General features: G+C 37.6%; 13 protein-coding genes, 1 long non-coding RNA gene and 2 pseudogenes across 24 annotated transcripts in view; 7 read left to right on the top strand and 9 right to left on the bottom strand.

Annotated features, from left to right (window-relative positions):
- Positions 1–20,695: 20,695 nt before the first annotated feature.
- LOC306869505 (serine protease HTRA1-like) lies at positions 20,696–30,972 on the top strand (the record flags this gene model as incomplete). The annotated part of the gene is made up of 9 exons (XM_079416267.1): positions 20,696–21,506; positions 24,057–24,156; positions 24,964–25,168; positions 27,276–27,470; positions 27,561–27,593; positions 28,272–28,386; positions 28,464–28,521; positions 28,621–28,716; positions 29,964–30,972. 9 exons carry the CDS (start codon positions 20,696–20,698, stop codon positions 30,127–30,129), a joined length of 1,779 nt encoding a protein of 592 aa, XP_079272393.1. The 3' UTR covers positions 30,130–30,972.
- LOC306869259 (TM2 domain-containing protein 2-like) lies at positions 30,398–33,799 on the bottom strand. Its single transcript, XM_079415945.1, has 4 exons — positions 33,268–33,799; positions 33,068–33,155; positions 32,857–32,972; positions 30,398–31,780 (listed from the first exon to the last, which is right to left on the bottom strand). The coding sequence occupies exons 1-4, from the start codon at positions 33,531–33,533 to the stop codon at positions 31,567–31,569; spliced, it is 684 nt and encodes a 227-aa protein (XP_079272071.1). The 5' UTR covers positions 33,534–33,799; the 3' UTR covers positions 30,398–31,566.
- Positions 33,800–41,375: 7,576 nt separating this feature from the next.
- Positions 41,376–44,808, bottom strand: LOC306869504 (T-box transcription factor TBX3-like; the record flags this gene model as incomplete). Its single annotated transcript, XM_079416266.1, has 7 exons — positions 41,376–41,672; positions 41,931–42,466; positions 42,663–42,796; positions 43,322–43,398; positions 43,516–43,662; positions 44,045–44,312; positions 44,513–44,808. The coding sequence occupies 7 exons, from the start codon at positions 44,806–44,808 to the stop codon at positions 41,376–41,378; spliced, it is 1,755 nt and encodes a 584-aa protein (XP_079272392.1).
- An 11,159-nt stretch (positions 44,809–55,967) lies between these two features.
- On the top strand, positions 55,968–60,254 carry LOC306869848 (VIP36-like protein). The gene is made up of 8 exons (XM_079416774.1): positions 55,968–56,187; positions 56,946–57,064; positions 57,197–57,314; positions 57,413–57,495; positions 57,570–57,731; positions 57,961–58,075; positions 58,672–58,791; positions 58,896–60,254. Exons 1-8 carry the CDS (start codon positions 55,983–55,985, stop codon positions 59,036–59,038), a joined length of 1,065 nt encoding a protein of 354 aa, XP_079272900.1. The 5' UTR covers positions 55,968–55,982; the 3' UTR covers positions 59,039–60,254.
- A 5,248-nt stretch (positions 60,255–65,502) lies between these two features.
- On the top strand, positions 65,503–70,774 carry LOC306870203 (leukocyte surface antigen CD53-like). Its single transcript, XM_079417326.1, has 9 exons — positions 65,503–65,528; positions 66,792–66,937; positions 67,454–67,522; positions 68,351–68,539; positions 68,834–68,908; positions 68,987–69,094; positions 69,198–69,308; positions 69,458–69,541; positions 69,758–70,774. The coding sequence occupies exons 3-9, from the start codon at positions 67,466–67,468 to the stop codon at positions 69,824–69,826; spliced, it is 693 nt and encodes a 230-aa protein (XP_079273452.1). The 5' UTR covers positions 65,503–65,528; positions 66,792–66,937; positions 67,454–67,465; the 3' UTR covers positions 69,827–70,774.
- On the bottom strand, positions 70,064–84,406 carry LOC306870200 (serine/threonine-protein kinase A-Raf-like). Of its 4 annotated transcripts, none has more exons than XM_079417322.1 (16): positions 84,365–84,404; positions 82,468–82,680; positions 82,206–82,309; positions 82,008–82,110; positions 80,929–81,083; positions 78,493–78,591; positions 78,246–78,390; positions 77,720–77,744; positions 77,392–77,519; positions 77,080–77,282; positions 76,266–76,442; positions 75,039–75,085; positions 74,734–74,852; positions 74,467–74,598; positions 74,143–74,277; positions 70,064–74,053 (listed from the first exon to the last, which is right to left on the bottom strand). In XM_079417322.1, the coding sequence occupies exons 2-16, from the start codon at positions 82,573–82,575 to the stop codon at positions 73,913–73,915; spliced, it is 1,821 nt and encodes a 606-aa protein (XP_079273448.1). In that variant the 5' UTR covers positions 82,576–82,680; positions 84,365–84,404; the 3' UTR covers positions 70,064–73,912. The 4 variants fall into 4 exon arrangements, with proteins under 4 accessions (XP_079273448.1, XP_079273447.1, XP_079273449.1 ...); XM_079417321.1 differs by having other exon boundaries at positions 71,005–74,053; positions 77,392–77,531; XM_079417323.1 differs by lacking the exon at positions 78,493–78,591 and having other exon boundaries at positions 71,005–74,053; positions 77,392–77,531; positions 84,365–84,406.
- On the bottom strand, positions 84,365–88,159 carry LOC306870202 (U3 small nucleolar ribonucleoprotein IMP4-like). Its single transcript, XM_079417325.1, has 9 exons — positions 88,095–88,159; positions 87,064–87,172; positions 86,874–86,957; positions 86,683–86,792; positions 86,371–86,503; positions 86,042–86,196; positions 85,258–85,352; positions 85,108–85,181; positions 84,365–85,003 (listed from the first exon to the last, which is right to left on the bottom strand). The coding sequence occupies exons 1-9, from the start codon at positions 88,095–88,097 to the stop codon at positions 84,891–84,893; spliced, it is 876 nt and encodes a 291-aa protein (XP_079273451.1). The 5' UTR covers positions 88,098–88,159; the 3' UTR covers positions 84,365–84,890.
- A 2,357-nt stretch (positions 88,160–90,516) lies between these two features.
- LOC306869921 (uncharacterized protein) lies at positions 90,517–92,130 on the top strand. The gene is made up of 5 exons (XM_079416869.1): positions 90,517–90,625; positions 90,747–91,046; positions 91,559–91,648; positions 91,765–91,784; positions 91,876–92,130. Exons 1-5 carry the CDS (start codon positions 90,586–90,588, stop codon positions 91,882–91,884), a joined length of 459 nt encoding a protein of 152 aa, XP_079272995.1. The 5' UTR covers positions 90,517–90,585; the 3' UTR covers positions 91,885–92,130.
- A 369-nt stretch (positions 92,131–92,499) lies between these two features.
- LOC306869919 (rab-like protein 6) lies at positions 92,500–103,442 on the bottom strand. 2 transcript variants are annotated; one of them, XM_079416867.1, is made up of 17 exons: positions 103,251–103,442; positions 102,337–102,750; positions 101,897–102,031; positions 101,096–101,143; positions 100,370–100,399; positions 99,969–100,021; positions 99,532–99,626; positions 99,286–99,426; positions 98,859–98,964; positions 98,468–98,571; positions 97,317–97,702; positions 96,517–96,682; positions 95,815–96,003; positions 94,717–95,050; positions 94,432–94,615; positions 93,796–93,839; positions 92,500–93,715 (listed from the first exon to the last, which is right to left on the bottom strand). In XM_079416867.1, exons 2-17 carry the CDS (start codon positions 102,467–102,469, stop codon positions 93,524–93,526), a joined length of 2,340 nt encoding a protein of 779 aa, XP_079272993.1. In that variant the 5' UTR covers positions 102,470–102,750; positions 103,251–103,442; the 3' UTR covers positions 92,500–93,523. The 2 variants fall into 2 exon arrangements, with proteins under 2 accessions (XP_079272993.1, XP_079272994.1); XM_079416868.1 differs by lacking the exon at positions 100,370–100,399.
- Positions 103,443–103,547: 105 nt separating this feature from the next.
- Positions 103,548–108,844, bottom strand: LOC306870083 (transcobalamin-2-like). Its single transcript, XM_079417142.1, has 10 exons — positions 108,560–108,844; positions 108,322–108,376; positions 107,317–107,500; positions 106,954–107,123; positions 106,368–106,520; positions 105,851–106,023; positions 105,594–105,768; positions 104,344–104,524; positions 104,083–104,201; positions 103,548–103,949 (listed from the first exon to the last, which is right to left on the bottom strand). The coding sequence occupies exons 1-10, from the start codon at positions 108,560–108,562 to the stop codon at positions 103,888–103,890; spliced, it is 1,275 nt and encodes a 424-aa protein (XP_079273268.1). The 5' UTR covers positions 108,563–108,844; the 3' UTR covers positions 103,548–103,887.
- On the top strand, positions 108,643–113,077 carry LOC306870084 (uncharacterized protein). 2 transcript variants are annotated; one of them, XM_079417143.1, is made up of 6 exons: positions 108,643–109,017; positions 109,555–109,718; positions 109,814–109,861; positions 109,930–110,196; positions 110,573–110,719; positions 111,602–113,077. In XM_079417143.1, the coding sequence occupies exons 2-6, from the start codon at positions 109,573–109,575 to the stop codon at positions 111,849–111,851; spliced, it is 858 nt and encodes a 285-aa protein (XP_079273269.1). In that variant the 5' UTR covers positions 108,643–109,017; positions 109,555–109,572; the 3' UTR covers positions 111,852–113,077. The 2 variants fall into 2 exon arrangements, with proteins under 2 accessions (XP_079273269.1, XP_079273270.1); XM_079417144.1 differs by having other exon boundaries at positions 108,880–109,017; positions 109,500–109,718; positions 111,602–112,890.
- LOC306870088 lies at positions 112,761–118,850 on the bottom strand. The gene is made up of 6 exons (XR_013784233.1): positions 118,718–118,850; positions 117,824–117,960; positions 117,664–117,724; positions 117,389–117,498; positions 116,637–116,764; positions 112,761–113,622 (listed from the first exon to the last, which is right to left on the bottom strand). It is a non-coding gene; the product is annotated as an uncharacterized lncRNA (long non-coding RNA).
- On the top strand, positions 118,710–122,146 carry LOC306870085 (E3 ubiquitin-protein ligase RNF181-like). 4 transcript variants are annotated; one of them, XM_079417145.1, is made up of 6 exons: positions 118,710–119,042; positions 119,485–119,582; positions 120,279–120,412; positions 120,630–120,745; positions 121,228–121,302; positions 121,433–122,146. In XM_079417145.1, exons 2-6 carry the CDS (start codon positions 119,497–119,499, stop codon positions 121,490–121,492), a joined length of 471 nt encoding a protein of 156 aa, XP_079273271.1. In that variant the 5' UTR covers positions 118,710–119,042; positions 119,485–119,496; the 3' UTR covers positions 121,493–122,146. The 4 variants fall into 4 exon arrangements, with proteins under 4 accessions (XP_079273271.1, XP_079273274.1, XP_079273273.1 ...); XM_079417148.1 differs by having other exon boundaries at positions 118,910–118,977; XM_079417147.1 differs by having other exon boundaries at positions 118,913–119,042; positions 119,465–119,582.
- Positions 122,147–122,210: 64 nt separating this feature from the next.
- Positions 122,211–131,862, bottom strand: LOC306870086 (transmembrane protein 150A-like; annotated as a pseudogene). The gene is made up of 7 exons (XR_013785821.1): positions 131,683–131,862; positions 131,469–131,516; positions 131,300–131,386; positions 131,132–131,199; positions 129,823–129,950; positions 129,092–129,269; positions 122,211–124,972 (listed from the first exon to the last, which is right to left on the bottom strand). The product of XR_013785821.1 is annotated as a transmembrane protein 150A-like (transcript).
- Positions 131,863–135,944: 4,082 nt separating this feature from the next.
- LOC306869503 (transport and Golgi organization protein 2 homolog) overlaps positions 135,945–141,913 on the bottom strand; it is a 21,947-nt pseudogene continuing 15,978 nt past the window's right edge. Inside the window, exons 6-9 of the transcript in view lie at positions 140,163–140,230; positions 139,858–139,993; positions 138,067–138,170; positions 135,945–137,935 (exon numbers count right to left, since the gene is read on the bottom strand). The product of the transcript in view is annotated as a transport and Golgi organization protein 2 homolog (transcript). The remainder of the gene's footprint in view (positions 137,936–138,066; positions 138,171–139,857; positions 139,994–140,162; positions 140,231–141,913) is intronic.
- Positions 137,865–141,913, top strand: part of LOC306870081 (splicing regulator ARVCF-like) — a 226,293-nt gene continuing 222,244 nt past the window's right edge. Inside the window, exon 1 of the mRNA XM_079417127.1 lies at positions 137,865–138,185. The gene's annotated coding sequence lies outside the window, so the exon portion shown is untranslated. The remainder of the gene's footprint in view (positions 138,186–141,913) is intronic.

Genomic DNA, 141,913 nt, shown 5'->3' with positions numbered 1-141,913 from the left:
AATAACTCAATGATAGCACCTCATCTGCTTATTTATAGTTTTGGTGGCAAATTTCATTAGCATGGCTGTTTTAAACTACAGTACTAAATATAATAAACTCATTTGCATTGAACGTCTCTGAAAGTTTCCTAATTGCTCTATCATCTTCAATACAATTACTGGCAGAGATTTAAGAATGAGTGGCAACAGATTGTCGATTTTTGACAGATTCTATGAATGATGCTCAAAAGGGTTTGATTAGATAGCAAAAATTTTATTCTAAGCAAGTGCAATGATGATCTGCTGACAGATACTAATTCAGCCGTCAGTTACAATTCACATCGTTTTTAATTCGTAGCTCCGCATTTACTCCATCTGATCCCCAAGGGCTTTGAAACAGCAGTTCTGCTGATGTCTTCGTGTAAATTTACCTAGTCAGTCTGCAGTGATTTGTTATTATATTGGATGGAAAAATTAATGACACAAAGTGTTTTCAAAAACTTATTAACAAGAACAAAAATGCTCTGTGTAAGTGCTCATTGACAATAATAGTGAATTAGAATCATGAAATAATTTTTTAGGAAAAAAAACTATTTACAACTCTTTCACAAAGGAAAATATAGCTGTAATATCAAAATCATAAACATTTAATTTTATCTCCAATTTTCTGTAACCAACTCCCATTATTATCCTGGGGAAAGCAAGCAGTCAGATTTCATACAACAAAACAGTAAATATTCTAGATGACTTCAGGAAAGATGATCAATGAGGGGTCATTATGCATACATGACACTCGCTTTCAGACCCTGAGGAGTGTCTTGTTAACACTGTGGGAGGATTTGTCCAGACAGCATTAATATTGATCAAAAATTACTTGGCAGCATTTTTCTTCATTCTCCTGCTATGATTTTCACAACTGCGCATCTGCCATGTATGAACACCCAAACAAACCTGACCAGGAAAACACTGTGGAATGAAAGTGACAAAGTGATGTTTAGCAGAGTAAAATTCCCTCGCCACTATTCGGTTTTTCATTTCCAAAAGCATCTGCTAGACTGCAACAAACAGAGGAAGATAAATTGTCCATCAACAGCTTTTGTGGAAAAGATCTGCAGAATTATTTCCGTTCACAGCAATTTATCTGAGTTCAGACAAGCTTAAGTCAGGCAGAGGTTTTATTTCTTCAGTCAAGAAAAGAGGAAAGAAAAACAAGAGCGAGTCACTTCCTGAATGAAGATGGTCAATAAATTAGTTTCAGTTGCAGCTCATCTGAAATGTACAAGCTTTGTAGGCCAACTGTCCCTTAAAAAGTGAATCTGACGTGACATACGGCCAAGTATGGTGGCCCATATTCGGAATTCGTGCTCTGCATTTAACCCATCCAAAGTGCACACACACAACAGTGAACACACACACACCGTGAACACACACCCGGAGCAGTGGGCAGCCATTTATGCTGCGGCGCCCGGGTAGCAGTTGGGGGTTCGGTGCCTTGCTCAAAGGCACCTCAGTCGTGATATTGAAAATGGAGAGAGCGCTGGACATATACTCCCCCCACCTACAATCCCTGCCGGCCCGAGATTCGAACCCGCAACCTTTGGATTACAAGTCCAACTCTCTATCCATTAGGCCCAACTCTCTATCCATTAGGCAACGACTGCCCCAGAAAGAAGTCATTGGCTGTAAATCAGTATAAAAGACCCAATTAAATATTCTTGGGAAATGGGTCACCTGCCAACCTACAACATGGAGACATTCAATCACATTTCTGTTGGTGTCTCCATGTCTACAATTAATCATTATCAACCTTAAAATAACCTCAATGTTAAAGATTTTTAAAAAAGATGAAGCAGTCCTCAAAGATTTATAACATGTATATAACATATAACAGAACCCCTAAAGTGTGCGGTGGGTTTGGTGGGGGGTAATTGAAAATGAATGGGGAAAGGTCATGTGAGAGCTGTCTCTGAATCTCCTACAGCATGGTTGTCACGAGTCTGGTTCATGGTCTTCCGTCCACTAGCCCTCAGAGGTTGCCCTTCCTTCATATTGACTCTTACACCACACAGACTCTTATAGATCACACTGGACTGCATTTCCCATCATCCATTGCACTCATCACACAGCTGTCGCCAATCACACGCTCACCTGAGGGCCATTGCACACACTACATAACACCCACTCAGATCCTGTTCAGATCGCAGAGTATTGTTTAGCGATAGCTACTCTACGGAGCCAGTTCTACTGCCATAGTTTAGTCATAGTCTTGCCTTGTCTGTTTTTTCCTGTGTTCTGATTCTAGCCTGTGTATCTTGGATTACCCGTGTGCCTGGTCCTGTATTGAATACTGTTTGCCCCAACCCGGACTATTGCTCGTGTTTACGGATTACCCCATTTGTTAAGACCACCGGATATTGTTAGCCATCGACTGACCACGCCCATTTAAGAGACCTCTTTCAAAAACATAAAAAAAAATCTCAAACTCTTCAAAGCTTTATCAAAACTCACTTCTTCTATTGAAACTTGAAGTCCTTCTTATTAATAAGCATGTCTTTCAGGTTTTTATGGAATGTCCTAATTTTGTGGGGAATTAATTATCTTGACATAAATTGATGTAGCCTGATGAAGCCAAGTATCCTCACAGTGAGATTTGCAAAATATATCCCAGTATCCTCCGCACTGTTTATTTTGTTGTCTTTTTCCATTTCCATATAGTAGATGACAGAGACTAAAGCAACGCATAGGATGACTGCTGTGAATTTAGGGATAAAAATGTACCAAGCTGTTTTCCAATCTACCCAAGGGAAGCATAACAATTGATATAATGCATATTTCAGAGTTCAGTTTCCTATAGGCAATCAATGTGCTGACAACAACTGGTAAAGGCAGAGGTGAGTACAGCACTCAAATCTGGAGAGATAGAGATGAATTCATTGTGTTGAGTTTGCTGACCCTAGTGTTTATTGCCTCTGCAGAGGGGAGAGAGTTCACAGCCAAAAACAACAGCATGTGGAAAGTCCTGCTGCAGGAAATATGGTCACAGTTCAACAGCGAGTTGATGTACATATGGGTTACAAACCATGTGTCTTGAGCTGCACCATCTGTTCACAAAAATGGCAAGTCCACCTCCTGTTTTCTGGTAGCTCTCGCTCACACATCTGTCTGTGTAATGTCAGTGAACACGGGTTAGAAGCATCTAAAAGCAGCTCTATTATGTGACACCAAAATTAACTAAGAAACAAAAGCTTGCTAAATGATGCAGCATAAAAAGATTTGACAAATGACTTAAGAAAGAGGATGTGTATATATATATATATATATATATATATATATATATATATATATATATATATATTGAGAATATACACTAATAAACAAGGCACGTGTGATCACAATCATCATGGGAATGAAAGGAAATGGCTGAATGCAGGCATTTGTGATGTGACAATGTGACAAAGACTGCACTCATGGAAATTTGCTCACTGTGATAATTCTAGGCAATCTTCCGATCATGTTAGCTATTTAATATTCATAAGCCAAACATGTACATTGGCTTAAAGCAATATTAAGCCAGTTATGTAGATATTTTTACATTATCTTTCATTAATAATAAATAATCTGGAAATTGAGTAAGTCAAGCTCAGTTGAAATTTAACATCAAAATTAAAAAATATATAAAATGTACACTAGAGATGGCTGTTACAGAAGAGGGACATAAGCAGAGGGAAGTTCAGGTTAGTTTATAGAATCACCAGTATGAGACAGTGGGAATCGCAGGTGAGTAATGAACTTGACGTCTAGACCGGTTTATCTGGCAATGAACTTGCGTCTTGTCCTTTCAATTGCAAGTTTGATGGCCGACACGGGAATAGCAGCGAACATACACACGCCGCCGACCTGGAGCAGAACCACGGAGACTCAGGAGCAGACTGGGAGCAGGATCCTAGGAGCATAGAAGGTAAGCGAACAGAGAAACAGGTAAGTATCTTGCATGAGATAATGACTAAGGCTTGAGGAGTGACTAAGGAGTGAGTTCTGGGCATACTCGGCCCAGCCAATGAACTGGTTCCAGGAGTCCTGGTGACCATGGCAGAAGGTTCGGAGGAAACGGGCCACTTCCTGGATCTTCCATTCCGTTTGCCCGTTCGTTTGGGGGTGATAGCCTGACGAGAGACTGACGGCCACACCTAGGAGGTTGAAGAACGTTATCCACACTCTAGAAATGAACTGGGGTCCACGATCTGATACAATGTCCTTCGGGATTCCATAGTAACGAAAGACGTGGTTGAACAGTAGTTCAGCCGTCTCCATGGCAGTGGGTAGGTTCTTGAGTGGGAGTAGCTGGCAGGCCTTGGAGAATCTGTCAACCACGACCAGAATACAGGTGTTACCGCCGGAGGGAGGTAGGTCCGTGACAAAGTCAACTCCTAGGTGTGACCAGGGGCGATTCGGAACGTAGAAGCATCGACTTCGACTATAAATGGTTTCCTGGGGTCTGGGTGGACTAGGACTGGGGCTTTGGTGAATGCATTCTTTAAATCCTGGAGAGCTTGGGTGGCTGCCGGGGTCCAGACTAAGGTCTTGGGTTTCTCTCGGAGCAGATTGGTAATTGGGCTGGTAATGGAACTGTAGTTCTGGATAAATCGGCAGTAGAAGTTTGCAAACCCCAGGAAACGTTGGAGCCCCTTGATAGTATCAGGAGTGGGCCATTCCCGGATTGCCTGTACCTTCCCCTCGGCGGTAGAAGTTTGCAAACCCCAGGAAACGTTGGAGCCCCTTGATGGTATCAGGAGTGGGCCATTCCCGGATTGCCTTTACCTTCCCCTCGTCCACTTGGATACCATCGCTGCTGATGTTGTAGCCAAGGAACTGCACTGATGGAAGATGGAAGGAGCATTTTTCAGCTTTTAGGAAAAGGTTGTATTCCCTCAGGCATTGACTCCGCAACGTGGCGACGATGTTCGGCCATACTCCGGGAGTAGATGAGTATGTCGTCGATGTACACTAGCACAAACTTATGGAGAAACTCCCGGAGTACCTCATGCATGAAATCCTGAAATATGGAGGGGGCGTTGACAAGTCCATAGGGCATGACAAGATATTCGTAGTGGCCGGTAGGAGTCACGAAGGCTGTCTTCCAATCGTCCCCCTCACGTATTCGGATGAGATTATAGGCGCTGCGGAGGTCCAACTTGGAGAAGACGGTAGCACCGCGAAGATGTTCCAAGGCCGCTGGGACGAGGGGAAGTGGGTAGCGAAACTTAACCGTGATCTGATTGAGGGCCCGATAATCGATGCATGGCCGTAGTCTGCCGTCCTTTTTGGCTAGAAAGAAGAAGCTTGAGGCTGCAGGGGACGTGGATGGGCGGATATAGCCTTGCTTAAGGGCCTCCTCGACATACTCCTCCATGGCCTTCTGCTCTGGAATGGAGAGGGGATAAATTTTGCCGTGGGGCACTGGCTCACCCGGAAAGAGGTCTATGGCTCAGTCCCATGGCCGGTGAGGTGGTAACTGTGAGGCTCTCTGGGGACAGAAGACATCGTGGAAGTCTTGGTAACAGGCGGGTATGTCTATGGATTGTTTGTCGGGGGGACTTTCAATGGATGTGGCGTTTAGCTTCAGCTTGTCGGTGGATAAGGGGACTGGTCTTGGGATTTTGGGAAAGCACTGACGGTGGCATGGTGCTCCCCACTTGAGAACTTCCCCAGTCTGCCAAGATATAATGGGTTCGTGCTGGATAAACCACGGCCTGCCCAAGACTACGTCCACGGTTGAGCCCTCAAGAACCAGCAGACGGATTTTCTCAACATGCAGCACCCCTACCCTCAATTGCACGGGAACAGACCATCGACTTACGCACCCGTGGCTTACTGGTGTACCAGTTACGGATTGGATCTGGTAGTCCCGCGGCGTGGCGGTGGTAGGGAGGCCGAGCTGGCGACAGAGGCTGCATGCGATGAAGTTCCCGGCTGACCCGGAGTCGAGAAGGGCGATGACTGGAAGAGAGAATTTGGGGCCGGTGAGAAGTACTTCGGTCATCAGGGGTTTTACATTAGGAACGTCGGGGTCTACTGCACTCACCACTAGGTGAGGTGGTCTTATAGGGCAGGTGGTACGGAGATGTCCCTTTTCCCCGCAGTATAAGCACAGGCCCAGGGCGAATCGTCGGGCACGTTCATGGGTTGAGAGGCGAGAGTTGTCGAGCTGCATGGGTTTCTTGGGCTGACTCTTGAGGGTGCTGTTCGGCTGGGCGGAGGAGGAATGAGCTTCGGCGAGGTTCGGGCATTAGTTCAGACAGGCAGGAGGTCATCCGAGTAGCACAGCGAATGGAGTGGTGTATGAGGTTTTCCAGGCCGAGAGAATCATCGAAGGCTGCCAACTGCAAGCGGAGATGGGGTTCCAAACCCTGACAGTAGGCAGGGAGGAGGGCACACTCATTCCAACCGCTGGCAGCGGCGAGGGTTCTAAACTGCAAGGCGTATTCTTTGATGGGTAGCGAATTCTGGCGTAAACGGTAAAGTTGATCACTAATAGATGAGTCATAGGCTGGTTTCCCAAATACTTCTCTAAAATGAAGGATGAAATCTTGGGAGGATTGAGTGACAGTTCCGCCTTGTGCCCAGATGGTCTCTGCCCACTGTAGCGCCTTGCCTTGCAGATGGGTGATTATGAAAGCGATTTTGGACTTTTCTGTGGGGAACAGGTGAGGCTGCATCTCGAAGGAGAGAGAACATTGTAGGAGGAAACCATTGCACTCCTTCGCCGAGCCTGAGTAGGGCGCTGGTTTGGCCATGGGACTGGAGACCGTCGCAGAAACATTGGTGCCGGAAGAAACCACGGGAGCTAGTGATGGTGCAGGGGTGAGTGCTCGTTTTAATATTTCAACCAATTCTTGGAACGGATCAGGAGTGCTCATGTTGGTGATCGTCTGTATGGGTCCGGTCTTCTGTTACAGAAGAAGGACATAAGCAGAGGGAAGTTCAGGTTAGTTTATAGAATCACCAGTATGAGACAGTGGGAATCGCAGGTGAGTAATGAACTTGACGTCTAGACCGGTTTATCTGGCAATGAACTTGCGTCTTGTCCTTTCAATTGCAGGTTTGATGGCCGACACGGGAATAACAGCGGACATACACACGCCGCCGACCTGGAGCAGAACCACAGAAACTCAGGAGCAGACTGGGAGCAGGATCCTAGGAGCATAGAAGGTAAGCGAACAGAGAAACAGGTAAGTATCTTGCATGAGATAATGACTAAGGCTTGTGGAAGCTTTAGCAGTCCTTCTTCGCAGGAACGAGACCGGACATCGAGTGCTGGGTGGTGTGTGGCTTTATGGGACGCTGTGATGAGGGGCGTGATGAGGAGCAGGTGAGCGTGATCAGAATTCAGGTGAGAGTGATTGCTGTGATTGGGAGGTGGCAGAGCCTGGCAGGTCTGTAACAATGGCAAAGCTGAATTTTCAGTCTGTAAAGGACTCAAGTCTTCAGTGTCACATGATCCTTCAGAAATCATTCTAATTTACTGATTTGGTGATCAAATAAAACATTTTCATGTTTTTCATATTAGCAACCGTGATACTTTTTTTCAGGATTATTTTGTATTGAGCAGCATTGATTTGAAATATAAATGTAACATTATAAATGTCTTTATAACAGTCAATTTTGATCAATTTAATGCTTCCTTGCTGAAAAATAAGTATTTTTTTTTTTTTACCTTTTCATCAGTAAATATAAAATTAAATGCAACCTTTTTTACATAAATGTAAATAATTACTGTGGTGTGCACAAATGCAACAACCATAGAAGTGTGCTTTTAATACAAGATCAGAGGTAGGTTACATATTTTAATATCAGCCAAATGTGATAAAAGTTGAGGGGGCTACAACTCTCCAATTTATTGTAACTAAAAACAGACAGAGTAACTTCAAAATAAAATAAAAGACACAAGACAAAATCAATGACACACATTACACTGGGTACATGACATGAAATCAATTTGGTGCAAACATGGAGTCAGGAGTATTAGCTCCCAGCCAAGTTTCTGCAGAGTAAATCAGAGTTCAATATCACTATTCCCTACACCTTATAGCAGCAAGAACTCATTCACTGCATTAGCTTGTGTGCTTGCATAGCCCATAATGACTAAAGGAAAGCAAATCCATATCTAGTCCTTTTTCTCTTATACTACAGTATGTGCTTTGAATAATTAAAATTTATGAGAACATCCGAGTATACAAGGTTACATGAGGGAACACTACCAAGTATATTTTGTACATTTGATCAAATTAAGACTTGATTACTTGAAAACCTTGCTCATAATATTGCTATAAATAAACACATTGCATAAACCACACTTTTGCGGCAATGTAAATTGTCAGGCCAGTGTCATCTGAATAAGTGCTGAGGATATGAAAACGTCAGTATATGATTTCCCGTGGCTCTCTAATGTTAGACTAGCTCTTTTCAAAAACTAACCTTGATCATCATAAGGCTTTTGAAACGCTTGTGGAATTTGGAATTTGTTTTGTGTTCCAGGGCCAAACATGAGTAGTTTTCTCTAAATCTACATATTGACTTATTTTAGTAGAGAGTGGGTTAATTAAATGTGAACCGTAAGCCTGAAACAAAATATTGAGCATGCTGGACAGAGGAGAGGAATCTGTCCTTTAGATGTTAAAACAGCAATCAATACAGCATAACCTGGGAATATCCATCAACACACTGAGAACGAACGGTATTGAGGAAGATCTGGAGCAAGATTAAGTAGCTGGCTTCAGACACCGCAGCTCAATCTGAGACACCGCTGAGCATTTGGAATGAGGTGTGTGTATCGTCTGAAAAAATCAGATTCCCAATCAGGTGAATGTTCAGAACATTTCAACAAAACAGTAACAGAAATAGTACAAAGTACATTTGAATGAATGAATGAATGAATGAATGAATGATGCATTTATATAGCGCTTTATTGTGTATTGCTGTACACCCAAAGCGCTTTACGATCATGTGGGGGGGTCTCTCCTCAACCACCACCAGTGTGCAGCATCCATGCATTTAACTCAGATGAAATGTATTCTAGAAAACCTCAAAGAAGTTTTAGTCATCAAAATGATAAAATGTCCTTATAATTCGAAATCTACAGAGTTAGATGAGGCTAATTAATGCAAAGCAAAGAAATGAGACGCATTACGAAGGTCACACAAAAATGGAGACATTTTTTAAGGTTTCCCTGGAAACTGAACAAAAAGTAAGCACATAATACATGTTTTTCCAAATGCAAATACAGTAAAGAACACACTTAAAAAGTACACTGTTTGAAGGACACTTATAACAGTATAAATTATGTGTAATGACAAAACCAATACTAACACTTTTTGCTTTCATACAGCATCTATCATCCATGTAGGACATTCTGGAGGAAAACAACTGTGACTGTGTAACTTTGAAACTTGTGCGCAATTGCACGCTTACGGAAATTTACAAACCGAACATTGAGCTATATAGTGGCCTCCCGAGGATAGGAAATTAGCAGTGGAGGCGCTGAAAAACTACCATGTGATGTGTAATTTGCAAAATGTGGCACATCAACCGGTCGAGATGGTGCCTGTGGTAATGGACAGATGCTGCCATGTCAGCGATGTTATATATGACAAGACAAAATGCCACAATTCTGGCAGCTGGATTTAGCAATGGATTTCTGTCTCCAAAAGGTACAAGATCCTATAAGTCTTCCTCATTAGTTGCGGACATAGTCTTATTACTGTGGCGAGAAATATATTCGGTGTGATTCACCTGAGAAGATTCACTAGCAAATTCTATTGATCCTCACGCAGGTCTGATTTGTGCCTGATATAATTTCCTGCATCAAGAGTCTGTGAAGCAGCTCAGGGGTGGCCAGACTACATTAAAGCAGGAACATTTTGATTACAAAAGAATAAACCATTGAGACGGGAGGAATTACATTTTGATGGAAAGCATGGTACCTTCAGTTCCAGGGAATTGAAGGGTGCAGCATTTTTAAGACAAACATAGTATTTATTATGTTCAAACAAACCCAGAGCCCTGGACAGCTGTTGAATATTAAAAGACAGAAAGATGAAGCTGAGCTGTTTGCTTTGTGGTTGATCAGGAAAGAAAACATGTCAAACTGCTTTAAGAAAAAAAAGTTAAATAACGGTAAATTAAGCTCCTAAAGTGGTGTAAGTTTGCTACTGGATGGAAAAGGATAGTGTAAAAACAGCGTGTGACTGTTTTCCACAGCACAATAAAATGTAATGAAAAAAGGAAAACATGAAGACACAAAGAAATGGTGTAAATGGATGCACATCTATGTTCATTAGGGATGCACAAAAATAAACCACTAAAACAAAAATCCATTGTTTAATAGTGAATTTAAACATTATAACATTACATACCGTGTAAAATCGATTGTTTTTTTTTTTTATTTGGTAAAGACATTATTTTAATAGCATTATCAATTTTTAGTCATTTTAAAAAACACTGGATAATCTGTATGTAAAAGTACCAATATATTGTGCATGCCTAGTGTTCATAGGTGCATAATCTCCACTGGACTTAATGCTAAAAATGTTCATACAATGTAAGTCTTCTCTCTGAAGTTCCAAAAAAAACACTGTCACCATTACAGAAGTATTGAACATAAGGCCTTTATTACTACCACAAGCTGTTAAATTCTTCCTCAAGTACAGCGAGTGGGGAAGAGCAGCAGAATTGAAGGTCAAGGGTAAATATGGCAGGGTCCTTTAAGTGCCCTGCTGTCTTTCAATGTTCCATTGATTGAGTTCAGTGGGAGGATTCTTGGAAACAGCTGGACTCGAGTAAAAGAACTGTAAGGATGGCAGTACAAAAGCCATCATTTGTCGGATAAAAGATTATTATATGATGGGTTTTTTTTTTTTTGGTTTGGTTTTTTGAACAGACAGACATAAATTATACTGGATTGGTGTATGTTAAAGAAACTCAATGCACTGCAACTCATCACAAAGGAAAATAATTTTACTTCGGCCAAAAAAGTGATCATAATTGATTTTTTACACTCTTATGTTAATGTCAAAGTGATCATCAATGGAGATAGAAAACAGGTGTGACATTAGAATACCCACAAGCTTGTTAAAATCTGATGTTTTATTGCAATTTCTATTTTCAATCATTTTAGAAAAAAAGTAAGGAAAGCAATTAACTGGAAAAAATAAGTACACCATCAATTTGGTGAAAATAACATCTTGTAGCCATTTCTTATAATTGTTAATCAGTCTCCTTGACAGAATTGTAAGACATTTCTGTCCACTCTTATTCACAGAACTCCAGTGCATGTGTGAATTTTGAATTTTGCCTGTTTGTTTGTTTGTTTGTTTGAAAGCTTCCCTTACAGTAATTAGTGTCTTGTGTTATTCTTGTTGCAAGGTCCAGCGCTAGAGCAATGTAGAATTTCTAATTGACGATATTATGAAGGTTACAATAAAGCCCTGAGGTTCTTTGGTCACAGAGTTATTTTTTTTGTTTGTTAGTTTTTTTTTTTTTGTTAAACATGATGCTACTGTGACCATTCGTTTTAGCTTTGTCTCATCCATCCTGAACAACACTGACAACAGCAACTTTTCTCATCACATCCAAGAACAACTTTTCCAACAGCATCTCAACATCTTACTTTTTGTTAGAAGCTTCAAAAGGTCCCTTAGAACACACACACACACACACAAATGTAAATCTCTCTGATTTATACAACACATAAAAATAAAATCTTTCATATTATTTTCTGTTCTTTCCTTTACTGTTCTTCACTCTTTTATATCTGTAATATCAGAAAATATAAGATATTCAGCACATCAGAGGTGAATATGCACAAAAGGGCAAAAACATAGAGCTAGTTTAAATGCCTTTTTAAATCCCTGTGGACTAAAATTCAAAATGTTCAAAGCAAAACCACAGTCAGAAAAATTCCTCTTCAAGTTTTATTCCATTCATCTATGGTATACCAGAGTGCAAGATCTTACTTTGGACGTTTGCACCCTTCGCTTCATGAAATATTAAAACCTAAACACACCAGACAATAACTAGTATTCTGTGCACTGTCCTTTTCACAGTTCAACATCATAGACACATCTCACAGAACACCAATGACATGACATGACAGAGTAACTAAAGCCTTTTACATCCGATTAATGTCTTCATCACAGCAAAATAAAAAATAAGATCAATATGCAATTACAATTAAAGGAGACCATAACACAATTAGCTCTTACAAATGCCTCTTACTAATTAAACTCATCAAGTGCAACAATAAAGACATTCAGATGAAATTTAGATTTACCATTTGAGGAATAAATTATATTTTAAATATATAGCACAATGCAAAAAAGATATTTTGAACTCCATTATTTCATAATATTACAGTTATTAACTGTATATTTGACCAAAAACATGCAGCCTTGGTAAATGTAACAAAAACAAAAAATCTTCCCAGCCCCAAACTTTTAAATGGTAGTGTATTAAAATAGTTTATGATTATTTCACTCATTGATCATCTTTAAACATATAATTATTAATATTTATGATGCAATTTCATAGATTGAAAGTCTGGATCTAAAATCTGTTCATTTTAATCAACCCTCGGGACATAAAAGTGCCAAAAGTTAAATAAACACCCATCAATAAGAATCCACATTCTGCCTATAAAAATCTGCAATTCCTTGCCTGGATGGTCCAATTCAGCAGACCCACGCTTTGACTGAATGCCATAAGCACTTTCAGAAAGAAAAAAAAGCTAATATTCCAAGGCACAGAGAAAGACATATTGAAAAGACTGAAAGATGGCTGCATTAAACTATCAGAGTCACCGTGCCAAACCGAACACATTTTTGCTTATCAGTCTAATTAACCTATCCTGAGTGAGCCACCAACTCCAAATCACTTCCCATCTGTCAACGTTATGAAAGTGTCATCTTTTCTCCCCCACCTCTGTTTCCACTGACAAGCCAGCAATCAGTCTGATTCATGAATGTGTGCAAGTGACTGTCGCCGCTCGCATATTAGCACAGCAGCGCTGAAACCAAATATAATCCCCGTGAGTGTGCACATCCATTAGCATGATACACTTCCTGTTCTAGGTCTATTGTTGTCTTGTTTCATCACTCCAAAGAAGGTGAACCACAAAGTACTTTGTAAGGTCAGAATTATGAATGTGTCGGAGGCTGTTTCCAAGGGCAAAGATATTTGTCAGTGAAAAGAGTCTGTACGAGAACACTGTGAACAAAAAGAGATGACCCACAGTCACCCTCTCGGCCAACTATGGCCAATGATTTGTTTTAAATGAGGGTTGGGTGAGCATTTCTTTATCTAACAGGAACCAGAGCCCAGCTGTCCACACATACCTGTCATGCTGGTCAAGTCAAAGTCAAGTCTGCTTTATTGTCAATTCTTCCACATGTACAGCACATACATACAGAGAATTGAGATTGTGTTACCCTCAGACCCTTGGTGTAAACAGTTAACATTAAACACGTTCAAATACAGATAATACGGTTTAAACATATGTACATACAACTCTATAGCTATACAAGTAAGGACATTGTAGAAAAAAAACAAAGAAATAGATAAAGTGGCATAAGGCGCATGGCAGATAGTGCAAACCAGTTAAATAAAAACAAAACTGTGCAGATATATTTGTAGTGCAAAAAGAGCTTATCAATCTGAGAACATTGTAGAAAAATAAAAATAAAATTCTTCATGTTATTATTTATTTTAAATCATTTTAGAAATTTGAAATTATCGTTATAATTTATTTTTTATTATTAAAATTATACTGCAAAAATAATGACATCTTTTAAAGGCCAGAACACTTTTATAAAGGTTCAAAAGGAGACTTTTGCAGCAATGTAATAGAAAGGCCATTTTGGATTTCCCAAAGAGCATTTCATTGAACAGTTCTTAATTTTTTTTCCTTAGTGTGAATAACATTTTAATATTCTAAAGAACCATTTTCCACTTAGTGCAATAGTGCAATGGAACACTCTTAAAACAATTTTTAAAAGTTTCCAAAACGGGGTTTTCACACCAATGCCATGAAAGAATAATTTTTGGTTCCTCAAAGAATCGCTCAGTCAACAGTTCTTAAAAGAACCTTTTTTTTCTTAGTGTGAAGAACATAAAAGAACAAAAAAAGAGAACCTTTTGAGTAGAAAGGGTCCATGGATGTTGGATCTTGGAACCATGCTAATTTAAAAAAAATCATTATTATTATTATTTTGAAGACTTTAATCGTGTGACAAATATGGACATAATAGACTAAGCATGGCCATTCTTCAAATTCTAAACACATTCGTCAGATCCTATCCAAAGGTTGGAAAATGGGAAATCTTCTATTGAAGGGTTGGACTGAAAAAAAAAAGCAGAGTGTGACAACAGATGTATATCTTTCAAATCCGTCGCACATAGGGACATACGCTGGCAAATCATGAAAAAACAACATTCTGTTATGCCAGATTTGTGTTCCCCTTGCAGATGGTTCGATGTTACAACTTGTACCCTTAGTCTTGAGTCCTGCTTACATCCTCATCCATATTCATCATGTACACAATGAAATGCAAAGCAATTAGACAGAGCTGCACTTCCTTACAGATTATAAAAATTATAATATTGCATGTTCGAGAGCTTTAATTAATCTCCTTAAAGGTGAATGTCATCCTTAATTTCGAGTGTGCTAAATAATAATTGGTTAAATCACAGAGGAAGGCACTACATGGGATTTAGGCTGATGTTTCTTCACAAAGACTGGCCTTTGTGGCTAATTCTCAGGTTCCATTGATATTGCACAGGGAAAGTGGGACACCCGTGTCCTTTCAATAGCATTTCAAGTGTTGTCAAGCAACTTCATCTTAAGATCTGTGTTGCTAGGAAAAAGATGATTCAATTCAATTATGAAAACCAAACAAGCAATAAAATCTTATTCTGTCATGATCTCTCCAAAGTTACCAACTACTATAAATGGAAACATCTGTATCCACTTCAACACATTACTTCATCCGATCCCCCAATTTATAAACTTTTCCAAAACAAAATCTGGAAGGCACCTCTCGTTTTCTCTGGGATTATCAGAATGTATGACCTATAAATTGAATCAGCAGCACTGTTAGTAAAGTACATGACTCGGCTTGTTTCTCATCATGTCTCTCTTGACAGCTGATGCAAAGTGCACAAAAGTGTTGTCCTTGTTTCCCACCTCACTCCACAGCCACCTAATGTCATCTCTATAACCTTCTTTCCTACAATTTCATGTAACAAGCATCATGTGGATACCTTAGGGAACCAGCAGAGCAATAATGGCATTGGGTCAACTATATGTTTATGTTGACGCTCAAGGCGTCAGGTTGGTCCTATGAGGACCACTAAAACAAGGTGATAAAGAACAAGGTACAATCAACAGCAGAGCATCAGTCTATGCTATTAACATATTGTAGGTGTACGCAAATATGAAACACTGCTCAGAGAGTCTCTCTACTACCATTGTGCTCATCTCAATGAGAGCACAGATCACCACTGCCCCCTATTGGTGCAATGGCAATACAAAGATACAGTCAGGAGGAGTGCTGTGATGACTCTGTTGATGGTGTGTACTTTAACACTGTGCAATAAGTAATGCCATTTATGAACAGAGATTTTGATACTTCTCATGCATGCTTTCAAAATGATCCTATAGGATATTATATATCCAATTATAACAATGAAGTGGAAAAAATGCAGGATTACCCTGCTTTAAAATGACATCCTAAACTTGTTTACTAGTCTTCTTAGCATTTTTAACAGATAGTCCATCCAAAAATAAACAATTTGTCCTCATTTACTCACCTTCAAGTTGTTCTAAATCTGCATTACTTTTTTTTTAAACACAAAAGCAGACTGCGGGTAACTAAGTAGTTTATGTTATCCTTGACTTCCTTTGTATGGACAAAAAAATACAATGGAAGTCAATTGAAACCAAACCTGGTTGCTTATTAACATTCTTCGAAATATTGTGTTTTTTGTGTTCAGCAGAAAAAGGAAATGCATACGTGAGGGAGGGTAAACGATCACAGAATATACTCCCAGCAGGATATGATTGATTTTACATTATTCTGCTTATGTTATTGTTAAAAAACATGGCGATTTTTGACTGAAAATTTGCAATAGTTCTTTAAAGGGGTCATGAACTGCCTTTATTTTTATTTTGTACTGTTCTGTGAGGTCTACTGATAATGTTATCAAGATTGTTACATCAAAAACATAATTTAGAAGTAATAGGCTATTTTCTGTCCTGTTTTTAACCCCCCTCATCAGAACGCTCCGTTTGAATAGGTGTAGTGGATTGAAGACTCAAGGATTGTAAATGCCCACTGCTATGATTGGCTAATAGCTGTTTGACAGCCTATGTCCTTCACAGATGGTCGTTGCAGTGATTTATTTTAAAAACACATAAATACTCATATCAAACAATCTGTTTAACAGACAAAGCAATTGTGACTACGTAATGAAAAACTTTACTCACACTTGTGTGTTGCGACATTACTGTCGGATTCAATATAGTCAACACAGTATTGTCTTTCAGTTTCAATCTTTCTGAAAATCCCGCGTCGAATTGGGCCTTGTTTGTAAAAGAATCTGGGGTAAAATGAAGTGAACAAAGGACCGAGTTCTTACCGATGTGGTCTGGATCTTCACTCAAAATAAAGTTCATCCACTCTTTCTTAACGCTGGAATCAGAAGGAAGGCAATGCAAAGACTGCTTTTCCACAACTTGGCACTGCACACTGTCTTGTTGTATTCGGAGCCATCTTTATCGTTTGGTTTCTGTGTAGATCTGTGAGTGAGTTCGCTTCTCTCGTAAACAATATGCGTGAATCAGTGGGCGGGGCCAATTTAGCAACTTCTTAGCCACCGTATTTTTTAAGAAAGGTAACAGTTTTAAAAAAATCACGAGTGTGGTGTAACTGGTGTGTTTTATGTCGTAGAATAAAACGTGAAAGTATCTTGAGACTGTGTGAACCACAGACCTTATTTTAGGGATTTAACCAAAATCCCATTCAAAAAATCCATTGACTCTGGGACGATGGAACCAGAAATGCTAAATGCTAACTCGCTTCCGGGTTTTCGCCTACAAAGTGACATCATAGTTTTACCACTCTATTAACGTGCTAGTTAGCAAGTTCTGCTGCTAAAGTAAAAAGTCTCATGAGAATGGCTCCTCACCCCATGGAAGAGAGGGGTGAGGTGAACAGAGCTCATTATCATTTAAAGGAACATGGACTAAAACTGCTTGCTTAAAACAGAGCTGATTTTGACAGGGTAAAAAGGGTGTTGTTTTACACTACCACTGAGAAATTTTATGTTATAGACTTTTCATTAAGACCCTAAAGAATCATATCAACTTGTGGAAAATGGGCATCCTATGACCCCTTTAAAAAAACATATGTTGTATATAATAAATAAATGCTTTTATACATTATATATAACATTATATATTATATATATCATTATATATATATGTGTGTGTGTGTGTGTGTGCATGCATGCGCGCCGCGTGCGTGCGTTAAACTGTAATAATACTTGAAATAGTACTATTTTTACTGTATTGACTTTGATTAAATGCAGCTTGTGTCCATATATATAGTTGTTAAAGTCCGTGTAAAGTGATATTAAAATATGTGTTCTGAGTTTGTCACACAACAGAAAAATGTGTTATTAACCACCCAGCCAAATTTGAATGATAAAAAAAACCCGCCAAGTAACTTAAATAAGTTATCAAAATCTTTGAAAAATAAGAAGGACTCTCTGCTCTCAAACGCTGGGGACGTGTCCGCTATCGGCGCTGAAACCACGCCTACTCGTGGGAAAGCGGCCGTCTCTCTCAACTGTCAAATACCACTTCAACCTGAGTGGATGCTACTGATACTACCTCTAGTAGCTTGATTGGATTTATACAGCCATACATGTTTGCGCGTGCAAATTCGCTCCATGTTTTTAAATTGTATGTATTCTGCCACATATTGTCTCTGGGCTAAGACCCGGGTAGCCATTCACCCTAGAACCATCCCTGCCTATAATCTGTATATCTAACATCACAGACATTCAAAAAGACAAATTAAGAACTTGACCTCTCAATGTAGTTATTATAGTGTTAGGGGCGGGGCCACGCTCGGTGGCTCGATGCCTCGCCCAAAAAATCCTGAACACAGAATCGGTGAAAAACTGTTTAACGATTTAACTCCACAATTTAGTACTACCGTACATAGTTCAGAGTCTTTGTAATGTGTTTCAGCAATACATTTCTAACATTTGTAATGTGTTTAGAAACAATTCTCAGAATTCTCTTTCTACACGGACTTTAAAGGAAAAAAGAAAGAAAAAGATGCCATAATTACAACATCATAAAAGATAACATAATTAAGCCCTTCCAAGCATAAACTATCCACACAGTGAAATAAATCAGCAACCTCATAGCACAAGTTTGAAATAATACAATGAAATGGCAGCAGACCAGCAGACTTATTTTTCACAATATATAGCCCTTATTAAATGCAAGTTCTGCTCAAGAGCATTATTACATTGTATTTATCATTACCTCTTCATTGTAATAACCTAAGTTGTTGAACTCAGGCACAGAGAAAAGTAAACTTTGAGCTCCTCCCTTAATTCCTCTCGTGAAGACCCCAAACTATATCCAGACTCAGAAGAGCTGTGTTCCAGCATGCAGAGGTGTACGTACAACGAGCCACAACTTGAGCATCATTATGACATTTCAGCAATATGCAACTGTTGTTTTTAAACTTGAACATTTTCACTGTAGGGATAAGCAAGGGGACATCTGTTTATTTTGTTAAAGGGAAGTTTACTTGAAACTGAAATTCCATCGGTCCTTACATCAATTGGTGAGATTATTGTTCATCATGTGGAGACTGCTGACCTGTGTTCTCATGGCCTCAGGGTTGCTGGCGCGTGACCTTCGGACGAGACAAACTACATGCCCAAATGTGTGCGACTTGTCCCGCTGCTCATCTGCTCTAGAGTCTTGTTATTTCGGCGTAGTGAAGGACAGATGTGACTGCTGCAAGGTGTGTGCGGCGGGAGAGGGGGAGTATTGTGGGAATCACGGACACGCGGTTTGCGGTCAGGGAATGACCTGTGAATATGGCAGCAGCGCGTGCGTGTGTGACTCCCATGAGCCAGTGTGCGGCAACGATGGGAGAACATATCCCAGTGTCTGTCGACTGAAAGCGGAGAACAGACGGGCTGAGATGAGCGGCATACCTGCTGTCATTTTCATCCAGAGAGGCCCCTGCGAGACCGGTGAGGGAAGAAAAAATGTTTGTTTTGGTGTTCATAACACCTGGCCAACTTGACAGAAGTTAATAACAATCTAAATGGTGTAGCTTTTTTTTTCCTCTTGCAGCAGAGGCAACAATTTATATTAAAAGTAATGTATCAAATGTAATGTAATGTAATTTATATCAAAACAAATGACAGATTGCTCATAAATTTACTGTGGTCCTAATTTCCATTCGGATAAAATTCCTTTTATTTAACAAAAGACATTCTTTCTGTCCTGATGGAATGTTTTTAAGATGTAACTCACAAATCTTCAAAACACAGAAATGTTATCATTTTATTGCTGCTTGAATGACACATTTAAACCAGATTTTTGCATATTTATCATATTTCACATATGCCATGTTTAGCACAGATATCACTGAAATACTACACTTAAGTTTAGCAATGCTGAGGTGCAAATCAAAAAGTCATTGACGGGGCATATCATATCTGATATGATTGAGTACAGCTTAACTTTACAGCTTTATGCAAAATTCAACCGAATCCCCTCATAAAAAAGTAAGAGGAGGCATTTATGTGATAAAAGATTTATGACTTAAGCCACAAACCTCTGCAGTAAAAGAGGTGCAGCATTTCAAATCTACTTCAATGTCAAGGGAACTTTGATAACATTCATTTCAGCACATGTCAGTGCTGGCATTCAGCAGTTTTGCATATTGCGAAAGCAAAGGAGTTGTTAATGTCAACAACTTCTTTGTCACTTGTTACAAGCCAAACCATGGAGCACCTTTTGAGCATAAGTATCATCATAGCATGTTGATTGTATAAATTAACTGAAACCTTAGAATGATATTCCTATAGCTACCAAAAATGTTATCATATTAGGACAAGAGATTATTATTGATATTTTTAAATGCCTTCTTTTTATCATGCCATGGTGTCTACAGGGTGATTTCCACGGCTTCTTCATTTGTAACACTAATGTAAGTCATCGTATTGTGTTCTTTTCTCATTCTCACAGCTTGAGATATTATTTGACACACGGATGCTTGTATCAAATGGATACCTTACAGTGTTAGTACAAATAGTCCTGCACTGAGAAACCATTTTTATTGTTTTCTATAAATGAAGGTGGTGCTAGGAGCAACGATCAATGTTTGAGTTCTACACAATCCCACAACACCACTGACACCAGAATCATTCCACCTGATATGAGAACAAAGAGGGAGCCCGCCGCGACCGACAAGCCATCGCCGGACAGAGCGACAGAGCAACGGATCGCCGCAGAGCCGGAGCTACAAGTGACGTAAGTCAAGTTGCGAGAGCTGGCAACAGAGCCTGCCACGAGGGAGAATGCCGTGGACAGTGAGAGCGCGGAGAGGAGCTCTGCCTCTGCACCATGGCTGAGGGTGAGCTGATAATGGATCTGAGCCTGCTGGATTGCAAGGGAGAGGTTATAGAAGGGGACCTCATCGACTGGGAGGCTGATCTGGCCCCTTTTCTCCCTCCTGCTGCGGAGCCCTCTATCACTCCAGTTGCCCCGTCCAGCCCAGAGAGGGCTCATGTTCCTGAGTTAAGCCCAGAGAGGGCTCATGTTCCTGTGTTAAGCCCAGAGAGGGCTCCTGTCCCTGTGTTCAGCCCAGAGAGGGCTCCTGTCCCTGAGCACAAATGTCTGCCCTCCCACCCGCTCCTGCCTCCTCCTCTGCTGTCGTCTGCTTGCCCTCAGCCCACCATCTATACAGTGCGAGCTCCGCGGGACTGCCATCCTCCAGTGTCGCTGTGGTCGGAGTATTCCTTGACTCTGCCTCCAGCCTCTAAGCTCCGTACTCCGCCTCGGCCCATTGACCCGTCGGCTCCACCATGGCTCCTAGCTCTCTCCTCTCCGCCGTGGCCCATCTGTCCACTGGCTCCGCCGGGCTCCCTCGTCCCTCCGGCTCTGCCTTGGTCTGTCGTCGACCATCATGCGCCTCGGGACTCCACTCCTCCGGCTGCGCCTCGTCCCTCCGTCTCCGTTAGGCTCCTCCATCCCTTCGGCTCTTCCTCAGTCCTCTGTCACTGCGGCTCCTCCTCGGCCATCTGGATCCCCGTCCTCGCCTCGGTCGCCGGCGCCATCTGCTCCTCCTTGGTCCCCTGGATCCTCCCCGTCACCCTGGCTCATCGGCTCTCCGTCTCCGCCTCGGGCTCCTCCTCCACCTGCTCCGCCACCGTTGGTCAGCCACCTGGAGTCGGCGGCCATTCCTCCTCCATGGCTCCTCCCTCTGTCGGCTCCACCGTGGGTCAATATTATGTCTGTGGTCCAGCTTGGCTCCTCCTGGTCCGGGTCCCTAATTTTTCCCTGATCTCTGTCTGCCTGCTCCCCCCACCCCGGTGAAGTTGTTACGACGTGGGATGCGCCTTCTGGGAGGGAGGAGTAATGTCACGCCCCTGGACTAGTTTTGTTCTGTTTTTGCTCCCCATGTGTCCAGTGACTCAGTTTTTCCCCAGTCTGATTAGTTCATTCCCTGCACCTGCATTATCCTGTGTATTTAAGTTCCTGTCTGTGTGTTTCTCCCCAGTCAGGTCTACTCATTATGTTTGTGTGTTTCAAGCCATTTCCGATTATCCCCTGTGTTTCCTGGATTAAAGATTATTGTTTGTACTTCTCGTCTCTCTCTCTCATTCCTCCCAGCGCAGATCGTGACTATATATGTATATACACTCACTGGCCACTTTATTAGATACACCTTGCTAGTACCGGGTTGGACCCCCTTTTGCCTTCAGAACTGCCTTAATTCTTCATGGCATATATTCAATAAGGTGTTAGAAACATTCCTCAGAGATTTTGGTCCATATTGACATGATAGCATCACGCAGTTGCTGCAGATTTGTCGGCTGCACATCCATGATGCGAATCTCCCGTTACACCACATCCCAAAGGTGCTCTATTGGATTGAGATCTGGTGACTGTGGAGGCCATTTGAGTAAAGTGAACTCATTGTCATGTTGTTCAAGAAACCAATCTGAGATGATTTGAGCTTTGTTACATGGTGCATTATCCTGCTGGAAGTAGCCATCAGAAGATGGGTACACTGTAGTCATAAAGGGATGGACATGGTCAGCAACAATACTCAGGTAGGCTGTGGCATTTAAACTATGCTCAATTGGTACTAAGGGGCCCAAAGTGTGCCAAGAAAATATCCCCCACACCATTACACCACCACCACCAGCCTGAACCGTTGAGACAAGGCAGGATGGATCCATTCTTTCATGTTCTTTACGCCAAATTCTGACCCTACCATCTGAATGTTGCAGCAGAAATCGAGACTCATCAGACCAGGCAACGTTTTTCCAATCTTCTATTGTCCCATTTTGGTGAGCCTGTGCGAATTGTAGCCTCCGTTTCCTGTTCTTAGCTGACAGGAGCGGCACCCGATGTGGTCTTCTGCTGCTGTAGCCCATCTACTTCAGGGTTCGACGTGTTGTGCATTCAGAGATGGTATTCTGCATACCTTGGTTGTAACGAGTGGTTATTTGAGTTACTGTTGCCTTTCTATCATCTCTAACCAGTCTGCCCATTCTCCTCTGACCTCTGACATCAACAAGGAATTTTCGTCCACACAACTGCCGCTCACTGGATATTTTCTCTTTTTCGGACCATTCTCTGTAAACCCTAGAGATGGTTGTGCTTGAAAATCCCAGTAGATAAGCAGTTTTTGAAATACTCAGACCAGCCTGTCTGGCACCAACAACCATTCCACGTTCAAAGTCACTTAAATCCCCTTTCTTCCCCATTCTGATGCTCGGTTTGAACTTCAGCAAGTCGTCTTCACCACATCTAGATGCCTAAATGCATGCTGCCATGTGATTGCAATTTGTGTTACCAAGCAATTGAACAGGTGTACCTAATAAAGTGGCCGGTGAGTATATAATATATATATATATATATATATATATATATATATATATATACTGTATGCACACAAATGTTCCCTGGCCTCTGGCCAAGAGGTTCAAATTTATTTAGTTTTGACAGTTATGCCTTGGGATATATGATCCATCTATAAAAGCCATGTGGCATGTTCTGTCAGCTGTGCCTTGCCAAATTCAGGGGTCCCAAAAGGGCTGGAAAACACAGTGTCACAAGCAATTCAGCTCTGAAAGTGGACTCAGTATGCAAAAAATAGTCAAGGGAACAATGATTTTGTCAAGTGGTACATGTGGATTACATAACCTTTATCCACATCCAGCACATATTTGCATATATGTAGCATCAGATTTGCTGGTTTCTTTGGCAGAAAAGTAAGAGAGAATATGATTTAATCAATGATGTCTTAATTTATTAAGACAGGTTTTTATGGCGCTGCATCTGTGGTTTACTGTCATGATTTCTCATTTCTTGTTATATAAATATTTTTTGTGTTTACCTGTTGTGGTTCACCCCAGGGAAACCTGCACATGCAATGTCGGGACCCTGACATTCTCTCAGAGGAGCAAGGCTGCTGTCAGCTGCCACAGACTTGGAGATAAGCATGTGACATCAATTTATGCAGAGACTGTGTGACAAGTTCTCCCTCAGTGCCTTCAGGTAGCAGGGTGAAGAAAAGAATAGGGTTACTATTGTTGATATGCAACATGTTGAAGAGCAACATTGTGACACTGATCATGCAAAATTGCTAACCCATGGTTTTATGCACGTGTTTTGGCTTGGTCTCTATTTAAAAACAGGCAATACTTTTTAAAGTAATTTGTGTTGTTTTTGTCTGATCTCTTTGTTCTGATAGGCTCTCGAAATCCAAGCAGCATGCGCTACAAATTTAACTTCATAGCAGATGTGGTGGATAAGATTGCCCCTGCAGTGGTCCATCTAGAACTGTTTAGTAGGTAAGGACAGATGGTGTTGGTTGTTTAGAGGCTGAGCACAGAGTGACATGCTGGTTATAATGCTTGGTATTCTTAGCTGGCACAGAATGAACTCTCAATATGTGATTAAATTATGACAATATAATAGTTTTTGCTTGCTTGTTTAGACAGAGGTTCAAAAATGAGAGTAGAATAAGTATGTAAACACTGCTGTTTGGATTGGAATTTCTGTGTGTTACAAGATAACTGTAATTGCATTTTGCATAAATTAAACTTTAGTATATAATTATGTGACAAAATATGCACAGTGTCATCATCACTAAACATTTACAATAAACATTTGTTGTGTTACATTTCATAGCACAGTTTAAAAAAAGGATGTTATACACTCAATGGTTTGGGGTCTGTAAGGTTTTTTTGTGTTTTTGAAAGAAGTCTCGTGCTTACCAAGACTGCATTTATTTGAAAAAGTAAAACAGTAAGATTATAAAAATACAATTAAAGTAACTGTTTTCAATTTTAATAGATGTTAATGATTGTAATTTATTCATGTGATGGCATAGCTAAATCTTCAGCAACTTTTACTCCAGTATTGAGTGTCACATGGTCCTTCTATGATTCTAATATGCTGATTTGGTGCTCAGTAAACATTTTGTATTGCTATTATGTTAAAAATAGATATCTTGATACTTTTTTAGGATTCTTTGATGAACAATGTTTAAAAGTACAGACAAGAATTTGGAATTTACCTGTAAAAACGTTTTGTGCTTCAAAACCTTTTTTTTAACTCATACACCAAGGAACTATTTCCCCAATGTTTCCTTCCAGACAACCCTTTTCCAACCAAGACGTCCCGGTTTCCAGTGGTTCAGGGTTTATAGTGTCAGAGGACGGGTGGATCGTCACCAATGCACATGTACTGACCAATAAGCAACATATCAAAGTGGAGCTCAAAAATGGCATGCTCTATGATGCCACAATCAAAGATGTGGATCACAAATTAGACATTGCTCTCATTAAGATCGACTCAGAGGTAAGCCAAGATGTCCAAAACCTGGTCAGAGGACATGGAGAAATGACTTAACTAATGACAAAAACTAGCCTCCAGAGGTCTTCAGTGCATGGTCAAAATACCTTTTGTTGCATGTTAAAAATGTTGTCTTTGCATTTTACTGCTCAGATCCACTGGTTTATCATCAGCGACTAGCTTCACAGCTGCTGGAAGTAAATTAATCTTGGGGAGGCAATCCAGCAGATGTTTCTGGAGTCAGCAAGGGCTTGTGCCACCAAAAATTAGATTCTGCTTCTTGACATGGTTAATTTGTTTTCTGATTTTCTCAGGAGAAAATTTGTCTCGGTCTTACAAATTCCAACTTTTCGCCTATTTTCGCTGTGCGCTTGTGACCATGCAAGATAACATGTCTATTTGCCACTGAGAGCCTGCCTTTGTAAACAGGACCAGCACAAGGCCCTGAAATATCTCCTGGCAGAAATACAAAACAGCCCAAAGAGAAAAAAAAAAAAGTCATTTCAGATTTATTTAGAACCACCTAACTTCTGAGACTGTCTGTAAAGACAAGCTTTGATCGGCAGCATAGAGTATCCTCTTCCAACAACAATAACGTCTCACCATAACCCAGACCATAGCAACAGCATGTAGCACAATGATTGGTAATCACTTTAATTCAGTCCCAGACTTTGTATGGCTGCCTGTGGTTTCAAAAAGGAGGAGAAAAGTGGAGAAGAAGTGCTGGGGAGGCAAATGGCAATCTGTTATTTTGCAGTGCCCCAGCAGTAGCCTGCAGAGTCAAGGTTGGGACAGAGTGTAAAGGCGTCCTGCTCCAGAAGCCCCGGTAATCAAGCCTGGTGCATCAGCCTGAAGTCATAAAAATGCACCCTACAGAGCACAGGCAGGCAGGGGCGAGCTCAGGCCCAGATTGGCTGCTGGCTTCAAACAATTCAAGGAAACTTATTAGACTGTTCTAAAAAGGTGACAGCACAGAAGATAATCAAGTTGTTTTTCTCTGAAAAAGACTTGTAGGGGCTGTGTGATTTTGAGTTGGAGATCACGATGAGTTGTTTGTGGGAAAAGGCGAGTATTAAAAGGGTTATTTTCTATTAAAAAGGTGCCCACTAACAAACTGTGTAAATGTTATCACTGTAGTCGCTAATTTCAAACGCTGTCACTGAGCGCTCACAAACCAACAGACTTTCCATTTTGCAACTACCTATTTACAGCACGAAAAGTGATGGAGGAAAAGTGATGAAGGTCAGAAGATATTAAATGTTAAAATATACAATTCAACTTACCATTGGAACTGTAGTTCCAATACTGTCAGATATTCAACCGCTGAAATATGTCACACAACTTATGAACAAACATGTCACCTGATGTTACATTCACTTCAGGAAAGTATAATGAATAATTTGAGTGAGATGTTATAGCTAAAATATATAGCTAAAATCATAAATAGTATATTACAAATGTATGTCTATTTGATGTATGCTTGAATCAGCATTATTTCTCTCTCTCTATAATATATATATATAGAGAGAGAGAGTGTTATATTAATATTTTGAATTAGTTTTATTTTTACATTTTCAGTTTTCATTTTAATTTCATTTAAATTTTTCATTTTTATTATTTTTTGTAGCTAACATTTCTGTTTAACTTTTAGGATTTTTAGAAGGCTACTTCAGCTTATTTATTTATTCAGTTAGTTTCCAAAGCCACATTTCTAATTTTCATGTTTTTCATTTAATTTTATTATTTTATTTGAGTTACCAAATTTTTTATTGTTTTTATTTAACAATAACTGGCTTAAATAATGGGTTTTTTTTTTTATTCTGTTAAAATATTAACAGAAAGTTTAACAGATTGTTTGGGGTGCTTCCTCAAAAGATTTTATGACAGCCATCATTTAAACTGTTATATCTGGACATGTGTTTGGAGTAGAAACATTAATTATATAAATAGCCTATTTTTAATTTAGCATTAATTTAGCAGTTTTATTGGTCAAAACAACTAAAAAAGATGGAGCAGGTATTTTGTTTTTTGTTTTTTTACAAAAATCAGGAAGTTGGCAAAATATGTATTACAGGAATGAATGAAATACACAATGTTTCTTTGTTTTAAACAGACTCCCCTGCCAGTGCTTTTACTTGGTCGTTCATCAGAACTGAGGCCAGGAGAGTTTGTAGTGGCTGTGGGAAGCCCGTTTTCTCTTCAAAACACAGTAACCACCGGTATCATCAGCACTACCCACCGAGGAGGTCATGAACTTGGCCTGCAGAACTCTGATATGGAGTATATTCAAACAGATGCCATTATAAATGTAACCGTTCTACATATAGGCACTATCAATATAGATAGTTTAGCTGTGTGTCCATGAATATGAATAGAATATTAATGTTTTCTTTTACAGTATGGAAACTCAGGAGGACCTCTTGTAAACTTGGTAAGAACCTTTTATTCTCCCGTCTCTTATTTGGCATTAAGTATATTTTGAACATAATTCTCTCTCTCTCAGCTGCTACTGATTTTTATCCCTATTTGTTTCCAGAAAACTTCCCCCAAGCTTATAACTCTTGTTTTTATTTGTGCAACATTCAATTTTGGTATTTGTGGTACCTTACTGTGCATCATCTACTGTTTCTATGTCTGCTTCCATCTGGAAATTTAGTATACCCTGGGCAAATTTACCTGCAGTGGTTTATATTATTCTATTGATCTTTGTAAAGGAAAACACAGCATGTGTCCTTGAAGGAGCCTCAGGCTGAAGCATGCATCTGGCTTTGCAATAAAAAATATATCCATTTATAGTGCACAATGGATACTTGAAAATATGTAAAAAGCATTGCACAAATGCACCATAAAACTGGAATTAAACAATGGAATGGTATAAGTAAAAAAAAGCTGTATTTCAAGTTGATATGGCTTTACTAATATGTATTATTATGTACATACAAACATTTTACATTGTACTTGTTTAAATAATGACCTCAATATTCTCTATTACTCTTAATTATTAAATTAAACCCTACACACAGTGATCGCCGTCCCTTGTGTGTCTCAAGGTAGCTGTTCATTCATTGCAGTGCATTTCAGTATTATGCTCCCTGTTTGCGGTTTCAAGGATGGGGATGTCATTGGCATAAACACTTTGAAGGTTACGCCAGGAATATCTTTTGCCATTCCCTCAGACCGCATACGCCAGTTCCTTGTGGACTCTTATGACAGGCAAAGAAAAGGTTTGCAAACTTCTTTTAAGCTGTTTATTTGTTTTAATCTTGATTGAATTAAGTAGCTGTTTTTTCTTACATTTCAGGAAGAATGCTGACTAAAAGGAGATATATGGGAGTGCGAATGCTTCAACTTTCAGCTGCGTAAGTTAGTTTTTTTTTTTCTTCTTTTCAAATATGCCTTTATTAAGATATAAAGATACATTTATATTGTTTTTTTAATGATCATGTTTCCTTCATCAGTGTGATTAGGGAGCTCAGAGAGAAGGAGAGCAACTTTCCAGACGTGAGCGCAGGGGTGTATGTGTATGAGGTTATTCCAGGGACTGCTGCCTTCAGGTAAAGGAATTTGCCTGCACCTCCTCTTACACCTCCCGATTAACCCCAACCACACCTTTCTTCACTCATCTAGGCCCAGAGGCTCCTTTCATACTATCATAACTTTCAGTCAGATCAGGATTTATATCCTCATCTTATCCCATAAAGGCCTTTACATATTTGTCCAATGAATATATTTTTCCTGTAGCACTTCTGTTCTATGATGACATTCCTCCTGTGGTATTTTGTTTAGTTTTTTTTTTTTGTATAAGTGTCTGCCATTAGAAACTTTAAGAGGTAGTTCACCTAAATATGAAAATGGTCATTTTCTCACCCTCATATCATTCCAAACCTATACGACTTACTTTCTTCAGTGAAACATAATAGAATGTTGGTAACCAAATAGGGATGTAACGATTAACCACGAGCCGGTTGAAAATCGATGCAAATATATGACGATTCACCTGCTGGCAGAGACTACTGAATCTGCGTCTCATTCAGCTCATCTGCTGTTTCTGTTTTATGCAGATATTTGTTATGTATAATTTCACAAAACTGAAGTCAGAACATTCTGTTTTTGCTTCAAATTTCGAAATTATACAGTCTAATTTAGATGAAAAACTGCTCATGTTGCATTTATGCAGCATCTTTGTTTGGATCATGATTAAAATGCAGTGGTTGTCTCTCATTTTAAATGGAAAGAGCACAGACAAAGCCTTATTTTGTTTATATGAAGTGATTTCTTTTATTAGTGTTACTTATTTATTTGATTTGGGGTTTGTTTTAAAATTTCAATTTAGTTTTGTTATTTGGTAGACACTTTTATCCAAAGCGACTAACAAATGAGGACAATAGAAGTAATCAAAACCAACAAAAGAGCAATAATATTCAAGTGCTATATTAATATATCATTATAGTGTTATATTTCAATTTCACAAAGAAACGTAATGCATTTTGTCCAAGCAATAATAAAAGGACACATATAATTTATAATTTGTCTTAAATCTAATTTTGTTAAAGAAAATTGTGAATCGAATCGTGAATTGAGTGAATCGTTACATCCCTATAACCAAACATTCTTTAAACTATGACAGAATTTTCATTTTTAGGTAGTCTATCTTTTTAAGTAGATAAGTTTGATTCAGCTGTCGTCTTCGAGCTTATTTTACATCCAAAGTCTGATCAGTTAACTGTTGCAATTAACACACAATACAAGAATAATAACGAAGAGTATCACAACATTTCACATATTGCAATTTGTTTTGTAGCGCCGGCTTGCTCAACCAAGATGTGATAATCAGCATTAACGGACAACCCGTGCATTCTACAGAGGATGTGAGTCAGGCTGTGCAGTCAAACACAGTTCTTTCTTTGGTGGTGCAACGTGCTAATGAAGAAATCACAATAACAGTGGTTCCTGACGAAGTGGACTGAAAAACATTTCTGGTGCTAGTTTTCATCTACATTTCATCTACAAACAATATATTATCCACAAACATGCATTACTTGAAAAGGGCATTATATTAATAGCATACATTATCATGACGCGTCAAGGCCAAGTGATGCGTTTTGATATAAATACACAAGTTTTAATGTTAAGATTGTATTTTTCTTCGGTATATATTATTCTGATTAACTGTAATGTCAGTTTTATTTTACAGAATATTATAAGATACTGATATACACTACTGCTCTAGTGTCTTATGCTCATTGAGGCATTTATTTGATTAAAAGAACAGTAAAAACAGTAATATTGTGAAATAATATTACAATTTAAAATAACAGTTTACTATTTTATATATATTTTAAAATGGAAGTTATTCTAGTTATGGCAAAACTATATTTTCATGTGGCTGATTTGGTGCTCTAGAAACAAGCATTGTGTTTTGAATGAAAGAATTATCTTGTAGTGCATGTGAACATTAAAGCTGATGATCTGTCAGGCTATAATCCATAACACGGCCAACATACACATTGCAAGCACTTACTACCTGCTGCTTTCAATTGTTTTCAAATATAGAGCCATTTTCACCAATCAAACAAGTCTTTGTACCCAAATGATTTTATCTAAGCCAGAAATTGTGAGTAATTGGTTATTGAATTAAAAGCACATGTTGTTTTAAAGCAATGCATTTGAATGTGTTGCAACATATCCCCAAGTGCCTACGTTGTTCAGCAGACCAACAGTCAAGTAAATAATACATAATGTACAAGAAACACACAAGCCATGGAACAAGAGGAAATTAATAAAAATAAAACTTTTAACAGTTTCTCACCAAATTGCGTTTTGAATGCTGTGTGAAAAAAGCCATGGAAATTCTGCCAAAGGATGCATGATTAATATTAATGCATGCCTATTATTGTATGTATTTTTAATTGCAAGCTGTTTCATAACATCTGTCCCTTGACAGCTCTTTGTAGGTATTCAGTCTAAAACAAGATCTGTAACATCGCTGCAGCTGTTTTGGCACAGTCTGCAATCCAGCCCTGAAAACATAATTTGATTTGATTTTAGACATCATTTCATAATGGGGAGCATGTTCAGAAAGACCATATAACAGTATAGGACAAAGACAAGTGTAGTCCATTTGGAAAATATCTGACTAATTTCCTAGATAACTATGTTGTTTGTTTAATAAAAAAAAAATCAGATCATCATAAATATTGATGTATCAATGAAGAGTTTTACTCTTTGAAGATGATCTTTATTTACTACACTGCTTTGCATAAACACGTTACAAAACAAACAAGAATAACAGTATTTTACAAATAATAAATGGAAGATAAGGCCCATGTAAGCCCACGTGCATACAGTGTATTAAATATAACTTGTGAGCATGAGAAAGTTGAATCAGATATAGCCTCTTTAAATCAATAGAAAGTGCACCAGTTGCTGCTGTCGCTGGGGGTCAGGCCTCCTGTTATCAGGAGAATGAGGTCCACAAACCACCAGATGCCAAGACCTCCCAGGGTAAGCAGCTTTCCCACCGCAGTCCCAGTGTGCCCGAGACAGAACCGATCGACGCCAAAACACCCCAGGAAAAATGAGTACAATAGGGTGGTGATGAAGTAGTGTCCTGTATATCTTAATAAATAACAAAGGAAAACAGTTAACAAAGGCAATAGTTTTAAAGTTTGTGTTTAGTGTAAAGCTTGTGAATTGATGCAGCTCTATTTACTGAAGGCCAGTCTTGAGATTTACACAGCATGAAGTACAGTACATACAGACTCTCAGTGAATTTGAGATCCACAGTACTTCCCTGCCCTCTTGTGGTATAGAAATAAAAAATTATGTAAGGCTCTCTTGTGGTTCAAGAGCAGTTCAAACAACAGGAAACACTTTGTGTAAGGGGCATCCTTGTTTTTGTTTTTTTAAACAAACAAAGCTATTAGCAGGGTTCCAACATTCTTGACAATTAAATTGTCCATGACCTTTCTAGTAAATTGTAAAGATTTTTAAGACCAATTTGCTAATGAATAGTTAAGACCATTATCTGAACATATCTATGGTTAGCAATCAAGTTTTACTCCACACAAGAGCTACAGCTGACCATAACTAGAAAGATGCATATTTATTATAGACAATTCCATGACTAAAATTTTTTATTTTTTACTAACACTAAGTGCAAATAGCCCATTTTGTTGGCAAAAGCCAGACAAAGTTACAAAATAACACATTCAGAGAGTAATGATAGTGAATTTATATTTTGACACATCTCAAAAGCCATTTCAGCTCAGAGTGCAGTTGATTATAAATAATAAAAATAACAACAATAATTGAAAACTGGAAACAAAGTTCCGAATGGATATTTAATAAGCCTATAGTTGAAACTGGATTTGTTGTCCTCACATTGATGAGGCACACTGACCACAGACCTGGACCTTCAAGGACACCTCTATTGATTAGCAGGTTACGGGTCAAATTTAAAATAAACCCTAATCCTACTGTGTTATAATGTCCTACAACACGCTGAGCTGCAACTAGTATCTACCACTATCTGCAATAAAATATTAATAGCACTATTTATTTATTTTTTTAAATCACTATAGCACCTAGTGAACATAAAACTTTTTCTTCCACTTGTGTAAAGAATTTAACATGCAAATAGCCTCTGCCAAAAATGATATATTAATTCATATTTATATAACCCTTTCACTTACTTAATGCATGGCTCACTGCCTCTGAGAAACTCCCTTGGTCCAGCGCACTCTATGCCATCCAGTGCCGTGCATAACACCTGGGTATGGTTCACATCTTTGTACACTTGACCGCCAAACTACAAGAAAATATACGTTTTAAGTTTTTAGCTTGAGTGTAAACATCGTTTGGCACGCACATACTTAGTGCAACATATATTTCCAATGTACTTGCTTTTACACATCCATAGCCCAGTTCCTGAAAGGCAGAGACATTTCCTCCGTGATCGACTGGATCTTGACAGAATATGAATTCCTCTGGTCTATAAAAGATACAAGAGCACGATATATCATCACATAACTTCACCAGTGACGAGTAAGTGTTGTTTACACGTTACAGGCCGCGTGCCTCGTAAAGATGAGATGTTTACTCACAGGTATCGACAGAGCACAACAGGTGATGGAGGGCTGTACTCATGCTGCTGCGTGTGATTTGATGTTTCTGTAGGTATAACACTCTCCGTCGCGTTTTCTACTGTCGGTTTGCTGATCAGAACTGTTTTGCTGGTCGTGACTCTGTTTCCGGGAGGCTCGGTTGAGTTTTGCGAGTGAATCCCTTCTAGACACTGTAAAAGCAGCACTGTGAAGAGCAGCAAGAACTGTCCGCATAATAAAATATAGTTGACTGAAATCTGCGGCATGATTTCTGAACAGCAGTTAAGCTGGACGGCTAAATAATCTTCCAGCTAATGAACGCGACAGCAGCTACTTTAGCGGTGATTTTGCCAGTTACATCTGTAAATGCCAGTCGACATATTACTGGCGGTTTTATTTCATAATATGCTACTTATGTACCGTGTTGTAGACGAGTCTGTACCATATTATTCTGCTAGCTGTAAACATAAGCTGAAACTGAGATGTATAATGGACAACGCAGGCGGCGCATTGTGATGACGCTATTTTGTGTAGCGTTACGTCATTTCATATTTATTTTCAGTGTTATTCATATAAAGAAATACGCAAATATACTATAAATAAACTGTATTTTGCTTTCATAATTATTAAACATTTGTGGGATTAAATGTCGTCGTTTTGTACAGTCCAATATATTTTATGGATTATAAGGCACACTTAGGCATTTGGGGTGGTATACATTTTATTTAGAGCTTTATAGAAATGTAATATATTAGGCGTACATTATTGTGTGTTATGAGATTAATTTAGAAGTGTAATATCTTAATTTGCGTCATTTGAAATGTTTAAATATGAAATTTTAAATATTTTTTAAGCCTCCTACCTTGAGTGAACCTTTTTTATTCAGTAGCCCAGCATATCTGGTTCCATCATATGGTCATGGACCTCTTGTGGTGAAATGATGACCATCATAGTGGATTTTGGCCGCAATAAAATAAAATGATTGGGGTTGTTCCCCTTCAGTTCGGTCACTCTACATTGTTATGGGAAATACCTTTTTCTCAAATACTACTGAAGCCTTATTGAATCACGCCAGTAAAACTGGCCAATGGCGTTCAAGCGCTCGAAATATGAGTGGGAATCCCACTCTATATAAGGCAGTGCTTGTACGTCATCTATTTAGAATCTTTTTCTTCAGCCAACCTTCTACGAGAAGCAGAAAACCTATCAACAAGAAAGAACTACTCACAGTGATCTACATGCTGCAGCGGACATGCCTTTTCTTCCCCTGGTGTGTTCCGGTGAGCTTTGGAAGCAAAGATGACTCGTGATTGCCTCTCCTGCACGGAGCCAATCGAACTCTCTGATGGCCACGAATCGTGCGTCTTTTGCCTGGGTCGCACCCACACAGAGGCGGTGCTTGGGTTGTCGGACTGCCCCCACTGCGGAGATATGAGTCTCTGGACTCTCCGGCTCCGTGTGGCCATCGTCCAAGGCGATGAACTCGCCCAACTAGCTCTGCCGCGCTCTTCCTCTGCAGCCTCTTTCGAGCCAAGGAGGAAAATACCACGACTTTCTGATGCGGATCTGTCAGGATCAGGTGACGAGCCCGTGCCGGCTCAGTGCCCACATGCTCCTCAGCCCCCTGCTGCAGGTCCCTTTCCAATGCGCTTCATGACCACTGATCTCCGCCTCTCCCCCGATGCTCAAGATGTGGTGTCTTTCGGTGCCATGGAGGGCACTGAAGAGGAGGATGATGCCATTTAGTTGACAGCGTCTGCGAGAGAGGAGTGGTCCAACAGCCCGCTGGATTACACTGCGCCCCATGGCAGCGACGAGGGGGACCTCCATCACAGTAATGTTGAGCTCCTAAGCGTCCTGTCCAAGGTAGTGGATGAGCTCGGGTTGGAGTGGGCGCCTCTTGCCGAGCCGGCCAGAAGGCGTCTGGACGAGTGGTACCTCCAGTCGGATCGCGGCCGCAAAGACACCCAGCGGAGACCCAGCCCCTTTTTCCCCGAGGTGCACGACGAGATAAAAAAGTCGCGCCGCTCACCAGTCCTCCCTCCTGTCTTCTGTGGATGGAGCTGACCAAGTATATCAAACCTCCCCCGTGGAAGAAGCCATCACTGCCCATCTCTGTCCGTCAGCTGCGGCGAACTGGAGAGTGAGAAACAACGCGTCTCTCCCCTCTAAACCTTGCCGCGCCACTGCAAACCTTGCCAGCAAGGCTTTCTCTGCGGCGGGCCAGGCAGCTTCAGCACTGCACGTGATGGCGATACTCCAGGTATATCAGGCCAAGTTGCTCAAGTCACTGGATGAGCACGGGCCGGACCCCGAAGTGTTTAAAGGGCTCTGACGTGCCACGGATCTGGCCCTCAGAGCGACGAAGTTGACAGCTCGAGCGATCAGTCGCAATATGAGGAATCTTGTGGTGCTAGATCGTCACCTGTAGCTTACTCTGACCGAGTTGAAGGACTCAGAGAAAACGGCCCTCAGGTCTCTACGGAGCGGCGGTGGAGACGTTCACGGAGTGATTTGTTGAAGCACAGAAGCAGTCGAAGGCCATTATCCACTTCCTGCCAAAGAGCACCGGCGCAAAACCTCCAGCGCATTCCCGCTCCTCCTCAGCACAGCGCACAGGAAGACCGCACGCCCCTTCTGCTGCTCTTCGACGCAAACAAGAGCCGGTGGTGAGGTGCTGGTACCGAGCCAGAACATCTCCTTTTTAGGAGTGGAGCTGAACTCAATCAATATGCGAGCGCGTTGGTCGGAGGAGCGCTCACGAAAACTGATCAGCTCTCTCGCAGTCTTCAAACTAGGGCGTTCTTCCCCGCTAAAATGCTTTCAGAGGACGCTCGGCCAGATGGCTGCTGCTTCGACAGTGTGCAATCTAGGGCTCCTACATATGCGACCGCTTCAGCTCTGGCTAAAGAGCCGGGTGCCACAGAACGCATGGTGCAAAGGCACCTTGCGCATCAAAGTGACGTGCAACTGTTTACACACGCTGATGCCTTGGCGCAATATGACTCTGTATCGCTGGGGTGTTCGTATTGGCCAAGTGATCAGGAGAAAGAATGTTACGACAGATGCATCGAGCACGGGCTGGGGAGCCGTATGTGATGGCAGACCAGCCTTCGGGACATGGTCAGAAACGGAGAAGTCATGGCACATAAACTGTCTGGAGCTTCGTGCTGTACACCTAGCTCTCGAGTGCTTTCTCCCAGACATTCTTTATAGCATAGCATTTATAAATCACCAAGGCAGCGTGAGCTCGCGACCACTGCTGCGGCTGGCGAGAGACCTCCTTCTGTGGGCAGATCAACACCTCCTCTCCATCCGTGCAGTACATGTCCCTGGCCGCCTGAACTATGGCGTGGATTTACTGTCGATCCACAGTAAATCCGCAGGCGGGGTAATCCACGGGGAGTGGAGAGTACACCCTCTGACAGTCAAAATGATTTGGAGTGTATTCGGCAGGGCGGAGGTGGATCTCTTCGCATCAGCAGAGAACACTCACTGCCCGCTGTTTTCTTCACTGACACTCTCTCCCCTGGGAATGGATGCACTAGCTCACAGCTGGCTGAAAGTACGCAAGTATGCTTTTCCTCCAGTGAAACTTCTGCCTCACGTGCTTTGCAAAATCAGAGAGGAAAAGGAATCTGTTCTGTTAGTGGCACCGAAATGGCCCAATCAGCCGTGGTTCCCAGAACTGGTAGAGATGCTGGTAGCCCCCCCGTGGACTATCCCATTGAATAGAGACCTCCTCTCTCAAGCACAAGGAACGATATGGCACCCAAATCCGGAGTCATGGAGCCTTCATGTCTGGCCGCTCGACGGATCTTGCCAGTAACAGATGCACTTCCTCAGTGCGTGTTGAACACTATCTCTGAGGATAGGGCTCCTTCCACGAGGCATCTTTACGCACATAAATGGAGAGTTTTTTTCAAGTTGGTGCGTATATCGCGGGGCGAAAACCTAATCAACTGCCCAATACCAATAATTCTTGCCTTCCTCCAAGAGCGATTTGATAATGGTCGTATGCCATCCACATTGAAAGTGTATGTGGCCGCTATAACAGCCTTTCACGCGCACGCCGAAAATCGCCCGATTGGCAGAAATGAACTGATCATACGATTTTTAAAAGGAGCAAGACGGCTGAACCCTGCTCGCACTTCTGCTCTACCCACTTGGGAATTGGCGCTTGTGCTTGATGCTCTCACGGGACCCTGTTCGAGCCCATACAATCAGCGAACTTGTGAGCGCTCTCTCTCAAGACAGCGCTGCTCCTCACGCTGGCCTCTGTTAAACGAGTTGGAGACCTGCAGGCGCTTTCGATTGATGACTTGTGTATTGAATATATAGACTTACCTTGAAGCCTAGAAAAGGATATGTGCCTAAAGTGCTTTCGACTCCATTTAAAGCGCAGGTCATAACACTATCTGCTTTCCGCCCCGAAACACTGACCGGGACGGAGCCGCTTAATACACTGCTGTGCCCTGTACGTGCGGTGCGTACTTATATCGAGCGCTCTAGACAGTTCAGACTCTCGGAACAGCTATTTGAATGTTTTGTTGGATGCACAAAAGGACTGCCTGTGTCCAAGAAAAGGCTTTCACACTGTATCGTCGACGCAATTGCTTTGGCTTACAGCTCAACCCGTGGACTCGCATCATCCTGGGCCTGGGCAAATGGCATGTCTATTCAGGACATTTGTACGGTGGCAGGCTGGTCGTCACCCAGCACTTTCGCGAGGTTTTATAACCTAGATGTGTCATCGCTTGCCTCGCATGTGCTGTCAGTGCAACCAGCGCACGTGCCTACTCAGCCTCAGCTATGATCTGTGTATCAGTGGTTTCGACTAGGTCGTATACACCCTGTATTGACGCACCACCAATTCAATGCGGTCCCTAACAGTTTATCACAATGTTTTGATATAGTTCACCACGTCTTTTAGGACTTGATCCAAGTTGCTTCAGTCCAAGAATGTTCAGTTCTGAATGGATGACATACAAGCACTGCCTTATATAGAGTGGGTTTCCCGCTCATATTTTGCGCGCTTGAACGCCATTGGCCAGTTTCACTGGTGTGATTCAATAAGGCTTCAGTAGTATTCGAGAAAAAGATATTTCCCATAGCAATGTCTCGTTCGCTCATTTCGGGGAACCGAGGTTGCGTGAGTAACCGAGAGCGTTTATATGTCAAATACAAGTACTTAATGTTAAAAATATAAACCTAATTTTAGGAATAAAAAGAGAGAGAGCAGGTACAAATCCTGGCAGTGGCAGGTCGCAGCGCCACTTCTGGTGGCATCCCCAGTTGCCATCTCGCTGTTTTTGCTGTTTGCTCGGTAAAAACAACACTGTTATACAAAACTACAAAAAAAATAATGTATTTAATTGTAACACTTTAGTTATTAACTAGTTGCTTGCATATTGTTAATTGTATTTGGCCTTTTTAATGTAATGTTTATTAAACCAGGGAAATGTGATAACAGTAAGGTTAGATATGTATGCATGTATGCATAAGTATATATATATATATATATATATATATTACTCATACACGAAGCCAGAGGGCGCAAGAAGGACTCATATAGAAGTAATAACTTACAACGTACCAGGAAATCCCTAATATGGACAAAAGCATCCAGCTATCATTGTATGATCTGAATAAAAGGCAGAAACCTTTGGAAATGTGAAGACATTAAACACACGATTGCAACAATATATGGTTTATTTGTGCTTTTATCAATAATCTCCAGGTAATAAATAAAGGATATGAACAATTCAGTGCTACTTGACATAGCATTTATTACAGTACAGAAACTATTCTGTCTTATATGTGATAAAAATGAAAAAAAAAGTGTTTGTAGTGCAGTAACAAATAGTTTATTGGTTATTGTCCAACAGTGTATCTGATTTCAAAGCCAATTAAAAGAAAGAAATATGAGGAAAAAAATGAAGTTTCCTATATTCTTATATACAGTATGTATATGTATATATATATAAATATATATATATATATATATATATATATATATATAAAAATATATATATATATATATACAGACATGGTCAGAATTGTTGGTACCCTTGGTAAATATGATCAAAGAAGACTGTGAAAATTAATCTGCATTGATAATCCTTTTGATCTTTTATTTTAAAAATTCACAAAAATCTAACCTTTCATTGGAGAGTAAGAATTTAAAATGGGGGGAAATATCATTATGAAATAAAGGTTTTTCTCTAAAACACATTGGCCACAATTAACAGCACCCTTTTATTCAACTTTTTGAAACCTCCATTTGCCAATTTAACAGCTCTAAATTTTCTCATATAATGCCTGATGAGGTTAGAGAACACCTGACAAGAGATCAGAGACCATTCCTTCATCCAGAATCACTCCAGACCCTTTAGATTCTTAGCTCCATGATGGTGCTTCTTTTTTTTCCACCCCACTCATTTTCTACAGGGTTCAGGTCAGAGGACTGTAATGACCATAGCAGAAGCTTTATTTTTGTGCTCAGTGACCCATTTTTGTGTTGTTTTCGAGGTTTGTGTTTGGATTATTGTCCGGTTGGAAGATCCAAACATTGCCCATTATAAGATTTCTAACAGAGTCAGTCACTTATTGATTTTTTATCTGTTGGTATTTGATAGAATCTATGATGCCATTTATCTAAACAAGATGTCCAGGACCTCCAGCAGAAATATTGGCCCACAACATCAAAAATACAGCAGCATATTTCATTGTACACATGGGGTCCTTTTTTATCCCTGTGTTCACCAAACCCATCTCGAGTGTTTGCTGCTAAAAAGATCATTTTTTGTTTCATCTGACCATAGAAGCCAATCCCATTTGAAGTTCCAGTCGTGTCTGATAACTGAATATGCTGGAGTTTCTTTTTGGATGAGCTAGGAGAATTTTTCTTGAAACCCTCCCGAACAACATGTGGTGATGTAGGTGCTGTTTGACAATTTCTAGGGGTACCAATAATTGTGTCCAATGTGTATTTGAGAAAAACATTTATTTCATAATGAGATTTTCCCCCATTTTCAATAGTTTTAGTAATTTTTTTTACCACGTCTGTATATACAGTATATATATATATATATATATATATATATATATATATATATATATATATGTGTGTATATAGTGGTATGAATACTTTCGCAAGGCACTGTGTGAATATATATTACATTTTTGTCCCCCTCACTTCTGAAATGATGGCTACGCACCTGTATATAGTATACACGTGCGTATATACTGTCTATACAGCTAAGCACTCCTTTTATGTATGTTATTTATGGGAAAATACTTATGCAATTTAGCTTATTGGGTTCATATTCTGATCGCATCTGCTCGCTGGTATATAATATGCATCATCAAATCTTTTATTTAAAAATAAAACTGTGTAGTTTACAGCAGAAACAGCGACAAAAGATCCTGGCTCCTGGCACAAACTAGCAGCTGATACAGAAAAATTTATAATAATAATAATAATAACAATAATAATAAATAACACACCTGTGGGAACTTTGCCTTAATATTTTAAAACGCCATCACTCGCCACTGAGAACAGTGTAGTTTTTACCACGCAAACAGCAAAAACAAAAACTGCCAGAAACGACCATGCCACCGGAAACAGGATGCCACCGGAAGTGGCGCTGCGACCTGCCACTGCCAGGGATAGCGCCAGCCCCTATTGGATAAAAAAAGTGTCTTAACGTTTAATTGATCTTCAGGAAAAAAGAAAAGAAAATGTTAGTAAGAAAATAAGAAAGAATAAAATAAAATAAGAATTTAATTATAGGTAGACTGAAACAATATTTTTAGATATTCCCTATAGCTTAAATATGCTTAAGTGAGTTGTATACTAGTCATATGGTTAAGAAAAACAAGGAGAAAAACACAGAAAAACTGTATGAAATGTATTTAATGGTTGCTCTGCAACTTCATGTATTTTACACATTTTTCACACTTTTACACAGCAGATAAAGACTAAAGAATAAATAGTATATATTAATTTGAATCCAGATCTTCAGTTGATACATACAATAAACTCTAACCATTCCATAATGCACGTCTTTACAGCTGAATTTGTTGTTGCTCCTGTAGAGGCATCTCTAGAGATCCCGACATGGTGTGTTTTGATCCTCATTAGGTTTTAATCCAGGAGTTGTAATACCAGCAAGATCATTTGTATCAGTTTCACCATATGGTACAAATACTGAGGTTTGTGGCATTTTTCGGCCATGCACCCACATTGGCAAAGGGTAGGGTCTGCATCGGGATCGGTAGCTAGCGTTGAAAAAGGGGGAGCCTTGAACCTGGTATGACACAGCAGATGACGTGGCAGCAGATGTAGTCATGTAACTCTGTGGATACGATAAGACATTTCCATGTGCTGAGACAGTCACACCCTGAAAAAGTCAGATCAAATCAATATTTTATTATTAGTATTATTGTTTTTACAAAAAAAAAAAAAAAGTTTTTGCAAACTTTTAAAGTTTTTTACATGCAATTTGAAGTCAATCAAACAACACATTTTGTTTAGCGTTTCATGTCTTTCTTGTTTTTAAACATTATCATTTATTTAGTATTTTTACAATAAATATTTGTATTTTTATCTTTTAGTGATATTCAACCAAGCAGGCTAACATAATGAACTGTCAACCTACCTGAGAGGTTGTTCTGTGCTGCTGAAAATCAGGCATTACAATAGGTCTTTGTTTTGAGGATGAGACTGAAGTGGTGTAATCTTGACCCTCCCCTTCATTTGACCTTCTACTTAACCAAGGACCAGTTGCTTCAGATGCCAAAAACGGAAGTGTTCCAACATAATTAAACTGGCATAAATTTGACAAGACATGTGGCGGCACACACAGAGAATTAATTAGACCAGGAGTGGGGATGTAATAGTGCCGAATGAGCGAACCCTTCTGAGAAACGTCAGTCACATCATCTGCAAACTTGTGTTGTTCAGCATGTTTTCTATCCAAGGTTAAATTTGCAGTAGCCTCTTTACTATGCTTTTCTTTGCTGTTGACCCTTATGTTCCTTTCTCCTTGTATCTCCTCTTTTATATTGTCCTTGGACTCTTGCACCGTTGTTGAGATTTCTGCAGAATTTTGCTCATCTTGAGAAATTGAATGCTTTCCATCTTCATTGCTTTCCTTCTCATCTCCATATCCGTCAATGTCACTCTCATTCGTATCTGTAGAATAAATACATCATAAATGCCTGTTAGGAATAGCAAGAATAATATCAATAATAAAACAGAGAATAAAAGCAAATTAAGTATAAAAATGTATACATAAGTATAAAATTGCTTACAATAATAAACAGTTTGACATTTATTATAGATTATTATAAAGTAGAAATATAGATTTAGTATAAATCCAACCGAACACCTGTTGAAGTTGATGTAATGACATTTGTTTCTTGAATTAAAGGGTTTGATGAACTTTGGTCAAAAGACGAGTCGTCTGTGAACACATTGGCTTTTTTTGGTGCCACATCACACCTCTGATGCAACGTCTGTTTCCTAATTATTGAAAAATACATATGTCAGTGGATTTTACAATGATTCTTTTCAGAGAGTGCTGCTCAAAAGATCACATTGAAAATCTGAGGTTTCAAAATCTAATTTAAACCTGAAAATAAAGAAAATGTATTAAACAAAAAAGCATGATATAAATAAGAAGACAGAGAAACATGACGCAAATAAGAAAGATTTTGCTCTAATCAAATAATAAGTAAATTTGGAATATTGATCATGTGAACAATTTTTTTTCCAAAGGTTAGATTTGCTCAGTACAATGTGCTGTTTGAATCATTCTCAGACCATGCTGGAGAATATGATCACAAGTTTGTGTTCTTGCAGCTCCAGTACTGCTGTCTTTAAAGCAAAAGGGGACAGACTCAGAAATTAATATTGTTCAGTTCAACTTTTCACTTCAGTACGCTGATAATATCTGGAAAAAGAAATGTAAAAAGGAAAATAGATGCATTTTAGAAGTGGACATTTGATAATGACTGTATAGGCATAAATCTGAAAGAAATAAAATACCTTTTCTCTCGTCTCCCATTTCCGGTATCTCGGAATCCTTTCGCAAATGGGTTATTATCGATTTTCAGCTGAGTTATCTGTAAAAGTTAACATATTAATGAAGATGCCACATTTCTTGAGTGTTGTGAAAATTGTTTACAACTTTATTAGGCTAATATGTGGTTTGTCACCAACGAAACATCTGAATCTGTCACCTTTTCGTTTTGGTATGCTGTCACAGCGATAAATTCTGTCTCAGGGAACAAGTAGGTTTTGAATGTGCTGTAAGGAAGTTTGAGGATGTCGTTGGCTCGAACGATATGAAACCTCGGCTGATATTTGTGCATGGAGTTTAATATGGTCTGCAAAACAAAATCATATCATTTTGCATACTCATTTCATGATTAATTTTTTTCAAACAATAGTTAAAAGAAACATTTCTGTTCAAATTCCACAAAATTTCATTTAAATCTTTTTTTGCACAGAATTAGAAAAATGGCTTTATACGACTTTAATGACTTCAAGTTAAAAATAACTTTAATGAGCTGCTGGCTACAAGCAACTTGTTGAATTTAGGGCTTGTTAACTTCAGGCTACTTGCTTGACGAGAAAGAGAAAATTACCCAGAAACAGAAATAAAATAGATAGAAAATAAAATAGAACATAGGCTAACATTTTGAAGAGGAATTTACACTAAAAGTCGTCCATAAATTGTGAATCGCATCTACCATACGAAATACTCACAAATCCATGTTTGTCAGATATATTGTTCGTCAGTTTGAGCTTATGAAATGTCACAGCTTTAGACATCCATTGTTCCCCGGTAGCAGGACTGTCCGGGTGGATGTACATTCGCTTGGGCATTTCTGGATCGGCCTTTCCAGCCACCATCCAGCGAGAGTTGTGAAACTTATATCTGTAGTCATCAGCCGCGACTATATCCATCAGCAGGACGTACCTCGCCTTCCTGTCCAAGCCGCTGCAGCGCACTTTGAATGCTGGAAACATTCGCCTCAGAGAAGCAAAAGACGTTTCACTTGTTTACAAAGTGTTCAAGTCAAAATACATAGTAGACTAACACTTAAGAGAAATATACAGCATGAAAAGTAGCCTATAGCTCATTACAGTCCATGCAAATAAAAAAACAAAACAAAAAAAAACAGTTTTTAAACACTCCACGCGGAGACTGGTCGTGTTAAATCACCTTCTTACCTTCCAGACTTTGTTATGACCATCTCCGTGCCGCTTCTGTGAAACTGCCCCCACAGTTCCTTGCCTTCCAGGTGAACCACGGGGTCATCCTCAGGTGCCAGTCCAGGGTCTCTCGTCTCCACAGAGAGGTGCGCGGGGGACGCGGCGTCTTTGAGCGACAGACGAACCGAGTTATGGAGCACGTTCGCAAACTGCTGTTTCCCGTATCCCGTAGGAAAAATCTGGGACTGCTGTCCAAGCATCGAACTAATAGTGAGGTCAATAGGACTGGCCGGTATAAAGTGGTGATACGCCATTCTCTCAACTTGCGCTGTTAGTGGGGTTATTTCATAATCAATAATCACTTCATCCTCACAGTGCAGATAGCTAATAACTCCTCTCTGAAGTCTTCAGCTTATGTGGAATCATGCGAGTTCAGTAGGCTGTGTCAGAAGTTGCAGACAGTTTGTCAAAATGCATCTCGTCTTTTTCATCCATTTTCATGCTTTCATGGCTTTGTCCTGTTGAGTGAAGAACCCAACTGCAGAGACCGTAAATTTGTTGTTTTATGGGGTCTCGCGCGTACAGATGATGAACCCTGGGGACCTTATGCCGGATCTCAGGACAGCATGGTGGTTTGTTGTCGGGACGGGTCAGTCAGGGGTTTCTGATTGGCTCCGTGGACACATCCAAGCCAATTGTGCTTCGTAAGGGCGTGGTAAATCGATTTTATAAAGAATCAACTGCAACAAAGTGATTTGATACAAATGGAGCATCAGCTGTCTAGATTTTAGTGTTGCTCATGCTTGTAGATAAAGAAAAGGCAGATCGGGGCTAGTTGTCACACTAACTGTAAGGTTGTGAATCAAAAGACCAATTATACAGATTAATTTTGTGAATTCAAAAGGCTTTAAAATATATATTTTTAAAAATATTTCTGAATATTTAAATATTCTGACATTCTGCATCGTTTTTCAGATGAAAAAAAAAGTAACAAATTCAGGATTTAGCCTAAATGTAAACAATTTGTTAACAATTTATTTGATTACCGTATAAATAACATATTTTTGTATTTTATATATTTGTATTTTACCATTTACATTTTTGCTGTTTTGTTATTTGTTATTCTGTTTCATAATTGTTTCACTGTTTACGTTTTTCTGAAAATTCCAAAGTTTGTAAATTGTCAGGTTCCATTGTGACAGCTTACCCCATGCAACACAGAAATTTGGAAATAAACACACCTTGAGAAATATTTACTGATGTTATTCTGATGTTTCTCTATACATTAAAAAGTAGTCATGTTCTAATGGCAGTGTAGAACAAACAGTGGGACATACTAAAATATATATTGGCCTAACTGATGCTCTCTTTAGGACTGTCTTCATTAAATTACCCCTCCCACTCACCTCCCACACGACCCGTAATCAATCTTACATCTCTAATCTAGATGCTTGATACAAAAGCACCAAACAGCACAACTACAAAATACAGTCAAACATGGGAAACACTTTCCTCACTTACATAATTTTCATACACACACAATTATAAGTCCCATCTTTTCTTGCTCCCAGACTCCGTCCCGTAATATCATGCTGTGACATGAGTGGGAAGTGGCTGAGGGTTCAGCTGATGTATGCTTGTGATTGTCTTGGCTGGATTAGTGAGTGTATTCAGTTACACATTTTTATTGCAGAAGAGTTTTGGCTGCACATTCCACGAAGGCTCAAAAACGCCACCGTGGACTGAGTGAGACCAGCAGGACACAAGCCTCTTGAAACCATCAGTTGTGTAACTCTGTAATCAACACAAACCATTTTCCTTTTCTTGATGTCTACAATCACATATTGAAAGCTAAACCACTCCTACTAGTCTATAGATAAAAAGCTTTGATGTTTTTTAAAGGATGTGGCCAAACTTTCACGGTGTCAATTTGACAGTCCAAGTAATGGGGAAGCCCCATCAGACGCTCCATTTCAAGGTTTTTAATGAGGTTCTATTTCGGTTTCTGCTCAAGGCATCAGCACTTTAGCACACTTCTTTTTTTTCTTAGTGGGAGGCTAACTGGCATCACTTTTGTATTGTTTTAGTAGTGTATAGTGTAAAATGCTGGGTTACATGTCCTAACATGTTCATTTAAATGCAGGTTGTCTGGTGCAAGTTTTTCCTTTCTCTTAAAATATGTAAAGTTTTGTATCATCAAAATTAGCCTAGTATAAACTACCATTCAAAAGTTTAATTTATTAATGTTTTGAAAGAAGCCTCTTGTGCACACCAAGGCTGCATTTATTAAAGGAAAAATACATTAAAAATAGTAATATTTTGAAATATTAATTACAACTTAAATTATGTTTTCTATTTTAATATATTTTAAAATGTAACTTATTCCTGTGATGGCAAAGCTGCATTTTCAGCATCCATGAATTCAGTCTTGGGCATGATTTTTATTTATTTATTTATTTATTGATGAATGTAAAAAAAAAAAAAAACAATTAGCAACGTCTTTACTGTCCCTTTTGATAAATAATTTCATTTAAACGCTTGATCTATATCAATATAAGGGTGGTGAAAACTCTGCTCACTGAGATACAGCTTTATTTTCGAACATTGCCTACATTCTGAAGCATTTAAATTATTTCACACCCTGCTCCTGTAATGGCTAAATCTGTGAATTTATGATGACGCTGTTCTATGACAGCTTTATATCCTGTGTTCAGCTGCGCTGCCACGGTGGCTGAGAGTACAGAGAAAGATCCATACACCGGATTATGAGAGATATGCCATCTGCGGCCATCCACTACTGATGACCCAATCTTTATTGGGCAAGGAGCAACCCTGGCTGTCAATCATTCCTACTTCAAAGAGGGAGTGGGCAGAGAGCGGTGGGAGGGAGAGAGCACTGATGCCAGTCTGATATTTGTGAGAACACTAACAGACATTGTGTGTAACTTAACACCGAGGATAAATAGTTGCTTTAAACTGCTCCACCAGCCGCTACTGACCATTGAGGTGTGGCTGGTTGGGAAGAGGTGAAGTTTTAACACTACATTTTTTTATTGTAATGTTATAGTTTCATCTACATTTTACCACTGAACAAGCTTTGTGGTATCTTTTAAAATAAAAATGAAACGTTTGACAGCATGAGCAGTCTGTATTGCAGTTTTTTCCTTGTTTGTAGGATAACATTCAGCTCACAAATCTCTTGCTGAAGAGACAACCTTGGATAGAAGGATTTCAATAAAGCATTATAACAGTAAAAAGAAGCAATTCATTTTGAACTTGAGCTGAACAATTTGCAGATGTGAAGGGATTCAGGTTTGTGAATATGTCCAAGAGGAAAACACAATTACTTCATGTGAGTAATTGGGGTTACTTTCCTCCAGTGAACGAGCAATGAGTGGCCATCTCTCAAACACCTCAGCTGTTTATTTAGAGGGGCTGTGATGAATAGTCGGCCGCTAACAGACTGGTGTGACTGGACATGTTTGGACTGTGGAGGTGGGAGGAATGTAGTTAAACAGTGGCACTGAGAAGGTGTGAGGAGAGAGAGAAGTTGAAACAGAGCACGTCATCCTTTCCAATAGATGGTACTGCTCAGAAACAAAAACAGGACAGGCAGGATTCTCTCCACCCCATATGTTTAAATGATGCGCAATCAAGATTAAGTAAACTGTAGAAATCAGCACATCGCTTCAGACAGGTTTTCTGGGAGCAGATCCAGCAGCAGATGAATGAGCACTGAGGGAAATGAAAGTAAATGACTGATTGTCTGCAGTCATTAGTGTGATTCAGTTTACATCCTAATGAAGAACACTTTGTTTCATAATAGATCTATTAAATGCTATAATAAAATAAATGCTGCTCCTTTGAACGTTCTGTTTATTAAAGAGTCCTGATGAAAATATATATCATGATTCCACAAAAATGTTAAACAGCACAATTTTTACCAACAGTGAAAACAATAAAAATGTTTATTGACCAGCAAATCAGCATATTAGAAGACTGGAGTAATAGCTGATGAAAATTCAGCTTTGCCATGACAGGAATTATTTTATAATATACAACAATAGAAAAATAAATATTTAGTGCGAGATCAGAGAGTACAGTCTATTTATGCGTGTGACATATACTGTATGTGACCCTGGACCACAAAACCAGTCATAAGGGTCCATTTTTCAAAACTGAGATTTATACATCACCTGAAAGCTGAATAAATGTGCTTTCCATTGATTTATGGTTTGATAGGATAAAATAATATTTGGCCGAGATGCAACTATTTGAAAATCTGGAATCTGAGGGTGCAAAAAAAAATCTAAATATCGAGAAAATCGCCTTTAAAGTTGTCCAAATTAAGTTCTTAGCAATGCATATTACTAATCAAAAATTAAGATTTGATATATTTATTAAGTAAAGATCATGAAACATGATCTTTACTTAATATCCTATGATTTTTGCCATAAAAGAAAAAGCTATTGCTACAAATCTACCCGTGCTACTTATGACTGGTTTATATATATATATATATACACACACACACACATACATACATACATACAGTACGTATATATTATAAATATATATTACATATTTCATACATATACATATATATATATATATATATATATATATATATATATATATATATATATATATATATATATTGTTCTCATGATATTCTTATACAATTGGATCTATTATTGTTACATCAATCTTTAATGGTTCAAGTTCTTATTCCCACTTCCCACAGAAATTATTGAAAATAAATTAGAGACAGCAGAGCCCAGGTGAACATTTTTCATTATTATTGAATTTTTTTATTTTATTATTATTTTGTGATCTGTATTTTCAAACAACAAAAAAGGCTCACGTCAACAAATACTCCTCTGAAGGTTATTTCTGTGGCTCATTCGGCTCATCGTACGAGGCGATGAGAAAAACATCTTATGTGTTTGTACTTGATAAAGAAAGAAATCAATTTCATTGCCATATCTGCTCTTTGGGAATCAAATACAACTTTTCCTGCACAAACATTGATCGATGTCAGGAGGTCATTGATAACTGATTCAGATGAAGGTCGGTCCTCAAGAACCATTGAGACTATATTCTAATACTGGCTTTGCTTAGATACAGCAGCCAAAATCTGCCTCATATTAAGCACAATTGCTTTAATGCTGAAATCTTTTGTATGTGTTTTTGTTTATGTATTTGATGCATGCAAATTAAGCTCTTTAATCTTTAATTTAGACCATCCATCCCAATATGGCTTTTATACTGTGTGTAATGACTATAAATAGAACTGAAAAATTGAAATCAAAAAGATTTAATGGGAGTTACTCTGTATCTTATCTGGGATCATTGTTGAAGTATGTATAAAAATGTAAAAGTTTGCACGTTCTTTGGGGAAAACTGGCTTTGAATCTGCTCTTTGGGAGGCCGTTGTGTGAGGCTCAGGGGATCCGGCTCATTGAAACGCAACTACTCCCAAGAACACCCGCGCCAAAAAGACAGTATTGATGTTTCTGAGCAGTGAAAACCTACTCTGGTAGATTAGGAAAGGTCTGCCAGGCTCAGTAAACCTGTGATTAAAAGCTGTAGTAGTCCTTAGAGTATTAAACATGAATCTGGGTAATGAACACAGAGGGAAGGGGTAAATAAAGGAAGCTTTTCGGTAAATTAAATTAGATGTAAACATTTGTTTACTTTGGGGGTCATTCAGCATCTGATATTCAGGAATTTAAATGTATGCTTCTAGATTACAAAGAATAATCTTTTGATTTGAATTCAATTTAGATTTCTTAAAATCAAAAAGGTCAAAAAGTATGTACTGTGTCCTGAAGATTACTACAGTAAGCATTATAGCAGTAAGGTTTTTTTACAGTATACTGAAAGTAAAGTCAGCAGAGGTTTTTACTTTGTGATTTTACTAGTTCTCAGATGGACAATCTGAAGAAAGGTGCTAGCACAGCGAATATGCAGCTAAACAATTATATATAGCACACTTTTACTTTATTATTGGATATGTCCTTGAATTAAATCTCTTTGTAAAGGCTCTTTCATCAGGTACGTTAAATATAAATCAGCATTACTGATATATCCCTTCTGTATCTGTTGCAAGATACTAACAAAATCCTTCCTGCAAGGAAAATCTCTGTATTTCCAAGCAAATGTACATGTGAGATAAATTGTTTATATATTGTTTTATATATATTTTTAAATAATATTTGCTCATCTTATTTTTTATATATGTAAAATAAATATTTTCAGATATATTTTATGTAAAAAAAAAAAAAAAAAAATCAGATTTTGTTATACCCAATAATTCAACAAGTTGATTGTACTGTTAAGACTGAATGCGTTTTAAGACATGTTTTAAGATTATGGATATATAGCACTCATTTCATGAAATCTATACCTCTTTTTTTCAGAGTAGACTGTTCCATGTCATACGGAAAGACCTTGAGGCTTCTGTCATATTTTTTTTAATAAGATAATAGGTCTAATGTATAAAACTTGATTCCCTTCTCTTTGCCTCTTGTATTTTTTTATTTATTTTTTTCTATTTCTGTTTGCTTTAGACAAGTGATTTACTCCCTTTATATTAAAATGCCTGGATTGATTTTGCAATGCAATAAAGCCAATAAAAGTATGTTTATTTAAGCTTTGCAAGGGCTTTGGTGTGTTTATTTGCCAAAGTGTATGGGTCAGGACAAAGTACACTGTGAGAGAAGAATTGAAAGGCAGAAAGGCATAAGCTTAACTATCATGGATTTCAGTACAGTGTAGTTTTATTAAAACATTTACATAAAAAAAAAAAAATTCAGTTTAAAAAAGGTACCTGTTTAACTATGGCTAACGTAGTTGTTTTACACCTGTTTTATGTGCCTAATGATAATGTAATTTAAATTAAAAAAATTAATTAAAAAGAATAAAAACAAATAAGAGCCTTGCCTAATATTCTATCTGTGAAGGTCCAGTCGACAAGCACATAGTTGTGTCCAGCTCTTCAAACACAAAGCAATAAATACTGTTATACATTTAATTTGTTTTGGTGTGCATTCTTTAAGGTCAGACATTGAACCTAAACTGTGGAAGAAAACTGAATTTAATGATGCATATAACTATTGCTTAAAACAAAAACATATTTTTGGCTTGTGCTGAAGACATCTGTGAGCATGATCATGGGTGAGTGTGTTTGTGTATCTTCTGTACTGTGTTGTGCAGAACCACATGCACGAAGGTTTTCATGTCTAACTCAGACCACAGTAGTATCTAAGAGCTTGAGAAATGTTTGGAATTTGTCAAGTCTGCCTGTGAATTTGTCATCAAACCTACAATTGTCTCCCAGCATCCCGTTTATTCTAGTTTCAGACCCTGCTCAGCAGTGGCTTTTCTTCACTAGACTCTGAGAGGGAAACTGTCTTCTCTTTGAAGTGGCTTTCCACACAAACTATTTGTAAGGCTCTAAAATGAACACACACGTGATGTATCACTTTTACAAAAACTGAAAATATGTGTGCTAAAAACAATTGCATTCTTGGAAGCGTGACTGCATCAAAAGTGAGTAAAGACAAATTAATAATACGAAAGATTTCTAATTCAAATAAATACTACACTTTTAAAATTCTGTTTATCCAAGAATCCTGAAAAATGTATCACGTTTCCACAAAAATATGAATCACTGTTTTCAACACTGATATTAAAGCACCAAATCAGCAGATTAGAATGATTTCTGAAGGATCGTGTTACACTGAAGATTGGAGTTATGACTGCTGAAAATGTTACATTTTTAAATGCAGTTATTTTAAAAGGCAATAATGTTTTTTTTATTATTATTACAGTTTACTGTATTGCTATATTATTTATCCAATAAATGCAACTTTGGTGAGCATAAGACACCTTTCAAAAACTTTAAAAAGTCTTATTTTAAACAAGTTTCTACCCTGAAAAAAAGTCAGAGCCAGACAGCCAAAGGACAGTCAGCACAACATTCATCGGTATGATAGAATAAATAAATAAAATAAGCAGACGACAGGCTTGCTTTAATGTTAATGAGGCATATTGATCAAAGTCAACAGTAAAAATCGGCAGACAGATAACGGGCGAGTGGAGGCTTCCTCTGGGAGAAGACGTCAGATCTGAAGTGAATAAAGGTCTGATGATTCAGGGAATAAGTGTTAAGTGATGAGATGATATAATATTCCTTAGCTGAACAGCAGGTTAAACAATTAACCAGAGTTATATATATATATTTTCAATTATAAACTATTTAAATTATATATATATATATATATATAATAAAATGCAATTGTATAAAAACAATTGCTTTAATAAAATATTATTTTAGAATTACTTTTATATTATTTACATAGAATGAAATAAGAGCTATAACACTGAATTATTTATATACTGTTAACATGCCAGAATTAAATAAATAAAAACATGCACTTTCACAGTCTAACAGACACTTAAGGAATCACCATTGGTATGAATTATTGATTGAGAGAGAGACATTCTGATGAGGATGGGTTTGGAGCGGTGTTATTTAATTAAGGAAATGTACTCTTTCTCTTCCGTTTTCTTTTGTCAGCACAAACACCTCAATGGAAGAAGAGGCGCACTTGAGGACACTTCAGCACAAAGAGGTCCATCATTCCTCAAGCAGATCTCTTTCCTGCCTCTAATTACGGCTTCTGATTCAAACAGCGTCACAATTTATGTCTGAAGGTGTTCTTAATGTCTGCTGTCTGCGCTGAGATATACAAACTGCAGATATTCCTGTGTCACCCGCTATAGAAAGAGAATTCATTTATGATCAAATCATTCACAGGTGGACCATATCTCAGTGTAGCCTACTTTAAAATAAATATATCCCAAAGACTTACCATTTCTATAATGTAGACGTCCTTTAAAACACTCCGCTTCGTTATAACGTGTTCAGCGAACTCAGTGCTATATGAACAGGTGCAGCCTGATGTCAAATGATCTGTTTCAAATTCAGGATTATGGAGTAATTGGTGATGGAGTATAAAAACAGCAGGTGATATTGACCACACAAATATGGATTACACTGAATGAGGGCGAGTGAAGCAGCTGCTACTTACTGAATATTTGTGTGTGAACATTTACTTACTGGTAAACCTTTCTCAACCCATATCTGCATTAATTGTTTCACTTCTCTTCTAGGAAAACATCACATAAATGTGTCAAAATCAAACTGTATGTACAAACAAGAAAGAGGAAAAAAGTCTTGGCTAGACTGACTCAATTTGTTGATTCCAAAGACATTTTGTGTCTCTGTAGCAGATCCGTCCGTGGTACAGTAATCGAGAATGAGAAACATACTTTGAATTGGGATACCTTTGCTCAAAAACAGGTTATTATGAATTTTCTGGTACCATAATCCATGACTGGTTTTACACCGTCTTATCTTGTCTTGTTGAATGAAAAGGTCTGGCAAAGACAAGACATGTAAATAATGGATTGGTTAACAGAGAAAGAGAAACACAAGGATCAAAAAAGCAAAGATTCATGATTAATAGATTTAAAAGAAAGCTTTGGTTTCAAACCATTTTTAAATTGTGTTATGATATTACGTTTTCTTTGATGCACATACAGTAGTGATTTTATGTCTGTGATATATAGAGAAATTTTGACTAATTCAAATATTTTCTACACTTTGTTAACCTTCTTAAGGTCAGAATATTACACTGAAATTAATCTGCGACGGTTTTTCTTCCTAAGCTTTGATTTGAGAAAGAAAAACTGTAAATGCCAAAGAAATGCAATCAAGCTACATGCAAAGCCAAACTTTCTAATAAAATCTCTAAATTATATATTTTTTATATTATAAATTATACATTTTTGTAAATAAAAAAGTAAAATAAATATAATTTTAAATAATACTGTTGATTCACTGTCATTTCTTTATTTTTAACTTATTTTAGCTTTACTTGCATGACTGGGTTGTACTCATTACAGTGCTGGTAATCAAGCCTTCATAAGACTGATTGAGTGTGTGGGAAGAGCAGAGGGGGCGACTCTGCAGTATAAATGGTATTTTCTGTCTTGCCTGATTAGGTATGACAGCTTAGGCATGAACATGTTTCCCTCTGATTACAGTCTAACAAGCCCATCAAACTGCAAGCCACACTTTAGTTCAGCATGCTGTCTGCTAGCACAGTCAGTGCGACCTGCCACTGTATACAGTTAACAAGGAAACCTAATAACTTCATGAACACCCACCAAAATGGGCCAGACATCATATTCTGAAACAGCTGGAGGAACTGCTGGGCTAAAATGCAGTTCTATTAACTTCAGCTGTAGGTACTTCCTCACATGCCAAAGCCACTCTTATTCTGCAGTGCTGTTTTAAATATGTATAGATTTGTGACACAGGAAGAATTTGCGTTTAAGAAATCCACAAGTAGAGAGGATTTGTGTGCAGTGTGTATAACTAATAATCGAAGGTGAACTAAAAGTCCTGTAACTCGAAATACAAGAGGTGTGTGAGCAATTCCAGTCCTCTAGTGACCTCTAGTGGAGAGTGAATTCAACTGCAGACAGTTTGAAATGTCAAACGCCTCTCTACAAGATGGATTGCATTTCAGAATAATCAAAAACCATATATCAATGGGATAATTCATCATTGTGTCTGACTGCAGCAGTGAGTGTGCTAGTTTACTTCCGTAGCAAGAAGAGCACGTTTAATCGATTGCTTATCGAATCTTTAGGCACTTATTTTATTAACTACAATAAATGGACATGGACTGTTTACAAATTAAATTCTGCCACAAGATCTTTACATTTCTTGTGCGGGTCGATTTCTCCTTAAGCAACCAATCCTATCCGATTTAAGAAGCAATTTATGTTATATATATATATATATATATATATATATATATATATATATATATATATATATATATATATATATATATATATATATAAACATTAATTTACTTAGGCTATGTTAATGTTTAAAATGTGGATTATTTTGATATTTATTTTTTTAAATATTTTGTATACTGGTTTAAAATAACTATAGGTCAAAACACTATTAATTTCTCAAATATCATCACATTTGTGAAAAAAAAAACACAATAAAGCCTAAATATACGCCAGTGTGGAGCACGTTTTGAAGTAAAAAGTATGAACTTAAAATTCAGCTTATTTGAATAAACATTTGCTTATCTGCTAAACAAACAAGCATAGGGATATGACAATTTGCATAACAGTATTGGTAGGTAAATTAATTATAAACATCTGGATTTAAGTTTAGATTTAGAACTAAATAGCAGTTTAAATACCCTTTTAGTATTATATCTTCTCAAGTTTCACTTATTTTATTGGCACACACACTCGCCAAACGTAATGCATGGAAAACGGTGATTGGTCGAAAAAATGATTGACAATATTCTAAACCACTTACTGCAGCGCACGAATGAAAACAGATAGCGGCAAGGGGCGGGCATTTTGAAGCGAGGGAGGAAAAATGGCGACCATCGTGATGAAGTTGAACGGGAATATTTATACAACAGTATTGAATTTACCGTACGGTCTGGCAAACAAAATTAGATTATATGCGTTATTAGTATTCATACTAGCTTTTATGAGTAGTAGCTCAGGTGAAAACACATATGAAGATGCTACTTACGAATTCCTCAAGCGAGAGTATTCTCTGAGTAAGCCATACCAAGGTAAGCGTCCATTCCTGTTCCCTCAGTGACATTAAACCGGTGCCCTGAATAAAGTTACACCTGTTTTTAAGTCAACTAAGTTAGTTAGGAAGAAAATACTTAAGTGAGCCCACAGGTTTACAGTTAGGAGGACCACTGTGTACTTTATTTCTTTTGGTATTGTTTGTTGCCCCTTTCTCGCTCTCGTAACAGTTTTATTTCACTGCAGTGATTTAGTCACAAATCCACAGGGCGGAAGTATAGGACAGTTAAAGATATTCAGGTTCATATTCTTTATTAAACTATATGAATTCTGTGTATTTATTACATTAACATTTATAGTTATTCAATTAGCAGACGCTTTTATCCAAAGCGACTTAACAATTTAGGAATACAAGAAGCGTTCATCATAGAGAGGCAAATAAACACAGGAAGTGTTCGTTACACAAAATTCAGTTCAGGTTAAGCTAGACAAGGAGTAAGGAAAGATAAATATTTAATTTTTTAATTGGGTTGCAGTCAAATGTTGACGGAAGAAATACATAGCAACTTTTATCTTGAATCATCCATTGCGTTTAATAGCTTGAGGGAGAGAAATACATAAATCTTTGCTATATGTATTTCTCTGTAAGTCGCTTTGGATAAAAATTTAATTTAAAAAATTATATATATATATATATATATATATATATATATATATATATATATATATATATACACACACTCATACACCAGTATGCATATACCATTTTGTGTGAGATGTTGATGTATGTACACAGGACTGGGCTCCTCCAGCTCCTCACACTGGGAGTTCATGGGAAACACCATGATCATGCCTGAACACATACGGCTGACACCAGACTTGCAGAGTAGACAAGGAGCTGTATGGAGTCGTATTGTGAGTCTGTATGACAAGAAAACCTGAAACACCACCTATTAGACAAAGCTGTTAATCAGCACCCTTTTAGACAAAGAGGTTCTTGAGATGAGTAATAGTCAGGCTCGTTCATCTGTGTGTCTGTGTGTGCAGCCCTGTTACATCAGAGACTGGGAGCTCCGAGTACAATTTAAGATCCATGGTGAGGGCAAGAAGAATCTGAATGGGGACGGCCTTGCAATATGGCTGACCAAAGAGCGAATGCAAAATGGTGAGAGATCATCATCATTGCAAATCTTCAAAATATTGATTCTCCGTGATATGACTATGATGCTATTTTTTTTTTTTATTCTTTGTGTTTTCCTCTAGGTCAAGTGTTTGGAAACATAAACCTTTTTACAGGTCTGGTTGTTTTTGTAGACACTTATCCCAATGATGACAAACAGCATGAGGTATATTACCGCTTTTATTTATATATTTTTTCACCTGTTAAAAACAATAATAAACTAATTTCTGTCTCATTCAGAGAACGTTTCCTTTTATCTCTGCAATGGTTGGGAACGGGAGTGTTGCATATGATCATGACCGTGACGGACGGACCACTGATCTTGGTGGCTGTGCTGCTCACGTTCGCAATGTTGAATATGACACTTTCCTCCTGATCAGATACATGAAGAACAGACTCACAGTAAGAAACATCTTTACATTCTGTGTTTCTTTGTTCAGCCAAAGACACATACATGCATACACTGCTACACCAGTCTTTCATACTGCTAAGCTGATGCTCATAACAAGGGAGAGGTTAAATTTGCTTGTTCTGCTGATGACAGATTAAGGAAGCAGCCTAATGTTTAGAAGAATGTTGGAAAGCAGCCTTTAGTTCTGTATGCACCTTCATTTGCTATTCTGCCTTTCAGGTGATGACGGATATCGAGGGGAAGCAAGAGTGGAAGGACTGCCTGGATATCCCTGGAGTGAGGCTGCCACAAGGTTACTACTTCGGCGCTTCATCGGCCACTGGAGATTTATCAGGTTTGGACCAGTGTCAATCTCTGTTAGTCCAGCAGATATTCCGATTCTATGCAAACGGCTTTGTTTCATACTCATTTCAGGCCAATACTAAAATTTCATTAGAATTAATGTTACACTAAATAAAAAACATAAAGTAATGTATAATATCAGCTTGTATTATTAAACAAGATTTCACTCCGTTCACCCAATAGTTTTTAATCATCAGTCATTATAATCAATTCTAAGAGCAATATAATATCTGTCTGCATTCACACAAAAGAGAGTGTCTGGAGAGGCTTTTTGCTCTATGCATTTTACATTTAAAAACACGATAGATAATAAAATATATGTTTACATTTACAAGTTCAAGGGCTCCACATCTCTAACATTGAAAATTACTTGATGGAAATGCTTAAAACAAGGGCCAGTAAACCCATCACATGCTACTATACTTAGCTAAATAATATAAAATAAATGTAAAATAGTGTTGTTTCCTGGAAATGGAAACATAGTGGTTTGCGTTCTTTAGATGTAATGTTATTTTACAACTGATGTTATTTAATTTAATTTTATTACTAGCATTTTATTTATTTATTGTTTGCATGTTTTGTTTCTAGATAACCATGACCTGATCTCCTTCAAGCTATATGAGCTTACAGTGGAACGGAGTCCTGAAGAGGAAGAGGACCAGCAGGAGATCGCGTTGCCTAGTGTAGACTACCGAGTGGACCCCAATGGTAATAGTAAAAATAAGATTACACCTTTTCATTTCAGTGTAAGATATTTTACAGCTAAGTACAAATGTTTGTATCTTACAACATCTTCTGTTTTCTTTACACAGTTCTTGTGGAGGATGAAGGAAGGAGCATCATCACCACCTTCTTTCTCTTCATTGTTTCGGTCGTTGTGCTAGTTGTTGTGGTTGTGGTTATTCTCTTTCTATGTAATCACTATAAAGAGAACCGCCGCAAACGCTTCTACTAAGCAAATTGAAGAGCAAGTGACCGGAAGGAAATGGGACGAGAGATCCAACATGAGTGTGACTGGCATTTTTGCAATGGGCTACTTCTGGTCCTCACCTCTGCCACCAACAGGAAGGACCTGAAGGCCAACGCTGAACTAAAAGCTACCTGACCTCTCCAAGTGGAAAGCAACCACCTCAATCATTATTATGATCTCGAAAAACTGTTCAACCGTACTTGAAAGAGTGCGCATCCGTTTTTGAAGGTCTCAAATTCAGAAGGTCTTGGATTTTGTGTGTTGCGCTGTATTTTTGTACCAGTTACACTGACCTTGGCCTTTCACCCAGAGGCAGCACAGAGAACTATGTGTAGCATATACAGCAACTATGACAGCATATACAGAGACACAATAGTTTAACAAACTGTTGTATTCTCAGGTTGTCTACTGTAATGCCACTGCAGAAATCCCAAAAGCCCTTGTGTTCTTCTTTCAATTGGACAGAAATGAATCAAAAGTAAATGAGTAAATTTGATTTTCATCCTTATATAAGTAATGCTGCCCAACTGTACTGTTATAAACAGACAGTAACAACCATCAATGTGAATGTGAAGAATATTTTTTCCCAAATGTCTCTTTTGTTATATGTGATCCTGTTTTATGTATCAAAAGCTGCACTGAAATGCTTGACTATATGTAGCTTATCTGGAGTTACTTTGGTTTGTCACGATTTAACTACTTCGTTCGTGTTAAACCTTTATATTTCATGTCTTCATGGCCTTATTTGAATACTACATTTAATACTCTTAATGTGTTGATAAATATAGAAATGATGATGACTTGTCTATTTCTGTTTCTTAAAATCTTCCGGAAGGAGGTAGAGACGGAAAGCTGATGCAGCAGCTGATTTTTCCAATAATTGCACTATTGCAAAGATATGCAAGGGGGTTTGCTTTTGTCCATGTTCCAGTCTTTCCTATCACTTCTAGTCGCTGCTCTCTACAGTTGTGCAACATTTGTCTATTGTTTTATACTGGGAGAGATTGCATTGCTGTTGTCATCAGCTCAGTGATTGAGCAAGCTGCTGTAACAAACTGATATTTTCATGGTTGTCACCAACATATTGAATGTTGAAAAGTCTAAATTAAACATTCAAAGTTTATCTTATGACTGGATGTTTTGTTTTGACAACTCAAAACTCATCTCAAGTTTTTAGTATGATTGAAGATAAAATGTTAGGAATAACTTTTGACAATGAGCTTTTTTCATACCTTTTACAACCCATAATTATCTTTATACACTAAAAACATGTATTGTTTAAAAAAAAAAAAATCTATGCAGTTTGCATCAATCTTTCGGTTATGACAACTGAAAATAGCCTAAACTAAAACTACACAGAGTTATAAGAACTTTAAGTTCCACATTTTAAGTTGATCACTCAAAAAAAAAAAAATAATTAATTTGAAAATAATTGAGAGATGGCCCTGAAACCAATTAAACTTATCTATTCCAGTTTAATTGAACAGCTTATCTGCCATTTATACTTCACAAACAAGTAATTACTTTTCATCAACATTAGTGCAGTCATCCACAAGCTCTACTCTTCAGTACAATGGTAACTAACCATAAAAACTTGGAATATAACAGAAACTCTTTTAAATATTAAACATAACAACTTTAAACACTAACAGGTCTTTATTAAGAACATCACTCTAATGTCAACATTTATTCTCCTTATACTATCCTATATGCAAAGCCTGCTGGGAAACAGAAATTAGCAAGACAAGTTCATTGATGCACTAGAAATTTTCCTTTAAAGAAAATTAAGATTTAGCTTAAATTACAAAGTTAGTCAACGGGTAGCTGAAATTGTCTTCACAATGGAAAATAAAATTATTTTTTGGTAGACCTTTTTTGGTCTGATTGTATTTTTCCAGTGTGCGGACAGTTTCAGCTACCTGGTTGACTAAACTTCCTCTTTGTTTGGTCTACGCACCTGATAATTCATTGTTTTTTCTTTTTTGAGCACACATAATTCCTGCTTGATAGCTTAAATGACAAGGTCATTTAATGTTTGCCACTTAAATTTTAAATAAATCAATACATTACAATTTACTTAAGTTACTAGGTCCCCTGTATTTTTTTAGTTCATACATTCTAAAGGAGCCCATGAAATGGTTTGAGTCAGTTTTCTTCCCTGTGTTGTTTTTATTTGCCCTATGCTATGAGGGAAAGGTTCATGGCTCATTTCAGTCTGAGGAACCAAAACTGAGGACAAGTACCACTGTGCTAATGTAAGCAAGATAATGAGCTGAGAGGGGGAGGAGAGACTCATTTCCAGATATATTTTTCTCCTGTGTTATCTCCATCCATCACACCACTATTTATTTATTTTATTAATGGGAAACAATTTTATAGTGCAGGGATCCTCAAATCTGGCCCACTCCTGCAGAGCTTAGCTCTAACCCTAATCAAACACACCTGAGCTTGCTAATCAGAGTCTTCAAGATCATTAGAAAATCACAGATAGGTGAGTTTGATCAGGGTTGGAGCTAAACTCTGCAGCAGATTGGCCCTCCAGGGAAAGATTTGAGGAACCCTGTTATAGTGCATCACCTTCAAGTCAAGCGAGGTCTGATTAAATTGCAACCCAAGCTTCTTTATTTTAGGATGATGTTCCCTGGTCAGTGTTTTTACATACGAAGATCTAAAACGATATGATTTAACTCAATAAGACATAACCTTTCTCCAGCATACTTGGTTAAGTACACTGTAATCTACAATATAACCTTATGACTTGATTATGATGTGTATAATCTTTGCAGTGTTTTTACATCACTATTTCTCGATTTTAAGACCCTGTGTTTGGTACTTGATAATTGTTTAATCGTAATAATCACCTTTATGTGCAAATTGAAATGTAGACTAAGTATGTGTGTTAGATAAATAAGTGTATAAATAGTGTGTGTTCCACAATTATTGTCAAGCGTTCATGAGATGGATTGCCTGAGGGACGAAACTGTTCCTGCCCTGGCCGTTCTGGTGCTCAGAGCTCTGTAGCGTCGACCAGATGGCTACAGTTCAAAGAGGTATGCTGTCAGTGTGTGCTGGATGTGAGGGGTCCAGAGGGATTTTGCCAGCCCTTTTGCTCACTCTGGATGGGTATAGCTCTTGGAGAGTGGGGAGGGTTGTACCAATGATTTGCTCAGCAGTCCGGACTACCCTCCGTAGTCTTCTGAGTTCAGATTTGGTAGCTGAGCTGAACCAGACAGTTATTGAAGTGCAGAGGACGGATTCAATGATGGCAGAGTAGAACTGTTTCAGCAGCTCCTGTGGCAGGTTAAACTTCCTCAGCTGGCGAAGGAAGTACAACCTCTGCTTGGCCTTTTTAACAATGGAGTCTGAAATGTCCCACTTCAGGTCCTTGGAGACTGTGGTGCCCAGGAATCTGAATGACTCCACTGCAGTCACAGTCCTGTTCATGATGGTGAGTGGGGCGAGAGCAGGGGGGCTTCTCCTGAAGTCCACGGTCATCTCCACTGTTTTGAGCGTGTTGAGCTCCAGGTTGTTAAGACTGCACCAGACAGACTTAACCTCCTGTCTGTAAGCAGACTCAGATCTGTGTGAAAATGGGGGCCAGCTGGTCAGCACAGGATTTCAGACAGACTGGTGTAACACAATCTGGGCCTGGTGCTTTTTTCCTTTTCTGCTTCCGGAAGACCTGGCGCACATAGTCTTCGCTGATCTGAAGTGCAGGTGTGGGGGAGAAGGGGGTTGCTGGAGGTGTTAATGGTTGTGAGCAGAGGGGTTCAGAGCGGGTGTGGGGTGTTTTTTCAGTTGTTGATTCTCCACAGTGCTGGGGGATGGTGTCTTGTAGTTGGTGATCTCTTTCAGACTTTTCCACACTGATGCTGAGTCACTGGAAGAGAACTGAATCCTTAGTTTTTCAGAATAATTCCTCTTTGCCACTCTGATCTCCTTTTCTAGTGTGTATTTGGCCTGTTTATACAAGACTTTGTCCCCCTTCCTGTAAGCATCTTCTTTTGCTTGACGGAACTTTTGTTCCGTCAAGAGTTTTGCAGTGAACCACAGTTTGTCGTTGTTGTAAGTTCGATTAGTCCAGGTAGGAATGCACATATCTTCACAGAAACTGATATAAGATGTTACGCTCTCTGTGAGCTCGTCCAGATCATTGGCAGCAGCTTCAAAAACAGTCCAATCAGTGAGGTCGAAACAGGCTTTTAAATCTTGCTCTGTTTCATTAGTCCATCTTTAGAATGTGTGTGACATTTGAGCTCTCAGCTCTCATGAGCCCTCAGCCCTCATTGCATAATAAACTGTCATGTGAAATATAGCCACACGGGCTCAGGAGTACTTCGGAAAACCACTGTCATTTACCACTGTCTTCCGCTGCATCAATAAATTCAACTTGATTCTCTGTTACTCTAGGAGAAAGCTACATCGATTCTATGTAGTGATACTGCTGGGTTCTCTGGGCCAGAGCTCATCTCAAATAGTAAAAAAGACAGTGGAAATGTGTGCTGTGCTCAGATGAGTCCACATTTCAACTTATTTCTAGGTAAATGGATGTTGACTTTTCAGTCCCAAGGTCCAAAGGGACCTTCCAGACTTTCATTAGCGACAGATGCAAAAGCAAACATCTGTCGTGGTATGGGGTTGCATCGGTGAAATCAGCATGGGTGACTGGCATACAGTATGTGTGAAGGTACCATTGACATGGAGGCATATATTGTGATTGTACGGAAACATATATTGCCATCAAGAGGAGGTATTTCATGTGAAGTCCATGGTTATTGGATCAAGACAATGCAGGTCTCATTCCGCCTGTGCTACTACAGCGTGGTAGACACATAGTGCATATGCTACTGGCCTGCCAACAATCCACATCTGTCTCCTACTGAAAATGTATGACCAGTCAAGGCAACGGCGATCACGGACTGCCGAGCATCTGAAGTCTTATATCAAGCCAGATTGGACATCAATTGTGCTTGTAAAACTTTATCAATTAGTATCCTCAATTCCAATTAAACATAGTAATTAAAATGAAAGTTGATGTGACAGTGGTAAACATGCCTTTGTCACAACTATTTTGAGTGTGTTGTAGCCATCAAAATCAAAATTTGTTAAATTTACAAAATAAAATTAATTTGGCCAGTGAAAACACTGGAATTTTTTTCTTTGTACTTTAGCCAATTAAATATAGGTTAAAGAAAATGATCAAATAACATATTCTTGATTTTATGGCATTTCACAAAACGTCCCAACTTTTCTGGAATTGGGGTTGTAATTACAGTCAGGGTTTTAAAATCCTTCATCACTTGAATTAAGATTATAATAATTTAATTTTAAAGAACGACCACCACAAAATCAGACCTTAGCACCTATTTTTACTGTGTAAAAATAATTTATTTTACCCCCTTTGTAATTGTTAACATTTTCATAAGAAACTTTAATTTAATTGCACATTTTTTTTCTCAGTAATTAGTTACATTTATTTTGTAATTAAATCACGTTATTCTGTTACATGTAACTAGTTACTCCCTAAGACTGATCATGAGACAAAGTCAAGTCAAGTCACCTTTATTTATAAAGCGCTTTTTATTTATTAAGCAACTTTCCAATATCAAAATAGGGAAATAGTGTGTCAATAATGTAAAATGACAAGATTAAACACTCAATTTTCAGTTAAAGACAGTTCATCATTGAATTCAGTGAATGTCATCGTCCAGCTCAGTTCAGTTCTAATAGTATCTGTGCAATCAAGTCGACGATATCGCTGGAAATTAAGTGTCCCCCACTAAGCAAGCCAGAGGCGACAGCAGCAAGGAACCAAAACTCCATCGGTGACAGAATGGAGAAAAAACCTTAGGAGAAGCCAGGCTCAGTCGGGGGTCAATTCTCCTCTGGCCAGACGAACCAGCAGTTTGACTAAATGTGTAATCATTCAGTGATTTACCCCTTAAGAATCACTTGTTTTTGCCTTCATGTCAGTGTTTTTAATGAGAAGACTGTTTACCAAGAAATGTGGGTGACTGGTGAAACATTTGTAAGGAAACAATGTAACACAGCATGGGGGCTTCCGATTTGAATGTAACACAGAGACTCAAAAAGCATGTGCTGGCCCATTATATTGAATTTACAATGGCACCTTTACTATTTGTGCAATAGATATCTATTAATGTTTAGAAATTGCTAGTAAACTGTTACATTTATTTCTGGTGCACATTTTATTTGTGCCTTTTTATTAGTGAAGGTAAAGTGTAAAGTGATCCTGTGTGGTTTCTGCATGAAGCATTTCAACATCTATGTGTGCACAAAGCCAGAACAGGTTGAGTTGTTTCCCATGCTTCTCTTTAACAGATGCATTTTAGGCAAATGCATATGAATGATGTGGTATAATGACGGTGAATCACACTTTTTTCATAGCGCCTCTTTCTTTCTTTCTGTCACTGGTCTTCTTAAACACCCCTGCACTGTCAGTTAGACACTGGCTGTGTCCAAATTCAGGGTCTGCATCCTCCTTAGGATCCTTCCTACCCGGTTGAAGGAGGAGGGATCCTCCGACGTCCGCAAAACCCGGAAGTCGGTGTTTGTGAATTTGGACAGCCTACCCTTCTTTCAGTTCCCTCCCTTACCCGTTGCGCATATCCTGTCGCCTAGCAACCGTGACAGCGCCAAGCAAGAAGCGGGAAAATGGACAAACAAAGAGTTATTCTCCTCATTTTAATTCTTTTGGAAGAAATAAAGCAATTAAATAAATTAAATACTTTCTTTGCTCGTTGTCGGAGTGTTTTTTATATCAGACTACAAGACAGTCACATCCAGGTAAGCCATTATAGCCTATTTTTATTTGTTTTTAAGTATTCTACTAATTTCTCCTACAAATTCATTGAGCCGAAGCATAAACTTTAGCTTGTTTTGTCAGAGAAACTCCTCTCCCACTCCGCTACCGCTCGCTTCGTCCGTCATTACGCTCTGCCGAAAAGAATTATGGGATAGGTAGGACGGGAAAGGATCCAGGACGTATTTGTGGGCCGCATTTGAAGGATCCTACGAATTTGGACAGCCTTCGTCGCGGCGCTGTGACGTAACATCCTTCAAATGAGTACTCCGAAGGATGCAGACCCTAGGTGTTTCTCAATGTCAAGGATACGTCCTTGGCAGGACTGGTCCTTCCAAGTCACTTCCTTCAGAGGCTAGGCGAGGCTCCTCTAAGCATTCGGAGAACACGTAAATGGAACAGGCTAGCAAGTGCACGTTATTGCGTCATTACGTCAGTGAAACGGTCCGCTTTTACTCTGGACAGCTTAACTAAGTTAGTCCGGTTCAGTTAGCTATCAATAACGTAATTTCTAGAATTTATAATATCAATACGGTAGTAATACTTTTTAATACAAAAATGTTTTTTAAGTAATTTGTAAATATACTTAAGTTACATTTGAACGCATATTGCCCCGTTGGCGCTCCGATTCCGCTAACGTCCAACATTTTGAATTTTTGAGCAAGATAGCAAAGCTGCGCGCATAGGATTGTGGGTGATTTTAGCGCGCGAAGAGCGCGAAGGCTACACTTATGCATCCTTTCCTGTGTATGGGATATTTTTCGAACGAAGGACTCAGTCCTTCGTTGAAATTCCGAGGATCCTCGACATTGGAACAGTCCTTCGACGGATGTCGATGACGTAGCATCCTCGAAATTCTGGCTTCCGAGGATCCTTCCTTGACATTGAGAAACGCCTCCTTGAATTTGGCCACAGCCACTGTGTCATTCACACAGGAAGTAAGACCTGAGACACTCCCATTGCCAGTGACGGATTTTAAGAGCAACACGGTCACAAAGGGCGAGTTCAGCTGTCTTAATTGAGGATTATTCTTTGGAGCATCTTTACAGAGTAAATTAAAAGTAAGAATATGAAATTTTCTTGACTTTTATGTTCATTCTAATTTGAGTGATACTTTTGTTAGTGTACTCATATTGTTGCATATTAAAAATAGGGTCTTTGTAATAATGCCTTTTATAACATAAACATGTTTTCATGAAATGTCCAGTTTATGGTACGTCATTTTATGTATATATATGCCCATATATTGGGTAGTCTAATTAATTTTTTGAATCCTTGTTTACCTGATAAAAGTACAAAAAAAGTTTTGAAAGAGGCATAATTTGTCCCTGTGCATCTTAATCTGTGTCTGTTTTCACCAAGTAGTGTTGGAAATAAGTAAACTTTAGTTTGTTCTGGTGAAGGAAGTTACACAGGAAATGCTTGACAGCCCATCAAATTTGGGGGAAGAACAGGAAAACGTTTTTCTCACTTTACTGAATCAGTGATATTTATGTTGTGGATGCAAGCAATTTGGGAAAGAACTCAAAGTCTTAATGTGAGATAACCTCAGCTCCATGTGTTTGATAACTTTGCAGAATCTTTGGAAGATGTCGTGCCTGAAGTGCCTGAAGTACACCATGTGTGTGGTGAACTTCATCTTTTTTGTATGTATCCATTTTCAGATTGCCTTATTTTAATATACAATGGCTTTTCACACTTAGAATTGTTAATCTCAGGCCATATTCTAAACTCCGGGTTTAGCCTATATTTTAAATGTTTAAAATGTTCAGACTTTACTAAATTTTTCAAGGTTTCTCTTTGGTAAATCCCATTTTATCGTTCCTATTTACATATTTTCACTTACTGGTAGGGGCGGGGTTGACATTCTTGAAACCTCTTACCTCAAAAAAAAAAAAAAAAAGGCAAAATCTCATATATAAGCAAAATAATAATAACCTAGATAAACGCAAATTATAACACAAATTACTGAACGAATTCACAGCACGCGACCTGTTGGGCTTCTTGCAGTCTGTACCACCCAGGTTTCCCTGAATAGACAAATGGACAATTTTGCGGTCAAAGAGCGGTTTTATAAGTTGTTAATTATCCCCTCAAACACGAACACAGCATGAGCAGTGTCTAAATATTTAATGAGGTCAGTTTATGATTGGTTGTCTGCCAACTTGGTAGGCTATACTACGTTTGACACTTCAGTTTGACACTTGCTAACTGCTTCGGAGTAGAGTCTCATAACCTAGGATGTGCTGTGCTAACCCTCTTTTAAAATCACAATTTTGACACTTTGTTTTACCTGGCCTTACAGCAGGGTTTAAAAAGGCGCAGGGGAGTCCTGTAGCTATTACACTATTACACTCTATTAGACTGGAAAAGAATAAAGCACAAAGACCTTTATGTCTGTTCTTATGAGGCATACTGAAAATATAAGAAACACGTCTTCACGCTCTCTTGTTTGGTTGAATTGACCGTTACAGGTCTGTGGGGCTACCGTCTTTGGATTGGGCATCTATTTGATGACATTCTCCAGGTTCTCTTCTCTACTCCCCAGTCTTCAGGCTATGAACATCGCAAACTCACTTTTCATCATTGGGATCATTATCACCTGTGTTTCCTTCTTGGGCTTTCTTGGAGCCTTGAAGGAAAATCGTTGCCTGCTTATATCTGTGAGTCTCAAGCAGAACATTGTTAGCATCCATCACTTACACCTGCATATTCTCTGTTGTCCACTAAGCCTGATGATACACTGGGCAACTTTTGTTAATGTTGCCATCAACGGGCAACCAGGTGAGACACAGGGCCCATGACCGATCTAAAGTATCCAGATAGAAATTTGTTACCCATTCTCAGTGGGAAAGTACCCAGAAAACATTGCTGACAAAAAGCTGCCCTGTGTATCATCAGCCTAAGTTTAACTTTCTGGGCTGTTTTTAAAAAAACTCTTTGTTTGGTTGGTTTAGTTCTTCGTGCTGTTGTTCATTCTAATGTTGGCTGAGCTGGCTACTGCCTGCCTTTTACTGATGTACGAGACACAGGTAAGAAACAGGATTTGTATATGGAAACAGAGTACATGTGAGGAAAAGTTCATCAGAATGTGCTTTTTTTACTCACAGGTTAATAAATTCATTGATGACGATCTTAAGAAAGGTTTAGACAAATCCAAAAAGAGCAGAACCAATGGAACAATTGATGAAGATGACTGGGACAAAGTGCAAATGACTGTAAGGGCATCAGAATATTATGCTGTTTTTTGTTTTGTTTTTTTACGGGCACACATTTATTCTTAAATAAAAATCAATCACAGTTTTTCTTATAAATCAACAGTTTTTTTGCTGTGGAATCAATAACCATACAGAATGGGGAAAACCTGTACCAAAGTCGTGCATCAACACAATGAAACCTCAGCATTCAAATGAAACGCATTATTGGCAGCAGGTAATACTGAACTTATATCCATCTCTATATGAACTATAGCAAAACAATATTAATGAAACACAGATATATGGAGACGCACATCAAATATACACATCTGTGCAGCTGATTCAATCTTTTATCACATGTATCGTCTTGATTGTTGCATTTAGGGTTGTTTCACAAAGCTGACGACGACATTTGAAAAAAACCTCTTGAACACAGGGATTGCCGTCATTGTCATCTGCGTTATTGAGGTATGAGTTTCCATATGAGGCTTTATGTCTAGTCATAGTCACCTTTCACTTGTATGAAACCCCACATAACATTAAAAATTAAATGATTATCATTTATAGGACATCAGTTTTGTTTAGCAGCTATTGCTTTACACTTAATGCAGATCAGCATTAACTAGTGTAATATGATAAAGGTATTTTTATAAACTTGACTAAACATAATCTCTCCTCTTGTAGGTCTTGGGTATGTGTTTCTCAATGACCCTGTTCTGCCACATAAGTCGAAGCGGGTTAGCATACAAATGATCAAACACCATGTTTCCATACAGTTTGTGTTTTTAATAACTATTGTCCCACAAATACCCTAAGACAGCCAGTAAAAGACGAGATTGCTCACAGTTCTTACACGGATGCTTGGTTCTATAATATGTATATGTTATGTGTCCTCTAAGAAACAGTGGTACAGATCCATTATTATTGTAACTGCATTATTGTTATTATTTTGCATGTATAAATTATCAGAAGTGATTCAAAAAAATAAAAAACCTCCAACAGTTTTATTTTGCCTTTGGCCATCACAGCTTAAAAGGAAACTTTCTAGGGGGCTTTGGACACTGAATTCACCCACTTTCATCTGAATGTCATGTTATAAAGTCGTGGGGAAGTCGTGGCCTAATGGTTAGAGTCGGACTTGTAATCCAAAGGTTGCGGGTTACCACGACTGAGGTGCCCTTGAGCAAGGCACCGAACCCCCAACTGCTCCCCGGGCGCTGCAGCATAAATGGCTATAAATTGAATCATAAATGACTGCTCCGGGTGTGTGTTCACGGTGTGTGTGTGTGTGTGCACGTTGGATGGGTTAAATGCAGAGCACGAATTCCGAGTATGGGTCGCCATACTTGGCAGTATGTCACTTCACTTATAAAGAGAGCGTAAGATAGATTTTCCATGATGAATCATCTTTACACAAAAATGGCATATTACCCTGTATATAAAAACTGATTCTCTTTCAAGTCATTTTTTTGACCTAATATGTTCCTGTAATTGACTTATATAGACTATAATTGACTGGACTATAGAAGAACAATGCAAAGCATTTATTTCTGACCACTTCCTTTTCTGAATGGCTGTAGCAGTGACTAAACCATGTGATTTCCTAGAATATGCGCACGGTGGAAACCACACATGCTTATTTAAAACCATTTACACCATGCATGTTGTGTTTTCCTTTTCTTTTCTCTGTAAACTTAACTGAAACAGAATGAAAATGTTTTCTCTCCTTTTTGAAACATTAAGGCAAATACCAGCAATATGTGGTTGACAGAGGAAGTGCCACCAATAGCAAATCAACACTTCCTCTAGGGTTATGCACATGATGGGTGGCTTGAAATTATGCTTTCGGTTATGAAACTGCATTTAAAGTTCACCAAAGATGAAACGTTGTTGTCAACAGCATTGAAAAAAAGCTTAATGAAACCAAACATCAGAATTCAACAGTTTTATTTTAGAACAAAATCCTGTCTCCACAATATTTAAGACCCCAAAAACCTAAAAAATACTAAGATTTCCTTTACGTTTTAAAATAATTTTGTTCTTTTTTAACCATCACACAAAAAATAGAAACAAATACAATTTAAAGTAATCTTTTCTTTAAAAAAAAAAAAAGTAACTGTACACGGCAGAATACACCATTTTTCGCAAACACCCCTTAGACCTCTATATTTCATTATATTTTCTGCTCTGAAAAACGGTGGCTTGTATACCAATCTAAAGTTTCACTCTTTTGCATTTGTGTCCTTGTGCAAAAGCAGAAACTGAATCTCATATACTGATTATCTTATTTTGGGCTTAATGGAAACTATAAAAAATGTGAACAAATGAGGTGCCTGCAAAGATAAAATGGGGGGGGGGGGAGAGTATGTGTCCCACATGTATCCAGAGGGACATTAAAGCCATTAAGGCAATGCTGCAAATATCCAAAGTTGGCAGAAGTAGTTACTGTTCTAACAATCTTGGACCAGTTATGGTTTCTCATACAACAAATAAGGCTGGAATTTGGTGGGGAAAACAGTTCCTAAACCAGAGTCTAATTCTATAGAGGTTTCTCGGCTGTTTTTTAAAGCCACATAATTCATTTATAGCTTTAATTGTATCATACATCTCAATAGGACTAGCTGTGCATCCAAATCTGTACAAAAATAAACCGATAGTCTTGCTTTCTCAACCATTACGAATAGAGAAGAACATAGTGTGCCATCTACAAATGCTTGATAACGCAATTACCTCCTTTTGTACTGAGCAATATTATTACCACTGGTTTCTTAAGAAAAATCCTACACTTGGAGTACCACATCATCATTCTACAAAAGTCCAGAAGCACTTCAGCTCTGTTAATCACAGAGGAAGTGCGTAATCAAGCAGAAATATATAGAGATAGCCAGGTTTGTCTGAAACTACAACATATTAATTTCCATTAGTCACTGAGGGGATGTGAAACATGATCTTTCATGAACAAGAGACACAGAATCGCCTAGTGACTCTTCCATAGGCATCGTATTTGGAATGAGTACAGCTCAACAGGGGACCCAGCCCCATTCGAATATTGCTAGATAAGAACCAAAGCTCTGCCTTTAGTACAAGTGTCAGTTATGAATCAATAAGTTACATATATTAAGACTCCATTAAAAGGACAGATGGAAAATGTGGATCACATAAGGCCCCATTATTGTAGGTTTCAGTCAGTCCTATTGAAACCAGCTGAATGGGAGGAAAAGGAAATTTAATATTGCTATTAAGACATACTTTTGAGTGTATGGTATAAACTGAACTAACTGAAAGAAGAATACAGCATCCAGAAGCACTCCCTCACCCCATGCTGCCACAAATTTGATCTGAAGGAAATGCTACAAACTAGTCGATTAACTAGGGGTCAGCAGCTGGTCTAAACTTAGCAGCCTTAAGAAGAGTATTTTCTTTGAAAACTGCTTGAGGGCTTCAACCGGAACGCCACGTTAAAGCTGCTGTGTGACCGCGAAATAAAGACCATTTATGGACTTTGTTCTCAGACACTCAAAAATGACACTTAACTTTCAAGAAGCAAAACCAATCAACACCCTCCAAACTATCACTCAACACTATCTGAATGTAGAGCTGTTAATAAAATCACTTCAGCAGTGGTTCTTAATTCTTTTCCTGCTGATCCCCTGCTTTTTACATTTTGGAGGTCTCCATTATTTAACACACCGGTCATCAGCTCGTTAGGAGGGAGCTCTATTAACCTCTGCACTTCAGTATCTCCAAGTGTGAGTTCAAAAGCATGGGCAGCAAAGACGACCAGTTAACACTGCCACATGCAAACATAATGCATTAATTTACAAGTCAGACTGGGATGAAGTGTCTGTGCTACCAGTCTTGCTTATGGTCATCATGTGCCATTTTAGTTTAGTTCGTGAAAATTTTACTGTTTGAAAACAATCATTCGTGTTTCAATCCAGAAAGCAAATGTACTCATTTCAAAGCAACAACGAAAAAAAAGTGTATATTTGTCCTTCCCCATCACTTTTTTGTGACCACTGCTTTGTGCCATTTTCTTGGAATTTCATTAAGCTACACAATTTAAAGCTCACCGACGTAGAGAGAAAGCACAAAGGTAGGTTTTTTTTTTTTTGTTTTTTTTTAAATATCACAAAATGCACAGCACAATTATTAAGGGCACAAATCACATGTATATCCGACCAAATCTGAGACCAATATTTCCCATTTGAAAACTAACGGAATTAAAAAGATGCCAAAACTGCAATGGGCATATGATCACGTTTATGACCATGAACTGACAGCGAACCAATCTGTGAGCAGAGTCTCTGTAAATGATGTAGATTAATAGTCATCAACATTGTGCTATTGTTGGCCAATGAAGTTCAAGCAAGGAAAACAGAGAGAGAAAAAAGAAAATCTCCATGCTAGTTTGCCTGTTCTAAAGTAAAACGCTACTTTCATCTTAAAGTAAAAAAGGTAACGTGTAAGCAACCATACACCTCAAAAAAGGAGGTCATTGAGATTGTGCCGATACATTGCTGATAAGATGCTTGGATTTCGAAATCCATTAAGTGTAGTAAGAGAGCACGGTTTATTTCCTGCTTCTGTTTTAGAAAGAAGCTGGTGCAGAAAGAATCTGACATTCTCTACAGGCAGCTTTACGGAGGAGCAGCTGAAATGGAAAAGAGGAGGAAGGGAGCATGAATGAGTAGATAAATGTAATGTGTTTGACTATATGTGTGACCGATTAAGTAATTAGAGTGCTCTCAGGAATGTGTGGAATCATGAGAGGAACTCCATGCTGGGAATGATGCTGCACGGCATCTGGGAGAGGAACGGATATCGTCTCCGGCAGTCTCACAGAGGCATGAGGCGTGTGGTATGAAGAAAAAGCGGGTTCAGGTCCTCGGCGTGTACAGCACGGTGTAAAGAGGGCTCAGAGGCACTCCGCTCAATTTTTGGCAACAAATCTTGGACCTGCTCAATGCCCACCAAGATCTGAAGAACAGCAGGGATGAAACATGAGACTATTACTTAATCTGACATAACAGTGCTGGAAAACAGAGAGGGGCTCTGGTTATTCTTACCTGTGGGAAGAGAGGCCGTTCGTCGCGTTTAAATTTTAGACAGTCGATGATGAGTCTCTTCATTGATTTAGGGCAGTTACTGGATAATTTACTGAGGTCTGGAGACAAGTAGCCACGACCCACCATGAAAATAATCTACAGGAAGAGAACAACCAAAAATCATAGTTAACTTCTTCTGTGCTTCAAGGAAGAAAGTCATACAGTCAACATGAGAGTGAGTAAATGATGACAGAATTGTTATTTTGGGCTGAACAAAGTTCCATCAAAACTATTTAGAGCTTGAACAGAAAAGGAAATCTATCAAAGTGGTGGCGTATGGCTGACCTGATCGCGGTTGTTGATATTAAAATAAGGCAAAGTCCCAGACATCAGTTCATAGAGCACCACTCCATATCCGTATACATCTGACTGGAAGGTGTATGGGTTAGTGTCTTGCATTCTGATCACCTCAGGGGCCTGAAAAACAGAGTTAAACAAGCTGTACAAATATACTTCTCAATAATAAACTTCGGATTAAACTACTTCACATAAGTGGTAATCTAAGTATTAGATTTATTGATGAATGCGGTATGGAGCTGGGTGATTACTCACCATCCACAGGATGGAGCCACTAGGCTGTTCGACCTGCTGAGAGCCACTCCAGCGAGACTTTACTGTGGCCAGCCCAAAGTCACCGATCTTTACCGTCCAGCCTTCATGCAGGAAGATATCTGACACATGAGCTCAGGAGTATCATGCAGAACTCAACCTTTAGACTTCCATCTCATGCCAGTAATTTAGGTAAATCAGACTATGATGCCATCTACTGGCAGCAAATGAGTTAAATCTGATCTATCCTGCAACAGATATCTCACAATACAGACAAGAGCACTGCCAATACATTATAGAAAGGATACTATTAGATTTCAAGTCCCGATGAATGATATTCTTGGCATGAAGATAACTGTTAAGGAAAGATATATGTAGCAAATTATGTACAAAATTGAGATTTTCTACACTTCATCTACACGCTATAAATCCAAGCATTATTAATAGGTAGTACAATCATATAACATTGGAGTATTCAAGATGATGAGCTAATTTCCCATACGAGTGTGTCCTTGAGACTGAGCTGAACAAAGAGTGCCATTAAGTGCACTGTCTTCTAGTGTAAGCAGCTCCTTAAGATGTTTTTTATGAAGTTACAGGTGTTCTTTGTTATCACAAATCCAAATTACAAACAGCGCTCCACTATTACTTATTCAGGGTGCATGTACGGATCATATTTAACCACACTAGCTGATATAATAATTATAGATTACTGGTTGGCCTGAGTGTGTGGAAATGTAAGGAAATTATGCCTTTTGAAAAACACTACTATTGAAAAGTTTGGGGTTGGTATGATGCTTTCAAAAGAAGTCTCTTATGTTCAGCGAGGCTGCTTTTATTACAGTATAAAAATTTTAAAACAACAGTTTTCAATTTGATTATGTTGTAAAATCTGATTTATTTTTGTGATAGCAAAGCTGAATTTTCAGCAACCATTATTCCAGTCTTCAGTGTAACATGATCCTTCAGAATGCTTCTAATATGCTCATTTGGTGCTCAGGAAACATTTCTGATTATTATCAATGTTTTAAAACAGAGGTTTTCAGCTCTGGTCCTCGAGGTCCACTTTTCGGCAGAGTTTAGGTCTAGCCCTAATAAACACACCTGAACAAGCTGATCAAAGTCTTCAGGATCTCTAGAAAGTTGCAGGCAGGTGAATTTGATCAAGGCCGGAGCTAAACTCTGCAGGAACATGGACCTCGAGGGCCAGAGTTGCGAACCCCTGTTGTAAACAGTGGTGCTGCTTAAAATTTTTGTGGAAACCATGATTGTTTTTCAGGATTCTTTAATTAATAGAAGGTTCAAAAGAACAGTATCTATTTCAAAAAGAAATCCTCTGTTACAAATGTCTTCACTGTCACTTTTGATCAATTTAATGCATCCTTGCGGATTAAAATTTTTATTTTCTTATGCCAAACTTTTTAACAGTAGTGTACATTAACATTTTATAGAGTTTTGTTGTATTAACATCATATAATTGGCACAGCATGTAGCATAGGAATAAAAAAAAAAAAAAAAAAAAAAAAAAAACTTACTCCATGCCCTGTGCAGTCTGGCGAGCAACATCGATACGGCGCATGGTGTCAAACTTGGTCTCAGTAACATGCAAGTGGTGGTAGAGGCTGCTGCCTTCACACCACTGCGTGATAATGGCAAAATTAGGCTTCGTCATGAAGCCCATGAACAGCAGAATGTTGACATGGCGTGTTTTTCTGAGGAGCAAAGGTCTCAAATTAGTCATACTGAACAGATGATTTGAACTGGAGAATAGCTGGTAGCAGCAGATGACATTACTAATGCAGTAAACCGACATTAATGAGAACTACTGTTACATTGTTATCATCGGCAGTCTTTAAAGGTTCAGTGTACACATTTTAGCAGCATCTAGCGGTTGAGGTCGCAAATTGCATCCAACGGCTCAGTCCCCCGCTCACCCCTCCCTTTAGGGCTAAGATGCCGTCGTCTGAGGCCGCAGAGAGCAACAAGGTTCCTTTACAAAGGTAAATTAAGGAATTATACACTTAATTATTCAATAAACCGATGTCATTGCGAATATTACTGTTACTTGTTCATCATTGTGTCAGTGACGAAACGCGCTCTGTAGAGCAGTTTGTTCGTTTAGGGCTACTGTTGAAACATGGTGGCAACTTCCATGTAAGGGGACCCACGGTGTATGTTTATATAAATTGCTCATTCTAAGGTAATAAAAACATAACGGTTCATTATGTAAGGTCTTTATACTCCTCTGAAAATGTAGTTATGTATATTATATTGCATTTCTGTCTATAGATCATCCTAAATATTACACAGTACACCTTTAAATCTAGGATCGTACAGATGACGACTCACCGTAAAACCTGCATCTCATTTTTAAAGGCCTGGAGCTGCTCCGGTGTGGGCTCTGTCACTTTAAGAATCTTGATAGCCACGTCTCCATGCCACTTGCCTTTATAGACGGTCCCAAAAGAACCTGCTCCAATCCTCTTTAACATGGACACCTCCCGTGAGTGCACCTCCCAGTAGTAACTGGAGTCTCTGTAACCTCCCCGATGCTAAAAACAAAAACAAAACAAAAAACACAAACAAAAATTGGTTTTGAAAAAAAAAACATTATTGTAGCTACTTCATCTGGGCTTCCTATCAAATAAGACATACACTCACCACTTTCTTTTTATCATCAGATGAGGATTGCTTTCGTTCCTTGGGCTCAGAAGGGGATTTGGGGGGTCTTCTTCCTGGTGACCCTAGGTGGGGTGGGCTAGTGGAAGGCTTGGGAGAGGACTCTTGCCCTGTGGACAACACTAGAATATGAAGGCCAGTTCACACACATGGAGATGTGTAGTTATTTGTGCCATTGGATAAGAAATGGATAAGAAACAAAAATGTATGTAGTGTAATGTGGGTGCGTAAAAAAAATGAACGTGTGCTCTTTTGAGAGACGGGTAGTCAAAGTGGAAAAAATGAAAAAAAACAAAAACAAACAACTCACCCATCGTGCTGATTTTGAATGACTCCTGAATGAGAATGGGGGGGGGAAAAATGAATAAATACATGCGATGGAGGACAGATGATCAAGGAGGCATGCAGAACCTCCACTGTCATATTCTGTGAAGTAACATATCTTTACATTTCATGTCTAGCCAAGCTAATACTCCAGACAAAGGAACAGTTCACCCAAAAATGCATTTCCTCACCCTGTTTTAAATTCAAATCTGCATGACTTCCTTTCTTCTATGGAACACAAAAACAGAAGTGTAGCAGAATGTTGACACTGCTCTTTTCTATGCAAACTTTTTAAATGCTGGTTTTCTGGTTTCAGATACTGACAGCCACTTTCATTGTATGGAAAATAGCAGTGTGAAAACTTTGTCTAACGTCATCACCTTTTGGGTTCGACAGAAAAAATACAATTTTGGTGCAAAGAGGGTGACTTTCATTCATGGATGAACTGTTCTTGGCAACAAAAAATGAGAAAACATATGTGGACTTGATGAGCCTCTAGTCCGGTCTCTAACCTCCATGAGGCCAGCAGCGCCAGGCTCTAGCGTGCTGACCATGTGGACGTTGGGGGTTGATGTGGAGCGATGCCTCTGGAGAGACTGACCGTCCTCTCCTCGCATAATCAAACGGAAACTTGATGTTGTAGACAGCAGTTCCTCTCTAAAAGGGGTAAAAAAAAAAAAAAAAAAACACATGTCGGCTAGTGCATTTCCTCTAGAGGATCAACAAGTTAATGTATTTATAGGTGAAGTTAAAGAGTACCCAGGAGAATCTGAAGTTAAGGGAATGTCGCTCTGTGAAATGGAATTGGTGGCCGGATATATCAATATCGAAGGGCAGTCTTCTGTATTAGGAGCACACCTGAGAGCAACAGAGCACCAGTTGACAGTGGTGTAATGCAACGAAGTAATAATACTTCGTTACAGTACTTAAGTATTTGTTGGGAGTATCTGTACTTTACTTGAGTTCTTATATTTCTGCCAACTTTCACTTTTACTCCACTCCATTTCCTAATTAAAATGTATACTTTTACTCCGATACATTACCAGAAAGCATATTCGTTACTTACTACAAAATAAAGTCGGAAGACTGCAAGCAAGCATGTTTGATGAATCAGTGGTCTGGCGCTTGCAAGTTAGACTCCTAAAAACACCTTTGCTCACGTGCAAACAAGTGTGCATACAACGGCGGATGATTTATTTCTCACTCAAGTCGAGGCTGGGGTGTGCTGTGCGATATACAGTCTATCGTCTGCTATAATATGGTAAGTGTTGTTGTAATGATGTGCGATCTGACATCAAGTATATCACCAAAATCACACACAATCTATCAAAGATTTATTGTACAGCTGATTGTACACGTGATTTATTGTACAGCTATTAAAATTCAAGGCATTCTAAATTGTACAAAAAAGCTTCTGTATGCTTTTTCTATTTATATAATTTAATATAGTTAACTTAATCTATAGCACACAAAGTGTGACATTTTTTTCTTCAGATATCAGCGTGATAAATGTAATAATCATTTTATACAAGTTTAATAAAGTTAGCATCAACTGACTTAAAACTGTTTTTGCTCAATTTTGCTAACGAAAATAGTTCCAAACCAAGATCCTAGCACTGTTTTGCATCTCTGAGCAACGGACCGTGTTTACTTATTGAATGAATCAGCGTTTGAACAAATCGGTTGAATAAATGATTGAGTGATTCACTCAAAGGGTTAGTTCACCCAAAAATGAAAAACTCACCCAACATGAGGTGAGTAATTAATGACAATTCTTTTTGGGTGAACTATCCCTTTAACAGTCAAATGCTTTGTTCCTGATTGAATCAGCCGTTTGAATGAATCGGTTGAATCTCAATGACTCGTTCATTAACAGTCACTTGCTGCCACCTACTGGCGGTTTAAATTTCACATTTCAACTATTTTTTTTTTCATGTTTTAAAGGTGGGGTATGTATTTTTTCAAAAACGCTTTAGAAAACAAGTCGGGGCCAAGTACCAAAACAAACTTGTAGCTAATCAGCAGTAAGGGGCGTGTCTACTCGTGATGTGGAGGAGAGAGCGCTCAGTGAACAGGATGAACATTAGCCGAGCTGAGCGAAAGATAAGAGATGGCGGATAAAAAAACAAAAGAGGAAAATGTCTGCGGAACAAAAGAAGGCCTACACCGGATGCGACAGTTGTCGTGTCGCACCAGCTAAAGTCTGTCTACACTGGACGCGACAAAGCGACCGTTGAAAATCATTTGAAATGTGTCAATACGTAGAAATATATAGAATGCGGCAGCAGTTTACTGTCGGGATCCAGTGTAGACAGCATTATTAATGGTTTTAATGAGTTCTATAGTATTTTGTCGTGTCGCACCGCTCGCGTCCGGTGTAGACATGGTGTTACAATAAGTAGGACCCGTGTAAATATCAGATCAGCTTTCCAGCGCTGGAGAGAACTGAAGGAGCTGGAAGGCCTGCGATCGGACACGGAGATTGCTTTGTTTCTTCTCGATAGGTGAGTAACATTGGTTTTGCTTTATTTCACAGAACTAATCGTTGACTTGGTTGCGTAACATAACGTATGTGTGGGGTGGAGCTATCAAAAAAGGGGCGTAGGGGCACGTTTTTTTTGGTGATTTCAAATATCAACATTGGCTGCCAGAAATCACTTACCCCACCTTTAAATCATTTCAAATTACCAGTATTCAAAGTTTTAGGTTTAAAATTAAGCACTATTTATGCATCTGTAACTGCAGGTTAAATGCATCCATGTCCCCTCTGAGATACATTAAACTGTAAATGCCATTTCAGATGCAGATTCCAAAAATGCTTATGTTGGAATGAAAGACACCAAGTACCAGATGAAGTACTTCTTATTCTTAGCCAAAGATAGAAAATTGAAGAAAGATTTGAAACTGAACACAATCTGGCTACTCAAGCGGTGTATGAACATATGCTCCTTTTCCATTTTGTAAGTGTTTAATATAAAAAAAATATGCTTTTCATACGAGAATAAATATCACATACTTTAAGACTTTTAGTAATATTCTAAACAGTGACTTCAACTTCTACTAAAGTCATTTTCTGCTAAGATATCTGTACTTTTACTCGAGTATGGCTTTTCAGGTACTTTATCCACCACTGCCAGTTGAGGTACAAAAATGACGACAAGCACACATAAACAGACAATTTCATTCGGAACATACCGTTTTGTCACGGTGTCCATATCCACACATACTGTAGGGACTTTACTGCTGCAGTGCTGGTGAAATTTATACCCACACGTCTGACACCTGAAGCCGTTGAACAAGAACTTGTGGCAGAAGTCACAGTAAGCTAATTTAAAGAATGTTTTACGTACCTGTGAAAACAAGATTATGCCATTTAAGTGTGATGCTGATTTGGTGACTCGTAAGTTCATGATGATATGTTAATGTTCATCTCCATTCAAAAGTCTGAGGTCAGTATGGTTTTTTAAATAATACTTTTACTCAGAGGGGTTTAATTAAACTGATCGAAAGTGACAGTAAAGAAATATATGCTACTCTTTCACAGTTTCTATTCATCAAAGAATCCTGAAAAAAAATATGTATCACGGTGTCCACAAAAATATCAAACAGCAGAAATGTTTTCAACATTGAGAAATCTTCCTCAGCATATTAGAATGATTTCTGAAGGCTCATAGGACACTGAAGACTAAAATGACTACTGAAAATTCAGATTTGCCATCACTGGAGTAAATTACATTTTAAAATTAGAAAATAGTCATTTTAAAAACATAATATTTCAGAATGGTACTGTTTTTTTAATCAAATAAATTCAGCCTTTTATTTTTTTTAAATGCAATAATAGAGCATAATTCATGCAATAGCATAAATTGATGTTAACCTCAAACTTGAAATTAACCTAAAATTAGCTAAAAATTAAATCTATTAGAACGTTAGAGCTGTGGTGCAAAATAAATATAAAAAATAAGCATACAATGTATTAATATGAACCAAGATTAATAATTGCTGTGGAATGTTGTTCATTTTTAGGTTCATCATAACTAGTGAATTTTCTAATGTTACAAATTTAAATTTATTGTAAGGTGCAGAGCATGATCTGTGTTAAAATAATCTGTACTTGCTTGCCATAATCATCCCACATACACTTTACAGATTATTTGCTGCAAATATTTTCCAGTACATCAACAGTAACAAAAACCTCCCCTCAAAAAAACTGAGGGCCTAAAAATGAGAACCTAGCTTTGCTGACTCTGACTCTGTTGTGCAAGTACACTTACGAAGTTGTGCATGGTAAGAGGAACATCATCCAGCACTTCTACCAGAAGCTCTTCCCCTACGAGGGGTGTGATGTCAGTGTCCCATTCTGTAAGTCTCTTCCGGCTGGCCAAAAGAAGAACAAAGTCAAAACAACTGAGTATAGCCTTACTAAGGACAGATTTTTTCATTTTAACAGCCAAATTCTTAGGCACACCTACCCTTCAAGAAGGCGAAAGACAGCACAGCAATCCTGGCTTAGGCCTCTGACTTTCAGGGCTTTATCTAGGCTATCATAGACAGTTTGCCCAGGCCGAACATTTACCTGAACACATGGTCACACAGTGCTATCAAGGTGTGATCACAAACACATGTCTAATTACCAATATATACATACTCAGGTTATATTAGCTATTCCAAATCTTTGTTAATAACAATAAAAGGCATTTTAAACAAGTCAGACTCCAGTATATGAACCCTCACCACCGTCCGCTGCTTGTTGGGGAGGTAGACCCGAATGGTGCCCCCACCTCGGGGTGTGTCATCCGGGCTGGTTTCCCCCGAGGAGGAACAGGAGGAGGTGTTGGACATGGTGTCTCCAAAGGGGCAGTGAGGGACTGGCAGCACTGACACTCAGTCGGCCACAAGAAAGAGTTAAACACCAGGGCAAAGCAGGAAGAAGCCCTCATCTGGAGCCTGTGATGGAAAACAGTGCGTCTATATATATATATATATATATATAAATAAAAATCTCCCTCACACCTATATGCGATTGTTGCTGAATATTTGACATTTTCAAAAAACATGTATTCAACATTAATTGCATTTATTCAATTTCAGAATTCATTCAAATGTTTATTCAAAGCTGAAAGTATTTAGCCTAATTAAAGAGAACAACCTGGTAATAACACATTCTAAATTGGTTGCCAGTTGAATTTCCAATTCAAATTTCAGCACTAAAACACTGCAGGCGTGGTCATTTGAAATTACACTGTATTGAGAAAAAGCAAACTGATAACTCAGAATCATATGTCAGTGGAGCTTGTAAGTGCGTAAATAAATCCTAGTTCCTACACTGGTCGTTTAGTGTGATAAAACAAATATGAAACAGATGTAGAAGGAAATGCCCCAAATAAACATATCCAATCTCATTCAAACTCCTTTCAACATTTTAGTCTATAATTATAGACTATAATTTAAGTCTTAAGGCTATCAAACTCTAAAATGAAGCCATTTAATACAGACACGTAGGCACAAGTACTTCAGATTGAACATTTTATGATATTTAATGCAGTATACAATCTTCGCAACCTTAAACCACAAGTATTGTGCATACTGGAAACCACTGCAGTTGCACCATCATGCAAACCTTCATTGGTGTTGTACAAATATACTACAGCGGCAAAAGAGCATGTAATAAATAACCAAATACAGATCTTACACTTACATCCCCCAATATAATCACACACACACATTATTATAAACACACACACACACACACACTTTTAGAAACTTGCCATAAACATACACGTATAACAGTATATATGTGTGTGTGTGTGTATATGAATGAATGAAGGGTTTGGTTCCAAAACGCGATAAACGCCATTAAAAAAAAATTAAAATAAACTTTGTGATTAACAAAAATTAGGGCTGCAAGATAAATCGCATGTGATTGTCACACACACACACTTCTAAAACAGCAAAGAATATACACACAGACGCACACTATTTAAATTTCCACGACATTGTTTTATATATATAAATTATATCTTAAAAAAATCCCATTTCTAAACCAGTCCTCTGTGATCAATCCTTGTTCAAAAGCGCTTAGAAAGGCAAAGCAACACCCCATCATTTCATGTCACATCTGCAGTATAAACGCAGGATAGAGAATGATAAAGATGTTTTACACGAACACCTCCCTCCTGAAAGTGTAACCACAGAAATGTGCAGCAGCCTGCAATGAAGATGAGCTGGCTGGGTTTAGCTAAGTGTGATGTGCCTGATCATTTGATCTGCTCTTTTACTATCATCACAGGCCATGCACTCCTAGCTTGTTCAATTTACCAAGACTTAATATTATGACTGAAGATTAAAAGCATATTAGCTAAATATAGGTCCTTAAGTCCTGTCAGGTGCCTTTTTCGTGCTGAAGGAGGGAATGCTGTTTTCATAAAGCGGAAAGGGAATAGACGACTAGCTGCTAGCTAGCTAGTGTTGCTAATGCTGTCTAAAAGTTGAAAAATTTGTCTTAATTCGAATTTTGCAGCCGCGGCGGTATGAACTAACGCGATTTACACCTGCGAGTAATATTTCTGTAAACTACGCAGCCCGTTCGCGAGACTCTCTTAGCATTTTTCGCTTCAGAGTAAATACTCACCTGAGACAGCCATCTTGAATTGTCTCAGTCTCAAGTCTCAGCAAAGAATTTCAGGGAAAGCGGAACAGCGAAAGCTCGCGCTCTGATTGGATGAGAGCTGTGAATCGAGCCACTGATTGGTCATCTATTGTGGTACTTAGTAGCAAGGGAATGAGAAAGGGGCGTGTGCTGCGGGTATCGAATGTGAAGTATTTCCAAGCATTAAAGAAACCTACACAGCTGCTACATACATTCTATATATACTGTTCAAAATGGTTATGTTTGTTAACAGTTTAAAGCAAAACTCCGTTTAAATATTCAATACAAGCCCATTCATAAGGAATAATGACAAGCAATAAAAGCATAATACAAAACATACGAATGTTCAGGTGACTCTGTATAAAACATTTAATTAGTGACAACATTATAATATTGAAAGAATTCATCCATCTTTTTAAATGTCACAACTAAATGTAAAAAAGGCAGCTATGTCGGTGGAATTACATTGAAAATGTCCATTTTGCCGGTTTCTCATGAGTACATTGGGCTATTCCACACTTAAGAATTTCCTCTTTTTGGCAGTGCGTGTGTAAGAATGGAGTCGCCACTCAACATCTGCTGTAGCCTCGTTCTCCAGTGTGCCGAGCTTGATCATGTACACTGAAAAAAGAAGATTAAACACAAATGAATAATGCGCAGAGAACATAAGTGCCTTTTCTGCATTGCTATCAATTAATCTAAACCCAAAAAACAGAGCTGCTTACATTTCATCTCAAATCTGGGTCCAACCTCTGTCAACTCAACGTTCTTGTGATCGGTTTTCTTGTAGGTATGGTGTCTGCAATATACAAAGTCATTAAAACCAATCTTCTTAATTAGACTCAAAACCTTTTGAGTTCTAACAGATCTCTCACCTGTAAGAGATGAAATCATCTGTATTTGCAAATGTAATAACACGTCTGCTATCCTCTTTGGGTACAGGAAACAGATACTTTAGGATGTTAGAGACCTAGAGAGGAAAAAAAAATATTTTGCTTTCAGCTTAACACATAAATTCCATTACTAAACCAAGAAGCTTTTCAGGAGCCTTTATAAAGTCACATGGAGCTTTAAAAAAGAAAAACTCTTTCTATCACATATGGTAAGACAATAATTGTTTATTTTATTAAAATAGGAAATTGAATATTAAACACTTTACACTACCCTTCAAAGAAGTCACTTACACTAACCAAGTCTGCATTTATTAAATAGCAATACTGTGAAATATTACAACTTAAAATAACTCTTAATATAAAATGTAATTTATTTCTCTGATGGAAACGCTAAATTTTCAGTCTTCAGTGTCACATGATTCTTCAGAAATCATTCAATCATTCAAACATTTCTTTTCAATATTAAGCAATTGTGCTACTCAATATTTTTGTGGAATCTCAGCAACATTTTTAAGGATTCTTTAATAAATTGAACATTTAAAAGTACAGCTGCATTTATTTGAAATATAATTATTTTGTAATATTATAAATGTCTTTACTGGTCTTTACTTTACTTCCAACAATTTTATGCATTTTTGCATAAAAGAATAAAATCATTACATTTGTTTAAAACATATTACTGACCCTTTTGAATGGTCATGTGGATGAGAAACTAAATTTATTATTGTTTCCAAGGACACCAGAAGTTATTTCCTGTATAACTCACCCTTCGGCCAAGACGTGACGTGAAGTTGTGGAAGATGAGGTGAGGGAAGGCCTCGGACATGGTGCCAATGTCTGGAACATCATGTCTCATTACCACATTATACAATGTGAAGTAGGCTGTCGGTCCAAAAGGAAGGTGACACACCACCAAACTATCTGCAGAAGACATAATGTAATGAAATAAAAGATCTAATGTACCTAAAGTAAACTGGATATGCAATTAAAGAGATTTAAAAAATAATAATAAATCATAATATACCAAATGTTTACCAAGTGTTGATACACTGTGCACTAAAACAGGAAACAGATGAAAACTATAACAGTCCATACCTGGTTGGCCTCTGGTCTCGTGAACTATGACAAGATCACTGACATTATTAGCTTTGCACGAATGTACTAATGTTTTAACTTCATGGTTTCCTCTGTTCATACGCTGGGCCCCTGGAAACATCAGCTTCATTTCCTGCAAAAAAGAAAAGAAAAAAAAGAATGTCACCTAAATAAACCACAACCACTGATAGACGATGGTTTCCCTTGCGTCATTATGGTAACATGAACATACAAAACATCAGATTAGACGTAAAACTACATGCATTCACACACTTTATCCTTACTTTCGAATATGAACAAGATTTAACATACTTTGGCAAACATCTTGAGTCTAGAGCTGGGGTCTCTGGATGTTGTGACCATAACTTTGGGGTCTTCCACTCCTGCCCATTTGTACTCATCATCCATATGAGAACTAACACCTATATAATATCACAAAATATGTTTACATATGGTAGCAGATAAAACAGGATTCCAACATAAGTGACAGATAAAATTGTCACCTTCTCCACCCTCATCATCAAACTCCAACAGTTTCTGTATGTCTAAAGCCTCCTTCCGAACTTCGGTGGGTAAAAGACGATTTTCTGCAAATTATATGAACAGCGTGAAATGAGAAGCGGTCAAGCGCAATATATATCAGATAGGTTAGGAGAGTTTGATAAGGTGATTAAGATATGGCTGGAGTCTCACCATCTAAAGCTGATTTGAGCTTCTGTTTTTTCTCTTCAATAGTGTACAGTCTGTCCTCTTGTGCTTTTCTGTACAGGTATTCCTTTCTCAGTCTCACCTCTCGCCGCAGCTACAGCACAAAATACAGTTCAGAAACAATATGAATTGTAGGGAATACACTACTGTTCTTACTGTCAGCAAGATTTTTTTATGTTTTTAAAAGGAGTCTTGTATGCTCACCTAGCTGTCCAGAAAATAGATTTACAGACTACAGTAAAAAAAGCAGTCATATTGTGAAATATTATTACAAATTAACACTGTTTTCTATTGTTTTTAAATGTAATTTAGTCCTGTGATTGCAAAGCCGAATTTTCAGCAGTCATTACTCCAGTCTTCAGTGTCAATTAATCCTTCAGAAATCACACTAATATGATGATTAGGTTTTCAAGAAACATTATTATTATTATTATTATAAATCTTGAAAGCAGCTGATTAATACACTTGTGAAAAGCGTGACATTTTACAGGATTCTTTGATTAACAAAGTTGTAAAAACATATTAGAAATCTTTTGTAGCATTACAAATGAATATACAGTCACTTGTGATCAATTGCATCCTTGTTCAATAAAAAATTATTTCCATTAAAAAAATAATAATAAAATCTTACTAAACCTACATTTATGCCCTAAACTGCAAAAGATAAATAATAGTTAGCAACGTAGCTACCAAGACATGACAAGTGGTACTTTATTCCCATAGAACCTGAAAGTCATAATGTGGCTAAGACAAAGAATATTTAGGCAATTAGTTTAAAAAAAGTTAGTTGACATTTTTTATAACAAATAACACTGTTAATGTGTGTTCATCTATCCATCACACTTAATGGTGTACTACTAACGTTACACAAACAGGAAAGCAATGATAAACTACTGCTCTATGTAGCGCGAGAGAATTCACGTTCAGCCACGTTAAAAGAATTACAAGCAAAACTAAAATACGTCAAACTATTTTGAGTTTATCAGGATAATTTAAATGCATTGTGTTGCACTTACCATTTTGAACAACTACACGTGAAGTTCTTCTTCTTCTTCTTCTTCTTCTTCTTCGATTTTATGGCGGGTAGCACCAACATTGAGGTGCATTATCGCCACCTACTGTATTGGAGTGTGAACCAGCGTTTACCCTTTTTATGTAATAAAAAACAAAATTGGAAAACGTCTATTATAACCCCAACTTTTAAGGCCGGATCAGTTGCCGAGGTTCAGAATTATAGACCAATTTATATACTTCCTGCAATCTCAAAAATTTTGGAAAAGTTGGTAGCTGAACAACTTATTAACTATTTAGAAAAACATCTACTTCACTCTAAACAGTTTGGTTTTAGGCCTAAGTATTTGACAGAAATGGCAAACTGCTTTCTCACAGAATTTATTATTTATTAATTTATTTCAAAAGGCAATAGAGACAGTTAACAATTTTAAATATTTAGGTGCTATTTTAGATTCTCATTTGAAATTTGATATGCATGTAAAGAGGTTGTGTAGAACAATCAGAATATTTTAATTGTTTTTACATGATTAGACTGTATATATCACTAAAAGCAGCAAAGTTATACATGCATGCAATGGTCTTTTCTCATTTATCTTATTGTGTGACGGTTTCTCATCTGACTATCAGACCTGTTAGATCAATACTAAACATTTTGGATAAGAAACCAAATAGATGGCATCATTGTAATATTTTACAAAAATATAGTTGCTTAGTTTTGAAAATTTTAGAAATTTGTCTCTTATTAAAATGGTTTTTAAATGTGTAAATAATCTTGCTCCAGAAATTATATGGCAGTTTATATCAAAAAGGGGAAAGGGAAGTGGTGTGTGGCCAAGTATGGTGACCCATAATCAGAATTTGTGTTCTGCATTTAACCCATCCAAGTGTACACACAGTAGTGAACACACACCCGGAGCAGTGGGCAGCCAATGCTGCGGCGCCTGAGGAGCAGTTGGGGGTTCGGTGCCTTGCTCAAGGGTCTCACCTCAGTCGTGGTATTGAGGATGGAGAGAGTGTTGGTGATTCACTCCCCCCACCTACAATCCCTGCCGGACCTGAGACTCGAACCCACAACCTTCAGGTTACTCTCTATCCTAATGGATAGAGTCCAACTCTCTATCTATTAGGCCACGACTGCCCCAGAGTAATAAGGGGGTTACTACGAGAGGTGCAACTAATCAGAATTGTACAGTACCAAAGACAAAAACAAAATTTGCACAATCCACATTTTCAGTTCAAGGTACATTGCTTTGGAACAGCCTACCAGGGGTGCCTACCAGTGGTGGTGATGGCGCAGTGGATAAGACACATGCCTTTGGTGTGAGAGACCCGGGTTCGAATCCACTGTGAGACACCAATGTGTCCCTGAGCAAGACACTTAACCCCTAGTTGCTCCAGAGGCGTGCGACCTCTGACATATATAGCAATTGTAAGTCGCTTTGGATAAAAGCGTCAGCTAAATGAATAAGTGTAAATGTACCAGCTGAACTGAAAATACAAACAGAGTTGAACATTTTTAAAAGAAATTTGAAAAAGTGATTCAAACAAAAGCAGGTATGTGAACACTGATGGTCATACACAGTCTCATCTTTTAATTTTTATTTCTTTTTTTTCTTGTACTTTTGCTTGTTTTTTTGTGTGATTATTGTTCTTTTCTGTTCATTTCTATTCATCAATCAATCAATCAATCAACACTGAAAGGTATGACGGTTTCACCAAAATTGTAATATAATGAAATATTTAATACAATAGGCTACGAATACTAAAATACTGTTTGAAAGTTTAAAAATGATGAAAGATCAAAAATGTTTCTTGAGGGACCAAATCAGCATATTCAAATTATTTAAGATTGATCCCTAGTGACCACAGGAACCAGATGAGTCCTTTGCACAATCTGACTCTGCTTTAGCCTAGATTTAAACTACTGATTTTGTCTGGCCAGAGGAGAATGACACTATTTCGACAAACTATTTCCCCGTCTAAATACTGTAAAGCTGATATAAGCCACCCAGCTTTATATCAAGCCGCATTTTGCATTGTTAAAAGCACTATACAAATAATATTGACTTGACCACTTAAAACGTTTTAAAATGTAATAATATTTCACAATAGACCTATTACGCCTACTGATTTTACAGTTTTTGTCTCCAAATAAATGCTTCTTGTGAGCATTAGAAGCATAAGATACCTAAAAAAATCTTTAAGCATTAGTGTAAGTTTAAAATAAATAGAAATAGACAAAATTAAAGAAATAATTCAAGATGCCACATGTGGAAAAAAAGGCAAGTTTATGAAATTGTCCATGAAGCGATACAATGATGACCACTAGAGTGATTTCTGCTGACTGCATAATAAAAAATAGAGAACTAGTGGCATGTTCCTTCTAAATGTGTTTGTGGCGAGTTATTTCCTGTATGTGTTTCCTCTTCTACAACATTTAAGAGCAGTACCTCCTTGCAGACTCAAAGCACTATCTGTCGTCCATCGGTCATCATGAATCTAATAACCACATTTCTGCTAATGATCTTAACAGGTAAAGTCAAAATACACTTAAAAAAATCCAACGGCTCTAAGGACAGCTTTTGTCCAAAATTTGTTCAGATTTTATACCTGATAAAAATCTCACAGAGGGCAAACTTTATCTTTCTCCACAGGACATAGCACATCTGAATATCTGCAGAAACTCGTCTGCTCCTATGAGAACAAGAATATATCTCTGAACAGGCCCAGGGTGTGGTGCAAAAAAGATGCTCAGGATGAAAACTGCTGTACGGGCTTCTCTTTCCAGCGAGATGTCAACAATTTAGAGCAAGGCAACATAGCTGTGGAGGATGATGGAAAGTCCTTCACCGTCTCGGTAAAGACACTCACGCAAGGGGATGGATTCTACTGGTGTGGATTCATGACTGAAGACAAGGTCATAGTTAAACTGGCCGAGGATTACTTTACCAACAGTAACTACTTTTCTATTTCTCTTTAGTTGGTTTCCTGAGTGTAAGAGACCACCATGTTCAAAATACTTTCAGCATGTTTTTAATTTTAAATTCCTCAAATTTATTTAAAAAAAATTATCTCTGGAATTTACGGTAAAGAAAAAAAAGCAATTGCGGTTAGTGAAAATTTATGGTAGCAACATTTAAGGTTTTATGGATTTAAGTAGTAAAAATCGTAGGCTATATTTTGTTAATCCATATAAGCTGATGTTAATATTCCATCCTCCAGACGGGTTTGTTCCTGAAAAATATCAAATGTGAAGTGTCACAGCAAATTTTGAAAATTCAGTTCACGTTTTTTTACCGTAAAAAGACAACTTTTTTCACATCCAAAAACTGTAAATTTAAGAGTTTTCTTACTGTTTTTCACCATAACGTTAACTAATTTTTACCATAGCATTTTAACTGTCTTTTACTATTAAAAGTAAGATCATTTTTTACAATTTATTAATCTATGATCATATCAATTGCAGCTCCATTTAACTTTGTTTGGTCCATCCTCCGCTGGATTTTATTTATTTTGCTCCCTGTGACGATCATTTCAACTCACATTTATTCAAACCGTGAGTCCTCACAAACCACCTCAATACTAAAAAAGCTTTCTTTAAAAACACATCTTTAACCTCTTTAAATGTTTATTTTTATTTGATTACATGTCACTCTGTTTTGCTGACCATAGGAAAACATGGAGATACAAAGGTAAGAGCGCACACGTTCATTTGTATCTCATTTAGTCTCCGCTGATAACATAAATAAAATGTGTTTTTAACTCAAATTATCCAATTTGCAGACAACATAACACATTACATGATGTCACATTCCAAAGAAAAGCGGTGGAAGAATGAGGCTGTCACCTTTACTGAAGAATAAACAAAATATCGTTTAACTTCGAGTGTAAATGTAGTTTCTGTTGTTGTAATTCCTTATAATTGTTTTGTTTTTTTAATACAAAAAGGTTCAGTGACAATAGCAGCATGACAATAGTATGTTTCATCTGTTACGTAAATCAACGTACAATGTTTTGTTTATAAATAACCTTATTTTTATTGCATGTGTCATTCATGTGAAATGAAATCTTATAGGAATATATATATATATATATATATGTATGTTTTCTTCCTTTAAATAATATAGCTGAACTTATCAAATTTTCTTTACATATAAAACAACGAATGTCAATTTAACAAAGCATCAATTCAACACAATTTTGATGTAAGGATGCATATAGAACAACCATTTCATTTTTTTTATCACTGCACACACTATATCAGACTTGAAACTTAAGTGAAGTTGAACATTGTCTGCTGTCGTTGCTAACTTGTTTTCATTATTAGTACAAGAGAAAAAAGTTAAAAATAAACTTACAAAATGCAATATAGCCTCAATGAAAAAAAAAAAGAGGAAAAAAAATATTCTAGTATTTTTGTATTGATTTCAATTTTCAAGCAACTGCACAGTTTCAATCAACAGTGATTTCATCAAAAATTAGGCCAAAAAACAACAACAAAAAAATGCATTATAGATATTTTCTTGTAATTTACCATCATAAAACAACAAGGTAGGTAGACAAAAACAATTGAGTGCAAAAATTAAAAATGGCATAATTACAGACAGATAAAAAAAACCTAAAACACAATTTTGCCTAATTACACAGTAGATAGATTTAAATGTTTTATACAAGCACACTTTTAACTGGTCTATTTGAGCTCTTTAAAGTCTTGCATTTTCACCATAGCTTCCTTTAAGGCATTTCCTGATTTAAAGATTGCGAAAATAGTCATGTCTGCTATATCGTAACTACGCCCCCATCAAGAGTGCATTTATTGATCAAAATTCTTTATATTTCTAAAATATGTTTCTTGATATGTTTCGGAAAAACAAATAATCCTACCATGAAATACAGTATATTTATTTCAAACACTAAACACAAAGCAAAACTACACAAAGCCAAGCTCTCAGAACATCTATTGAGCATAAATACCAATTCATCCACATACACAAGGCAACTGATAAAGCAATAAAATCAATGAAATACGGAGTGGTAGTGGTTCACATGTGTGATGACAAAAATATTGCAACCATATAATAGCGAGCATGTAAACATTCAGAAAACACAATGTTATGAGAGAAAGTGGTCCATTTCAATCCAAAAAAAACGTAAAAGGTCAAATTACATGCAAGTAGCAATTTTGCATGGCTTTTCCACTTATTGCAGTTTGAGCCCAAAGAGTGTGAACTACGCCTGCCATTCCAAACTCTTCAGGGATGGAAGGTGGATTGGAAAGTGTTTGTAGCACATGGAAAACCAGTATGAAGCATTTTGTAACCTGTCAGTCAGATCAACACATCATCAAGTGTTGGGCTGCCAAAGAAAGCATGTGTTTTTGTGGTTTTTGATGAGAAGCTTGCACAAACATTTCTTTAGCAGAGAGAGAGTGTCACAGTTCCTCATAGTCGCCCTCCTCTCTTTTCGCTGAGCCTCCTTCTCCAGCCAGAAAAGCTTCAAGATCATCAGTTTTCTTGCTTCGTGACTTTCTTTTTCTCTTTTCCTTTTCATCTGCAGTCACACCTGCCTCATCTCTTTCCTTTTTCTTGTGTTTGTGTTTCCTCTTGCTGCTTTTGTCATCATCCTGAGATGAAATACAAAGTAGTTATACAACAAGAGTCTACAATTTCATCTTTGAATGATTGAAATCGAGATAGATTTCACCTTTTTCTTTTTCTTCTTTTCCTTGGAATGTTTGCTTTCTTTTTCTATGAGAAGAAATGTAGAAAGCATTTATTGATGCAAGTATACACTCCATTCAATTTTCTCTTAGATTGTCTCTTATTCTGACCAAGGCTGCATTTATTTAATCCAAAATACAGTAAAAACTGTAATTTTGTGAAATATCATTACAATTTAAATGTACAGTTTTGTGTTTTAATATATTTTATTTGTGTGATGGCAAAGCTAAATGTTCAACAGCCATTATTCCAATCTTCAGTGTTTTTTTCCCCAGGATTCTTTGATGTATTGAATGTTCAAAAGAGAACAGCATTTATTTGAAATGGAATATAATGTTATAATATTTTGTAAAATATTACAAAATATTTTGTAATGATAAATGATAAATGATAAAATGATAAATGACTTTACTCTCACTTTTTAACAATTTAATGCATCCTTACCGATTTTTAAAAAATCTGTATTTTTAACTTAATATTTAATGTGTTAACATATATATATATATATATATATAATGTAATATTAATGATCTATTATTCATATAATAGTTATTATTAATAAAATATGTAATTTTATTAACAAATCACAACAAAAAACTGGTTTATTCCTGTGACTTGCCATCTTGTTCCTCGCTGCTGTCTTTGCTTTTGATGGCCTTTTCCTCGATTCCTAGACCAAAGAGGTCACTGTCATTCGTGCTTTTAAAGGAGAGTACAGTAGGTTTTATGGGCTCAGGAATTTTAGCTGCGGTGATGTCATCATCGGATATATCAGGAATGTCATCTCTAATTGGGAAAGATTCCTGGAGCAAATAAGAAAGCAAAGGTCTTTTGGGTTAAACTATCCATCCAAACAAGTCACCAAAAACATAACCAACAATGCTCATCATCATCAACTCAGTACCTCATTCACTTTCTGCATGACTTCCTCCTCACTCTCAAAGTCAGGGTCATCCATGACAAATGAAAGCATCTGTATGGCCACAGGCTCGTCTGGATCTGTGTCAGAGGACTCCACCTGAGCTAATTTTTCTTTCTGTTTTACAACCTGCCCTTGGGGATCTGACAGGGCTCCTGCTTCTGACGCTGTCTGCTGTGGTTGTGTATTGTGTACCGGAGTGAGACTGAGAATGGAAGCCTCTACGTCCTGACTGCTGACACTCTCCTGGGCTTGAATCAATGGCTCTGTGTGGATAGGTTTTGGTTTGTCCTCCAGTGATAATGAATCCATAGCCACCCTGAATAAACAAATAGTATTAACAATCACCATGAAAATCAGACTGTGTTCAGGAAACAAAATAAATGTTGCTCACAACACAAACAAAATGCTAAACTTGCTTCATCGACTATTTACAAGTTCATTAAGATCCCACTAATTAATATAGTTTCATTTTATCAATAACTAAGGCTTTGTCCAAATACCCACACTTGCAGTCTTTGCACTTGACTACTTAAATGACGTATTTCCTGTGTTTGGCCCAAGTGTTCAAGTGAGGATGAAAACCACAAGTGTGTGTCGAACTATTCATTATCTGAATAGTTACACACTTATAGTGCTGAAAAAACGCAAGTGTTTACACAGCTTTATTTAAATTTTAAATACTTTGCATTTTAAAATCAACTTCTAAATGTTCAGTAGTTCCTAGAACATGACATAATTTTAATTTGTGGTGCTTCTAATTAAGTGATAAAAAGGAGTTGCAAATGTTGTACAAAATAAATATGACCACTACTCATCTTTGCACCAATAAAACGTAAAAACACTGTTTTTCTACCAAATTATTTGTAATATCTAATCATTATTAATATTTAACTTACATTGGAAAGATCTCGGCAAAAAGTCTCACGATTTATTTCCAGAACATGATGCATGATGGGATACACAAAGCCTGGAATAGCGCTCTTGCACACTTACTTCCTGTCATGCACACACGCTCTCAGGTGGCCAAGACCACAAGTGTGGGTATTTGGACAAAGCCTAAAGCCAGGATTCTACGCTTACAGGTGAGGTTCAGGGTTCAGATCTTCATCCTGAGCAACAGAAGGGTTTGGACCCTCCTCATCACTGGAGAGAGTGATGTCCAAGTCTTTAGTGGGGATAGAAGCTCTGGGTTCAAGTTCTGCATCATCAGGGTCCAAATCATCCTGGAACTCAGCGACCATGGGGTTCCCGTCCTTTCCTTCCCCATCACTAAAATAAACATGTTACAAATATGAATGCAAATTCAACTTTTTTTTGTACTGATCAGCTGTATTGTCTCAGACAAATTCACAAAGAAACCACTACATGTAAGAGTTCATTTACATGTAAGAGTACACCACCAGTTAAAAGTTTGGGGAGAGAATATTTTATTTTATTAATTTTTTAAAGAATTAATAAAACCCTTATTCAGCAAATGATCAAAAGTGACAGTAAAGTAATTTATAATGCAATATAAAGTTATAAATGCTGTTCTTTTTTCATCACAGGAATAAATTACATTGTACAATATATTAAAACCGTTATTTAAATCGCAATATTTCACAATATTACTTTTTTTTACTCAAACAAATGCAGTTTTAGTGAGCATAAGAGAATTATTTCAAAACCATTTTAAAAACCTTATTGATCCCAAACTTTTGAATGGTAATGTATACTGTAAATAGCATTTCACATAATAAAAGTTTACAAAGAATGCCTTTTTTTAGTATACCCTTGATGTACCTGTCACTATCTGCAGGGCCCGCAGCAGAGGGCTGGGTGTTCATAGCTGGTTTTGGGTTAGAAGGGAGATTGTCCTCCAAGAAGCTTTTGTCTAGTCCTTCGTCTGGCACAAAATCATCCACGCTCTGTACTGTAGGAGGAGCCGCTGCAGATACTGGATCTGGCTCTGTGGAAATCCAAGAAGAGGTCACATGATCTGGGGCAAAAACTGCTTACATTAAAAATATATAAACAGCAGCAATTACAATGAGGTCCAATCAAGAGGAACGGTAATGCACGAAAAAAAAAAAAAAGATATAGTGAAAACATATTTTTTCGAAATGGATTCTGTTAGCTCCTTTAGGTGGTGTGCAAGAGCTAATAAAACCCTCTCCATAACTCAGGAATGCACATGGTCTTGTGATTTTCTATTGATCCACAACACATCCTTATGATGTGCACGAGTCCTAATCCTCCCCATTTTTCATGGCTTTGTGGGTCTCGCTCGGGGAAAAATTTGTGTGTGTGAATTCCTCTTAGCCTTCAAATCTCTTCTGCAGTTCATAGTATTAGAGCAGTCCTTTAACAATGAGTCACTGAGACACTAAACATTTGAAGAGGAAAGTCATAAAAGCTGTTTTTAGTCCCATTTAAAAGCTCAAAGCTTCTGTTTTGAGTGTTTTCTAATACGACAAGCACACTGAAAATTTTATACAGGTGTTATACAGCAAAATATACAAGAAAAATGTGAGAATGTCACAAATGCTGTTGGTTGAAGAGCTTACAATCAATGCAGCTAGAAGCTCCGTGCTAAAACTCACCCTGGGCGACTGCTGGAGGATCCTGGGCGGGAGCGGAGCCAAAGAGCCGGGAGATGAAGCTGCGTTTTTGGGTTTGAGGAGCAGAGGCAGAAGCCTGAGCTGGAGCGGAGACCGTCGGGCTGGGGTGAGCAGGGGAAGGGGAGGGAGAGGTCACAGCCGCTTGGGTTGAGGAGAGAGGGGGAGGAGGAGGGGACGGAGAGGGGGATGGAGACTTCAGAGTCTGGGAGGCAATGGGAGGCTGCTGGGGGCTACAGGGGCTGGAGCTGCTGGTGGAGCATCCGCTCTGAGGAACGACGGGAGACTGCGAGCCTGAGGAGGGGCTCTGTCCGTTAGCAGGGCCGGGAGAGCTGTAGCCTTTACTACGAGAGTCTTTCATTTCCAGGAAACTGAAAGTTATAATAAACACCTACTGTATCATAAGAGTCAGACACCACTGACTGCAGTTCAGAAACTTAAAAATAGGCAGTTGTGGATGTTCTCATAATTTCAAACAGCCCAACAATATAACTTTTGTGAAGGAATTTACGCTACTATTCAAACGTTTGGGGTTGGTAAGATTTTTTGAATGTTTTCAAAAGAATTCTCTTGCATTTATTTGATCAAAAGATATTGTGAAAAATGCTTTCAATAAAATTTTTTTTCTGTTTTGATATATTTTAAAATGTAATTTATTAATGTGATGGCAAAGGTTCAGCAGCCTTTACTCTAGTGTTTATGATCCTTTAGAAATCATTCTAATATGCTGATTTTGTGCTAAGAAATGACTTTTATCAATGTTGAAACCAGTTGTACTGCTTAATATTTTTCTAGAAACTGTGACAAACCTTTTTTTTCTCCAATAAATAGATCATTCAAAGAACAGTATTTATTTAAAAAAAGAAATAATTTTTAGTATATAATATAATATATAAATGTCTTTGTCACTTTAGGTTTATGCAGTTATTAAGTAAATAAAATAATTAGACAATGTATTAAAATGAGTGTATGAGCTTAAAGTACTAATTAAAAAAAAATCTTATTGACTCCAAAGTTTTGAACAGTTGTATAGCCGTATTTGCATGGAATGTTGCTGATATTTAATAATGTTTTGACTGTCCAGCAAATGGAATTAAACTACAGGAAGTTTATGTGGGGTGTTCTTTAGTTCTTACATCTCATAATTCTGGTCTTCTGTCTCCTGCTGAACTGTTAGCTCCTCTAGCGTGGCATCGATGTCCAACTGATTGGTCTCTAGCTGTCGTAACAGGGTCTCTCTCTGTGGAAGTTGGCAGCAGAACAGAAAATTAAAGTTTCATTCACTATCCTTTCAATGAAAGCTGTAACAACTAAGATAATGAGAACAGAGATACAGGCAAACATGCAGAGAAAGATTTCTGTGATCACTGATCTCATTTGTGCTGGGCACATGACATATTATTGAGCTTAGATGATATTAACAATTACAAAAGACCACTAACTTTGTCTGGTAGCTGGTTAAGGTTTGATTTGAATAAACCTTTAGCCTTGAAGAGATATTCTAGGCTAGAAAATTGACCTGCTTACCTGAAGCTGCAAGAATGGAATATTGAAAAATCGGTGCAAGTATTTTAAACCAAAACCGTTCTTCATGGAAGATTCTGCATAATGGATGTAAGAGGAACCAAGGGGTCTAAAAAAATCAGTGACATCAAAAATTAATAAAGCCCACTGAGAATAATACAAGATCTTAAACAACTCATTAGTGAACATAGTCCAATATTTCTAATCTTAAATTCAACATTAGAAACCATAATCAATGTATATGAACGGATCGTGAAACTAAGTGGCAAATGTCAAATACAATTTTAAAGAAAGTCTATGAAGACATTTTATATTTTTCTCTTTGTAATAATGGATAAACTGATTACTTGTTTTCAAAGAGATCAGAAATGTATAAGACGACAGTAAAAAGGGTCAATTTATTCATTTTTGTTGACTGCAATGATCTTACCTGTTAAGGCCAGCAATGAAGTCACGGATGTCATCAGGCAAAACGACTCTGTGTTCTCCCATGTCCCGGTAATTTCCCAGTACACAAACAGGCACATGAGTGGGTACCTTAGGCAACTCCCGCAGAATGTAATTATAAGTCCTATTGGATCATGAAAAGCATAGATTTGTAAAACAAAGTGCTTGTTTGAGTTCTGTACGATGGAGAAGTAGTCTGTAGAGATGCTGATTGTCTTTGTTCACTTACCACTGCTTGGTGATGTCAAACATCAAGATCACACCATTGCAGTTCTTATACACGTCTAAAAACTCAGCATCCAAGGCCAGTTCACTCTCCGTCTGCTAAAAGGCGTAGAGACAATTCTATTTTATTGTTTCTGAAAGATGTGTCTTAAGCTTATTTTATTTCTCTTATGCTTTTTTATTTTTCTTATGCTTATAATATTTTTATACTTTAAAAAACTGCTTACTATTTGAATATTTTTGAAAAAGTTATTTATTCATGTGGCAGCAAAGCTGCATTTTTAGCACGTATTAGGCTACTCCAGTCTTCAGTGTCACATGATCCTTCAGAAGTCATTCAAATATGCTGATTTGGTGCTCAGGGTATATTTTGCATTATTATTAGTCTTGAAAACAGTAGTAAACCTGATAGATATTGATAGATTATCACTATAGATTTACCTCTTGAGGTTCATTCTCCAACTTCAAGGTTTCACCTCTCTTTTTCCCCTTTCCTAGAGAATGTCAAAGCCAAAATATTGTAAGGATAAATCAAATTTGACAACTTTTAATTATTTTAACAACAAATATTTTTTTCTGGCTTCTTCCTTTTCATAAAGGAAGCGAAATTAGTGGCATTAGCAAGAGTTTGTGTTCTGTGGTATCTGGGTATCACCACTGCACATCTTCACGTTCCGTTATTTAGATCAGCAGACATGTTAGACTAGTTATATTTGTACTCTGCCAGAATGCAGCGAGCGAAAAGTCAGTCAACACAAAATGTTGGCACTCAGATAACAGAACAAACGGATCAAGCACAGGCAAGTCACAGCCTAAAGTCTACAATCTCTGAAGTTTCTCACCTACACCTTCTGGAAGGGGGATTTTTTGGCCTGGTTCGACAGCAAGTAAGAAAAATACCATTAATACATATGACTGGGGATGAAGGGGGGCTGGATGAAATGGCTTCATGTATGACCGTCAGAATGAGATGGAGTATGTGAATTATTAAACAATGACATGCATTACTTGCGTAATCTAAACTTGGCATTAAAAGGCATAAACGAGAAAATGCATAAAGGCTAGAACACGCTACATGAATTTTAAAACCTCAACAGATTTATGAAAACTAGGCATTATACACTTCCAGACTTTGTAAATGCTTACAGAGAACATTTGGACATCACACAATAAACAGCTGAGTGTCACACACTAGCAGACGTTAAAGTCATTCCAAAGGTCACACACAAACATGCGCCTTGTTGCTAGAAGACGCATGAGACAAATGAAAACATTGTTTTAAAATTTGCTTATAATATAAAACATGTTTAATGTCCTCCAAATGGATGGAATTACACAATGAAGCAAAAATAAATATATGTCTGTAAAAATAAAAATCTGTCAACTTTGCCTAAAATCTGCTTTCAGACTCTCAGCAATTAGCACTGACTCCTCCAGACTGCAAAACTGTGTAGTGTGTTCCAGCCTTATGATAAATATGAAAATAACATCTACACTGATCTACATCAACACAAGGCACCTGATCTGAATGCTGAGAACTTATTTGTAACAGACTGGAGGAAACTCACCTTTATCCACTACATCCCAAACCTCTACCTTCACCACATCATCAGTAGCTGAAGAGAAATGACAAGAATTTCAGCAAGTCTGGAAAACTGAACTCGCTTCCTTACATTTCTTTCATTTATTTTGCAGTGATTCTAAGTAACGGCAGTACAAATACAAATTTTCTGCAGCCTCAGAATTTTACTGGTTGATTTTGACTTTTTTCTTAAAGGAATAGTTCACCCAAAATAAAAAAATATATACCCTCAGACCGTTTGTTTTCTCTGTTAGAACAGATTTTGAGAAATTTAGTGTTACATCACTTGCTAACCACTGGATCTTCTGCAGTGAATGTGTGCCACTGCCATTAGAATGAGGGTACAAACAGCTGATAACAAATTCTGTACTGATGAAGAAGCAAAATCTTGGATTTTCATTTTTGGGAGAACTATTCCTTTAATTTTTACTTTGCCAGAAGTGCTTTGCAATGAGCACAAGTAACATATTGGACACAAATACAGCCATGCCTGCTATCAAAAGCAGGATGCCTCAGAGTAAATTACAGCCAACAGGTTACAGATGGATGTAAATACAGAGGGAAACAAACTCTAGATCAATTACTAAGCCTCTAATGTTTGATACAGGCCATTTAAAGCCGTACAACTAATCTACTTATCCTCTACCTGACAAACTGCATATTTACCTTGATGTAAATCTATTTTGACATATTTAAGATGCAGAAACGGAAAGAAGTAATTAATTAGATAAAAATAAAACTCACTTCTTTAGTACAAAAGGCTGTTAAAAAAATTCAAAAAGCTTACTTTTGTAACTCCAGTGAATACTAGTGACCTGGATCTCCTGAGTGGGAATGTACTCTTCCTGGAACTTCTTACCCTGCAGCCGATGCCACAGGGTGCTTTTCCCAGTGTTTCTATCTCCTCGAATAACTATCTTCACTGGAAGACCACACATAACATGTTAGAGCTTGCGTTAATAATCTTATCTCTAGCACACACACAGTGCCCATGGGCTCCAGCAACACAGACTTGATTTGTTGTGACATGTTGTGTGTGTTATGATTTAGTCCAATATGTAGGCCTTTTATGGATTAAATCTGGGTACGAATTTGAGCCAAAGCAAAGAAACATCAAAACAATTAAATAAACTACAACCAATCTAAAAACTCACACTTTCTAATTATTTATTATCATTAATAATACATTTCCCCTGAGGGTTTTAACTCCTCAGGCATTTGACTTACTGTTGTATTGAACCCCTTTAGCAAATCTTCTCTGCAGACTCTGGTTCATTGACTGCAGGCCAGCAGGGATGTTCTTGTCCTTTACCTGACCAGTCGGCTCAGAGCCAACGAGCTTCTTCAGAGCGGAAAACATCTTGACCAAACTATGCCTCTAGATGTATATTATAAATATTGAATATTCTCGTCTCAAATAGGCTTCTATGATGTCCCCAGGTTGTCTGTCTGTGAGTAGACAGTTTTCTTGCAATGCTCATGAAGCATTTCTACACTAGTTCAAGAAGTGAATGAGTCCTGCTTTGGCACAGCATAATATCTCACAATATATTCATCTCTGGATCCTCTTCCAAAGAATGACACAGCTACTGCAGTCCAGCATTACAAGACCCTCATTCAAGTGCTGATCAGCTTCTGCTACTACAACATACAAGAAAAAACAACTGAACTGAATGAAGCTGCAATGCATTGTGAAGATATGCAGCTGTAGACATATAAATGATATATAACATGGATTGACATGCTGCAAAGCACTGCAGTAACTAAGGTTGTGTCTCAAATCCTAGTAAGCTGCCTAACTAGACAACATTTTGGCACACCATAAACGCGTGGAAAATAATGTCCAAATATGCTGTCTAGGTAAGCAGCTCGCTAAGTTTGAGACACAATCTGATTTCTACCATAATAGAAAGGACCGTGATGTTTAAATAATAATAAAAAAAATAGTGTAAGCAAAATATATTTTCAAAATATCTTTTTAAAAACGCAAATTGTACATAAACTAACGTACTATTGTGGATTGCTGTCAAGTCAGATTTTTGACAGCTGCTTGTACATACTAGCCTGCTAACGCGGAACTGACTAACGTTAACTGTATATCTTACAGATTTCTCTCAGATTTGTGATGCTCTTGTACTTACAGTGGTATTGTCGTCTATACTAGACCAGCTGAGTGCTTGGATCCAAAGTTTCACATCTTAAATGTGGGACTTGCTGTGCAATGTGCTCATCCTGAAACATCTACAGCTTATATGAATGTTGAAATCATTGAAATGTTTCTCTGTGTATTTGTGAAGCACGTAGCGGTAAGGTTAGCTACGCTCACGAAGACTGCATTTCAAAATAAAAGTCTCGATACGAGAACCAAGGCTCACTGAAAATCTAGAGAATGACACATATCACATACAGATGTTGGACAGTAAAACTGAAACTCTATACAGCGTTGAAGGTTCATTTAATGTATTTTTATTAGAAACCTTGCAGAACACACGTTTTATATTTGTGCATCTAGATTTGTAGCAGCTGCAGCATCACAAAAAAACATGTTAGATTTCAAAAGATATATGTATTAAATCTCTAAAATACAAACAACTTTAACATGTTCTGATTCTTGTTTTTATGAACCTTTAAACATTCAGGCAAACTGAGGCAACAATCAGTGAGGCAACCTTCAAAGTCATTTATGACAAGAAAGTCAAATCAAACAATTATATCCATAGATTCATAAACATTAAGTTTTCATCCCATTCATCTCTTCTCTTGCATCCAGTAGAGGAATCAATATCCAGTGTTCTTAATGGTGAGTTTTTGAGCTGAATCAATCTTATAGTCTTTGATACCTAAGGAGAAAAGCACACAACTGAACAATTAAATAATTATTATAAGACAGATAGAGACTATAAAACAGTCCCATGCAATACATTTTTATAGACAAGTGCATTGTTACACCTATTTAGCGTAGAATTCTCTCACCCTGTGTCAGAGAGTTGCCGTCTGAGGAGATATGCCAGTATCTCCGATCAGTCTGACGTGCTTGTTCTCCATTGACCACACTGAGGAAGGGTCCCCACAAGCTGTCCTCGGTGCTAAAGCTGTGATACATGGAGCAAAAGGGTTGTTAATCATCAAAATTCATAAAAAAAAAAGAGTTGTAATTAATACAGTAAAAAAAAGCAAACAAAACTAAATTGACAATATAGTTCAAATAAAGCATCTTGAGAAATCCAAACTCACGTGAAACCAGTTTGTTTGTCTTGGAGCAGGTTGAGGGCTTCCAATAGCGAGGAGCCCCTGGGTACATGAATGGAAAACACAGACGATGCAACGTTTGATTTAATAACTTCCACCTGTAGTGACACTTGCACGGGACTTGGGAGGACTTCTGAAGGGGAATCTGCATCAGTGGTCAAAGTGTCTAAAGCAGGGACATCATGGAGCACATGGAAAATTAAAAAGAAGAAAAACACAAAAGTTATTAGGAAAACTAATTCTGAGATTAAAATATCTAAAACTGCTAAACATGAAATATAATATTGTGTGTATAATATATTATTTATTATTTAGTCATTTAGCAGACGCATTTATCCAAAGCGACTTACAAATGAGGACAACAGAAGCAATCAATTGTAGTATTAAAACAACTAAAAACAGATCCAAAACTAAAAGCTAAAACTTTATAAATACTACCTATACACATTTTAAAAATAAAGAAATTAAATAAAAATTACAAATGCATACAACAAAATTTCTAAACTTAACATTTAAATGAAAAACAAAAAATAAAGCTAAAATTAAAAATATTAAAGAACAAAAGGTATGAGTATAATAATGAATCTAACATAAAACTAAGCCAAACTCCAAAAAAAAACAAAACAAAAAAAACAACAACTATAATATATATATATATATATAATTTCATTTGCATTTAGTTTGTTGAAGCATTAAAATAACTCAAATTAAATAAAACTAAAACTTAATAAAAGACATATACAGACATAATAAATTCAGACATTATTTAACTAAAGTTCAAATAGATAACAAATACAAATCAAAACAGTATAGTTTATCAGTAATCCTAAGAAATAACACTGCCAAACACACATGCTAAAAATAACAACTTACTTACACATAGTAAGAAATGGTTATAAAAACTGAATCAGAAGTGAAACAAGTAGTAGGAAAGAGGAGAAATCAAAAGCGATACTTATATCCTTTGCCAGTGTCCCAGACTGGTTGAGTCGATGGTCTTATATATATATATATTATATATAGTAATAACATTAATATGTAATGTTGAAATACTTTAAATGCATTGTTTTTAATCATTTCAATAATTACAATAACAGTTACAATTTAGGAATTTAATAATAGCAAATTTCCTTTTTGCAAATTATTTTACAGAAATAAATATACAAAAACAAAAACAAACTTTAGGACTGCAAACACAATTCTGCTGATTGAGCTTGCATGTCTATTGTACATACCATCCTCATTGCGGCATTCTTGGCTCTTCAGATGAAGGTAAGTGCGTTGGTGTAGAGCTGGCAGGACCTGAGAGATGGCCATAGGGTTATGGTATGTTCCTTTCTTAACATCTGCCCTTAAAGCCTCAATAGCAGAGCCACATTCCTCCATCTGACTGCCCATAGCCATCAAGGCCTGTAAGACAGAGAACCATGAGAACCTGTCACTCAAATAAAGCTTTTTCATTTAACCAAATATTTAATATCTTCATTCTTACCTGCACCGCCAATCCCGTACTGAACTCATTGCCCATGTGACCATCAGCTCTCTTAGAGTCAAGAAGCCTCTGCTTAATGGTGGCCAGAGCCCTGTCTAGCTCTGCAGTCTCTTTAACAGCAATTCCCTCGTCTTTTAGACACTGAAGGGCCATGCCTGCCATTGCATGCGAGTCTGAAGGGTGAAGGAGGAAGTCATATTGGTTAGTGACCTCAGGACAAATTAACATATTTCTTTAAATTTAATACAAAAGGAAGACACAAAAGAAGACATTTTGGCTGTGCTGGACATTATAATATTTTGTCTGTTTCTCACACAAAGCTGTATGGCTTCAGAATCTTCAAAATCTGAAATATGGGATACTTTGATGGTATTTTGCATCTCTTTTGAAGTGTGAAGGTTTCAGTTTCCATTCATTGTAATTGCTTGAAATGTTTGTGTAAGAAAGTAAGTCAGATGGGTTTGGATTTACAGTGAACCATATCTTTAAACCAAAAAAAGAGTTGATTTAAACTCACCGACACATAAGGACTCTCCGTGTTTTAACTGTCTATGTTCCACAGCATGGATGAGTTTTTGGCTGACATGTGTGCTGACTCTAACACCGCTCACACACAGAGCCAGAATGCCCAGAGAGTACTGGTAGTAGTTGGTCTTTGGACGGTGACCGACTGCAGAAAATACAGTATTACAGTACAATAAAATGACATATATACCTGTAGATATATAGATATAGATATTAAATAATACTTTTATTCAGCAAGGATATATTAAAATTGGTTTGACAAAAGATTTCTATTTCAAATAAATGCTGTTGTTTTGAACTTTCTGTGTAGAAATCTACTAGTTTTCCACAAAAATATTAAGCAGCACAACTGTTTTCAACATTATTAACAAGATTAAATGTTATCGGAACAGCCATTTAGCATATTAGAATGATTTCTGAATTTTAAAATGTATTCAAATAGAAAACATTTACTTTAAATTGCAATAATATTTTACAATATTACTGTTTTTACAGTATTTTTAATCAAATAAATGCAGCCTTAAGCATAACAGACATTAAAAATCTTCCGGACCCTATTACAAAAAATTGCCCCTTACATGCAATGTTCTGTTTTTCTTCCTCCATCTCTTTCTTTAGGTGAATGAGGAGAGACTCCTTCATCTCATTATGAGTGAGATGTACACTCTCCAGATCATAGCAGGAAGACTTTAGAGCCAAGATGTACAGAGCTAGACGGCCAACCACCAACTCATTATTTCTGAGAGATCTGCAAGCAGATATATAAAATAGTAATAATACAAGCAGAACCAAAATCAGTTGAAATAGAACAATATTCTAGAATAGGATATGATGCATCACAGAACCAGGACGGGTGGAATTTATTTCAGTTACAATCATTCCTGAAGTAATTTACAGTTGTTTTAAAGTTTAATGAGAAAGATGTGAAATGTGTTCCATACTTCTCAATATCATCATGAAACTCTGTCTTGAGGCGGTTGAGATATTCGCTCTCTTTAGCTAGATTATGGTGTGTTGAGAGGCGCAGGGCAATGTGCACACTGGGATTGGGTAGGGTGTCTTGCGTGTCCACTGACTTCAGCAGCTGCTTATTGAAGGACAGGAGAAGAGCCTCGTGATCTGATGCTGAACGATGATTCAGAGAAAATAGAGAGCATGAAATTAATGCAGACTATCATAAATTTTGCATCACTTTTCTCGTTGAACACTTTTGCTTATTTTAAGTGCCACTGTATAGTTGATTTATGTCCACTGCTGTCTACAGGTCACAGTGACCTTTTTTTCACCACTCATTCAACCCATAAAATACACTTTGTCTCAGAACTGTCACAGTCACAAACGAGAGTGAAATGATTCCAAGTATTCTGAGCTGAACTTCTGGACAAACAGAAATTACTCATGAATATGCTGAATGTTATGAATTGGGTTTAAGAATAGTACATTATTGGTTATTATGATACACACAGAATCGTTTATTTATAGACTTTATAATTGTGGACTAGACAGGATAACAAGTCCATACAACAGGATGATAAACACTAAAAATCAATAAAACATTCTGGAAAAACATCTAAACCTACAATAACGGGGGGAAAAAACACCAGAAAGTTATAGACTATTATTCTTTTGAACATATCGTATTTCTGCAACAATCACTAACTTTAAATACCTGAATAATATATAAATATGGTAATGATTCAGTATATTTGAATACACCAAGGAATCATCTACGTCCATTATTTGTACTATGGTACTGGTACAGTACTTTTTTTGTAAAGATATTGCTGCAGAAATAGGACGTAGCATATTGTGCAATTACGGGATTTCTGTCATTTCCCCACCACATGACCAAATGATGACTACAAATCAAAATCACAAAAATAAATAAATAAAAAGCAGGGGAAACAGAAAAAAAGAAAAGAAAAAAACTATGTACTAAATCTTACCACAAGGTTTTCCAGCAGCCAGCGCCAGCAGCGCACTCACAATAACAAGAGTAATCTGTCAATGACAACAATACAGACAAATGGTGAAATCTGTTATTAAAACAGCATATTAACACTTTATTATTTTGCTAGCAGTAAACTAATTTCTAACTTCTAATGAGTTTTGAGCTTAAACATTCTGTATCATACTAAAGCAAAGTCGATCAATGTGCTTAGTCAAAGTGGTAGTGGTTCTTACCATTTTAAGGTCAAGTTAGGTATCCTGTTGAATCCGGTTAAAATTGAATAACTGACACTAACTAACACTTTATGGCAGTGATCAGAGGCGGAGTTAGTTACTCATCTACAGAGTTTGAAGTTATTGTCGACCTGTGCTCTAGATTATCTATTTTCCTACAATTTTCGTCTTGAATTTTTTTTTTTTTCACTCGGTTTTTTCGAATGTTTAACAGCAAGAAAATTTAACCTCTTTCTTCCCAAACATGAGTTTGTTTACTGTTTTTATAGCGCACTTCCGGTTTATAGAACTACAAAACAAACGAACTACAAATCCCATGAAGCCCCGTTCATTTTCACACTGTTCTAGAAACGCGTCTTAAAATTCAGGCTCTTGCAACTTCTCATGTCAGTTGTCTTTAGACACTTTTCCACATTTTCAGCAAAATTGGCTTTCCGCTTTTGGGGGGCGTGTGAAAGGTAAGTGTGTGTGTTCCTAATGGAAGAACTGACTGTGTTTTGTTTTGCTTGTTGTGAGGCGTATGACTGGAGGATGTTTGAAGCTGCAGCCAGCGATCAATGCAAGTCATATCCAGAGAACCAAACTATTTCTTAATGGTAAAGTATTGAAGATCGTTACAAGTAAAACAAAACAAACAAAAAAAAATTACTTTTTCAGAGCATTACAATGTCATGGCCTACTGTGAAGGAAAATATGAATTTACCAAGTTAGTGACAAGTTAGCGACTAGCTAGCTTATTACATCTACAACTCACACCTGCAAATGACAGTTTGTCCTACTTAAAACAATAGCCATTCATTATTTAGGTATGTATCATTTATGTATAAATGTTTTTTTGAAGGTAAAGATAAAATCTTTGAGTGTGCCTTAGTATAACTCAGGTCATGTTGTACTGAACCTCTGCATGACCCATTGATTTATTAATTTTCCTGTTTTCCAGATACTTCTATTCACACTGCGTGACTGCCGTTGTTATTTAATTCTGATGTTTTCAGCTCATCGTCGTCTGGAGGATGATGCAGAGCACCAGGTCAGGAAGCAGCGAGCTTGAGTTCATCACATTTTCCCCCCTTGCTCCTTTCAGTAACCCTGATTTGGCCACATTCAGCAGGCCAACCAGAGACTTGCGTCATCTGACAGGTGTATCTATGCCGAATACGTAAGTATTATGGTCTTGTGCTTTAATACAGTCCTCATTTATTCAATAAATTGAAGACTGCTCATCTTATTTGTCTGTGTGTTTCATCTTAAAAGCTGGGATAGAAGATGCGTGAGGAAACAGAGGAGAAGGACAGATGATGAGTGAGTAAACTGTTTCCACTCATGAGATTTGCTCTATGCTGCAGTGGGTATGACCTTTTTCCCTACAGAAGCTGCAGTCCTAAACGGCGAAAGCTGATGGGAGAGGAAGGAGCAGATGAGTATCCAAGTCCTAAAGTGAGCCAAAGATGGTCTGTGGAGTCTATCACCACTTCCCCTTCTGAGGCCAGCCCGGTTCAACTGCATACTGAACCCAGGACAGAAGAGATGGGTCTGCCCTTCACATCCACACCGTCTCCATTACCCAGAGTTCCCACAGAAGGCTCAAGCATGGAAGTAGATGCCACTCAGAGGAGACTGCAGGAGATAGAAGAGAGGTGAGACAGAAATGAAGATGTCATTATCTTAATTTCAAACATTTTGGCCTGGTTTCACAGTCTGGGCTTATTAAAGTTTAAATTTTATAAACATGCCTTTTGATATAACATTACTGGTGTGCATCTTGAGAGAAAACAATGACACTGATGTATTTTAAGGATCAGTTTTTTTCAGTTAAAACAGCCCAGACATGCATTTTAGTCTGGGACTAGGCTTAAGCCTTGTCTGTGAAACTGGGGGTGTATCTCTGCTTGTGTTTATAGAGTCATTGTTCAGAAATTAGATTTATGAAAGTTCAATCTGATGTTATGCTACCTTTAAAACTGTACATTTTTATAGGCAGTCTTCCTGATATATTGTGTATGTTTGGTACAGGATAACTTTGGAGGATGATAGTGATGAAGAAGAGCTTGCTGTGGAACCGGCTCAGCGCAGACCAGTGCTGGTGATGTCCGACAGCTTAAGAGAGGGGCTACAGCGGGGGATTGGTGACATTCTACCCCAAACAGTAGCTCAGTCAGTGTGCGTATCTTCTTATTTTCAGGTTTCCATAAATGCTTGACACTTGCTGGCTCTTTAATTCAACAGATCCATTTAAATTTTAGTTAATAAAGAAATTCATAAATAAGCTTAATTTTAAGTGTTAAAAAATAAGCCTGTTCTACCTCTGGGGTTGGAAATATTTTTTAAAAGAAAGTAATACTTTTATTCAGCAAGGATGCATTACATTTATTAAAATTAACAGAAAATACATTTATAATGTAATTTTTTTTTAAATTATATTCCATTATATATACTTTATATTATATTTATATATTTTTTAAAAAACCTTCCTATTCATCAAGGCGTCCTGAAATGTTTCTTAAGCAGCAAATCATTATATTAGAATGATTTCTAATGGATCATGTGAAAATGAAAATTGAAACCACAGCTATTACAATACAAAAGTTATTTTAGAATTATAATAATATTTCAAATGGCTGTTTTACTGTATTTTTGATGCAGCCTATATGAGACTTTTTCAAAAACATAAATTTACAACAATAATGTTAGATCAAAACATGAACAAACATGAAAAAAGTATTCATTTTTTAGTGTATTGATAAAGAACTGATTCTGATAAAAAAAACTATTTTAAAAGCCTGAATATGACAAGGCACATTTATTAAGAAAGTAAATAGAATTGATTTCCTGTGGTCTTATATGACCAATTCTGAATGACTGAAGCAAGTAAAAGCAGGTTTATGAAATTGTATGGATTCTTATTGTTTTCATCATTGTATGAAAACAAACAGAAGCAGAAACGTTCCCAAACCAGCAGCAGAACATCAGCTTCTACTAACAGCACTGAGCTCATTGGAAAGAAATCCAGTTTAGCACGTTCTTCTTCACTCACCTCTGCAGGAGCTGCTCCTGTATGGAATTGGTGTTGTGGCGCCCCCCAGAGGACCCTCTCACCCAGAGGCTGAAGGACTCTTTACAGAAACAGCAGCGCAAGCAGTTGGCAGCGAGCAGACAGACTCCCACCCCTGTACCGCCTATCAGCAGCCCCCCACCCCAACCCCAGTTCACAGCACCCAGTGAGCAGACTTTCAGCCCGCTGTTCAGCAGCCCTGCGCTCCTCAACTCTGGAGAGGAAGACATGGAGTTATAGAGGGCAATCTTAACCAAATCCCTTAGCTTTGAAATTTATCAGTGCAAACGAGGAATTACCATAAGGGGAGAGCATAATGAGCACTTGACAAACGCTCACATGAGATTTCTCTTGTGCCATGTATGCTTTGTTTCAACCTGAGTTGCTTTTGTAGGTGGGACCATATTTGCACTAGACTAAATGAGAAGTATCCTATGTGAATGTGGTCAGTGGTACATTGGTTAATAGCTGTGAAAATTAAAACACATCACTGGTTAACGATGCAAAATATTTTAGGTTATTCTTTATGCAGTTAGTATTATTTCAGTGTACTCGTATACTGTGTACAAATTCAGAGTGCTTGATTTGTTAGAATCTGCCATATTATTTACACGTGATATTTGCTTTTTTGAAGACATTCAACTGGTCAAAACCCGAGACTCCTTTTATTTTCTTCTTCATGGTGTCCATATTTTTATTTTTTAAAGATGTTGTAGTTATGGAAAGCCACGATTGGTGAATTTGGTTAAATGAATAAGAGCTTGATTTAGGAAGGGTTACCATGTGCTCTTGAACTGGACAGACCGAGACAACAGCACTAATCTTTATAACCGGTTTAACTATCTACACAACAAAAATATGATTGTTGGAGGAGATGCATGGGCATAGAAATCGAATCATAGAAATCTATTGATTTCAGTTGTTGAAATTACCTGGTTATGTTTTTCTAGCTGAAGAAGAACAAAAAACACTTCTAAGTCTGGCTGTAATTATTAAACAACAGTAAAATAAGCTGCGAATCCATTTTGCTTGTGGTTTAAACATTGGCCTAAATTATTGTTTAAACATTTTGTTTTACCTTTTTGCAATTTATACATTTTGCCAAATGTCAAAATATAAAATTTGTAAATATTGACTATATCGCACTCTGACAGACATGTTTTTTTTTTAATAAAATCAGTTTGCCTTTTATATTGACATTTTATTTATATAAAAAAAAATTCATACAAAGTCATGAATTGTCTGATTTAAGGAATGTTGTTCAAATACAATAATTCATAAAAAAAATCACAATAAAAAAACAATTAACAGTTAAATGACCAGTTGTAAATACTGTTAGCTACACACAACATTCATTCATTATTTCACAGTAAACTCGAACACAATTCTAAGATCCAGAATTATTCATTGTATGTTTTTAAAGTTCATCTTTTGGTTTTTAACAGGCCTATCTGAAATATTCGCTTACAGTGAGGGGCTCTGTTTGTCTGTCCAGACCATGAACATCGCTCATGAGCTCCGCAGAGGTGCTATTAAAGGGGTAGTTCACCCTCATGTCCCAAACCCATAAGACTTTACATGCATTGTGGTAACTCTTGTGAACGTGCGGCAGAGAATGACATGGAAGAGAACTGTTGAATAAAGATGTTGAACCACTGATGTCACATGGACTATTTTAACAAAACAGTCCTTCCTATGTTTCTGAGCCTTGAACGTGGTAGTACCCTTGCTGTCTACAGAGGGTAAGAAAGCTGTCGGATTTCATCAAAAAATATCTTAGTTTGTGTTCTGAAGATGAACGAAGGTCTTATGGGTTTGGAACAACATGAGGGTGAGTAATTTTAATTCAAATTTTTGGGTGAACTTTAATAATTATTTTTGCTTGTACATGGTTTTCCTATATAATCAACAATTTATGAACAAATTATAGTGCCGAAAGTAAATGTTAACTGGAGATGGTCTTTGCTTGTAAGTGGTGATCTGTCCTATAGCTGTCCTGGGCTGGAGCAATCTGCCAAGAAAAAAAAAAGAGAAGCTTTGAAACGTAGTTTCACATCCTTCAAAATTTGTTGTGTAAAATAATAATAAAAAAAAATTTTTTTAATTTATTTAAAAAATAAAAAGTATCATTTAGCATACAAGTGTTGTTATTGTTTACTGCAATTAAACGAACTATTAAAAAATATTTTGATTAATTGAAATAAAGCAAAGAACTAAAACATAAATGTTAGAATATTTAAAAACAAAAATCAATAACTTTTGACTATTAAACCGAAAATGAAAACGGAAAAATAAAATGCTAAAAATAAAAGCCAATTTAAATATTATTTAAAAGAAAAAATAATAATACTGTAATAAAACTGTAAAATATTTTGAACTGTGTTATTAATCTAAAAACTTGTTGTACTGTGTCCAAATAAGACCCACCCAGGTCTGTGGGATCCCTGTTAACACCTGCAATTACTTTTTCACGTAGGGCCAGGTAGGTTTGGACAGCTTTTTGCCCTTAATAAATGAAATCATCATTTAAAAACTGCATTTTGTATTTACTTGCATTATCTTTGTGTAATATTAAAATTAGTTTGATGATCTGAATCTTTTAAGTGTGACAAATATGCAAAAAATAAAAAAAACAGGAAGGGGGCAAAAACCTTTTCACGGCACTGTAAACTTAAAAGACTACAAATTAAAATGCTATACATTGCTATTACATTTGTATTCTTATTATGATGATTATTATTTTAATTATGGGCCAAGCACCGAAGGATCTTAGGCACCTATTGTATCTGTTAGTTTTCTTCTTCCGCTCTGGGAGTCTATGGCAGCCCATAGAACCACTTGTGGGAAAGTTATGAAATTTGGCACACAGATAGAGGGCAGTATCAATATTTAATATAGCTAATTTTTCCTTTGATTCCTTGGTTCATGCTGAGTTGAATGCACACCAAATTTAAAATTTTTATAGGTCAAGATTTTTCGCAATTTTGAATTTTTGAAAAATGTTGAAATTTAGAAAAATTGGCTGAGATCATCTTCAGGCAAAAAGTTATGATATACTAAACCGTTTTTGTAAAGTGCGTTAACAAATTTGACAAAACTTTGGGACTCAGATAGAGGACAGTCACATCATTAACCACAGCAAACTGGAGTTTCCAATGCAAACTCTCTAGTGCCACCAACAGGTCAAGTTTGCACTCATGTTTCTGCTAATAACTTTTGAAACATAAGGTCTAAAAGCAAAATTCTTTTTTCCTCTGATTCCATGGCTCATACCAAAATGTAAATTTCTTTGGTTCAAGATTTTTCAATATTTTGAATTGTCTGAAAAATCTACTTTTTGAATTAGTCCTAGATGTATTGTTTAATTTTCACCAAAATTGCCTCAGATCACCAGAGCATTATGTCAAAAAGTTATCAAAACCTTTTTGATATATCAAGCCGTTTTCGTAAAGCGTGTTAACGAATTTGATGAAATTTGAACAAAAATGGACATGAGGCTATATCTTCACAACACTTTAGTGGATTCGGAACAAAGTTGTCATGTATTATAACAAGCATGACCTGAGGGCACATGAGTAGTTAAGATCAGTCTCGTTAGATTCGGAACGGCATACCGAATTGAACGATACCTAATTTTCTTTATTTTAGTTTTGGGCTTTTTAGCCTTATTTGCAAAATAGTCTCATGTCTACGGAAGTTCTAAGCGGCCATGCATTATTATAATTTTTCTGTCTTGTTTTCTTGTGATCACGACTTAATTTTCTCGTGATCTCGACATAACGAAAGTTGTTTTGTCGTTATCACGACTTAATTTTTCTCGTGATCTCAACATAACGAAAGTTGTTTTGTCGTTATCACGACTTAATTTTTCTCGTGATCTCGACATAACGAAAGTTGTTTTGTCGTTATCACGACTTAATTTTCTCGTGATCTCGACATAACGAAAGTTGTTTTGTCATTATCACGACTTAATTTTCTCTGTGTATTCGGCATGAGAAAATGCTATAGAAGCAGCATCATCACAGCATCATGGATGATCGTATTCGCTTTTACTTTGATCAGGGACTCACTCAAACTGAAATAATAAAAATAAAAATATGGTATAAGTACCATCCCAAATATTAAAGGTGTTGTGTGTGTGACCGACTACATTGATCCATGATAGAATACTTGTCATGCATATTCATACTCGGACATTTTAGCTCTGTGTCTGTCAGTGATTGATGACTTACACATAACAACGTGTTCGACACTTGAGAAGGAGGCTGTCGGGTCTGCAACTTTATCGTCGAAGACAATATAGCGACCCTGATTTTCTCACTATAGCTACAATTACGTCGTGAGAAAACATTTTTTTACGTTGAGATCAACAACTTTCGTTATGTCCAGATAACCACAAAACAACTTTCGTTATGTCGAGATCACGAGAAAATTAAGTCGTGATAACGACAAAACAACTTTAGTTATGTCGAGATCACGAGAAAATTAAGTCGTGATCACGAGAAAACAACTTTAGTTATGTCGAGATCACGAGAAAATTAAGTCGTGATCACGAGAAAACAACTTTAGTTATGTTGAGATCACGAGAAAATTAAGTCGTGATAACGACAAAACAACTTTAGTTATGTCGAGATCACGAGAAAATTAAGTCGTGATCACGAGAAAACAACTTTCGTTATGTCGAGATCACGAGAAAATTAAGTCGTGATCACGAGAAAACAACTTTAGTTATGTCGAGATCACGAGAAAATTAAGTCGTGATCACGAGAAAACAACTTTCGTTATGTCGAGATCACGAGAAAATTAAGTCGTGATCACGAGAAAATAACTTTAGTTATGTCGAGATCACGAGAAAATTAAGTCGTGATCACGAGAAAACAAGACAGAAAAATTATAATAATGCATGGCCGCTTAGAACTTCCGTACATGTCCCTTATTTGCACATGATAAATAATTAATCTACATTAACTCTACTGACACTGATTAATACAGTAATTGTTTAAAGAAAGCATTGAGGTCTCTTACAATGTGGGAATCATTCCTTTTGCTTCGGTACAAACGTCTCCTCTTCCCTTTCCTGCCAGATGAATGTTTCCTTCCTCTGCAGTCAAGCTTTGACACAGCACCTTCACTACTCGTCTCCTCTAACTAATCTAGAGGGATGATAGATTAAAAAATATATGATTACATGAATTAAAGTAGGGGTATGGAATAAAATATATAAAAGGCCTAACATAAGATTACATGAAGTAAGAAACAATTATCTTGTAAATTTCTTTTGGAATTTTGTAACAAATATAAAAATATTTATATAAAAGTGTTTGTGTGCCTGTCATTTAGGCAGACTTGAATCAGATTTCTGTTTTACTTAAAGCAGTGGGTAGGTTATTTACTCCTTGATTTGCTTGATAAAGGTCTACTTTGACATTTTGTTGACAAACATGTTTATAGTGCATTATCTTCAATGTGTTTATAATTGCTAAGTTTAGCGTGGCTAAAATATACAAGTAATTTCCATACAGATAAACTGGTTGCAGTGACAATCTTCACGTGCTAGCCACTGATCAGTGTAATCATTGTAAAATCATGTAAATGGTACACAAAGTATAAATTTGAAGGTGTACTATAGAAAAGCTAAAAAGAGTTTGACTGACCAGATCGACTGGCTTGGTTCGAGCTCAAATGTCAAGCTACGTCTATGTCAAATATCCATAACTGTTCTACTTTGGACAATGATTTGGTTATATGTTCAATTACATATGGGAAGTATGGAATACCTGACTGAGTCCTGTCAAGGTTGGATAGTGTTTTATCATTGGTTGGAACGGTGCTTCCCAAGCCTGTGTCTTTACTTACAGACCGACTCCGATTATATAGAATATATAGCCTGGAATATATAGAACATTAGGAAAACAACTGCATTTAGAAATAATAAATAAATAAAACTAAATAATACTAAATAAATAGGACATTTAAAAATCTACAAAAAATATGTCAATATTATAATAATAATCAATATGATTATTATTGAAGAAAAATGGTTCATGCTTACCCAAGAAAGGAAATTCATATCTCTTGGAGTTTCCTCCATGCATTCGGCTTTGGCTGTGGATCTATTGTTGGGACACAAAATCGGGACAAAATTCTACTCTTGCTATGACAAAAATAATACACCATGCTTATCAATCATTATCAGACTTTAAGTGCTTGACCTGTAGATGACTCAGTTCGGTGTCTATGGCATCTAGAAGTACATCAGTGATCATGGGACAATGCCAGAGGTATAAGCCCATAAACATCAACCCCCTCATTCACATCTGAGAAGAAAAGAGATATACAGCAGTGTGTACTGCAGCAGATACAGGATGAGCATGAGAGGGAATTTTTAATGGGTTCTGACCTGCAGAGAGCAGCTCATCAGTGTTTTCTCCAGATCTTTCATTTTCATTTACATTTATTCATTTAGCTGACGCTTTTATCCAAAGCGACTTACAATTGCTATACATGTCAGAGGTCGCACGCCTCTGGAGCAACTAGGGGTTAAGTGTCTTGCTCAGGGACACATGGGTGTCTCACAGTGGATTCGAACCCGGGTCTCTCACACCAAAGGCATGTGTTTTATCCACTGCGCCATCACCACCCCCTTTTTTCCATGATTGTTCTAAAATGAGAAAGTTAATTTCTGCATGAGAATGAGATACAAAACTAACAAACCTCTTTGGAATTCAGAGAATTTGAGTTAGAATGGAAGCAGCCAGTTTGAAGGGGGGAGTTTTTGGTTATAGGGTTGCCTAAGAAACGTAGCAGAAAGGGTCCCCAACACTAGGGACCATACAAAAAGAACCTCTAAAAAAAACAACACTTCACAGATTTCATACATGGATAATGCAAAGCTGCATATCTCACACATGTGTATTTATGCTAATTAATAGCTAGGTACATTTACAGTTGTATTTTAACAGAAAAATGTACAAATACTTTTTCTCTCTTGCTGGGAAGAAAAACTACACACATAAGTAAGTGCAGCATGGTTTTATTAGTAGCTGAATTCTCGGAACTCTCAAACATATCTTGGCCGGGTTTTTAAAATAGGTTTTTACACTTACGTCAATGTGTTTGCACTCGAAGTTTTCTCTAGACAGGGGTCTGAACGGCAGGAACTGGTTGGCATGTTACACATCCATGTCCATCAGTGACATGGCAACCACACACACCCACTAACTGTACACATTTAACACTGGGGGATTTTTAACCACACTCTGGCAACTCCGTCCTCTCGGAAATATCGCGATAGAATTGTTGTGTTCGCGCTGCTGACAGTGCAGTGAAACAAGTTTCCATCCTGATGATTAGCAATTTCAGAACTGTGGGTGAATTCACTGTTGGTCGAATTTCGTTTACGATTTTTTTTTAGACATTTAGAAGAATAAGGTTAGTACGTACTTTTTGAGATTCATTGATTTTTGGTAAATTATAACTTTGACTTGTTATGCTAGCCAGCTAGCAGGGGTAACGTTACTGCTATTATTGTTATTAGATAGGGATGTCAGCAGCCTGTATCTTTTAAAAGCTTTTGGATATTTATGTCCACCTCATATGTTGTCTCTTTATCTGTTAGTAAGTCTGAGAAGAGAAAGAATATCTGACAATTTACCATGGTTGTTTTTGAATAGTAACCGGTTTAAATGTTACTTTTTTGGATCAGTGTAACGGTTTCGAAAATATAAACATTCGCTATAAAAAATAGTTTAAACTCTCAACTATTGTTCTATGAGAGTAAATTAGCTACTTCATTGTTAGAACAGATCCTGAACCTTCAGGTTTCCACAGCCGCTCCGTTGAATGTCATTCAGATGGCCTATGTGTTTATCAGGTGACGTAGAAAATGGCCTCATATTTTGATGAGCATGACTGTGAGCCCACAAATCCAGAAGAACAGTACCGACAGAACGCCCTGCTGGAGCTGGCCAGGTAACTAGCACGACAGTGCCATCTAGACCAACTCAAACTCGTTTCTTTAATCAGTGTCTACAGTTTCTTTCTTTTCAGTATGTGTGTCCATATACATTACCATTCATAAATCTGTGGTCAGTAAGATAAAAAAATATATATATTAATTATTGTATTCAGCAAGGATTGAAATTAATCAAAAGTGACAGTAAAGGCATTTATAATATTACAAAGTATTGGAAAAATTCAATCACAGTTGTGTCACGGTTTCTACAAAAATACTAAGCAGCACTTTAATGTTGTTTCGTTCAGCATATTAGCATGATTTGCGAAGGATCATGTGACTCTGAAGCTGCTAAAATAAATCAGCTCTGCCATCACAGAAATAAATTCCATATTAAAATATATTAAAACAGAAAAAGTTGTAATAATATTTCACAATTTTTACTGTATTTGATCAAATAAATTCAGCCTTGGTGAGTAAAGAGATTTTCAAAAACATCAAATAAAAAACATACCAATTACCAACCCTAAATTTTGAATATTACTGTTCATGTACTTAATTATATTTGGTTAAATAACAGCATTAGCATAATAGTAGTTGATTAGTATTTGCATCAATTAGTATTAAAAGAAACCTTTTTATAGTTTTTCTCAGCTATGTGGATGAGAACATAATGATATTGCTAACCATTTTTAACAATTATGCGGCTATAGGTCTTTGATGCAGGGTCTTGACATAGACTCGGGTTCATTTGATTTGTCGGATTGGGACCAGCGTCTCCCGCCTCCGGCAGCCAAAGCCGTGGTTCAGAGTCTTCCTGTGGTCATCATCTCCCCTGAACAAGCAGGTGACAGACTGCTCATTCAAAATCATCTGCAAACACATTCATAGAAGACATTGTTGCACAAAGGAACATTAGCAACAGGATAATTGGTAATAATTTAGATGTTTTATTGTGTTTGGCATTGGCAGCAAGTTTGATTGAATTAAACGGTCTTGAATCCTTGGTGTCCTTGACTATCATTCTTCTTGAGCTTTCCTCAAGATACTTTTTCATGTGACAGATAAAGCACTGAAGTGTCCGGTGTGTTTACTGGAGTTCGAGGAGCAAGAGACCGTGAGAGAGATGCCCTGTAAACATCTGTTCCACGCGGGATGCATCATGCCATGGCTCAGTAAGGTATGTAAGCAAAAATGCATTCAGATTATTAAAAGGGACAATAACAGCGTTTAATTTGGATTGGATTGTAAACTGTATTAATCAAACTCTCTATATCACAGTTTCCACAAAAAATATCAAGCAACACAACTGTTTTCAACACTGATAACAATTCTGAATGTTTTTTAAGCAGCAGATCACTATATTAGAATTATTTCTGAAGAATCATGTGACACTGAAGACCGGAGTAATGATGCTGAATATTCAGCTTTGCCGTAACTAGAATAGATACAATTTTGAAGTATGTTAAAACAGAAAACACTTACTTTAAATTATAATAATATTTGACAATAGTAATGTATTTGTATTAAATAAATGCAGCCTTGGTGAGCATAAGAGACAACTTTCAGAAACATGAAAGAATCTTACCAACCCCAAACTTAGGTATGTTGATATAATTTCATGTTTGGCATAATCATAAGTGTTTCTGCATAACATTACAGACCAATTCATGTCCCTTGTGTCGACTTGAACTACCCACTGACAATCCAGACTATGAGGAGTTCAAAAAAGACAAGGTTAGAGTGCAGTATTGGTTTTCTTTTTAATGTCATGCACAGTTATTGTTTCTGTAACTCATTCATTGGATTCGTCTGAGACACCTTAAGAATATACCTGAGCATTCAGTGTGTCTGTTTGTTTTTACAGGAACGGAGAAGGCAGAGAGAACACAGACTAGAGGATCTACATGGAGCCATGTACACTTGATCTCAGCACCTTCAAGACTTGAATATGATATTAACTTTGTTGGAAGTGAGAGTTTACTGCGCAGGGACCAGTTTGTGTGTACTTGAAAACAAACAAACAAACAAACAAAACAGCAAAGTTTTTAATGTTATCACCTTTAAGACTGCTTTGTATGGCTATGCACTGAGAACTGTTTGTATGGAACTGTAATGTAGCCTTATAGACATTTCCGATTTCATTAAATGTTTTAAATAAAGCAGTTGCTTTTTTGTTTTAGTGTGAAATTGTATTTGTTCACTCCATGATTTCATATTCATTCGTTTTATTTCCTGAAGAGATTTCTTAAAACATTATTGTGCTGATAAGCAATGAATGCCATGGTTTATACAATAATTCATAGTGAATACAGTGGTACACTGTAGGCATGACTTCATCAGTGGACTCTACATTGCCCACTTTCCCAGTTAGGAAATGAAACCCTCCTTATGTAATACGGTAGATCTCTACCTCATGAAAAATGTGTGATTTTTTTTAGGTGCGTAAATTATTGTAAAAATTCAACATGCTGAGACAGACTTGTACTACTATTTACTAATGATGGAGCAAAAAAACTCTGAATTTGTAAAATGTTAAACTGTCATGTCCATATTTTTTTAATAAAAAGTGAGCTTCTCTAACATAGTGTGCATTATTATTTCAAGTGTGTTGAGTTTGTCTTTGAATGATCACATACAGACGTACAGATACACTTGTTTATTTTCCATCGAATGTTTTGGTAATTCAATATAAACCTCTGTCAAAGAAAATCATTGAAATTATACATAAATCTTACTTATTTCCATAAGTAATTTATAAAATAAAAATATTCTCTGCATTGTTTTTATTTAGCTTTTGGAGTGTGAGCCTCACATTCTTAACAGACGCAATGTGTTAATAAAAATACTTTGATTACATAATTTAAAGGCATCAGAAAAATAACTTCTATCCAGACAACAGCTGAAAGTCATGTAACATCAACCAAAAACCCATTATATTCGAACCATTTTCATGTGAGGAGATTCCGATAGTCCTTGTGGGGGATCCTCAATCCTGTTAGGACTCAATATGTGTAGGCTCTTACAACATTCTCTCACAAGCACAGATACATTGCAAAAGTTGGCAACAAAATGTGAAGTCTTTGACCAAGCCTAATATGTTCAAAATAAATAAGTTCAAATTGTAACATGACAAATAATCAATAAACAATCCTTATTCAACCTTTTGCTCTTAGGTGACCTATAAATGACTGATCTGTTATTCAGATAATATAATATGCATTATATGCAATGACAAATATTGCAAGTAATTTATACCAACTGTTGCACATGCTTTATATTACCCAAGATTTTATGCCCTTTTGTGTTCGTTTAAGCTTAACCCGTTATGTACTGTACCTCTATGTGCAGTTTGGTTTGAGCTGAATGTATTTTGTAATGAGCAACTAATAAATTGTGGATGTAGCAATACAAAAAAAAAACATTCAAAATGATATGTAATGAATGGTTTCTGTTGTACAGTGCAGCCCTGTGAATATGCCCTTGCATGAGAAGAGGAAACAATATTTCAAATAGCGCTCCAACAATAGTGGAGTCAACAGAAATGTATGATGCCTAGAGACCACATCTAAATTTACAGTCTAATCATTGGCATGAAACGCATTTGTCCCATTGAAGGGCAACAAACAAGCAGACAATAACTGGCACATTTATGTGTAAAATATAAATGTTAAAGCACAATAAATCTGGAGTCACTTTAAATGGAATACGGCCCCTTTGATTGACAGCCTGAATTAAAAACATCACAAATACTACAGCAACATTAAGGCCACCATAACCACTCAACCCTCAAGAAGTTTAAACGCGGTTTCCTAGGTTCCAGCCTGGAGACCAATCAGTTCCATTCAAATAATTGTTTCAAAATGTGTTAATATTGCAGTGCTGTCATTTTCTCAGTGGCTATGTGTCTTGCTACACACACAAAAAAAAATCTATGAATCAAAGGCATAAGTACATATTTTGAAATGCATCCTTTGGCAACAGAGAAAAAACAAAAACTGATGTACTAATGTAAACTAAAAATAAAAATCACTTTTCACACCAGTTGGATTGGTTATGTCACCGTGATTCGCAAAACAATCAGCAAAGATATGTAAGTACAATGTAAAACGCTGAATAGGTGTGGCATGGTTATGGAGTGGTTATATGGCCCTTGACAGAGAAAAACCCCAAAAAATTTTATTTGAAAATATATATAAAAAAAGTACATGTACAGTCAATGTGAGTATACTTATTCCACAACCAATCGACTGACCAGGAAGGCAAGGATAGAGCCGGTGTCACCTTACATCACTTCCTCCTTCTCAAAATGGAAAACAAAACCCACCTCGTTAGGGACTAAAAACAAGCATGAAACAGGATAGAAGCAAGCCAGCTGACGAAACATTTACCCACTGCATCATTAAAAAGGCCACCATTACAAAAAATGGGGGAATGAGACTTAATTTTAAGTTAGATTTCAATTAAAAAGTATTATCCTTCTAATCCCAAAACAATAGGTGCTCAAAGGCTATATAATTCAATCCATATCTTAGACATTCACGTTCCAAAAATGATAATACTCGGATCCTGATAGTCTGCAATTCCAAATAAGTGTGAAAAGAACTTAAATCTTCAAAGTTCATTCAATGTGTTACGTGCAAATCATCCATTTGCAACAATAAGTGGGCAAATAGTAGCAAGCTCTAAAAGAGATACCCCTGAAACATGTGGAAACGTGACAGTAAAAACTGACCCCATCGCCCAGTGCAACAGTTTAGACCTCACAAACCATTGGATCTGTGCTAACAACAACCTTAAAGTGGAGCTAAAATCCCTGCTCTTGAAATGCTCATTCTGTCCTTCTCACCCACAAACAACACAATAGAAGTTTCCCGCAAGGCATAACGGGACTAAAAATAAAGAAATTTATCAGACAAAACTGGTAGTATACAACAGTCACACCTGTAAACTCGATTAACCAACCCGATTAACCTGCCTCGACTCAGACTGGACGGTTCCTCTAAATCACTTTAATCTCAGCCCAAGTGTGGTCTTAAACGCAGGGTGCACCATCGTGAGGCCTCCCACCTGGCAGTATGTGACCGCGTGTGCTGATGTGTTTAAAGCATTGCGATGTTCTCAGGAGTGCAGTTCATATGTGTGGAAGTGCTGCTTCCTCCTGGAGATTTCAAACCCTTTGTGCTGGCGCTTCCCAGGGTGTCTGCTTGGACATCGTTTCCGATCATGACGCCGGGTCCGTGCGAGAGGTTCCGCTGGAGGCCGGCCAACATGGTCTCGGTGGTGACGGTGCCAAACTCATAGGTGAAAGTCCCGTAGAATACGAGAATGACTACAGTGAAGACCCACTCACAAATGGCCGCTGCATGTTGTAAGATAAAGCTCTCGTGGATGAAGAATATTCCACCTGAGAGGAACCATCAAGGATTCAAACGTTTTCAAAAATGAAAGGCACAGCGACCCACTATGGAATTAAAGAAACCGTTCACTCAAAAATCTAAATTCTGACATTTATTCACTCTCAAATTGTGCCAAACCTGTACGAGTTTCTTTCTAGCATGAAGAATGTGGGTAAGCAAACAGTTGCTGGTCCCCATTCCACATTATGGAAAAAAAAGACTATTGAAATCAGAGGCTTTCACACCAGGAAGTTATAGAAACTAGCCACCAGTGCAGAGAACTTAATTTTCCCCTAGGTCAATTTTCCTGGTTGCAAAATTCAACAACATCAACAACTGGAGAATGGATGACAGAGAAGTGCCTGGACTTCAGAGTCGGCCTATCCATCACTGTTTTTCATGTTTGTGGAGTAAGTATAAGTAAACTTTGTGTTAACACAGCTCTTTTGAAATGGCATGCATTCAGCCAATCATTGTACATTTACGCTACATGGTAGCTCCTACTATCCTGGGTTTGTCTGAAGTAGAAGCCCCAAAAGCTGTTCCTATAACTAAAATCATTCTCAGGTCCCGGGTGCGAAAATGACAAATAGCGGGTACTTCCACCAATAGTTGTAGGAACTATGAAATGTTCTTCTGTGCAAAAGCCCCTAATACGGACCGGAAACTGTTTGGTTACCAAGGTATGGAACAACTTGAGGGTGAGTTATTGACAGGATTTTCATTTTTGGGTGAACTATCCCTTTAACTTACTTAAAGCCATGGATTATTGATGGAGATACTGGTTAATTAGCTGCTCTCAAAGTTACATCACCCAGCAACCCTTTAGCCACCCCCTTTTCCTCTGGTTGGGGAAAAAACAATTCATAAATCATTGATAAACACAGCAGCGATAAAGCAGGAAGGCCAGGAGACTCCAGCTGGGTTCATCTGTCTCCTCAGCAACATTTACACCAAAGCAATTAGATTATACCGCCACTATTATATGAGTCAGGGGCTCCTTGATCGTGACCAGGGCCTCAGCAGGAAGAGAAACAGATAAAAGCTCAGTACTACACCTTTCCTTGCCTCGATTTTGTCGTGGTTTATTATTAACAGCTGGTGCTAAATGGGATAGTTCCCCAAAAATGGCAATTCTGTCATCTTTTACTTATCCTCGTGTTGTTAAAAACCTGTAGAATTTACGTGAGGAACATAAAAGGTGTATTAAATAATGTTGTTCTTTTCCATGCAATTCTGATGCATGAGTAGCCTGCAAATACACTAAGAGTATCATAAAACCAGTTCATACAAACTGCATATACTGTAAGTCTTCTAGAGCATATGATAGCTCAAATGTAAAGTAGCAACAGATCTTGGTTTCTGTATTGTGATGGATTGTCCAAGTGTGATGGATTATCAGAATTCGATCTTTTGAGTTGGATAATTTCAATTAATCTGCAAATCCATTTCATAAAACTAAACTCTAATTTGTCTGATCTGGTCTCAATGATTAGGTCACAGATGTAAATAGCTCACTAAAAAAACATCATGTTCCTCAAACAAAGCTATTGCATGACTTGAAACATACTGCACAAGTCATATAGAGCACTTTTATTATACCTTTATAATGCTTTTGCATCCTTTTTTAATCTTAATAGTAGAGATGCACCGATTGCAATTTTCTTGGCCGATTCTGATTTCCGATTTTTTTTTGGAACTGTCGATATCGATTTTTGCAGATTCCGATTTTCTCTCTAAGAACTATAATTGACAGCATATAGAAACAAAAATCTATGCAAATTTCAATGCAAAAAATATTTACATGATAAAAGAAATCATTAAACATTACAATTCCCCCAATCTGGACTAAGTTACAGATTTTCTCTCACTTAAACAACTCTCAGAATAAAGTGCTCTGTGACTGGAAAGAGGACGAAATAGTTAACTTAAAATGAGTTGCTGTATGTAACAAAACAGATGTCGTAAATGGCTCTAAACTTTAGATGTCATAGCAACCTTATTTACAGAAAATATATATGATATATATCACTATCTATAAATAAATATTTCATATAAACTTTTAGTCATATGGCCCACTAATAATCATGATTACAATATTGCCCAAAATAACCGTGATTATGATTTTTGTCATAATCGAGCAGCCCTAGATCAGGGAGTGTAGACGTAAGGGGTATATGTAAGGTGGGAGGAGTTCGATCTGGATCAACCTTGCCCCCTGGATCCAGTGTTGCCAACTTAGCAATTGTGTTGCTAAATTTAGCTAATTTTCAGATTACCCTAGCAACTTTTTCTTCCAAAAGCACCTAGCAATAAATGTAGCTATTTTATAAAATCAATTTGGCAACTTTTTGCAACTTTTGTTCCATCTAAAGTACCCAGAAAGAGGAAACCAAAGATTGCCTAGCATGAATTACGTTAGCTGCATAATTGTTAATTTATGATACACCTTGTATCTTGAACCTGTGATTGTTGATCAGTTAGTACACCGTAAGAAAAATATCTAGAAATATGGAAAAGGTGCTAGAAATTTTACAAGACATATCCGTTATCATTGTGTAACCCGAAAACACAAAATCATTTAAAATGCAGGTAAAAAAACCTGTGAAAAATAAATATGGAAAATTTCTTCATATTAACATACCGGTAGTAGATTATGCCCTATTTTTACAGACTCTTCTTGGTGTAGCATACTAACTAACTAACTAACTGATAATACACTGCTTATAAGTAGAAATTGTTCAGAATTTATAGTTTTACTAGTTTACTTGCTAATAATAAAAAAAAAAACTTAAATGGCTGAAAAATGTTTAAGTGTTCAAAACTTCAATGTTTTTATAAATAGTTATATTTTAGTATTATATTAGGCCTATGCATTTATATCATTTTACAAACTGATATAAATGAACATGTATAAATATATATTTTTGCTGATATTTGATACAGTGACGATTTTGCGTAGTCATTTAGCAACTTTCAGCAACAAATTGACCTTCTTTTAGAAACTTCCCCTGAAAATTAGTTTGCAACACTGCCTGGATCTTGTGTTCTGCAGTGAGGAGCAAGACGTGAGACTGACCGGTGTCATGAGAAATCGAGTCCCCCCTCGAAATAGGGTCCGCTTAGGACCCCAAGCGAACGCATTGGCTCAAATTACTTTTAATAGGTACTCTCTTTAGTGCCTAAATACAATTCCTACAAAATCATGTAATGATAAATGCTGTTTAAACTATGTTATAATGATAATGTCTGTATTCGTTAGCTTATGTAGATACTAGCATAGCATACAGATACCTGATTAGCTGCATAGCTTATTTTATACAGGAATTTGCACTTATCCTACGTGTTCACAATAAAAAAAAAGTATTATGTTATAAATTAAGTGTTAAATGTTTTATTTTATAAATAAAACAAATGAATGATTTTTATTTTTTTCACTTAATAGGATATTATTACTTTTATTTATTAATTAGCAGTTAATCAAGTGTAAGAAATTACATTTAATTTGTTTCATTATGCACTATTTTGTTCTATTATGCACTATATAGTAAGCCATACGTTTTTACATTAATATCTTTATGTATTTATTTAGGCAATAATCGCTCGGGGTCCTAAGCGGACCCGATTTCGAGGGGGAACTCGATTTGTCATGACACTGTCCAGTCACCGATCCGGGCCGGTCATGCGAAAAGTCGTCCGATTCCGATCACTGGCCGGTCAATCGGTGCATCTCTACTTAATAGAATAGTTCACCCAAAATAAAAATTCTGTCATCATTTACTCACTTTTATATTGTTCCAAACTATTCCTCCTTTCTTCATTGGAATACAAAAGATATTCTGAAGAATACTGATGATTTCTGGTGATCTATCCCTTTTGAAAGCCTAAAGGGAGAATAGTATATAATATATATGTAATACCAGTGCAGTTCCTCAGAAGAAAGAATGTCCATCAGTTTGGAAAGACATGAGGATAAAGAAGTTTTCATTTTGAGTGAACATTACCTTTACATTGCACACAGGTGATATTGTCTAAATAAGACAAATAAGCAATCCATGTCAAGAACAATTATAAACACACACTTATTCATAATATTCCAGTCATACTCATTCAACAAGGAAGGATACTGAGAACCAGTGTGATGAGAGCACCAGCAGCCAGTGCCACACGCACATGAGCCATCCAGTAGTCCAGAGCTGTGACAGCTACCCGGTAGGTCAGCAAACACTGCAAACATACGAACAGAGTGCCTGCTGGGAAGGCGGCGGCCGCACCTACATAGTGAAGCGTTTTAGCGTGGTCCACCTAGTCGAAAAGCAGTAGAGTATTACTCAAGTTATAATAGATCGAAGCATTGAAAATAAAAGACCAGGGCTTTGAAACTTGATGACAGACACACTTGTGTGACATCTAACCAAGAAAAAGTGGACTGAAAAACACTGCAAACTTTGTCTTCCTAAAACAAGAAACTTGCCTATTGCACACTCAGCATACGGATTGAAGTGCTATTAAAGATGAGGGAGTAAAATGCCCTCTAAAATCCATTCTGAAGAATGAGACAGCTGCACGCATGGATCAGTACTAATCACTTTGAGAACATCAGCCTCTCTGAAACACTGATGCTGATCAACACATCAGTCTGATGCACTGAATTTATGGCTGGTGGAAAGACTGGGTGAAGCGTCAGCCCTTAATATCCTCTCATACAGCACTAACAGACACCCAAATGCTTGTAACCATTTTTGGTTTCAGTGCTGTGAATGGTGGGTGGGGCAGTCTACTATGAGCTACTATGAGATATGTTTATCAGATGATAATCATACATGGAACGGTGTTTAGGCAAAATCGTGTGACTGACCTGGAAGTTGCCCACCATGACCAGTCCCACAGCATTGGTGCATCCAGAGACGAGTCCACTGGTATTGAGCCAGCAGTGGTTCCTGTGCTCGATGATCTGAGCATACCGTAGCAGACACACCAACATCACTACACATAAAAAGAGAACAGAAACAATAAGTTAAGCAATCAGACCATTTTACATGCAACTTGTGGTTAAAAAGTTCCTTTTTGTTTTGTTTCTGTTCATGACAGATATATATATATATATATATATATATATATATATATATATATATATATATATATATATATATATATATATATCAAATTAAGTAGCATCTACAAAAGCTGATGCTAGAACTTTCCTCATAATTCACTTAAGTTTAAAAGTATCCAAATACATTACAAAAATTGTATTAAAAAATTATTAAATTGATCAAAGGTGACACTAAAAACTTTTTTCAAAAATTTTATATGCTGTTATTTCGAACATTCTTTTCATCTAAGAATCCTAAAGAAAAATGGTTTATACATAATATTAAGCAGCAAATCTGTTTTCAATGATAAGAAATGTCTCTTGAGCACCAGAACAACACATTATAATGACTTCTGAAGGATCATGTGACCCTGAAAACTGTATAGAGTACCAGCACAGGAATAAATTTAATTCGAAAATATATTAAACAGAAAACAGTTACTTTAAAATGTAATAATATTTCACAATGTTAGTCTTTGCTGTATATTTAATCAAATAAATGCCTTGAGACTTCTTTCAAAAATCCCAAACTTTTGAATGGCAATTTATTTTAGAAACCTGCAGTGTGAGCTACATATACATGTTTAACTTAGATTTTGTTCCGTAATGCAAATGCATTCACACATTTTTTAACCATGTCTTAAGTGTCCAAATAATTTTTTTTAGCTGTATTGCCTTCACAAATCTTATGGTTTTTATTTCCATTTATAAGATTTATTATTCAGGTTATAGTATGGTTTCTAAAGATTTTAATAACAACCCTGATTTCATGTCACGACACAAATAGAAGCAGTTGACAGCCAACCTTCAACAAGACCAATCAAACCCCTAAACACATAATCGCAACATTTCAACTCACTCACAATAACACAACACATAATGAAGCGATACAGGAAAACATCCATTAGAGATGACGCAATAAGGAGCATGTCTGCAAGTCTAATGCAGGTATGTGTTTTTGCAACACCTCTGCCACTCTGAATACTGAATGCTTCCATTCATGCTTTTGTTCTATGTTATTTGATATGTCACTACCTAGAACATGTGGAAATATGAGAACAAGCAGTCTTACCCATGACAGCTCCCACATTACCAATGAGACTGAACAGACAGCTCTCGGGAGGGTAAGATCCACATTTACTGAATCAAAGTGAAGACAAAGACACTGTCAGATCACACTGGAAATAAACACAGATTCGAAATAAAGAGGAAGAGCTCAAAATAAAGCGCACATGACTACCTGATGAGGGGGATGTCTTGAATGGTGCAGCATGTTTTTGGGAAGCCTGGCTTGGCTGTTTCCTCTGTGCATGTTACATTGTATGACCTATAAAAAAAACAGCATTCACTATCAAATTACATATACATCGCATGCTTTAAATAAACTGAGTGAAACAAGCCCAACTTACCAGTTTTCGACAGGACAAACATGGTGGTTCATTACAGCCATAGCATATCTGATGACACAACAAAACAAAACACCAAAACTCTGTATTGTATGTGCTTGCAATTTTATATATTTGAATTTTCTATATGTGGGAAAAAAGCTCTGATTTCAACTTTTAAAAACTAATGCATTTTAAGATGGCTTTGAATCATGGGTGGCAGCATATTAAAACTCACACTATCCATATCCCAGTGATAGAGAAGGCAGCTAGGCTGACAGGCAGTATGATCCAAGCAGTCATTGGTCTGACAGTGAGGCCAGTCTGTCCCAAGCATGAGGGGGAGGAACACAGAGGGCTGGCAGGGGGAGACACAGGGGGGATGACGAGGGGGCACTGACATGCAAGGACACACAGGGAGGGGACATGAGAGGAGGAGAGGGATGCCACGCTGCTCCTTCCTTCCGGCCGCCAAATCCAGGCCTAATCAGTGTTTTCAGGAAACAAAGGAGGTGTACAGTGGACAGAAATTTAGACTAACCATATTAGAAATTCAATTGAAATAACCTCTTTAACAATCCACTTTAAAGGCATGGAAGAAATTTGCAATCCGTTTTACTTCCTTAATGTGACATTTTGCAGAGTGAGTGGAAAGAAAAGGTCAAAAGATGAGGGATAGCCATAAAAAACAGTGCTTTCGGGGTGGGGCAAGTTATTACAATTTGAGGAAATATTACTAAACTAGTTTTTAAATGGAATTATGTGCACTGATAAATCATTCAGAAATTGACCATGAACGTGCATTAAAGTCACAAAGAGACGGAAGTAGCGAGAGATCTTTTCTTTCATGTTGTGACGAACATCCAAAGCACAACTGGTTATCGAAAAGTCAAAAATGAAGGACGGGGTCTTAATTCTATCTGGTTGTTGATTGGATTGTCACTTGTAAGAAAAAGATGGGGTTTAAAAGGACTACATGATTGAAGAATCCAGCATACGTCACCAGAAAGAAGTCTGTCGCTTCACTGGAAGGTCCAGTCATCCAGTTATTTTCTGGTTTAAAATTATTAAAAAGATCATAAATAATAATAAAAAGAAACAAATGCAGAAGATCAGAAAACAGAAAAGTTTTTTTGTTGAATTTCATGTCAACTTTAAGAAAAGAAAGAGAGATTTTAACATCAACAAATGTTCATGCAAAATAATTAGTTGTCAGTCTCAGTGTTTTTAGTGCTTGATTCCACTTGCAATTTGCCCCTTTGACCCATTGATTAAGTAACTAAAAGCACTTCTAGTCCAAAGTCAATCCTGAGTGTGTGTGCTGCAGTGAACTTTGTTGTAAAAACATAAGCTTTACTGGAATTCTGAAACACATGACTGCCACATGATGCTGTTAGAAAACCTGGAAAGCAATACTGATAAGTGGTTGACCACTAATGAGCAGTGGTACGATTACTACAATGCTGTCTAGACAGGCAGCCCACTAGATTTTCAAGCATCAGCACATAAAAGGCTTGATGTTCACATCAACTAGCCAGGCAGGTGAATGTGCTGCTGTGTCACTCATTTGCATTAGTTAAAACTAAAGTGTCATACAATACAGGTGGCCTTCGTCGATCTCATTGCATATTTTGTATAACGTTTACCAAAAAGAGTTGGTAAATCTTCTGGTTCGTTTCTAAATGTACTGTCTGACTGTCTCAATCCTTAGGTAACGTTAGCAATTCCACGTTCACTAGCAATAAAGCTAACACTGGTTGTGTTTCGAAACCTTGTACGCTGCCTTTATAGACAGCATTTCGGAAAACATTCAAACGCAGCTGAGATGTCCCAAAATGCTGTCTAGGTAGGCAGCTCACTCGGTTCTGATACAGTCACAGAGTCCACCGAGATCTTGAAACGACTGCTACCGCCGAAAAAGCACATTCCTTATTCCTTGTAAGTGAGTTCACAGTTCTACATGAAATATTTGTGGAGATTATGTGTTTAACAAGCAAATAAGACGTTCACATTCACATACCTTAAGTCCTGCTTCCAACCTCACTCAACCTTGGTTGTTGCTTTAAGATAAGGCACTGTCGCTAAAGCAGCTCCTCATGCCTCACTGTTATTGTAGTTCTTTGTGTATTTAAAAAGAATGAATTGCAAGGTGTTGCTATATTCGCTGGACTACTTCATCCACAATTCCAATGTACGGCGGCCGAGGGGTTCGAAAGAAATCGTCAAGATTGGTAATATAGCGATGCTCAAAGTCAAACAGCGTAACTGCAAGAAAAAAATGTCTTGAGATGTCTCCTCATATATCCAATATTTTCTGGCCAGAACAATGATTGTTATAATCATGGTACAAAAAGAATATAAATGTAATAGCATGCCTGTCCAGCTTGGCTGTCATATTGCTGTGACAAGAATTTATGATTGAAAAAATAATCATTTTCAGATTGCTTGCATTTGTGTGTTACGTGTTTTTAATAAAGTATTTTAATGAAGCATATTTACTGATTCTGTGTTTGTTGTGTCTACCTAAATGCAGCAAATTACTTTTTTAAAATAAATATATATGCATTAAGATATCATCAACACAGACAAAAGAAAATGAATATCGAGGACTTGTTCTTCCATTGCATTGTGTAATTGCGTTTAGGACACCTAATCATAAATGGGTCAGAAGAACCGCTTTTTAAAATGTTCTCTAAATGTATATTTCATTACACTCTTTGAAAATGCAGAATGGATAGAGACACTGAGAAGATTAAGTCCAACTAATTTCTTAAGTGTTTGGGTTTTAATTAAAAGTGGATTATTATACAATATAGGCTACAATTGGTTTCCTTTTTTATGTTTAAAGTTCAATTTTATGTGATGATTGTCTTTGTATAAATAATTCAAGACTATTTTCACAAATAGTTTAAATTCACCATATGGGATTTAAAAATGTTACTTGTCCCTAGATGGCAGCACACTAGAGGCTAACCTCTCCCGTCCCACTCCCAGTTAATAAAATCCCGTTCCAATCCCGGAAGAATGACTCCCATTCCCTCCCACTCCCTTTTTTTGGCCGGAATCTGTCAGTTACATTAAAAATACAGTACAGATCACAGCGTGTCCACCTTAGTTGAATAAAAATCCAAAATGTAGTTTTTTGTTATTATATTGAACTGAAAGCCAGTTTAAACAATGCACACACACATTCAATTTCCTGTAAATCATCCATGCTAACATACACGTTTTCTAGGCTATTTGAATTTTTTTTCATTTGAAAGTAGACATTTCACTTTATTTTTCGTAGCGATTTTGTTTCCCATCCCGCGGGATTCCCGAAAAAATGTCAGCCTCTACAGCACACCACAATCAGTCACATCTCAATATTAAATATCAGCTGAAATAGCTTAAACAAACAAGATAGTTTTATGTTGAGGCAATCTTTATTAATGAGCATTGTAAATGCTTTATTCTTGACGCACATGAAGACAAGAGAACACAGAATACTGCACTCAACAGCATGCCTGAGCTCGCACTTGTCAGGGTTCTGTCACTTCGGTCTAGTGTTATTCATGGTTTTGTGACAGAGGCCTGACACTCCCATCATGTCCTGTTTCCATGTGAGCGCGCGGCTTAGAGTCCATACCAGTTCCAGAGGGCCATATTTTCCTTTTATGTTATGGCCGTCCTACGTGCTAAGGTCATGCACACCTCCATGCTGGCTGCCTCTGACCCTGAAACTGTCTACCACCCAGAGCCCACTGCCTGCCTGGAGGCTTCCCCAGAGCTGCCTGTTCCCCAGATACAGCCATGGAGGCTGTCAGTGAACAGTCCGCTCTCCCTGATATGGCTTGGGAAGCCATCGAAAGCCACTTTCTCCTGCTATGCCCTTGCCCTTCTGTGTGTTTGGGCCGCACACACATCCTTCCTGGCTTCCTTAACTCCTGCCCTGAAGTCTCCAGGGTCAGGCATGGCCAAGGAAGCCACCCACTATCTCAGTCGCAGAGCCTGCCCCTGAATCTGCAACTTTCCCAGAGAATGGTCTGCCTAGTGCCCATTACGTCAGTTGGGCAACTTTTGGAGCTGTAATCTATGTGGGGTTCCCCTTCCTTACCCTGATTCCAGTCCTGTCAGAATCTGATCGGCCTGCCCTGCTCCAGGCAGCTCCCTGTCCTGTCAGTCCCATTCAAGTCTCCTGTTCTGCCAGACCCACTCAAGTTTCCTGTGTGGTCTGTACATTTGGCCCCGCCCTGGCCGTCTGCCAGGGAATCTGTTAAGGTGGAGCCTTCCTGGTCCATCCCTCCGGCTCCACCCTGGCCCCCTGCCGGGACTCCTGAACTGCCTGAGCCTCCCTGACTCAACCCCCGGTCCCATTTATTACGGTCTGGGATTCCTGTGGGCACTGGCTTGGCTCCCCTTCCCTCTTTGTCTCTGTGTTTAGATTTTTCTTGTCTTGTCTGTCGTTGTGTCGGTCTTGTGTAGTCACATTTGTCATGTTCCTGTCTTGTTTTTGGTGTTCCTCGTTAGGTGGCATCCCTTTTGATGCGTGTTGTGTTTTTGCACGCAGTTCGTGTTTTTATCGGCTGCGTGCATTCATGTTGTCATGTCTTGTGTGAACACGCATCTTATGACTTTCTCATTAGCTGCGTGTTCGTGTCCATGTTGTGCACATGGCTGGTGATTTGCTTTGCTGGCCATGTGCTTGTGTTTTTGTTTTGTGTGAGCACATGGCTTTTGTCTTTGTTTTCTATGTGCCATGTGCTCTCATGTCAATTGTCTTGACCACACCCATTTTGTTACCCGATTATTGGTTCATTTGCCCCACCTGTGTTTCCCTCGTTACCCTCCTCATTTGTTCCCTATTTATTCTCCTTGTGTTTGCAGTGCTGTGCCAGTTCGTAATCATATCCAGAGCCGATCCTCCCTAAAGGCAGAATACGCAAGCTGCGTAGGGCCCCCTTGCTCTGAAAGATGTTTTAATTTTAGTTTTGTCTTTGAGTTTGGCCAGCGGTTATGAAAACATGAATGATCATTTCTTTTAATGCGGTGCGCTGTCACCCTCTCTATGTAAAAATCAGTCAAATCATGTAATGTGAATGTCGTACAGTCTCTTGCTCGAGATTTAAAAACGAGTTGAAAGCATACCTTATTGCCAGCTGTCCTGTTTTTCCCCTACGGGGTAGTTTTAGTTTGTTTTGTTTATTTTTGCCAATAAAAGCCCATTCTCCTGCATCAGTGAGTCCTCGCCTCATCCCTCTACTCAAACCCTGACCACACTTTTGATTTCCATTACCTTTGTAGTAAAATGTTGCTGTCAGTTTGTAAAGCTAACTGATAAAATGTGTATGTCTTTCACAGTCATTAACCTAGACATGCATGCGCACGTTGGTTTTTATGGTTTACGGGGGCTCTCCATAGACGTAATGATTTTTATATCAGATTCAGAGGCATGTGGACAACTGTGATTTAAAAGCCAAATCCTACATTTCAGGCACAACTAAAGACGTAACATCAAATAACAAGTTCGTATCGGATTCCTGGCGGCTGACAAAATGCATTGCTATTAGAATTCAGATAACATTAAGAAAGCAGCAATGGGAATATCAAACCATACAGACTGCAGACTCTGAACACTTTCAAAGTGAAATCAAAATGGTTTCATTTAATATGACAAAAAAAAAGTCCTTTCAATTTAAGATGCTGTTTAATGTTAAAAAGAAAGAATAAAACTTTCTCCTTAATTTTTTGGCATATTCCTGAGTGAAAGGCATTACAGTGGATCACAAATGCACTGAATAGCAAGTAAAGTTTACATTGTGCAAGATTATGAACATGTTTTATTTTCTTGTGTTCTCATAATGATTGTGACTGACACAAATATTCTTTGGCATTAGACATCTTGCACCTTAAACGACTCTCTCGAACAACATTTCATGCCAATGACAGTCTGCGATAAAATGGGATTCAGTAGATGATAGATAACATTTTACATTCTTCATACTTGTCAGACTGAATGACATGCACTCAAAATCACACCTCGTGCGTAGATTCAGATGGAAGCCGCTCACCTTTCTGAACTGATCTGAAAGAAATCTGTGGAATTCTGTCAATGGATTTCAATGTAGCCGCAGATTCCAAGCGAGCCTCGTCATGAGCCACTGGTTATGAGAAAGAAGAATTACCAAGAAAACAAGAACGTGCAAACAAGCTTTCTCTCAGAACAGAGCAGTAGCAAAAATCAACCGCTTTTCCTATTTCAACTGGAAAGTCCAAACTAAGTCTTGATATTCATATTGGTAGAAACAGTGGTGCTGCATGGCTCGAGCAGATAGTAGCTGGATAAAGGGACAGCGTGAAAGTCTTCTACCCTTGGCCTGGCATCTGGCTCTCATTCTTGCAGCTTGAAGTGGAAGCTATTTGTGCTCCACTGGGTAATGTCACAGTTTAGCATGGTGCGCTCCGTAAAGCTCACGTTTCCCTCTCGGTCGATGAGGATGACTGTATTGGTCCTGGGATAGACAGACAAAAATATGACACTTCAAAATTAGAGGTAAAATAGAAAGTGCAACACAAATTGGTTGAGTGTCACCCTGCTCTATGGAGAGAGAAAGAAGTAAAAGTTGGAATAGCATGATGGGACCTTGTGCCGTATCCTGGTGAGCGCACACACACACCAGACAGGGCTCGGAGTATGGCCTTACTGAAGCCCACACCTTGACTCTCCTGTGCGGGGTTGGGGTGTTTCTGAAAAGAACAGAGGTGAGATTCTTATGATTCTAGTGTGACAAATCATGCTGGTGATTTGCTAAAAGGTGAGGTCTAATGCTAATGTTATTTCATGCATTCTGACTAAAGAGTTGAAATGAAAAAGGAAAGGATGTGACATTTGGCCAAGTATGGTGTCCCATACTGGGAATTTGTGCTCTGCATTTCACCCATCCAAGTGCACATACACAGCAGTGAGTAGTGAACAAACACACACACACACACAGACACACACACACACCCGGAGCAGTGGGCAGCCATTTTTTCTGCGATGCCCAGGGAGCAGTTGGGGGTTCGGTGCCTTGCTCAAGGGTCTCTCCTCAGTCGTGGTATTGAAGGTGGAAGAGCGCGCTGGTTGACCTTTGGGTTACAAGTCCGACTCTCTAACCATTAGGCCACGACAAGTCTCAAAAAATGAGTTTCAAGTCTCATGACATACGACAGAGTATTTCTGTGCCAAATACACTGGTTCAGGGTTTGTACAAGTACAATTTTGGAAAGGTTTTTTTTTTATTTTATTTTTTAGTATGGCTCTGTATGATGTCATAAAGGGCGTAATTCCTTTTATGGGCACTTCTCCAGGAAAAGCGCATGCACAAATCAACCAGAGCAAAAGCAAGAGCATGCCAATCAACGCGTTTCATTTGGGTTACGCAAGTCATCAGCAGCGCTGCACAGGACTTGCTTGAGAAGGATTTTACAAGGTTTTGACCATAAAATCAATAATGTCACCAAAGTGTTGTTTTTGGTTGTGAGGGAAAGATAACTTTGTTCAGCTTCCCAAAGAATCCAACGTTAAGGGAATTGTTAATGTCGATGTCACAGCTTGCAGACAATCGCTATGCAAAAGCTGTGTGCTTGTGACTCACCCATCGCTCTCACTTCCATAACTTCAAAATTAATTAAGAAGAACACATATAACACTGCTGGCTCTAAAAATGTAAACTGATAAAAAAGAAATCATTGTCATTCTCTGTGCAATATTTTTTTTCTTGCTAATCTGAAAAAATAATCCGATCTGTGACTAAAAAAACCCCCACTATATAATACTATTGTAATATAATATATAATAATGCTATATTATAATATAATATCATTATATATCTACCCCCACCCCCTGACTTTATGACTTTAATACTCTTTATTAATAAGGTGTGGATGTTCCGTTATCATTTGACCACTATCCTTTGACCAATGTGTTTATAAAGTCATTAAGTAAATTTCGACATGTAAAGTCATAAATAAAAAACTTTTAAGGCATGAATTTTTTTCTTACGTGGCAGAAATGGGCTTCCATACATTTCGGTTCAAACAACATGTGAAAGTGAATTTTGCATCCGATGACCCCTTTAACATTAAAGTAAAATTTGGACTCATCCAGTGTACGACTCTGAAGAGCTTCTTTTTAATATCTAAATTCATTATGATATGATGCCTGCATTCACCTTGTAAAACCTGAAGAAATGAGACTTCAAAAATCAAGCTGCTTGTGCTTCAGACTAAAAATCCATTTGCTTTGTGTCTGAAGTGCTCCTTGAGGATCAAAAAGGATGGATGTTGGTTTGATTGTTTAAGAAACATAAAGGTAGATGGAAGATAAAGAGAAACAGAAGAAAAAAAAGGAAGAGTATACTAATTTTCATAATGAAGGTGTGTGCACACTTACAGCTCCTCGTTATTGAGGATATGGAGCAGTTCTTGCACTAAGCCATCAGAGCGCAGTGTTTTGTTCACTATACTGGTGAACAGCTGTTTTCTCCACTGAGTTTCCAGAAGAGAGTTACTCAACCCATAGATTCCTGCTGAAACAAACACAATCATCCATCACTTCCTGTGAGCTCTGAGTAAGACACACCTACCAATCTGGTGCTGAACGAGTGAAAGTGGTCTGTATTGCAGATGGTAGGTGCAAGCTTTATGCAAGACCACTGGCGTCTGAACACAGAACGCTAACTTAGGGATTGAACAAACCTGCTTTGAGATGAATGGGCCCTGAACTGCCCTTGTTTCCATAGTAACACAATGTGTCTTCATTGGCCCTGCATCCAACAACACAGCGAAAAAAAAAAAAAAAAACGAGTTATTGCTCAATGCTACAACAGAATTAATAATAATTAATAATATTTACAGCTATTTTTGCATCATTTGTCATTGTAAACAGAAGCAATTTCCATTATGTAATGCATACATATAGAACTGTAGAGGAAGTCAACGCAAATCAACATCCTATGGACACAACAGATGGATAGTCTCTGTCCTTCATCAGCTCATGAAATAAATCTTCCTAATTCAGCCTGTAATTAAGGAGGAGAGTGAATCCCCTTTCAGCTTGTATATATGAGCTCTGTCAGTGTATCATTAATTTATCTGATTAGACATGTTCCTGTTTTCATACACATGAATCTCGTGGATGGATCCTCAGTGAAGCTCATTACTCCTGGTGGAACTATGGTGGCATAGCCGTGTGTTTCAGAGGACATTTTATTGGCCCAGGAGACAAAGGAGGATGGCTATGAAAGGAGAAATGGCCAATTTAGGGTTTTTGAAAGCACTTTGAGAGGGACATCAATAATGCTGGTGGAACAGTTTGGCAGCGAAGGCTAACCTCGACGAGAGAGCGAGGAAAGGACTTCAGAACTCTGGAGACTAGATCCTGCTGCATAAGTACTAGGGATAAAATAAGTATGCAGAATGCTGACTTTCAGTAAAACCACATCTGTTTTAGGAATCTTCAAATTAATGTGTATTAATGGCATGCTGAACTACACTTCTTTTTTATTTGATTTTTGATTTTTTTGGAGGAGGAGGATTAAGTGCACTGAGCTGATGTAATTACAACATTTATTCAGTTTCATTCATCTACATGTGCAACATATTGTTTGTATTATATACTCAAAATTGACTAGTTCTGGTCTGGGATGATGACTGGTCATTGTAACATTCCAGACATGCTAAAAAACATAAAATAGAAAAAGCTATAACAAAAAACACCTGTAGCTACTGTTTATATCTTGTATCCTCTTGTTTAAATATACATAACTCCCAATTACACTAGCTGAGTATATAAATATAACAAAACAAACAAAATACCTTCTAATAATGGCTTTATCCATCTCCACTAATGCATTAATTGCACTGAAAGACTGCGGCATGAGAGCCAAATAGCCTTCTAATGATGTATTAATGCAGTACAATAATTGCTAGAAAACCAACAATCAGCTCAAGTTACAAATGAATTTTATACTGGAGACTTACTTTCACTAATATTATTTTCACTAAATAAACTCAAATAGCATACTTTTCAGTTATAAGTTTTAAGCATTATGCCAAGGTGATTGCATTTTGAAATTTAGAATTAGATCAGAAAGACCAAGCCTTACACAGCTAAAACAGCCAGTCAACCAGTCAGCAGACAAAACGTTTAGGGTTACACACCCATCTATCATACCAACTTTCTGGGATCTAATTTTAACAACACCCATAACAGTAACACTATCCAGCTACACCCATGAATGCCATACACAATATATCATTTAATAATTATAATATACAGGGGAAAAAAAATCAGTTTTATTATAATCATGATTTTTTTTTTACAATTTATGTTTATGTCTACCTATTTTTGTTGTTTATTTTCTTCATAATGTCTGGTTGTTAGAATTTTTATAAAGTTTTGTAAATTTTTATATATTTCGTTTAAGTAGTTACTACTGTGCCTTCAG

The sequence above is a fragment of the Barbus barbus genome (assembly GCF_936440315.1).
Source record: "Barbus barbus genome assembly, chromosome: 5".
In the NCBI taxonomy this organism is placed as follows: domain Eukaryota; kingdom Metazoa; phylum Chordata; class Actinopteri; order Cypriniformes; family Cyprinidae; genus Barbus; species Barbus barbus.
The sequence above is the reverse complement of the archived record's forward strand: the minus strand, read 5'-3'. Positions and strand labels throughout refer to the sequence as shown.

Excerpts from the sequence above, each read along its gene's own strand:
- LOC306869259 (XM_079415945.1), bottom strand. The coding sequence starts at position 33,533 with ATGCCGCAGATTTCAGTCAACTATATTTTATTATGCGGACAGTTCTTG. Across the intron at positions 33,156-33,267 it reads GTTGTGCTCTGTCGATACCT|ACCAGAGGAATTCATATTCT; the intron begins GTGAGTAAACAT and ends TATCTTTTATAG. Across the intron at positions 32,973-33,067 it reads TGGGCTATGGATGTGTAAAA|TTTGGCGGTCAAGTGTACAA; the intron begins GCAAGTACATTG and ends ATTTTCTTGTAG.
- LOC306869848 (XM_079416774.1), top strand. The coding sequence starts at position 55,983 with ATGGCGACCATCGTGATGAAGTTGAACGGGAATATTTATACAACAGTA. Across the intron at positions 57,065-57,196 it reads GAGCTGTATGGAGTCGTATT|CCCTGTTACATCAGAGACTG; the intron begins GTGAGTCTGTAT and ends CTGTGTGTGCAG. Across the intron at positions 57,315-57,412 it reads CAAAGAGCGAATGCAAAATG|GTCAAGTGTTTGGAAACATA; the intron begins GTGAGAGATCAT and ends GTTTTCCTCTAG.
- LOC306870203 (XM_079417326.1), top strand. The coding sequence starts at position 67,466 with ATGTCGTGCCTGAAGTGCCTGAAGTACACCATGTGTGTGGTGAACTTC. Across the intron at positions 68,909-68,986 it reads TACTGATGTACGAGACACAG|GTTAATAAATTCATTGATGA; the intron begins GTAAGAAACAGG and ends TTTTACTCACAG. Across the intron at positions 69,542-69,757 it reads TTGTCATCTGCGTTATTGAG|GTCTTGGGTATGTGTTTCTC; the intron begins GTATGAGTTTCC and ends CTCCTCTTGTAG.
- LOC306870200 (XM_079417321.1), bottom strand. The coding sequence starts at position 82,575 with ATGTCCAACACCTCCTCCTGTTCCTCCTCGGGGGAAACCAGCCCGGAT. Across the intron at positions 77,532-77,719 it reads ATTCAAAATCAGCACGATGG|TGTTGTCCACAGGGCAAGAG; the intron begins GTGAGTTGTTTG and ends TTCATATTCTAG. Across the intron at positions 74,054-74,142 it reads AACGGCCTCTCTTCCCACAG|ATCTTGGTGGGCATTGAGCA; the intron begins GTAAGAATAACC and ends GCTGTTCTTCAG.
- LOC306870202 (XM_079417325.1), bottom strand. Across the intron at positions 86,197-86,370 it reads CGAGACCAGAGGCCAACCAG|ATAGTTTGGTGGTGTGTCAC; the intron begins GTATGGACTGTT and ends TGTCTTCTGCAG. Across the intron at positions 85,004-85,107 it reads ACCCAGATTTGAGATGAAAT|TGTACATGATCAAGCTCGGC; the intron begins GTAAGCAGCTCT and ends TTCTTTTTTCAG.
- LOC306869921 (XM_079416869.1), top strand. The coding sequence starts at position 90,586 with ATGAATCTAATAACCACATTTCTGCTAATGATCTTAACAG. Across the intron at positions 91,047-91,558 it reads CGAGGATTACTTTACCAACA|CTCCATTTAACTTTGTTTGG; the intron begins GTAACTACTTTT and ends TATCAATTGCAG. Across the intron at positions 91,649-91,764 it reads AACTCACATTTATTCAAACC|GAAAACATGGAGATACAAAG; the intron begins GTGAGTCCTCAC and ends TGCTGACCATAG.
- LOC306869919 (XM_079416867.1), bottom strand. The coding sequence starts at position 102,469 with ATGTTTTCCGCTCTGAAGAAGCTCGTTGGCTCTGAGCCGACTGGTCAG. Across the intron at positions 100,400-101,095 it reads TTGGGATGTAGTGGATAAAG|GCCAAAAAATCCCCCTTCCA; the intron begins GTGAGTTTCCTC and ends CTGTCGAACCAG. Across the intron at positions 95,051-95,814 it reads CTGAACCCTGAACCTCACCT|GGTGGCTATGGATTCATTAT; the intron begins GTAAGCGTAGAA and ends TTGTTTATTCAG.
- LOC306870083 (XM_079417142.1), bottom strand. Across the intron at positions 107,124-107,316 it reads TTTCATGATGATATTGAGAA|ATCTCTCAGAAATAATGAGT; the intron begins GTATGGAACACA and ends ATCTGCTTGCAG. Across the intron at positions 106,521-106,953 it reads AGAAAAACAGAACATTGCAT|TCGGTCACCGTCCAAAGACC; the intron begins GTAAGGGGCAAT and ends TATTTTCTGCAG.
- LOC306870084 (XM_079417143.1), top strand. The coding sequence starts at position 109,573 with ATGATGCAGAGCACCAGGTCAGGAAGCAGCGAGCTTGAGTTCATCACA. Across the intron at positions 109,862-109,929 it reads AGGAGAAGGACAGATGATGA|AAGCTGCAGTCCTAAACGGC; the intron begins GTGAGTAAACTG and ends TTTTCCCTACAG. Across the intron at positions 110,197-110,572 it reads CTGCAGGAGATAGAAGAGAG|GATAACTTTGGAGGATGATA; the intron begins GTGAGACAGAAA and ends TGTTTGGTACAG.
- LOC306870085 (XM_079417145.1), top strand. The coding sequence starts at position 119,497 with ATGGCCTCATATTTTGATGAGCATGACTGTGAGCCCACAAATCCAGAA. Across the intron at positions 120,746-121,227 it reads TCATGCCATGGCTCAGTAAG|ACCAATTCATGTCCCTTGTG; the intron begins GTATGTAAGCAA and ends ATAACATTACAG. Across the intron at positions 121,303-121,432 it reads AGGAGTTCAAAAAAGACAAG|GAACGGAGAAGGCAGAGAGA; the intron begins GTTAGAGTGCAG and ends TTGTTTTTACAG.